At 44.5% G+C, this 144,179-nt stretch overlaps 1 protein-coding gene and 1 pseudogene across 1 annotated transcript; both read left to right on the top strand.

Moving 5' to 3' along the window:
- Positions 1-94,487: 94,487 nt before the first annotated feature.
- Positions 94,488-97,862, top strand: LOC123401428 (annotated as a pseudogene).
- A 13,378-nt stretch (positions 97,863-111,240) lies between these two features.
- Positions 111,241-117,732, top strand: LOC123401422 (mitogen-activated protein kinase kinase kinase 17-like). The gene is made up of 2 exons (XM_045095223.1): positions 111,241-112,485; positions 117,527-117,732. Exons 1-2 carry the CDS (start codon positions 111,303-111,305, stop codon positions 117,730-117,732), a joined length of 1,389 nt encoding a protein of 462 aa, XP_044951158.1. The 5' UTR covers positions 111,241-111,302.
- Positions 117,733-144,179: the final 26,447 nt, after the last annotated feature.

Raw genomic sequence — 144,179 nt, 5'->3', positions numbered from 1 at the left:
TACACTTGATTTTCTTTTTGCATCACAGTTTAGACTCGTAAGTTATTAGAGTATATTTTATTTGCTTCACAGTTTATACTCATAAGTTTATTAAAGTAACATTTTATGTGCCTCAGTTTATACTCATGAGGGTATGGAGTATTTTTTTTTGTGCACTCGTAAGTTTATTAGAGTAACATTTGTTTACATCACAGTTTATTGGAGTATTCTTTTTGTGCCCCAGTTTAGACTCATATGGTTGTGGCGTATTTTTTATTTTGATGCCCCAGTTTATACTCGTGAGGGTATGGAGTATTTTTTTTAAGCATAGTAACGCTTCAAAAATTTCGTATTTATCGGTGGCGGATAGTACTCGCCGTCTAGGGAAATTATCCTGTAAGCACCACTAGAGTAGACTTCTTTTACGATGTAGGGACCCTTCCATTTTGGCTCAAACTTTCCTCCCATTCGTTGTGTAACATTCATGGGACGGATGATGGTGAGCACTAGGTCTCCTTGCTTGACTAATATTGTTTTAACGCGCTTGTTGAAAGCGCGGGACATTCTAGCCTGATGTGCTTCCAAATTAGGTAGCGCCTGAAGGCGTTTACCCTCAAGTAATTCAAGCTCACCGAGGCGTAATTTTATGGCTTCTTCTTCAGAAAGTTTCTCCTGAATAGAGACTATGAGCGAAGTAATTTGTACTTCTAATGGTAGAACCGCTTCTCCACCAAACACAAGGGCGTAAGGTGTCATTTCAGTTGGTGTACGTGTCGTGGTCCTGTAAGCCCACAAGGCCTCAAGGAGTTTCTCATGCCACTCACGCTTATTCCTTGACAGGCTTTCTTTAACAATTTGCATAGGGTTTTATTAAAAGGTTCTGCTTGTCCATTAGCTGCCGGTTTAGAAGCCATAGAATAATGATAACTTATCTTAAATTTTGAACATAACTTATCAACATGTTTGTTTTTGAATGGTCCTCCGTCATCGGACATGATACGGGAAGGAACTCCGAAGCGATATATAAGTTGTGTTCTTATAAAGTGTTCCACATATTCTCCCTTATCCTCTTTTAATGGTATAAGCTCAGCCCATTTGGAGAAATAATCGATGGCAGCCAGGATAAATTTGTGGCCCTTTGAAGATGGCGGATTAATAGGTCCCACTATATCCATTCCCCACATTTCAAACGACCATACCATATTTGTGGGATGCAACGATTCATGAGGTTGATGTATGAAACTACCATGTATCTGGCACTCATGACACCTTTTTGCAAATTTCATGGCTTCGTCGAACATGGTAGGCCAATAAAAACCGAGATGTCGGAGTTGATAATATAACTTTGGGCCCGATTGATGTGCCCCACACACCCCAGCGTGCACTTCATTTAAGGCTTCCAAAATTTCATTCCCCGCCAGACAACGCAAGAGGATGCCATCGAAAGAACGCCTATACAGGGTGTCATTTATACATGTATAGTGGACTGACCTTTTTTGAACTCTAGATCTTTCTGCAGAGTCTAAAGGTAAATATCCGTGGAGCAAGTATTCCACGAAGTGGCTTCGCCAATATCCGACTTCAATCTCGTAGATGTGTGTAGTCATTGCAAGTGATGTCGTCGTCTCTTCCTCTTCGACGAGTATAGGTAGGATTCTGAATTCTTCAACACGAACGTCCATCATTTGATGTGAACTTAATGACATACTAGCAGCTAAACCTGCTAATGCACCGGCCTTTTCGTTTTGACTTCTTATAACATGCTGAATATTTAGATCAACAAACATGGACATGAGCGTTTTGGCTCGTTGGAAGTAAGGCATTAATTCCTCTTTCTCTACCATGTAAATTCCCATTAATTGGTTGATCACTAACTGAGAGTCACCATATACCGTGAGTGAATCTAACCTCATATTCAGAGCCAATTCTAGCCCAATTATCAAAGCCTCATATTCAACTGAATTATTTGAAACTCCTGAAGTTAGGGTAAAGGAGTACGGGATTATTCCTTCACTTGGTGTGACAAACACAATTCCCGCACCTGCCCCGGATCGCCGACATGCGCCATCGAAGTACATTTGACATGACGAACTAGCAACCGATGTAGCGAACAAATCTTCATCAGGCAAGTCATCATCTATTGGGAAAGCATCGGGTATTGGATGCGTGGCTAGGAAGTTAGCTAATGCGTGTCCCTTCATGGCCTTTTGTGGCGCAAATTTTATATCAAACTGTGACAAAAACATCGCCAACTTAGCTAATATACCTGAAAGCACCATTTTGTTTAAGATATATATGAGAGGGTCTGCTCTTGACACAAGGTGTACAGTGTGTTCTAGCATGTATTAAAGGAATTTTTGCGCAGCAAACACTAATGCCAGACATATTTTGTCCATGTTCGGATAATTGCACTCAGCCCCCACAAGGGTGCGACTAAGATAATATAGGGACATTTCTTTTTCGGACTCATTATTTTGTGCCAAAAGACCACCCAATGACATAGGCATAGCCGCTGTATATAGGATCAAAGGCATTCCCTAACTGGTGCATCCAGAATAGGTGGATATATTAGATGTTTTTTAATATCCAAGAATGCATTCTGGCATGCTTTATCCCACTCAAGTGTAACACCCTTTTTCATGAGACGTGAGAAAGGTTTGCATCTTCTCGATAAGTTCGAGATAAACCTCCTAATATATGCTAGGTGACCTTGGAAACTTTTTAATTCGTGTAGGTTTGTGGCTGGTGGCATCTTAACAATCGCTTGTACTTTATCTGGGTCGACTTGTATGCCATTCTTTGTAACCACAAAACGGAGAAATTTCCCAAAGAAAACTCCAAATGCACATTTCATGGGATTCATTTTCAAGTTATGTTCCCTCAAACGCTCGAAAACAATTTCAAGATGTTTTATATGGTCTTCCTCACGTTTTGATTTTACCACTATGTCATCTATGTAACATTCAACGATAACATATAATAATCCATCTAAAACTATAGTCATAGCTCGTTGATATGTTGCCCCGACGTTTTTTAGTCCAAATGGCATGACTTTATAACAGAATATGCCTTTGGGCGTCCTAAAAGCCATTAACTCTTCATCCTATGGGGCCATTTTTATTTGATTATATCCGGGATACCCATTCATAAAATAAAACATTTCATGGTGCATGGTAGCATCAACGAGTAATTCAGATATCGGTATCGGAAAATCATCCTTAGGGCACGCTTTATTTAAGTCCCTAAAATCTACACATACACGAATTTGATCATTTTTCTTTTTAACTGGAACAATATTGGAAAGCCACTAAGGATATTTAACCTCTCTAATGAATCCAGCAGCTATGAGTTTGTCAACCTCGGCTTCTATTTTGGGAAGTAGCTTGGGTCCAAATCTCCTTTGTGCTTGTTTTACGAGCAGAATATCATCTTGCACGACCACCCCTGCATTTCCTCGTAAGTCCAAGCAAACACATCCCTATTTTCTGAAAGGAACTTACGATATTCCTCTTTATTTTGTTTGGACAAATGAGCGCCAATAAAAATTGGTCGAGGCTCCTCAAGTGTCCCAATATTTAGTTCCTCCCGGTCATCAATAGTTGGTTGATTACCATCCTCCATTTGCGGGGATGCCTCAGTTGGCTCTGTAAATTCGGTCGAGGTCATGCAAACCTCGTAGCCTAGCCCATGTCTTTTTTGTTTCAAAGGATGGCCTTTGTGTAGAGCTTCGAGTTGTTCTGGTGACAACGCCTTTTCAAATGGCCCTCGCTGTCCCCGGCCATCCCATAAAGATGGGCCACTAAGAGTGTCATAGCCCATTTTCTGCATCATATACAAAACTCGGTTATCATACAAAGCAATAGGCAATGAATCATCATCTTTATTCTGCAAGGAGATATGCACCACATTATTATTTTTATTTTCCCAATTAGGCGACTCATCTTTATCTTGTTCAATTTTATGTTGAACCAAAGGAGGCAAGATAATAGGCATTTTGGTACCTCTTTTGATGGATGATTTATTGATGACGCGAAATATTGGGTCACCTTCTTTTCTTTGGTCACTTGGTATATACTGGTAAATCTTTCGTCCGGACGAGGATTCTGCAATATTTTTCGCTACCACATTTGACTCAGGTACTACTACAGACTTTGGTTTGTATACTTTTTCAACTAGCTCAAAATAGAATTTTGCATCTGCATAGAAGGATTCAGCCACGGTGAATGGCCTATTATCTGCAAATATTCTCATTGTTTCCTAGACTGCTCTTTATACTTGACACACTTATGAAGCGTGGCTGGTACGACTTGATTTTTATGTAGCCATGGTCGGCCTAGCAATGCATTGTATGAAGTAGCTGCATCAGTCATCGTGCAATTTCATGTATGTGGACAATGCTTTCAACTTCAATACCAATGAGATGGTACCCATGGCCTCTTGACCTGATTGATTAAAGCCATGAATAACCACATTTGACTGGCTCGGATCCACCATCTATCATAATGCGATTCGTTGGCAAGTCATCAATCTAACCAAACATCACGAGAGGTCTGTTATGCTTCTTTGAGCCTAACAACATGTCTTCATCCGAGAATGTAATATTTAACACATTACTTAGTTTAGCTTCTATCTGCGAGACTTCCACTCTATAATCTTCTGGAAATGACACTGTAGTAACTAGTGCCTTACGTAAATCCGAACAAAGAGACAAAGCATCATACAAAGAAAGCATAGCTGGTATTTTCTTCAAATGCGAGATTACATTATACTTGACCGACACCTTAGAGGGCGGGTCCATTGTCTGATTCTGAGCTACATCTTTGTTTCTAGGCTCCTTTCTATGTGAAGGATGGGGGTCAACTAACTGGCGACCTGATCTAAGGTGGACCTGGTCCACTTCTGGCGCATCTTCTTCGGGGAAATGAAGAGACTCGTCATCATCATCAAACACATCGGTAGTGAGAACGTTTAATTCTTCACTTGTAGGAACCTTCATGCGGTTCGTCACGTGCTGATTCAAAAATGTTATTATAGGGCTAGATTCGGTAACACCCTGGTTTGATCTGTGGTTGCTACCTAGGTTGTCCACAAGGAGCTATTTTGCATAATTCTGGTATGGCTTTGCCTTGACTTTAATAAAAGTTGAGGCTGGGAGGAGACCCCTCTGTTTTCGAAAAAAAACATCGCCCCATTCACACTCACGCTGATCTATCTGAGATGAAAGAAGTTGGGTAGTCCATGAAATATATTCAACTACTTACTACAGGGGGGCCGTCTCTTCAGTTGGTCAACCTCTTCCGAGATGAAACTACTCCCAAAGGTCAAAGTTAAATGCCAACGATATACGTGCTAGCTAGCTGCCTCGAGATCAAAGTTCACGTCCCCTTTTTCTGTACCTGCCCGTTTTGTGAGAGGCCGTTGACTTCCCATCCCTAAAGATTATCAGTTTGGAGTGGACTACATTTCCTGGAACACAAAGCAAAGCAAAGCCCAGACCTTTTCTTTCAAATGCGCATAATTGGCAAGCAACATGGGTATGACCTAGACTCTGCGTCCTTACTGTTCTAGTGCGAGGAACAATTCTCTGTCTTTCTGGAGATTTGATGTACCGAGCACGAAATGAATTAACTGAAAGCTATGCACACGCAGGCAAAATAGTTGCCGGATGTTGCACCCAACTCATGCAATGCCACTTGAAGCAAAGGGTAGGCTTCATCGCATTATCTAACTTAAACTTACCCCATTTTTTGCATCTGTTGAAGATCGAGTTCGTGTCCGTCGCTTTTACATCTGCTGAAGATCCTCTCGATCTCACACATCACACCGTTGGTCGCTCGTCCATTGCACAACGGCCGGTGTTCGAGAAGGTCAAAGGCCCGCAACCTGCTTCAGCTAGCTAGAGTCGGGGCCTTTTCCAATGGAAAGCAAAGTCTCCTCGCCTTTCGCTTGGCCGCAACAGTCGTCAAAAAGAATTAACGTTAACGAAACAGAAAAGTCAAATTAATTAGTGTTAGTACTTGGCGTCTTTCAGTCGGCACTTGGAGTACTAATTGTAAAGTACTTAGTGATAGTTTACATGTGCAACCGTTAGTTTTTTCTTTGTGGCGAACATAAAATCATTACTAGTTGACAAAGGGATCAACTTAAACTACGAGTCTACTATCATGTTTATTTTCTTTTAAAATGCGAAGTATAGGAACCAATCTCGGGTAGAAATAGAAAGTCATTCATATGAATCAGAAGGCTTCAAAGAAAAAAAAATACTACAAAAATCTTATCTTATACTAAAATTCATGTGAAAATCCTCCGCTCAAAGGAGCCCTACTACTACTACTACAGTGAAGGCTGACTTGTGTGCATCTCTTGACGGTCGGCAGTGGAAAACAATCAAACATGCATATCTATTACCCCATTTAGTATATAAAGCACTAACAATCAGACTACTGATATATGAAATCCTATCAGACTAGTGGATGGCCGTCGGATTAGTAGCACAATTAACGTTGGATCCTATATGAGAATAGAGATAGCCTGAGGCTAATTGCTAGATTTTTCCATACTGACACACTTTAATTACGGTGCTTCCTGTAACTGCCCCGAAACTAGCGTCTGCCGCCCATGCTGCTACTATTGCTTCTTTCATCGTTCAACCGCGTGATAATGTCTCATTTCCCTCTTTCAAAAAAAGTCTTATTTCATACTAGTAAAATTACATGAAAACTGTTTGTTTTAGAAAAAAAAATCAACTTTTTTCGGATGCTAGTAAAATTTCATTTCAACCGCTTCCGTTTAATGAAAGGAGTGTGCATCCAGTCTGGTACTTTATGTTGTTTTTGCTTCCAGTGATGAGACAATTTGCTTCTATTAGAAACAAAAGTTGGTTGGACCTAACAAATAAGTATGTCCAAGAACTATGCTTCCATGTAACAATTTTCTTGTGTCGGAAAGTTTGTTTGTACCTACATTGGACAATTCAAGCCCCGCATATATTCTCTATAGTGTTTCCAACACAAGGAAACTTTGCTTCCATCGGTTAGGAAAGAGTTTCCATCGTAAATCTAAGTTGCTTCTAACTGAATATAAATTTATTTTCATGCTTCTTCCATTCATAGTTTATTCAACTTTTTTTCTATGCATGTACTGTGACACTTTATCTTATTTCAAACACGGTAAATTTTTGCTTCCATTGACGAGGCAATTTGCTCTGTTGGAAACGAAATATTGTTGGCCTAACAAAAAATTGTATTCAAGAACTATGCTTGCATTAAATAAATTTGTGCTGCAGCCGCTGACCTCGACGGCCGATTCGTTTACACCAGGGACGTGGGCAACCAACCCAGCAGAATGCTCCATTTCAGACAGTTCGTCTCGCAACGACCGACCAAGTGCTGTACTGACGAGTGGTACCTTCCAAGAATCCTCGGCTGAGCTCAAAACGCGAGATTTTCGACACGGGTTTTGCCTTTTCGACACGGATTATTTGACGCTGGCAGTAAGAATTGACGTAGATATTTTAATGTTTTTAACACGCATTAAGACAGTTCTACTAGTAGCACGTGACTAACTAACCCGTGGCAGAGCCCCATGATACCAACCAATGATCGCCCATGATCCATGAAAAGGCGTCATGTTCCTCGGAGAGATGGAGCCCAGGTGAGCATGATGAGCACCGTGGCGTCAACATAAAAAGAAGACGACGATGGTAGCTGCGAGTGGCCAATGCAACTACTCCGGAAACGCAGCGGCTGTCCAATCATGACGAGGCGACGTGTCAATCGGGTCGCGCCATGTGTGTTGTGTAGCATGTTGTTTCCTCCGTCCGAAAATAACTGTCTCAACTTTGTACTAGCTTTAATATAAAATTGTACTAAGCTTAAGACACTTATTTTAGGACGGAGGGAGTACATGGCAGCCGCGCCACACCAACTGGTTCCTCTCCTTGTCCACACATGTGCTGAGTTCAGTTAGTTAGTTAGTTTTGTTGTCAGAAGATGTACGTTATCAACGTAGTACTACAAGGAAGCAAGCAGAGCATTATAGCTGACCAAGGATCACCGATGACGTCGAATCAGTTTCGCGATCAGCAGCGACGTATGCGTCAGAGTCCGGGCGACACAGAAGTGTACGGCACCGGGGCATCGAGACTCCGTGGCTCTTCTTCGCTCGTCCACGACATTTAGAAAGATGGGCATTTAGTAAGAGGTTGAGAGGAACGGACACGAGCGCCGTCACATTTTATAATTTCTTGGCACTTTTCAGTATCCTCGGTAATATATCATATGCCTATTTTTTGCTCGTCCTCATTTTGCACGGTTAACTATATTACTTTCAATTTATTATTTTTTTAAATATATATACCAAGGCACTTTTCAGTATTCTCGGCAATATTTTATAGGCCTCACATTTGCCCTACGATCGATATTTTGGAAATATTATGATTTTATGTAGGCATCCAACACCCGCCGTAGTTGGCGGCGTGCATGGATGAACGTTATGTGTAATTTGAATTTATTTTTTGTCCGAGTGTGTCATTTTAGTTAGGACAAATAATTGATGGTGATTTCTATTCGTTTTGCAAACTTTACAAATATCGGCTCGTTTACTAATTTATTTCTTGCGCCTGCTATTTTATACTGAGCGGTGACAATTCATCATGGTCGGGCGGATTTCATCATTTTCACCATTTGATAATTTATTCTTTTAATTACATTATCTTTTTCTTCGGCCAAAACTAGTGTCAACGGATGCCCCTCGAGGTCTGGGTCCGAAGAGATATTTTGATTCGGATCCAGAGCTCGAAACTTGACAATCCATTTTATGATCGCAGTATTTTCAAGTCCACATGGACTCTTGCTTTATTTTAATATTCCCCTTTTGAAGTGTCCGACTTTTATTCAAATGTTCACCAGCTATACGTGGATGGATAGTCTGTTTTTTCCTACACGATACATTCTTTTTAATTTCAATTTAGGCTTGGATTTTTTTAGTGCAGTTGAACTTAACACTTCAGAGTTTAAACCCATGAAGGTTGTTTCAGCTTAACATTTTTAGACCATGCTTACATTTTAGGCTCATATAGCATTGCAGCAGTTTGTATGTGTTGGTTTTGGCTCTCGAAGTATTACAACACTTATAGACATATGCTTATTCATTTGATGTTAGGAGCATTTACTCCTATACTCATACGTGTGAACTTCATTTTCTCAATGAATATTTAATTTCAATTGATTGGTTGCACCATAGTTTATACTCTTAAGATGTTGGGCTATTATTTTATTTGCCGTAATTTATACTCATAAGGGTATGGAGTATCATAGTTTATACTCATATGTTGTTGGAATAATATTTATTTTATCATATTTTAGAATCATAAGTTTATTGGAGTAAACTTGTTTTTATTGCCCCATTTTATACTCGTGGGGTTTTGGAGTGTATGTGTTTATATCACAGTTTATACTCATAAGTTCATTGGAGTAAACTTTGTTTTTTATTGCCTCAGTTTACACTCGTGGGGTTTTGAAATGTATGTGTTTATATCACAGTTTATACTCATAAGTTTATTGGAGTAACATTTTAGGTCTCCTAGTTTATACTAGTAAGGGTATGAAGTATGTTATATTTTTCACTTTTCTCTTTGTCGTATCAAAATTTATACCCGTAAGTCGTTAAAGTAAAATTTATGTGCCTCAGTTTATTCTCGTGGGAACATGGAGTATATCTTTTTTGGAGCCCCAGTTTAGACTCATGAGGGTATGGAGTGTTTTTCCTTTTGCATCACAATTTAGACTCGTAAATATATTGGAGTAACATTTTATGTGCTCCAATTTATACTCGTGGGAACATGGAGTATATTTTTTTTTGGTGCCCCTGTTTAGACTCGTGAGGGTATGGAGTGTTTTTCCTTTGGCATCACAGTTTAGACTCGTAAGTATATTAAAGAAACATTTGATATGCTCCAATTTATACTTGTGGAAACATGGAGTATATTTTTTTTGGTGCCCCAGTTTAGACACGTGAGGGTATGAAGTTTTTTTCCTTTTGCATCACAGTTTAGGCTCGTAAGTATATTGGAGTAACATTTTATGTGCTCCAATTTATACTCGTGGGAACATGGAGTACATTTTTTTTGGTGCCCCAGTTTAGACTCGTGAGGGTATGCAATGCTTTTCCTTTCGCATCACAGTTTAGACGCATAAGTTATTAGAGTAATATTTTCTTTGAGTGTCCCAGTTTAGACTCGTGAGGGTATGGAGTACACTTGATTTTCTTTTTGCATCACAGTTTAGACTCGTAAGTTATTGGAGTATATTTTATTTGCTTCACAGTTTATACTCATAAGTTTATTAAAGTAACATTTTATGTGCCTCAGTTCATACTCATGAGGGTATGGAGTATTTTTTTTTTGTCCACTCGTAAGTTTATTAGAGTAACATTTGTTTACATCACAGTTTATTGGAGTATTCTTTTTGTGCCCCAGTTTAGACTCATAAAGTTGTGGCGTATATTTTATTTTGATGCCCCAGTTTATACTCGTGAGGGTATGAAGTATTTATTTAAGCATAGTAACGCTTCAAAAATTTCCTATTTATCGGTGGCGGATAGTACTCGTCGTCTAGGGAAATTATCATGTAAGCACCACTAGAGTAGACTTCTTTTACGATGTAGGGACCCTCCCATTTTGGCTCAAACTTTCCTCCCATTCGTCGTGTAACATTCATGGGACGGATGATGGTGAGCACTAGGTCTCCTTGCTTGACTAATCTTGTTTTAACGCGCTTGTTGAAAGCGCGGGACATTCTAGCCTGATGTGCTTTCAAATTATGTAGCGCCTGAAGGCGTTTACCCTCAAGTAATTCAAGCTCACCGAGGCGTAATTTTATGGCTTCTTCTTCAGAAAGTTTCTCCTGAATAGAGACTATGAGCGAAGTAATTTGTACTTCTAATGGTAGAACCGCTTCTCCACCAAACACAAGGGCGTAAGGTGTCATTCCAGTTGGTGTACGTGTCGTGGTCCTGTAAGCCCACAAGGCCTCAAGGAGTTTCTCATGCCACTCACGCTTATTCCTTGACAGACTTTCTTTAACAATTTGCATAGGGTTTTATTAAAAGCTTCTGCTTGTCCATTAGCTGCCGGTTTATAAGCCGTAGAATAATGATAACTTATCTTAAATTTTGAACATAACTTATCAACATGTTTGTTTTTGAATGGTCCTCCGTCATCGGACATGATACGGGAAGGAACTCCGAAGCGATATATAAGTTGTGTTCTTATAAAGTGTTCCACATATTCTCCCTTATCCTCTTTTAATGGTATAAGCTCAGCCCATTTGGAGAAATAATCGATGGCAGCCAGGGTAAATTTGTGGCCCTTTGAAGATGGCGGATTAATAGGTCCCGACCATACCATATTTGTGGGATGCAACGATTCATGAGGTTGATGTATGAAACTACCATGCATCTCGCACTCATGACACCTTTTTGCTAATTTCATGGCTTCGTCGAACATGGTAGGCCAATAATAACCGAGATGTCGGAGTTGAAGCGTTGTCTAGCTAGGCCACCCCAAACCCTAGAGAAGCAGCGTCGAGGCCACTAACATGATTCCTTATTGTGATTAGCTAGCTAGTTCTACGTTTGCCACTAATATATATCCATCTGTATCATGTTTGAATAATAATTGACATGTTGTAAATATTTGCAGAAACTATGGATCACTCCCGAGACGAAGAGGAAGAAGCGATGTTGGGGGAGATAATCGCACAAGGAGTGATGTCATTGCATCGTTTCTCAGAGACACCGATGGTCTGGAAGGACCGGGTGAAGAAGAGGGCTATGTTCATGATGATCTGGAAGGACCGGGTGAAGAAGAGGGCGTTCATGATGATCTGGAAGGACCGGGTGAAGAAGAGGGCGTTCATGACGGCTCCGTTGACCGAACCGAGTCCGGCCAGGTATATATATATATATTAGTTAAGCCCGTGCTGACTAGTTAATTGATGCATTCATTGTTTTCATATGTACACATATTAATTAACTCTCGTCTTTCTTCTTTTTTCTCTAGCCCTCCGGATCGACCTCAACTTCGGTAAAGAAACGAGGCCCGAAGAAAAAGTTGCGCTCGGATGAAAGGTTTGAGATCACAGCAATCGCGCGCGATGGCAAGCCGATTGAACCCATCCGGACAAGGGATGCATTTCGTGCTCAGTGCGGGGTTCTTGTTAGGGACAAGATCCCGATCAGTATCCATCAATGGTTAAAGCCAAAGAAGAAAGACCATGAGGTGGCGACGTCTTATGTCTCCGATAAACAGAAAGAAGATCTTTGGACAACGCTTAAGGAAAATTTCACCCTACCGCCAGAGGAGGATCCAGAGAAGCCAGTTAAAGAGGAATTGATCAAGTCTCATGCTCTTAAGAAGATGGCAAAACTATTCAGGAGGTGGAAGAATGAGCTGAAAACGTTTGTCGACAAAGAAGAGACATCAGAATTCACCGGCCGGTTTGAGAAGATCAGAGATCAATGGCCCGCATTTGTGGCCCACAAGACATCGGAAAAGAGTAAGAAGATGCCAGCGACAAACAAAAAAATGTTGCGAAGAAGAAGCATCACCATCGCACGGGGTCAGGTGGTTACCTCAAAGCCCGACCTTTGTGGGACAAGGCTGAGAATGACGTGATTGCTAAAGGGGTCGAACCAGATACATTGAGATGGCCAGACTGTTGCCGGACTTGGTTCTTCGGGGTTGGCGGAACCTTGGACCCTGTATCAGGGGAGTGCGTTTGGACGGAAGAGCAACTGCGAATACCCATCAGGAAGCTTCAACACTATATCGCCGCAGCACAGGAAGGGGCGTTCATTCCAGACAGAGAGAATGACGAGCTCACAATGGCCCTCGGGAATCCTGAGCACCTTGGACGGACACGAGGCACGCCAGGCTCCCTTTCGTGGAAGGCTGGGTTTCTGGACGCATGGGGTTACAAAACCAGGAGAGGAGGAGGAAAGCGGAGCATAGCCAACTGCAGGCGCTGCACGAAAGGGTACAAGGGCTAGAGGAACGAGAAGCAGATCGCAGCAAACGACATGCCGAAGCTTCCCCTGAAGCTACCCCGCCATCACAGCGGAGAAGAAGCGTGGCTTCCACCGAGCAGACTCAGCAGCTAGAGCATGTCTTCACGTGCTACCCCGTGGATGCTATCACAGAGTCTCAACATTGCTACCTTATGACGCAATGGATGACATTCAAAGTCAAGGCGGCTGTTGGCTCTGTTATACCTAATGAACCTGGCTCAACCTACCACGGCCAGCTGATTCCAGAAGGATATGCTAGGGTGATGGTGGATCAAATAACGGAAGGATTTGAGGACCTTGAGCTTGACCACCCTACGGGTGAAGGGGAGATTCGGCTGGGTTCTTCTCTGAAGACTCCATGCCTATTGCGGAAGGAGCTCATCCACCTTCCGAACTGGACGCTTCCGCCTCCTCCTCCTCCTCCGGCGAGTCAGGGCCCACCTCCTCCTCCGCCTCCTCCTCCGTCTCCTCCGGCGAGTGATCAGGGCACTCGGCCTCCTTCTCCGGCGCGTGACGGCACTCCGCCTGCGCCGGCGCGCCCGAGCAGCCAGCTGCCTCCTCCTTCTCCGCCTCGTCAACAAGGGCTGAAGAGACCCGCCGCCGCTCTGGCTCCTCCGGCGCGTAGTCCTTCTCCTCCGCCTCGTAAGAAAGACAAGACAGTCGCAGTCGCTCCGTCTGCTCCGACGTGTAGCAGTACAACCAGAGACAGGCAATACAAATACGGTCCTTCTCTGAAGCCTCTAGAGAAGTTACCATACGAGAGGAGCCCGGAGGAAAACGAGAAGATCGTACGAGCCGAAGTGGCCAACTTCTTTGAAGGGGTCAAAGCAAAGAAAAATCCACCTCCAGAGGAGAAGATAGATCCGGTAAAAGCGAAGCGTACTCTGGCTGCCCTGACGAAACCACCAAAGTCTCCGGTGAAAGACAACTATCAGCGCATTCTTACAAAGTCATTTATCGCAGAGGAGCGGTCGGGAAGTACTGTTAGTGCTCAAAGGTTAGTAGGACGACGAGCCGGGAAAAAAGTTGCCCAGCTCGGCGAACACGCGAACCAATCGTTGCCCCCGCTCCAGGTGTATAGCGTCGTCGCGAATCATCCGGGCGGGATGATGCACGGTTATAACGATCTTGGAGATTACCTGCCCGACTCTGCACATTTTGATTTTTTGGAGGTGGACGAACACAGATACGTGTACGGGAAGCTTCTCGTTAAAGATGAAAAATCTCTAACAATAATGATGCGAAGATTCCATGATTCGTATATGAAAACCTGCAGAGAGTCTGAGGGGAGGAATAGTTTGATGCTCAGAGTTAAAGAGGAGCATGACCTCATTGGAATTGATCTGTTGAATGTTCCATTTGACGAGTTCTTCGAGTTTTTCAATCTAAAGGCCCTCGATAAGTTAATTATCACTTGCTTCTGCATGTAAGTAGTACTACTTCTGTCATTAAGTCTCTATATATAGGTCAGCTATTTCATTGCATGTATCTTTAATTATTCTCACTATATTATGCAAATTGAAGATCGCCGAATTGAAGAAAAGGCAAATCGGTGACATTGGGTTCATTAACACAAATCTCATAGATGAATATATGGTTAAATATCATGCCAAAGATACCGAGACCAACATGCTACAATCGTTTATATTAAATCAAAACAAAGCTATAGTACTCTTCCCTTACAACTTCGAGTGAGTGTTACTATCTTGTGCATATTCGGTTTCCCTTATTAGTCGAGGTTATTGTAATGTAATTGATGAGTTATGCATGCGTGCGCAGTTTCCACTATATTCTCCTAGAGATTAAGCTTGAGGAGGGACTAGTAACTGTCTTAGACTCGAGACGAAAAGATCCCAAGAAGTACGCAGACATGACTGAAATTCTAGAGAAGTAAGTTAAATCTATCATTATCGCACCATATCGGCAACTTCAATTTGTTCAGTTGCTGATATCAAGTAATTGTTTTCTTTGTCTGACAGAGTTTGGAGTAAATTCATCTTAAAAACTCCGGGATTGCCAAAGAAGGTGCAGTTTAGACACCCGAAAGTAAGTACTATAGTAGCATATATGTTCCACGCATCTCCTACTGATTCAAGCGCTAGTTTCATCAATACCATTTAGCATGCTTGCTAATTATCAGTTTGATTGACGTCTATTTCTTGTAAAGTGGTTGTGGCAGGAAGAAGGGACTAATTACTGTGGATACTACATTTGCGAGTCCATCCGCAACACGACCTGTGAGCGGGGCTACTCCGAGAAACAATATGAAGTGCGTAAATAATTATATTCACAATTTTATTTTATTACCATCATTTGTGTTCAGTTTCATTTATTCGTATATATGTATTGACCCCCTCTTCAAATTAGATATTTCGGATGCGAAATGAATTCCTAGCACTAGATCGTATGCGAGCAATTCAAGAGGAATTGGCGGCATTCTTTCTTGACCACGTGATCGCTGAAGACGGAGAATACTATGTGGACCCTGATGCGTTCAATTTTAATTAGGAGATTATATTGTAAAAGATACTTATATTGTATATATGTAGCCAGTAGCGTCGGATAGATATACGCGAACTTGTTGTTCGACCAATCTCTCAGAGAAGGAGAGGTGGTTGATATCACTTCTCTTTGTATGCATCTGTTCATGACGATCTTCTGTTTCCTTCATTTGCTTAACTAGCTAGCGTGTCTAGTCCTCTATACGTATAGTATGTAGCGTCGACCAAGTACAGAGATAAGAAAGGACACTTCGCTCTATTAATTAGCATGGTAACACAATATATGAAACACCTAAATTAACCCCCCAAAACCGCCAAACCCTTCCCCCCCTTTCAAAAAAAACAAAAACCCAGCACCTGAGATGCTGACGCGTGGATGCCTATTGGTCTCGGTTGGTGCCACCAACCGGGACCAAAGGGCCTCCTGCCTGGGCTCGCCGCACTAGCCACGTGGAGGCACATCTGTCCCGGTTTATGCAAGAACCGGGACTAAAGGTTTAGGGCAATAGTACCAACACTTTAGTCCCGGTTCAAAAACCGGGACAAATGGCCCTCACGAACCGGGACAATAGGTCCTTTTTCTACAAGTGGTAGTCTTTTTTTTCCTACATGATACATTCTTTTTAATTTCAATTTAGGCTTGGATTTTTTTTAGTGCAGTTGAACTTAACACTTCAGAGTTTAAACCCATGAAGGTTGTTTCAGCTTAACATTTTTAGACCATGCTTACATTTTAGGCTCATATAGCATTGCAGCAGTTTGTATGTGTTGGTTTTGGCTCTCGAAGTATTACAACACTCATAGACATATGCTTATTCATTTGATGTTAGGAGCATTTACTCCTATACTCATACGTGTGAACTTCATTTTCTCAATGAATATTTAATTTCAATTGATTGGTTGCACCATAGTTTATACTTTTAAGATGTTGGGCTATTATTTTATTTGCCGTAATTTATACTCATAAGGGTATGGAGTATCATAGTTTATACTCATATGTTGTTGGAATAATATTTCTTTTATCACATTTTAGAATCATAAGTTTATTGGAGTAAACTTGTTTTTATTGCCCCAGTTTATACTCGTGGGGTTTTGGAGTGTATGTGTTTATATCACAGTTTATACTCATAAGTTCATTGGAGTAAACTTTGTTTTTTATTGCCTCAGTTTACACTCGTGGGGTTTTGAAATGTATGTGTTTATATCACAGTTTATACTCATAAGTTTATTGGAGTACCATTTTAGGTCTCCTAGTTTATACTAGTAAGGGTATGAAGTATGTTATATTTTTCACTTTTCTCTTTGTCGTATCAAAATTTATACTCGTAAGTCGTTAAAGTAAAATTTATGTGCCTCAGTTTATGCTCGTGGGAACGTGGAGTATATCTTTTTTGGAGCCCCAGTTTAGACTCATGAGGGTATGGAGTGTTTTTCCTTTTGCATCACAATTTAGACTCGTAAATATATTGGAGTAACATTTTATGTGCTCCAATTTATACTCGTGGGAACATGGAGTATATATTTTTTGGTGCCCCTATATAGACTCGTGAGGGTATGGAGTGTTTTTCCTTTGGCATCACAGTTTAGACTCGTAAGTATATTAAAGCAACATTTTATATGCTCCAATTTATACTCGTGGGAACATGGAGTATATTTTTTTTGGTGCCCCAGTTTAGACACGTGAGGGTATGAAGTTTTTGTCCTTTTGCATCACAGTTTAGGCTCGTAAGTATATTGGAGTAACATTTTATGTGCTCCAATTTATACTCGTGGGAACATGGAGTACATTTTTTTTATGCCCCAGTTTAGACTCGTGAGGGTATGCAGTGCTTTTCCTTTCGCATCACAGTTTAGACGCGTAAGTTATTAGAGTAATATTTTCTTTGAGTGTCCCAGTTTAGACTCGTGAGGGTATGGAGTACACTTGATTTTCTTTTTGCATCACAGTCTAGACTCGTAAGTTATTAGAGTATATTTTATTTGCTTCACAGTTTATACTCATAAGTTTATTAAAGTAACATTTTATGTGCCTCAGTTTATACTCATGAGGGTATGGAGTATTTTTTTTTGTGCACTCGTAAGTTTATTAGAGTAACATTTGTTTACATCACAGTTTATTGGAGTATTCTTTTTGTGCCCCAGTTTAGACTCATATGGTTGTGGCGTATTTTTTATTTTGATGCCCCAGTTTATACTCGTGAGGGTATGGAGTATTTTTTTAAGCATAGTAACGCTTCAAAAATTTCGTATTTATCGGTGGCGGATAGTACTCGCCGTCTAGGGAAATTATCCTGTAAGCACCACTAGAGTAGACTTTTTTTACGATGTAGGGACCCTCCCATTTTGGCTCAAACTTTCCTCCCATTCGTTGTGTAACATTCATGGGACGGATGATGGTGAGCACTAGGTCTCCTTGCTTGACTAATCTTGTTTTAACGCGCTTGTTGAAAGCGCGGGACATTCTAGCCTGATGTGCTTCCAAATTATGTAGCGCCTGAAGGCGTTTACCCTCAAGTAATTCAAGCTCACCGAGGCGTAATTTTATGGCTTCTTCTTCAGAAAGTTTCTCCTGAATAGAGACTATGAGCGAAGTAATTTGTACTTCTAATGGTAGAACCGCTTCTCCACCAAACACAAGGGCGTAAGGTGTCATTTCAGTTGGTGTACGTGTCGTGGTCCTGTAAGCCCACAAGGCCTCAAGGAGTTTCTCATGCCACTCACGCTTATTCCTTGACAGACTTTCTTTAACAATTTGCATAGGGTTTTATTAAAAGCTTCTGCTTGTCCATTAGCTGCCGGTTTAGAAGCCATAGAATAATGATAACTTATCTTAAATTTTGAACATAACTTATCAACATGTTTGTTTTTGAATGGTCCTCCGTCATCGGACATGATACGGGAAGGAACTCCGAAGCGATATATAAGTTGTGTTCTTATAAAGTGTTCCACATATTCTCTCTTATCCTCTTTTAATGGTATAAGCTCATCCCATTTGGAGAAATAATCGATGGCAGCCAGGATAAATTTGTGGCCCTTTGAAGATGGCGGATTAATAGGTCCCACTATATCCATTCCCCACATTTCAAACGACCATACCATATTTGTGGGATGCAACGATTCATGAGGTTGATGTATGAAACTACCATGTATCTGGCACTCATGACACCTTTTTGCAAATTTCATGGCTTCGTCGAACATGGTAGGCCAATGAAAACCGAGATGTCGGAGTTGATAATATAACTTTGGGCCCGATTGATGTGCCCCACACACCCCAGCGTGCACTTCATTTAAGGATTCCAAAATTTCATTCCCCGCCAGACAACGCAGGAGGATGCCGTCGAAAGAACGCCTATACAGGGTGTCATTTATACATGTATAGTGGACTGACCTTTTTTGAACTCTAGATCTTTCTGCAGAGTCTAAAGGTAAATATCCGTGGAGCAAGTATTCCACGAAGTGGCTTCGCCAATATCCGACTTCAATCTCGTAGATGTGTGTAGTCATTGCAAGTGATGTCGTCGTCTCTTCCTCTTCGACGAGTATAGGTAGGATTCTGAATTCTTCAACACGAACGTCCATCATTTGATGTGAACTTAATGACATACTAGCAGCTAAACCTGCTAATGCACCGGCCTTTTCGTTTTGACTTCTTATAACATGCTGAATATTTAGATCAACAAACATGGACATGAGCGTTTTGGCTCGTTGGAAGTAAGGCATTAATTCCTCTTTCTCTACCATGTAAATTCCCATTAATTGGTTGATCACTAACTGAGAGTCACCATATACCGTGAGTGAATCTAACCTCATATTCAGAACCAATTCTAGCCCAATTATCAAAGCCTCATATTCAACTGAATTATTTGAAACTCCTGAAGTTAGGGTAAAGGAGTACGGGATTATTCCTTCACTTGGTGTGACAAACACAATTCCCGCACCTGCCCCGGATCGCCGACATGCGCCATCGAAGTACATTTGACATGACGAACTAGCAACCGATGTAGCGAACAAATCTTCATCAGGCAAGTCATCATCTATTGGGAAAGCATCGGGTATTGGATGCGTGGCTAGGAAGTTAGCTAATGCGTGTCCCTTCATGGCCTTTTGTGGCGCAAATTTTATATCAAACTGTGACAAAAACATCGCCAACTTAGCTAATATACCTGAAAGCACCATTTTGTTTAAGATATATATGAGAGGGTCTGCTCTTGACACAAGGTGTACAGTGTGTTCTAGCATGTATTAAAGGAATTTTTGCGCAGCAAACACTAATGCCAGACATATTTTGTCCATGTTCGGATAATTGCACTCAGCCCCCACAAGGGTGCGACTAAGATAATATAGGGACATTTCTTTTTCGGACTCATTATTTTGTGCCAAAAGAGCACCCAATGACATAGGCATAGCCGCTGTATATAGGATCAAAGGCATTCCCTAACTGGTGCATCCAGAATAGGTGGATATATTAGATGTTTTTTAATATCCAAGAATGCATTCTGGCATGCTTTATCCCACTCAAGTGTAACACCCTTTTTCATGAGACGTGAGAAAGGTTTGCATCTTCTCGATAAGTTCGAGATAAACCTCCTAATATATGCTAGGTGACCTTGGAAACTTTTTAATTCGTGTAGGTTTGTGGGTGGTGGCATCTTAACAATCGCTTGTACTTTATCTGGGTCGACTTGTATGCCATTCTTTGTAACCACAAAACGGAGAAATTTCCCAAAGAAAACTCCAAATGCACATTTCATGGGATTCATTTTCAAGTTATGTTCCCTCAAACGCTCGAAAACAATTTCAAGATGTTTTATATGGTCTTCCTCACGTTTTGATTTTACCACTATGTCATCTATGTAACATTCAACGATAACATATAATAATCCATCTAAAACTATAGTCATAGCTCGTTGATATGTTGCCCCGACGTTTTTTAGTCCAAATGGCATGACTTTATAACAGAATATGCCTTTGGGCGTCCTAAAAGCCATTAACTCTTCATCCTATGGGGCCATTTTTATTTGATTATATCCGGGATACCCATTCATAAAATAAAACATTTCATGGTGCATGGTAGCATCAACGAGTAATTCAGATATCGGTATCGGAATATCATCCTTAGGGCACGCTTTATTTAAGTCCCTAAAATCTACACATACACGAATTTGATCATTTTTCTTTTTAACTGGAACAATATTGGAAAGCCACTAAGGATATTTAACCTCTCTAATGAATCCAGCAGCTATGAGTTTGTCAACCTCGGCTTCTATTTTGGGAAGTAGCTTGGGTCCAAATCTCCTTTGTGCTTGTTTTACGAGCAGAATATCATCTTGCACGACCACCCCTGCATTTCCTCGTAAGTCCAAGCAAACACATCCCTATTTTCTGAAAGGAACTTACGATATTCCTCTTTATTTTGTTTGGACAAATGAGCGCCAATAAAAATTGGTCGAGGCTCCTCAAGTGTCCCAATATTTAGTTCCTCCCGGTCATCAATAGTTGGCTGATTACCATCCTCCATTTGCGGGGATGCCTCAGTTGGCTCTGTAAATTCGGTCGAGGTCATGCAAACCTCGTAGCCTAGCCCATGTCTTTTTTCTTTCAAAGGATGGCCTTTGTGTAGAGCTTCGAGTTGTTCTGGTGACAACGCCTTTTCAAATGGCCCTCGCTATCCCCGACCATCGCATAAAGATGGGCCACTAAGAGTGTCATAGCCCATTTTCTGCATCATATACAAAACTCGGTTATCATACAAAGCAATAGGCAATGAATCATCATCTTTATTCTGCAAGGAGATATGCACCACATTATTATTTTTATTTTCCCAATTAGGCGACTCATCTTTATCTTGTTCAATTTTATGTTGAACCAAAGGAGGCAAGATAATAGGCATTTTGGTACCTCTTTTGATGGATGATTTATTGATGACGCGAAATATTGGGTCACCTTCTTTTCTTTGGTCACTTGGTATATACTGGTAAATCTTTCGTCCGGATGAGGATTCTGCAATATTTTTCGCTACCACATTTGACTCAGGTACTACTACAGACTTTGGTTTGTATACTTTTTCAACTAGCTCAAAATAGAATTTTGCATCTGCATAGAAGGATTCAGCCACGGTGAATGGCCTATTATCTGCAAATATTCTCATTGTTTCCTAGACTGCTCTTTATACTTGACACACTGATGAAGCGTGGCTGGTACGACTTGATTTTTATGTAGCCATGGTCGGCCTAGCAATGCATTGTATGAAGTAGCTGCATCAGTCATCGTGCAATTTCATGTATGTGGACAATGCTTTCAACTTCAATACCAATGAGATGGTACCCATGGCCTCTTGACCTGATTGATTAAAGCCATGAATAACCACATTTGACTGGCTCGGATCCACCATCTATCATAATGCGATTCGTTGGAAAGTCATCAATCTAACCAAACATCACGAGAGGTCTGTTATGCTTCTTTGAGCCTAACAACATGTCTTCATCCGAGAATGTAATATTTAACACATTACTTAGTTTAGCTTCTATCTGCGAGACTTCCACTCTATAATCTTCTGGAAATGACACTGTAGTAACTAGTGCCTTACGTAAATCCGAACAAAGAGACAAAGCATCATACAAAGAAAGCATAGCTGGTATTTTCTTCAAATGCGAGATTACATCATACTTGACCGACACCTTAGAGGGCGGGTCCATTGTCTGATTCTGAGCTACATCTTTGTTTCTAGGCTCCTTTCTATGTGAAGGATGGGGGTCAACTAACTGGCGACCTGATCTAAGGTGGACCTGGTCCACTTCTGGTGCATCTTCTTCGGGGAAATGAAGAGACTCGTCATCATCATCAAACACATCGGTAGTGAGAACGTTTAATTCTTCACTTGTAGGAACCTTCATGCGGTTCGTCACGTGCTGATTCAAAAATGTTATTATAGGGCTAGATTCGGTAACACCCTGGTTTGATCTGTGGTTGCTACCTAGGTTGTCCACAAGGAGCTATTTTGCATAATTCTGGTATGGCTTTGCCTTGACTTTAATAAAAGTTGAGGCTGGGAGGAGACCCCTCTGTTTTCGAAAAAAAACATCGCCCCATTCACACTCACGCTGGTCTATCTGAGATGAAAGAAGTTGGGTAGTCCATGAAATATATTCAACTACTTACTACAGGGGGGTCGTCTCTTCAGTTGGTCAACCTCTTCCGAGATGAAACTACTCCCAAAGGTCAAAGTTAAATGCCAACGATATACGTGCTAGCTAGCTGCCTCGAGATCAAAGTTCACGTCCCCTTTTTCTGTACCTGCCCGTTTTGTGAGAGGCCGTTGACTTCCCATCCCTAAAGATTATCAGTTTGGAGTGGACTACATTTCCTGGAACACAAAGCAAAGCAAAGCCCAGACCTTTTCTTTCAAATGCGCACAATTGGCAAGCAACATGGGTTTGACCTAGACTCTGCGTCCTTACTGTTCTAGTGTGCGGAACAATTCTCTGTCTTTCTGGAGATTTGATGTACCGAGCTCGAAATGAATTAACTGAAAGCTATGCGCACGCAGGCAAAATAGTTGCCGGATGTTGCACCCAACTCATGCAATGCCACTTGAAGCAAAGGGTAGGCTTCATCGCATCATCTGACTTAAACTTACCCCATTTTTTGCATCTGTTGAAGATCGAGTTCGTGTCCGTCGCTTTTACATCTGCTGAAGATCCTCTCGATCTCACACATCACACCGTTGGTCGCTCGTCCATTGCACAACGGCCGGTGTTCGAGAAGGTCAAAGGCCCGCAACCTGCTTCAGCTAGCTAAAGTCGGGGCCTTTTCCAATGGAAAGCAAAGTCTCCGCGCCTTTCGCTTGGCCGCAACAGTCGTCAAAAAGAATTAACGTTAACGAAACCGAAAAGTCAAATTAATTAGTGTTAGTACTTGGCGTCTTTCAGTCGGCACTTGGAGTACTAATTGTAAAGTACTTAGTGATAGTTTACATGTGCAACCGTTAGTTTTTTCTTTGTGGCGAACATAAAATCATTACTAATTGACAAAGGGATCAACTTAAACTACGAGTCTACTATCATGTTTATTTTCTTTTAAAATGCGAAGTATAGGAACCAATCTCGGGTAGAAATAGAAAGTCATTCATATGAATCAGAAGGCTTCAAAGAAAAAAAATACTACAAAAATCTTATCTTATACTAAAATTCATGTGAAAATCCTCCGCTCAAAGGAGCCCTACTACTACTACTACTACAGTGAAGGCTGACTTATGTGCATCTCTTGACGGTCGGCAGTGGAAAACAATCAAACATGCATATCTATTACCCCATTTAGTATATAAAGCACTAACAATCAGACTACTGATATATGAAATCCTATCAGACTAGTGGATGGCCGTCGGATTAGTAGCACAATTAACGTTGGATCCTATATGAGAATAGAGATAGCCTGAGGCTGATTGCTAGATTTTTCCATACTGACACACTTTAATTACGGTGCTTCCTGTAACTGCCCCGAAACTAGCGCCTGCCGCCCATGCTGCTACTATTGCTTCTTTCATCGTTCAACCGCGTGATAATGTCTCATTTCCCTCTTTAAAAACAAGTCTTATTTCATACTAGTAAAATTACATGAAAACTGTTTGTTTTAGAAAAAAAAATCAACTTTTTTCGGATGCTAGTAAAATTTCATTTCAACCGCTTCCGTTTAATGAAAGGAGTGTGCATCCAGTCTGGTACTTTATGTTGTTTTTGCTTCCAGTGATGAGACAATTTGCTTCTATTGGAAACAAAAGTTGGTTGGACCTAACAAATATGTATGTCCAAGAACTATGCTTCCATGTAACAATTTTCTTGTGTCGGAAAGTTTGTTTGTACCTACATTGGACAATTCAAGCCCCACATATATTCTCTATAGTGTTTCCAACACAAGGAAACTTTGCTTCCTTCGGTTAGGAAAGAGTTTCCATCGTAAATCTAAGTTGCTTCTAACTGAATATAAATTTATTTTCATGCTTCTTCCATTCATAGTTTATTCAACTTTTTTTCTATGCATGTACTGTGACACTTTATCTTATTTCAAACACGGTAAATTTTTGCTTCCATTGACGAGGCAACTTTTGCTTTCAAGAATCCTCGGCTGAGCTCAAAACGCGAGATTTTCGACACGGATTATTTGACGCTGGCAGTAAGAATTGACGGAGCGCTAAGCTTAGTGTTTTCCGAGACCACCCGAAGCAGCTTGCTTCCCACGCCTTTTCCCCGCACGCACACGCCAAATGCCTTCCATGTTCTAAAGCCTTCCTTTCTCCCCCTCCCTCCACTTCCTATACATCAGAAATTCAGCAGAAATTTCTAATGTACGCACACGCCAAATTCTATACGCACGCCCGCCAAAGAAAGAACCCATCAGAAATTCAGCAGGCCACAAGCAAGCTCGAGATCATCAGAGTCCCAATTCGCAACACAGAAGAAAGGAAAGAAGAGAAGATGGCCATGTCCACCGTGGGCAAGCAATGGACGCGCGTGCGCACGCTCGGCCGCGGCGCGTCGGGGGCCGAGGTCTTCCTCGCCGCGGACGACGCCTCCGGGGAGCTCTTCGCGGTCAAGTCCGCCGCCGGGGCGCCATGCGCGGCGGCGCTCAGGAGGGAGCGGTGCGTGATGGCTACCCTCAGCTCCCCGCGCATCGTATCTTGCATCGGCGGCCGTGGCACTGGCGCCGGTGACGGCTCTTACCAGCTCTTCCTCGAGTTTGCCCCCGGCGGCTCGCTGGCGGAGCAGGTGGCGAGCAACGGGGGGCTCGACGAGCGCTCCGTCCGTGGCTACGCGCTCGACGTGGCGTCTGGGCTCACCTACCTGCACGCAGCTGGGATGGTCCACGGGGACGTCAAGTCAAGGAACGTCGTCATCGGCGCCGACGGCCGCGCCAAGCTCGCGGATTTCGGGTGCTCGAGGAAGGCGGCCTCTGACGTGCCGATCATCGGCGGCACGCCGGCGTTCATGGCGCCGGAGGTGGCACGTGGCGAGGAGCAAGGCCCCGCAGCCGACGTCTGGGCGCTCGGCTGTATGGTTGTTGAGATGGCCACCGGCCGTGCCCCGTGGAGCGGCATTGACGGCAACGCGCTCGCGGCTCTGCACCGGATCGGGTACACGGAGGCCGTGCCCGAGGTTCCGGAATGGCTGTCAGCTGACGGGAAGGACTTCTTGGCCAGCTGCCTTGTCAGGCAGGCCAGCGGCCGGTGCACCGCGGCGCAGCTGCTGGAGCACCCGTTCTTGGCCTCCGCCGTTGTCGAGGTGAAGCCGCAAGCCGTGGCGAGCAAGTGGGTGTCGCCAAAGAGCACGCTGGACGTGGCATTCTGGGAGTCGGAGTCGGAGTCCGACACCAAGGAGGCGGAGCACGACAGCACGGCCGAGATGAGGATCAAGGCATTTGCCTGCCCTGCGTCGGCGCTCCCGGACTGGGACTCGAAGGAGGGATGGATCGATGTGCTCTCCGCGCCAACCGTAGCGCCCGAGGCAGCGTCCGAGGAGACGACCGACATGGACGACGATGCGATCACAAATGAAGAACCTAGCGACGCAGAGCCCAGCGTTCTCGGCATGATCGTGGACCAGGAGTGCAGCAGTGTCGTCGGCGCGGGAGATGCCTACGATGATTCAGTCGGGCACAGTAGTAGGCATCGGTGTTTGGGTGATTTAGCTTCTCACCAATTAGTATCGTGTAAATCGGTGTTTGGGTGATTTAGCTTCTCACCAATTAGTATCGTGTAAATCGTTGTTTTGCAACACAATCAGCAATGCAAAGGATTTCGTTTTTGCAACAAGCACTGTGTTTCATACTGCTCTCTGTTTCTCCGCTCATGCTTCCACCTCTACCCTCATTGCGACATGTTCAATCGGCGCGGATGAAATTTAATGCTGCTTCGCCTGTGCAAACCAGCACCACGTGGCGTGGCCATGACTCCGATGACTCCGACTCCGACGAGGGATGGATCGATGTGCTCTCTGCACCAACTGAGGCACCCGTCGCGGTTCCCGTGCCGGCCAAGGACACGGCTGGCCTGGAAGACGTGACCACAACATGCGAAGCAGAGTCTGGCGCTCTCGAGATCATCGTGGACGTGGAGCTCTACACTGGCGATCGCGACGTCCTCGGTGCAGGAGAAGCCGGTGGTATTTCAGTCGGGCATAGCAAGCATCAGCCTTTGCAGAATTTAGCATCATACGAATTGCTATCATCATGTAATAAAATATTGTTTTCCAGCAGAATCAGTAATGCAGTCGAATTCCTTCATGCACAGCCACTCTGCTTCATTCGCGCACACACACACATAAAAATTCACTCTGCTTCGCGTTCATCTGGCAGCCAATCCACGCGATTAATGTGACCGATCGATTGACGTATCAATTCTCCTGCCCTTTTACGCGATCAACCGAGTGAACATTGATCAGTTCGGCGTGAACCGACCGATGACCATGGTTGAGCTCACTGATGACCTAAGACATGCATGCATCAATGCGTATATGGTTGGTTTGAGATAAGACATGTGCTGTCTACCCCGCTAACTAACTAACTAATTAATGAGCCCTTAGTTGGTGATCTATAAGTCAATTGATCGGTCACATTGCTCAAACTGGGCGTGGTTGGCAGACAGTTGGCACCGAGTTTGCGTGCAGTGAACAGAAAAGTTTATTGAAATTCGGTGGCAGGCGTCGGTATGACGAGCAAAGGAAATTCCAACACATATTTTAATGTTTTTAACACGCATTAAGACCGTTCTACTAGTAGCACGTGACTAACCCGCGGCAGAGCCCCATGATACCAACCAATGATCGCCCATGATCCATGGAAAGGCGTCATGTTCTTTGGAGAGATGGAGCCCAGGTGAGCATGACGAGCACCGTGGCGTCAACATAAAAAGAAGACGACGATGGTAGCTGCCAGTGGCCAATGCAACTACTCCGGAAACGCAGCGGCTGTCCAATCATGACGAGGCGACGTGTCGATCGGGTCGCGCCAAGTGTGCTGTGCAGCATGTTGTTCCCTCCGTCCCAAAATAACTGTCTCAACTTTGTACTAGCTTTAATATAAAATTGTACTAAGCTTAAGACACTTAGGGCCTGTTTGGTTCATGACTAACTTTGCCACAACTAACCTTAGGCAAAGTGTGGCTGCCACAAAAAGTGTGGCTAACAAAATGGACACCACAAGTGTGGCAAGATTTGGCAAAAAATTGAGTGTATGACATGTGGACCATCTAACTAGAAAAGTGTGGCAAGCCACAAGTGTGGCAATGAACCAAACACATGCCTAAGATATTATGGTATGACTAAGGTTAGGCGTGGCAACCTTAGGATGAGAACCAAACAACCCCTTCACTAGTGGGGACGGGGCCTATAGTCCCGGCCCGTAAGGGGCTTTAGTCCCGGTTCACCAACCGGGACCAAAGGGGCGGGACTAAAGGCCTAACCTTTAGTCCCGGTCCTGTTCCAAACCGGGACCAAAGGTGCTCCACGTGGGCGCCTCGGAGCGTCCTCAGGGGCAGGCCCTTTAGTCCCGGGTCTTAACACGGACCGGGACTAAAGAGTTTCAGCAGATTTTGTTTATTTTAGGGTTTTAGGGTTTTAGGATTTAGGTGTTCGGGAGATTAACGTGATGCCTCGTTTGGTGTTCGGGAATTAGTTTTCATATAATTCTAAATATACATGTTTATGTATATATATATATATATAAGATTAACTTATCTTACAAGCGAGCATATATATACAATTATATGGAGATCTGAATTATCGGAACTAGAGCCCGTCTATTCGATTACATGGACCAACATCAGTAATGGCCCCTAGCTACACTAAATCGTCCTTTGTCATCTATAGATTCCGTCCTCAAAAAGGTCGCAAGCTCCTCTGCAACAGCAATCGCGCGTTGCTCTGGTAGGACCTTCTCCCTCATGGTCGTGTACTATATAAGAAGAGGAGATGAATATGAATATCAATCATGATAACAAAGAATGACGGGTAAAAATAGAGGTGTGAATGTTCATTGGTTACGTCGTAACTGTGATCCTTGTGCTCAGAGGTAAACGTGCGAATGGTCTCGCAAACATAGTATCCGCATAGATGCGTCCCCCGTGGCTGCTGGTCGCACTTTACGAGAGTAGAATATATATAATCAAAATAATAATCTAGCATCATAAATGTATTGAAACTGGAAGTATATCATACTACTACTTACCTGAGCCGCTCTAAAGGTCAGCTTCTCAGGCTCGATACCGGGAGTCACGCACTTGAACCGCTTCCAAACCCTGCCCGACAAGGAAAATGATTTGCTAAGTGTTTCATTAATTGATATATCAGAAAATCATCGAAAGAGACCGATAGAGCGCAAGAATGATTGAAATTACCCTTGGAGCATGTCCTGCAGGCTTTGGAACTGTTCCAAGGGTCTCGATAATGGGTCGAAGGCATCAACTCTTCCCTTATCAATTTGAATGTCCAACAGAATCCAATGAAAGCTGCACATGTATATATATATGTGTGTGTGTCAGTAACTTATCAATTACACTTATAAGTGAATGGACACAACAGAGTAAAGACCCTCACTTGAAGTTGTATGGAAACAGTATGTGGTCACAGAAATTTTGATATGTTAGAAACCTTAGAAGGTTTTCCTCCGTCTCCTTGGGTTTATCAGTTAGCGTCGTTATATGTATTTTATCTGGGTCAATAAACCCAATATTTAAGATGTTCCTACTTTTACATTCCAGAATCTCCATTCTGCATAATAGAGTACAAGTTATATGTAGACAATGAATTGAAATAACTAAACAAGTTATATGTAGACAACGAATTGAAAAACTTACAGACAATAGCAACTCATAAGCGATTTGTCTCGGGCGTCGGCATTGTACATCTGGAAGAGTTCATCAAAGTCGATATGGATTTCTTCGGGGCGGCCGTAGTACTCCCGTGGGACACTCGCCACGATCATCGTTCTCCCATTCTTTGATTCACTTAAGTACCATGTATGCAAGTAACACATATTTGTTGGGAGATCATCTTTGCTGACCAAAGGCGCTCCCATGACATACTGTGGCTTAGGGGCTACCACAGCCTTGGGTAACCTATCGTCTTGGGAAGCCAGAACGTCTTTAACCGGGATACCCCGTTCATCTGCCCACTTCTTTGCTAATTCCAAATCTTGCCCCTGCACCAGAGGGGGAACATTCTCGGGTAACGCCCTGAGGGGTGGGATCGACTGTTTGGCCTGTTGTCCATGCTGAGGAACGTCTGATCTTTTTTTGCTTGTAGTTGAACTTGATTTGTTCCCACTTGCACTTGCACGTGATCTGCTCTTTTTCCCTTCCTTCTGCAATGTGCGTGTATAGTCATCAGGCTTATGGTGTAAGTCATACTGTGATGGAAGGGTCGTGAAGTATTTTGGAAATGCTATTTGCTTCTCGGTGTATTCCGGGCGGGGCTCGGGTTCCTTCTTTTTCATCTGCGCATCATGATGTTCCTTTGCTATCCTGGCGTTTTCCTCGGCGGTACGATCATAAGGTCTGATAGGAAGATTAGCATGAGGTACCTTTGGGAGGGGTGACAGTTTGTGCTTTGGGGAGCTCCGTCGCTTAGAAATCATCGACGGAGCGTTCTTGCTGACACGCTTCCGCTTAGTATTCGGAGCGGGCGGCGGCGGAGACGGACGACCCAAGTCCGGCGGCGGTGATCGAGATGGACTCGTGTTGTGCTGGCCGTCGTCATGTGGAGGGCTTGGAGGTGATTGAGGTGTAGGTGACCTGTGACGACTCGGAGGCGGTGTTGTCCTTGGGGCCGAGCCTGGAAGCTTGATGTAGTTCTTGTCCCATAGGATGACTCCATCCAGTACTTCTCCGAGTGTCCTCTCATCTTCGGGTCCAGCTATGTCGAGCTCCATATCATGAAACCCTGCCATGATTTCATCCACCCCGACTTTAGCAAAGCCAGCTGGAATCTCACGGCCATGCCAGCGTGCATCAGGGCCAGAAGGTAAAGCTTGTCCGACAGCCACCTTCATGGATATGTTCTTGAATTTCTGTTGGAGTTCACATGATGTTGACTCCTTGATTCCATCCACGGGGTAGCTGGGACCGCTCTCTATCATTCTTCATGCATCGTCGGGCGGGGCCTCAGATTCAGCCACGCTGCTTTTCCACTTAGATGGGGCGCCGGTAATATCGAGTGCAGGATCTTCCTGGCGCGCTACTCCTCTAAGCTCATCAATCTGCTTCTGTTGCTCGTTAATCCTGGCAAGCAACTGGTTGAACTTGTCATTCTCCTCATCCTGCTGTCGCTTCTTTGCTCTCGCTCGGCTTCTGTAAGTGTCTTGGTCTCTGGCAAACCCAAGCCACCACGGGTAAGAAGGACCGAAGCCTCGCGTTCGCCCTCCATGTTCGTCATTGTCGAGGACCAGTGTGAGCAAATCTTTCTCTCTATCTGCAGTGAACTGTCTTTTCCCTCCTTAATTTCTTTCACTATCTTTTTCCAATTCTCCCTGGGTATCCTAAGACCGTCACTGCAGATGAGGTCCCCTGTTTCTTCGTCGTACGAACCACCATGCGCAAGGAACCAATTTCTTGCTCTCAATTCCCACTCATCACAGAGTGGTTCAGGTATGATGCCTTTAGCTAGCAGATCTTGCTCTTTCTTATCCCACTTTAGGATGGCAGTCTCATAGCCCCCTGGCCCCAGCTTGTGGTGATATTTCTTCTTGTCGGCATTTTTCTTGTTTTTTTTCTGATAATGCCTTGGCATCTTCTGACTCCTTGTACTCTTCAAATGCCTTCCAGTGATTCGCCTCCTTGGCTAAATACCCCTCGAATACTGGCACTTTCTTTGTCTTCCGATAGTTTTTCCATAGCTTCTTCTTCCAGCTACGGAACAGTTCGGTCATCTTCTTTAGAGTCCACTGCTTGACTTTGGCCCTCATTTTTTTTGCGGCGTCTTCATTCTCACATTCTGGCAGGTTGAAATGTGACATGAGATCATTCCAAAGATTATCTTTGTACCTTTCGGCGACATAGTCACTATCGGCTGCCCCTTTGCGCTTGTTCCACTTGCGAACGCTGATCGAGACGTGATCCCTAATGAGAACTCCGCATTGCTTCTTGAATGTGTCAGCAGCATTCTTAGGAAGCTTGGGTTCGCCCGTAGGCAATATCACCTCAAAGGTGTAATGCGTTTGTGCATCCAACTTTTTAGTCGGACCTCGTTTCGTAGCTTTGCTCGATGTGGAGGCCTAAGAGGGAGAAACATTCGTCAAATGAATGTATATGTATACAATATAGAGCTATCTCCAATATTTTTCACATATTACAAGTGATTGTCGAACTTCATATGTATACCTCGCCGGACTTTATTATTTCTCCACCGGCTTCTCCACCGGCTTCTCCATCAGTGGAGCTATCACCTTCTCCGTGATTGGACCCATCTCCTGCCCCATCGGCTTCATCTTCGTGTCGGTCGACCTCCATTCCATATCCGGAGGGGTTTAGATATGACGACGGAGATTCAGCTGGTTCAACGTCGGGGCCGTCTTTGATTATATCTTCGAGAAGTTCTTCCTCTTCGAGGTTCCTGATATGTGGATCCATAGTTCTGCAAAAAACGGACATTTGATTAACTAATAAACTAACAAACTATATAAGAGGGGTTGGAAAATTCGAAGTGTCGCTTTATATAGGAGGACCTTTAGTCCCGGGTCTTGGCTAGAACCTAAACTCTAAAATATGTCTAACGGATTCTCTTAACCTTTAAGGATTTAACAAAATGGCGACATTCTAGATGTGTAGAAAATGATCCTATTTTTCCTGATCTCATCTACCCTTCTATATGTCACATTGTCTAGTGTCAAAGGACTTTGTTGAACTTTGTACCAAAAAAGAATTATTCTATCAGGAACTCCGTTCCAAAACAACTTTAGTCCCGGGTCGTGGCTCCACCCGAGACTCCTAGATTTCTGCATAGTATTCAAATTAGGAGTACTTTTCCAATTTGAGCATTCAATAAGCAAAACCAAATCGTAAAATAAAGTAGTATTCAAATTAGCATGCATTCAATTATAAGCAAAACTACATCATCTCTTGTGTCCGTACATCGTCGAATATTATCACTAATACTCCTCGAATACTATCATACATATAGCATCACTAATACAGCTAGAACCGTAGCGCCCGACGGGTATCGTCGCGGGCGGTGGACACCCAAAGAGAAGGAACCATCACAGGATCATAGCTCCAGTGAGATCCCTGAAGAACCTGCCAGGTATGCTCGAACCTTCCCTCCAACGCAACCATGTAGCGACGGACGTGCTCATCGTCCTCGCTGACACGGTGACGTACCACCTCCGTCGTGTCCGGAAGCCTCGGCACCGTCACTGGCCCACGCGACCGCCACCAAACAAGGATCGGGTCAACAACGGGCTGGCTCCTCACCAACCTACGCCCCCGGAAATACCAGTCGGGCGGAGCCCAGTCCCGGACATGGCCCCTCTGATCAAGCAGGTGTCCTCCGCCGAGTCGACGACGAGGATGCGGGATACACATCGTAAAATGAACTAAAAAAATAAACTAGTTCTATTAATTTTCTTGCTAAAAATAAACTAATTGTATATATAGTAAAATAAAGTAGTTTTATTAAATCAACTAGTTCAACTATATATTAAAGTAGTTTTATTAAATCAACTAGTTCAACTATATATTAAAGTAGTTTTATTAAATCAACTAGTTCAACTATATATTAATTAATCTTCTTCTCCTCCTCTTCTTCTTCCTTTTCTTCTCCTCTTCTTCTACTCCTCCTCCTCTTCTTCTACTTCTCATCCCTTCTTCTTCTACTTCTCCTCCTCACCGGCACGACGGCGGCGGTGGCGTCATCTTTTCTTCTCCTCCTCTTCTTATTTTCCTTTTTCCTAATCTTATTTTCTTATTTTTGTTCATCTTTCTTCTTCTTGTAACCCTAACCTAATTCTAAATATTACTAACCCTAATAATCTAGCACAAACCTAATAACAATAGGAATTAAATGACAAAAAAAATCTTCTTCTCCTCCTCTTCTTCTTCCTTTTCTTCTCCTCTTCTTCTACTCCTCCTCCTCTTCTTCTACTTCTCCTCCCTTCTTCTTCTACTTCTCCTCCTCACCGGCACGACGGCGGCGGTGGCGTCATCTTTTCTTCTCCTCCTCTTCTTATTCCTTTTTCCTAATCTTATTTTCTTATTTTTGTTCATCTTTCTTCTTCTTGTAACCCTAACCTAATTCTAAATATTACTAACCCTAATAATCTAGCACAAACCTAATAACAATAGGAATTAAATGACAAAAAAAAATCTTCTTCTCCTCCTCTTCTTCTTCCTTTTCTTCTCCTCTTCTTCTACTACTCCTCCTCTTCTTCTACTTCTCCTCCTCCTCTTCTTCTACTTCTCCTCACCGGCACGACGTCGGCGGTGGCGTCATCTTTTCTTCTCCTCCTCTTCTTATTTTCCTTTTTCCTAATCTTATTTTCTTATTTTTGTTCGTCTTTCTTCTTCTTGTAACCCTAACCTAATTCTAAATATTACTAACCCTAATAATCTAGCACAAATCTCATAAAAATAGGAATTAAATGACAAAAAAAATCTTTTCTTCTTTTCTTCTCCTCCTCTTCTTATTTTCCTTTTTCCTAATCTTATTTTCTTATTTTTGTTCGTCTTTCTTCTTCTTGTAACCCTAACCTAATTCTAAATATTACTAACCCTAATAATCTAGCACAAATCTCATAACAATAGGAATTAAATGACAAAAAAAATCTTTTCTTCTTTTCTTCTCCTTTTTCTTCTTTTCTTCTCCTCCTCACCGGCACGACGACGGTGGTGGCGTCCTCGCCGGCGGGCGCCGGCGGCTCGTCCTTCGGGTTCGGCATGGGGAGGAGGGGGCGGGGGGCTTACTGGCCGGAGTGGGAGGGGAGGGCGTCAACGACGGCGAGAGCGAGGCGGAGGAGGACGGCAGGGCGACGAGGAGGAGGACGGCACGCGGCGGCGAGGAGGACAGCGGGCAGCCTGGCGGCGTCGAGTTCGTCCGGTGCCGCGCCGGGCACGAGAGGCGAGCGAGAGGAAGAAGAGAACAAAATGGCGTTTGGATTTTGGATTTTTCGTCGGGGCCGTATATATAGTAGGATCTTTAGTCCCGGTTCGGGGCTTGAACCGGGACTAAAGACACCCTTTAGTCCTGGGTGGAGCCACGACCCGAGACTAAAGACCCTTTTTCGGCAGACCAAAAGGCGGGAAGCACGGGCCTTTAGTTCCGGGTCGGGGCTCGAGCCGGGACTAAAGACACCCTTTAGTCCCGGGTCTAGCCACGACCCGGGGCTAAAGACCCCTTTTCGGCAGGCGGCAGGCGAGGGGCTTTAGTCCCGGGTCGTGGCTCCACCCGGGACTAAAGCCCCTCCGCTGGCTGCACGATAAGTTTAGTCCCACCTCGCCCAGCGAGGAGCACTGACACTAGTTTATAAGCCCCGTCACAGCATCTCCATTGAGCTCCTCTCTAAAGCAAGCTTACGGGCCTAAACAGACTGTAAATTTAAAAATTGAAACTATATTCGAAATTATGAAGAAAATTCAACCTGAATTCAAAGTGAGGTCACTTTGAATTTAGGTTGACTTTTCTCTATAAATTCTCATATAGTTTCAATTTTTTTCTATTTTCAAAATTAATTATTTTGACTATCCAAACTATTAACTATTTTGTTATTTTCAATTAAAAACTATGTTTATTAAAAATTATTTTTGCATATTTGAGAATTTGACAAAACTATGAAAATGAAAAGTTTTTGTAATTGAATAAATAATTCAAAACTATTTTCTATTTTCAAAATTAATTATTTTGACTATCCAAACTATTAACTATTCTGTTATTTTCAATTAAAAACTATGTTTATTAAAATTCTTTTTGCATATTTGAGAATTTGACAAAACTATGAAAATGAAAAGTGTTTGAAATTGAATAAATAATTCAAAACTATTTTCTATTTTCAAAATTAATTATTTTGACTATCCAAACTATTAACTATTTTGTTATTTTCAATTAAAAACTATGTTTATTAAAATTCTTTTTGCATATTTGAGAATTTGACAAAACTATGAAAATGAAAAGTGTTTGAAATTGAATAAATAATTCAAAACTATTTTCTATTTTCAAAATTAATTATTTTGACTATCCAAACTATTAACTATTTTGTTATTTTCAATTAAAAACTACGTTTATTAAAATTCTTTTTGCATATTTGAGAATTTGACAAAACTATGAAAATGAAAAGTGTTTGAAATTGAATAAATAATTCAAAACTATTTTCTATTTTCAAAATTAATTATTTTGACTATCCAAACTATTAACTATTTTGTTATTTTCAATTAAAAACTACGTTTATTAAAATTCTTTTTGCATATTTGAGAATTTGACAAAACTATGATAATGAAAAGTGTTTGAAATTGAATAAATAATTCAAAACTATTTTATATTTTCAACATTAATTATTTTGACTATCCAAACTATTAACTATTTTGTTATTTTCAATTAAACGATGCATCAGGGTTTCGAACGAGAACTCATCTCTTACAAAGGGATTTCATTTTTTTGAACTTAATTAAACTCCATACTTTTTATGTGTTCAAAATGCACCATTCAAAGGCACATCACAAAATTTCAACAATTTCTGACTTCATTTGTTATTTTTCGTGCATTTACTTATTTGTTTTGAGCTAGTTGACCCTAAAATTGAAAAGCACTACAAATGAACTCTGAAAATGTTGAAAGTTGGCATGCTATCATCATTTCACCCACATAGCATGTGTTAAAAAGTTGAGAGGTCTACGACAAAAATTGGATGCACTTCGTGTACAAAACGGACAATCTCTCTCGACACTACAAGAAATATGCTCATACATGACGTTTTTTAAGACATCGTTGATGAATTCATCATAAATCTATGACGATTTCATCCGAGATCGTCGTAAACCGTTTGAGTGGATCAAATCTACATATAAATTACGACGATGTGAGTCAAAAACATCGTAACCGCATTATATGAGATCATCATAACTTTTACGACGATTGTAAAAATGTCGTAACATGTTCTAACTATGTTGACGTGTCACTCGTGGGTCCATTCTATCCCATCTCATCCTAGTTTGTGAAGCAACCTACTATTCTGTCATTCCAAAAATTCTCGAATTTTTTTCATAAATACTTTGGATCATAAATATGGACTAGTATTTTAGAAAATTGATGGAGTCCAATTTTGCAACAAATATTTAGTAGGTTCTTCACAAAAAAATCATTTTTCCACTCGGAAAATGATTAAAAAAAGCTAGAAAGATCAAAAATGCATACAAATTGGTCCTCATCCATAAAATGTGGTCTAACTCTAGTAAAAATTTATGTGGTGCCCTTTTGCAAAATATTTTTGTTAGATGCTTCAGAAACTATTTTAAATCATTGATTTTCCGAACCAATGAAAAATCTTCCCATAGATCGATGACATGGCGTCTATCCATCCATCCATCCATATCTCCAACCAACATCCATCCATCCATCTATCTAGAAAAAAAAGATACCCCACCCGCAGCCAAACCCTAGCTCACACCACCACCCCCATCGCACCCTTCCTCCCGATCCAGTCTCTCCCTTCCTCCAGAGCCATCGGCTCCCTCACCTTCGATCCGGAGCCGCCGCAAGGTGTCCGCCCTGGAGGAGCCCCCGCGCTCCCCCGCCAACCCCTGCATCCGCCGTCCCAACGCAGGCGCGCAAGCCCTCGAAGCGGCCCGAGGCAGAGGCAGAGGCGGAGGCCGCGGAGCCGTCTCGGAGGAAGCGGGGCGAGGGGGAGGGGGAGGGGCCGCCAGCGCGGCGCAAGAGGAAGCGGGACGAGGTGGAGGCCGGGTACGAGCGCCCGCGGAGGAGGAGGTACTGCCGCGGCTGGTGGTTGGGGCCAAGAGGAAGGCGCCCCACGACGTCGAGGTGGTGGCCTCCGGGGGCGAGGAGGACGAGGTATTCGACGACGAGGGCAGGCTGCTCAGGACCGTCTTCATCGAGAACCCGCCCCTGTGGACCAAGAAGAAGGCGCTCACAAAGGAGTTCACCACCTTCGGCGTGGTCGACTCCGTCAGGATCCGCTCAGTGCCCCTCGGTGATGTCAGTGTCATTCATTGGGTCCCTTCTTGTGCGATTGGGGATGGTCCATGGAGAAGCTAAGCTGATGTTCGTGTGCATGACGGAGAAGCTTCTGTTCGGGTTTGGTCCAGCCCACTTTTCTTCTCCCCTATTTAAACATTTTCTCCTCTGCTAGCTTGTTTGCTGCTGCAATGCCTGATGATGAGAGCTCAAATTACCTAACGCATATTGCTAGTAGCTATTTGCCATTTGATTGCATTCCGAAATTAGATTGATTTCTTCTACTATGTTGTGATGTACTGTACTTGGACTAGTCTTGTGATGTAGTGTACCATGGAGGCACTGCAGGGCGGGACCATGGAGGGCTTCTTCAACCTCATCTCCTACTTCCAGACGCAGTCGGAGCCGGCCTTCTGCAGCCTCGCCTCCCTCTCTGTCGTGCTCAACGTGCTCGCCATCGACCCCGGGCGGCTGTGGAAGGGGCCCTGGCGGTGGTTCGTCACATGCATTATATTTGGCCGTGGAAGGAGCGCTCTAGCTGATTGAGGACTAGTTGCAGTTGCTCAAACATTTCATGTATTTCCACGTGTAAAACATTTTGTTTGCTTTGAATTCAGTAAGTATGACAACATTATCTAGTAAGTATGATAACTGAGACCAAAACAGAAGACCTTGGTTGGTCAACTAAAATTTAGATGATAGACCAATAGCAGTAAGATTTTGTTTCACAAAGTGGAATTTTTCCATAGTGCCATTGGCAAACATTAGAGACACTACTTGTTGAGAGTTACTACAGCCAAATACATTCTATTGTCAACCATTTCCCTGAAATACACTACTGGTTGAGAATTTTTCCATAGTGCCATTGGTAAACATTAGAGACACTACTGGTTAAGAGTTACTACAGCCAAATACATTCTATTGTCAAACATTCCACTGATTTTATTTTCTACATTTTCTGTTATCAATCCAGAGAGGGGATAACTGACTGAGTTGGACCGTCGTGGAAGGGGTTGTTGGCCTATGGGGCCTAAGAGACCTGGAGGCCTTGGTGGCAGTGATACGGATCTTGGAGTTAAATCAGGTTGGTCTGAGATAGTGCTTGCACAGCTACTTTTGGGTGAATCTACTTTTGTACAAAGCTGAGTGGCCTCCCTGAAAAATGATAAGAAAAATGACACCGTTTTACTTGCCAGGCTAGATATAATTTTGAGTAGTTGCTTGAGCTGAAATTTGCAAAGTCTATGTAGTATTTGCTTTATGCTGAGTTAGGGATGCATGGCACTCATACCTAGAGCAACCAAGAGTCTCTTTACAAATAAAGAAGATCTGGCAATATGGTTTGGCCTGTAGATGCACACCGGCAGCAACTTTTGATTTTGGTACTTTCCTCTTCCTCTTCATGCAAGATTCATAATGAACATAAACAACTTGGGTTATTTCTACTTTAGACTTCTGACAGAGGGAGAGATCATAATTAGTTAAACTGTAGTTATTTGTTATTGGGAGTTTTAAGTGAAGTATTGACTAAATGGTTCTGCCGCCTTCCTTACCGCCACTTGTTAGAATAACGGACCAATAAAAAGAAATATGAAATTTACATATACAGGAGTCGAGCATCTAATTACATAACTCATGGTTCTTTGCTCTATGGAAACAGTGCAGTTGGAAATAATTGCGGTGTATTTTTTGGACCTCACCTGGTACTTCAGAAACTGCAGGAGATTTAGGAGTCGATGAGTAATCTTGTTTACTGCGTTGCAAGCTGTGTGAACTGTATAAAATCCTTCAAAAATGTACTAGGTGATTTTAGTTGAAACAAAATTCAGTGTGTGCTAACTGTACCTCTGTGAGGACTGAATCCATGTGCTCTTCGGTGGGATTATGTGTCAGAGATTAATGCAGCTATCTTTTCCATCGTGTATGGCTATGGGCCTATGAGCGTGTCGGTTATACTGGATATTAGCACTGCTATGGACAGGAGAATGACTTTGTGCTGTAACCGGCATCATTGTTTCAGTTCCGGTGTGAACCAATCACTGTGTATTTGTCTTCCAAAGATATGCAGATCATGTAGTGCCACCTTTAAATTTTTTTAACCTGACCATCTGCAGTTGATTCACATTATTTCGGTATTCAGGTGGAGGTGAACAATGCACCACCTCTCCGTCGCCCTCAGGGCCGCTGCCGCCGCCCCAAGCCCTCGCTGGTCAGATCGCTCGCCCTCCCCCTCTAGCCTCCTCCACACTCGATTCATCTCTAGGTTGTTCCTTCCTTCATTTTTTTGTTTGAATCTCCGGGCTTTGTCCAGGCCGTGTCGCAGGTCAAATCTGCGAAGCGGATGCCTCGAGGGCCGCCGCCGGCAGACGCCCCGACCCGGCGCTCCGGCCGCGTCGCCAGCCTCCCCGAGCAGCCCAAACACCGGTTCGAGGTAGCAACTCTGTTTCTTGGTTGACAGGCGAGAAACGGCAAGGACAAGTACAAGCAGCAGCAGCAAAGTTCGCCTCCCCCTCTCTCGATTTCATCTCGTGGCCTCCATCCATGGGTGGGTCATACGACTGATCTGATCTGATGGAGTTTGGTACAAAGCTGAGTCCGTGGCATGGTCTACACCCGCCTCTCTTTTCCTCCTCGACCTGCCGACCAGCGCCACCATGGCGTCGCCGCCGACCGCCGCCGCGCTCCGGCACCCGGGCGTCCATGTAGGCCGCGTCCCCCTGCCGCGCCATGCCGGCGTCCCCTACCCTTGCTCCGCCGTCAAGTTCAGGTAATACCACGGCTTGGATGGCTGTATCTTTCCCCTTCCTCTTCCATGTTCTGCCTTTTCTTGAATTGAGTTGGGTTTTTTTAGAATGAAATGAGCCATGGTAGTAATATCTTGCACATGTTCTTGCTTAGGCAGGTTAGGCATGCTGCCGTCGAGGAAGTCCCGTGCGGCCGTGTCAACCACTAGGAGCCCCGGTTTGGGCAATGCAGGGAACCTGCGCGAGGTACGGTGTTGCAAGGACGCTGGGATACTGGTGTAGCTTAGTTGGATTGTTGCCATGCCACGGAGTTTGCACTGATGAAATCAGTAAATTGAAGAGAACACAACTTAACTTGTTAGTAAAATCAGTAAATAGACCAAATATTCTTCTTTATAAGTCTGTTTGCAATGGATGTACATAACTGTCATTTTTACCTCTTGCATATTTAACATACATTGAAGAGAACACAACTTAACGATGACTGCTGGGGATTTTACCATTCATTCACATCATCGTATGGAAAGTACTGTTTGGAAATGTAATCTATTCTGCATACTTGTCATTGCACCGAGTGACACACATTTGACTAACATACTGAAGTCAGCTTTCAGCATTACACTTGTGCCATGGAACTGGCGCTTTTATGTACCGATTTAATTCGATACATGGGAAATAATGATATTATAAATAGAACTGCACATGACCACAACCGTTAAAATGACATCGATCCATTAAATCATTCTCCCAGCTCACATGATCACCAGTTCATCACACAAGTTTACAGAATACCTTTACTGTTCACAAGATAACAAGTTAAAATAATGTCCCAGAATAAAATAATATCCAGCTAATGCATTCCAGTAAAACATAACAAATATTGCAGAAATCAGGATGCTGGAAATAGCATGGAAGTCGTGTTCGGATGTATACTTTTTTTATACTTAACCAATTTTATTATATTAACTAAGTTGAATTCCTTATCCTGATTGGTGTACATTCCCTTGATGGTAGAAGTAGCTGTTATAATTTGGAGCTACAGTTCATCAGTTCATCACACGATTTATTAATATGTGTAGCCATTCTAATGACCATCTATCATTTTCTGGTTTGGAGCTGGTCCTTTTTATTTCACGCTTTTGCTTACAACTCTCTTGCAAATTAATATATAGGGTTCTCAATTTGATTCTTCTGGAATGTGGTTTCAGGACTGCAGTTCTCTGTGTCATCACTTATTTCCAATATTAACAACAATTCCGTACCCCTCCAATACCATATTTCTTAAAGATAACATTATAAATTCTTGAAGTCTATTTACTTATAGACATGGGGTGTTCGCAAAGTTAATCTTATATATAGGTTCACTTGATCAGACCAAGAAATTTCATCTGAGCAGATATTTTACTGCAACTTTTAGTTAATCCTTTCATGCAGGAGAGAACATATTGTACCACATCGCCAATATTTACTTTTCCTTTTCTTATTTATTGTGCAACCCCCACGCAAGCTGATTGGCATGCTAACATTTTCTGATACATACAGATACATGATCAGGATGGTGCGCACATGTCTTTTGCTGCCACAAGCTGAAAGGATTACATGTGGTTTGTGGTTCTCGGTGCAGGAAGAAGAAGGCGGTGCACAAGACGGCGACCACAGACGACAAGCGGCTGCAGAGCATGCTGAAGAGGGTGGGCGTCAACACCATCCCGGCCATCGAGGAGGTCAACATCTTCAAGGACGACCTCGTCATCCAGTTCCTCAAACCCAAAGGTGAATTTTGTTTGCTGCTATGAGTTGTGTGCTCTAGCAAATCGTTGTTGTACTTCTCAATTGTAGCAGTCCCTTCTATTGGCGTTTTACATCATGTGTATCACTATGAGTTAAGAAATGAATATGTGAAAGCAGTAGTTCTTCATATCCAACTCCAAATAAGTGTTTCTCAGTTTGTTGATAATTTAGATGCCCCCACCCATGAATCATTCCAGGTGAAAATACTAAACAGAGCTATGCATATATGGTTGAGTACAAGTTGGAGTTGCTTTATAATTAAGTGTCGACAATATCGTTCAATACAAGTATTCCATGCTTATACTCTGCACTTTGACTTGTGTTTTATGCCTATTTGATTTGGTACACTAATTTTCCCCTTTTTCTGGATGCATCTGAGCTTAACCAGGTGCATTCATTCTTGTTCATCAAACTCAACTGGTCCTTGGGTGTTTGTGAAAAATCAAATATTGAAAATGCGTGAAATTAATGGGAGTACATGGTTATCACTGCGGGCAAAATACTGTTATCTCTTCTTCAGCATCTCCATGTAATAATCTTGTACTTAGAGTACATAGTTAGAGAGCTTGTTGAGAAGCTGAGTACACAAACATGCAGCTAGCAGGTCATATGCATGCACAAACAGGCACACACAAACACGCACAACCAGCCTAGTTGTTTGTTGGTTCAGATTAGATACTGTAGGCAGCATTAAAGAAACACCAGCATGGTTCTAAAATCTGTCTATTTGTTGCAGGCCCTGAGAACATGGAGCACCTCAAGAGGATCGCCGAGGAGATGCAGAAGCAGGTGGCTGTTGCAGGCGCCATGCAGCCCAAGGAGGAGAACGACTGGAGTTTGGATGTATTATGTGAACCTGGAAGATGTATTATGTGAACCTGGGAGATGTATTATGTGAACCTGAGAGATGTATTGTGTTATCTAAACTTGGGAGATGTATTATGTGATGTTATATGATGGATGATTCTAATTCGACTTGGAGTTTTCTTGATTTGAATATAAAATAGTGTTGGATTTTATATTGGACAAATAATTGGGTTGAAAAGACCCAACAAATAGAAATGAAACCAAGTTTTGGAACAAAAAGTTACTGAATTCAAAAATAAAAAAGGCCAAAACTGAAACTGGACCAAATGTATTTGGCCACGAAAAGGCGAGGGCCCAAATTATAATGATATAAATTTTTTTAAAAAAATACTAAAGTGGGTGTAAATAGGCTAAGGCCCAAAAATAAGCCCAATAAAAAAAGCCCCAAAAAATAAAATCAGCCCATGTGATCAATTGAAATGGGTTGGGCTGATTTCAACCATGATGTTTTGATTTGGTCGTAATTTTGCCACGTAGGACTGCCACGTAGGACTGGGTTTGATTGCCAACGACGATTTAGGATTGTCGTAAAGGTTACGACGATCCAGGAATCGTCGTAAAAGTTACGACGATTTCGATCAAAACGTCGCCGCTGTTCATTTGTGACGCTCCGTTTTCGACGCTTGGTTTTTCGTCGTGAGATCGTCGTAAATTAAAAACAGTGACGATGTAGCGACGAAAAAATAGCGTCGTGTATTAGCATATTCCTTGTAGTGCGAAGTATTACGTTTCGAACGAGAACTCATCTCTTACAACGGGATTTTATTTTTTTAAACTTATTTGAACTCCATACTTTTTGTGTGTTCAAAATGCACCATTCAAAGGCACATCACAAAATTTCAACAATTTCTGACTTCATTTGGTATTTTTTCGTGCATTTACTTATTTGTTTTGAGCTAGTTGACCCTAAAATTAAAAAGCACTACAAATGAACTCCGAAAATGTTGAAAGTTGGCATGCTATCATCATTTCACCCACATAGCATGTGTTAAAAAGTTGAGAGGGCTACGACAAAAATTGGATGCACTTCGTGTACAAAACGGACAATCTCTCTCGAAGTATCATCGTTTCGAACGAGAACTCATCTCTTACAAAGGGATTTTATTTTTTGAACTTATTTGAACTCCATACTTTTTGTGTGTTCAAAATGCACCATTCAAAGGGACATCACAAAATTTCAACAATTTCTGACTTCATTTGGTATTTTTGTGCATTTACTTATTTTTTTTGAGCTAGTTGACCCTAAAATTGAAAAGCACTACAAATGAACTCTGAAAATGTTGAAAGTTGGCCTGCTATCATCATTTCACCCACATAGCATGTGTTAAAAAGTTGAGAGGGCTATGACAAAAACTTGATGCATTTCGTGTACAAAACGGACAATCTCTCTCGAAGTATGAGCGTTTCGAACAAGAACTCATCTCTTACAAAGGGATTTCACTTTTTTGAACTTATTTAAACTCCATACTTTTTGTGTGTTCAAAATGCACCATTCAAAGGCAGATCACAAAATTTCAACAATTTCTCACTTCATTTGGTATTTTTCGTGCATTTACTTATTTTTTGAGCTAGTTGACCCTAAAATTGAAAAACACTACAAATGAACTCTGAAAATGTTGAAAGTTGGCAATGCTATCATCATTTCACCCACATAGCATGTGTGAAAAAGTTAAGAGGGCTACGACAAAAACTGGATGCACTTCGTGTACAAAACGGACAATCTCTCTCGAAGTATCAGCGTTTCGAACGAGAACTCATCTCTTACAAAGGGATTTCATTTTTGTGAACTTATTTGAAATCCATACTTTTTGTGTGTTCAAAATGCACCATTCAAAGGCACATCACAAAATTTCAACAATTTCTGACTTCATTTGGTATTTTTCGTGCATTTACTTATTTTTTTGAGCTAGTTGACCCTAAAATTGAAAAGTACTACAAATGAACTCTGAAAATGTTGAAAGTTGGCATGCTATCATCATTTCACCCACATAGCATGTGTTAAAAAGTTGAGAGGGCTACGACAAAAACTGGATGCACTTCGTGTACAAAACGGACAATCTCTCTCGAAGTATTAGGGTTTCGAACGAGAACTCATCTCTTACAAAGGGATTTCATTTTTTTGAACTTATTTGAACTCCATACTATTTGTGTGTTCAAAATGCACCATTGAAAGGCACATCACAAAATTTCAACAATTTCTGACTTAATTTGGTATTTTTCGTGCATTTACTTATTTTTTTTGAGCTAGTTGACCCTAAAATTGAAAAGCACTACAAATGAACTCTGAAAATGTTGAAAGTTGAGATGCTATCATCATTTCACCCACATAGCATGTGTTAAAAAGTTGAGAGGGCTACGACAAAAACTGGATGCACTTCGTGTACAAAACGGACAATCTCTCTCGAAGTATGAGCGTTTCGAACGAGAACTTATCCCTTACATAGGTTTATTAAAATTCTTTTTGCATATTTGAGAATTTGAAAAAATTATGAAAATGAAAAGTGTTTGAAATTGAATAAATAATTCAATACTAAAAGGTTTAGTACATTCCATACATGCAATACATAAAAGGTTTAATACATTATTACATTATTGCACCAATATTCCTATCTATTATTTCTGTTTTCTTCTGGGTCGTAGCTATGCAGAATCTTCATCATTCAGTAGGATGCTTGGGTCAGTTTTCACTTTGAAGGGCGGAATTTCATGAAACTTATTATAATCTACTGACATGTTTGTCTTGTCATCTACTCCCACGATGTTTCTTTTCCCTGAAAGAACTATGTGGCGTTTTGGCTCATCGGACGATATCTTCTTTTGCTGATTTCTTTTTCTCGTTTTTGTAGACATGTCCTTCACATAGAAAACCTGAGCGACATCATTGGCTAGGACAAATGGTTCGTCCATGTACGCAAGATTGTTGAGATCCACTGTTGTCATGCCGTACTTTTGGTCTACAACTACCCCGCCTCTTGTCAGCTTCACCCATTTGCACCGAAACAAAGGGATCTTAAAAGTAGGTCCATAGTCAAGTTCCCATATCTCCTCTATGTACCCGTAATATGTTTCCAAACAGTGCCCATTCTCGTCTGTTGCATCAAAGCGGACACCACTATTTTGGTTAGTGCTCTTTTTATCTTGGGCAACCGTGTAAAATGTATTCCCATTTATCTCATACCCTTGGAAAGTACATATAGTCGAAGATGGTGGCCTGGCCAAACAGTACAACAGATCTCCAACGGTGTCGTCATTCATGAGATGTGTCCGCAACCAACTGCCGAAAGTCTTCTCGTGTTCCCCTTTAATCCAAGAGTCAGCCTTCCCCGGGTTTTCGGAGCGTAGAATATTCTTGTGTCTCACGATATACGGAGCCACCATGATGGAATTGTGTAGAACTGTGTAGTGTGCTTGAGAGAAAGAATGCCCATCCATACATACTTTTGCTTTCCTTCCTAGTGTGCCTTTTGCTGTCAGCCTACCCTCATACCGAGATTCAGGAACACCAATCGGCTTAAGGTCAGGAAGAAAGTCCACACAAAACTCAATGACCTCCTCTGTTCCATAGCCCTTGGAGATGCTTTCTTCTGGCCTAGCACGGTTACGAACATATTTCTTTAAGACTCCCATGAACCTCTCGAAGGGGAACATATTGTGTAGAAACACAGGACCGAGAATTCTAATCTCTTCGACTAGGTGAACTAGGAGGTGTGTCATTATATTGAAGAAGGTGTTGGAATTATGCCCTAGAGGCAATAATAAATATAATTATTATTATAATTCCTGTATCAAGATAATCGTTTATTATCCATGCTATAATTGTATTGAATGTAGACTTAAATATATGTGTGGATGCATAGACAAAACACTGTCCCTAGCAAGCCTCTAGTTGGCTAGCCAGTTGATCAAAGATAGTTAGGGTCTTCTGATTATATACAAGGTGTTGTTGTTTGATAACTGGATCACGTCATTAGGAGAATCACGTGATGGACTAGACCCAAACTAATAGACGTAGCATGTTGATCGTGTCATTTTGTTGCTACTGTTTTCTGCGTGTCAAGTATTTGTTCCTATGACCATGAGATCATATAACTCACTAACACCGGAGGAATGCTTTGTGTGTATCAAACGTTGCAACGTAACTGGGTGACTATAAAGATGCTCTACAGGTATCTCCGAAGGTGTTCGTTGAGTTAGTATGGATCGAGACTAGGATTTGTCACTCCGTGTGACAGAGAGGTATCTCGGGGCCCACTCGGTAATACAACATCACACACAAGCCTTGGAAGCAATGTGACTTAGTGTAAGTTGCGGGATCTTGTATTACGGAACGAGTAAAGAGACTTGCCGGTGAACGAGATTGAAATAGGTATGCGGATACTGACGATCGAATCTCGGGCAAGTAACATACCGAAGGACAAAGGGAATGACATACGGGATTATATGAATCCTTGGCACTGAGGTTCAAACGATAAGATCTTCGTAGAATATGTGGGATCCAATATGGGCATCCAGGTCCCGCTTTTGGATATTGACCGAGGAGTCACTCGGGTCATGTCTACATAGTTCTCGAACCCGCAGGGTCTGCACACTTAAGGTTCGACGTTGTTTTATGCGTATTTGAGTTATATGGTTGGTTACCGAATGTTGTTCGGAGTCCCGGATAAGATCACAGACGTCACGAGGGTTTCCGGAATGGTCCGGAAACAAAGATTGATATATAGGATGACCTCATTTGATTACCGGAAGGTTTTCGGAGTTATCGGGAATGTACCGGGAATGACGAATGGGTTCCGGGTGTTCACCGGGGGGGGGGGGGGGGGCAACCCACCCCGGGGAAGCCCATAGGCCTTTGGGGTGGCGCACCAGCCCTTGGTGAGCTGGTGGGACAGCCGAAGAGGGCCCTATGCGCCAAGGATAGAAAATCAAAGACAAAAGAAAAAAAAGAGGTGGGAAGGGAGAGAAGGACTCCACTTTCCAATCCTAGTTGGACTAGGATTGGAGGAGGACTCCTCCTCCCCTTGGTGCGCAGCCCTTGGGGCTCCTTGAGCCTCAAGGCAAGCCTCCCCTCCCTCCTCCTATATATATGGAGCAATTAGGGCTGATTTGAGACAACTTTTCAAAGGCAGCCCGACCACATACCTCCACGGTTTTTCCTCTAGATCGTGTTTCTGCGGAGCTCGGGCGGAGCCCTGCTGAGATTAGATCACCACAAACCTCCGGAGCGCCGTCACGCTGCCGGAGAACTCATCTACCCTCCATCTCTCTTGCTGGATCAAGAAGGCCGAGATCATCGTCGAGCTGTACCTGTGCTGAACGCGGAGGTGCCGTCCGTTCGGCACTAGATCAGAGCAGATCGTGGGACGGATCGCGGGACGGTTCGTGGGACGGTTCGCAGGGCGGATCGAGGGACGTGAGGACGTTCCACTACATCAACCGCGTTCACTAACGCTTCTGCTGTGCGATCTACAAGGGTACGTAGATCGGAAATCCCCTCTCGTAGATGGAAATCACCATGATAGGTCTTCGTGCGTGTAGGAAATTTTTTGTTTCCCATGCGACGTTCACCAACAGTGGCTTCATGAGCTAGGTTCATGCGTAGATGTCTTCTCGAGTAGAACACAAAAGTTTTTGTGGGCGGTGATGTTCGTTTTGCTGCCCTCCTGAGTCTTTTCTTGATTCCGCGGTATTGTTGGATTGAAGCGGCTTGGACCGACATTACTCGTATGCTTACGAGAGACTGGTTTCATCGCTACGAGTAACCCCCTTGCTCAAAGATGACTGACAAGTGTCGGTTTCTCCAACTTTAGTTGAATCGGATTTGACCGAGGAGGTCCTTGTATAAGGTTAAATAGCAATTCATATATCTCCATTGTGGTGTTTGCGTAAGTAAGATGCGATCCTACTAGATACCATTGGTCACCACGTAAAACATGCAACAACAAAATTAGAGGACGTCTAACTTGTTTTTGCAGGGTATGCTTGTGATGTGATATGGCCAACGATGTGATGTGATATATTGGATGTATGAGATGATCATGTTGTAATAGATAATATCGACTTGCACGTCGATGGTACGGCAACCGGCAGGAGCCATAGGGTTGCCTTTAAACTAACGTTTGTGCTTGCAGATGCGTTTACTATTTTGCTAGGATGTAGTTTTAGGAGTAATAGCATGAGTAGCACGGCAACCCCGATGGCGACACGTTGACGGAGATCATGGTGTGGCGTCGGTGACAAGAAGATCGTGCCGGTGCTTTGGTGATGGAGATCAAGAAGCACGTGATGATGGCCATATCATGTCACTTATGAATTGCATGTGACGTTAATCCTTTTATGCACCTTATTTTGCTTAGAACGACAGTAGCATTATGAGGTGATCTCTCACTAAAATTTCAAGACGAAATTGTGTTCTCCCCGACTGTGCACCGTTGCTACAGTTCGTCGTTTCGAGACACCACGTGATGATCGGGTGTGATAGACTCAACGTTCACATACAACGGGTGCAAAACAGTTGCACACGCGGAACACTCGGGTTAAGCTTGATGAGCCTAGCATGTGCAGACATGGCCTCGGAACACATGAGACCGAAAGTTCGATCATGAATCATATAGTTGATATGATTAGCATAGGGATGCTTACCACTGAAACTATACTCAACTCACGTGATGATCGGACTTGAGCTAGTGTAAGTGGGTCATGAACCACTCAAATGACTAGAGAGATGTACTTTTTGAGTGGGAGTTTAGCAAGTAATTTGATTAAGTTAAACTCTAATTATCTTGAACATAGTCTAAGTCCACTTTGAATATATTTGTGTTGTAGATCATGGCTCACGCGACAGTCACCCTGAATTTTAATACGTTCCTAGAGAAAGCTAAGTTGAAAGATGATGGAAGCAACTTTGTAGACTGGGCTCGTAATCTTAAGTTGATCCTACAAGCTGGGAAGAAGGATTATGTCCTTATGATGCGCTAGGAGATGAACCACCCGCTACGGCTGACCAGGATGCTAAGAACGCTTGGTTAACACGTAAGGAGGACTACTCAGTAGTTCAATGTGCAGTCTTGTATGGCTTAGAACCGGGACTTCAACGTCGCTTTGAGCGTCATGGAGCATATGAGATGTTCCACGAGTTGAAGTTTATCTTTCAGAAGAACGCCCGGATCGAGAGGTACGAGACCTTCGATAAATTCTATGCTTGCAAGATGGAGGAGAATTCGTCTGTCAATGAACATGTGCTCAAAATGTCTGGGTACTCAAACCGTCTAGCTGAGCTGGGGATTGAACTCCCGCAAGAGGCTATCACTGACAGAATTCTTCAATCACTGCCGCCAAGCTATAAGGGCTTTGTGTTGAACTACAACATGCAAGGGATGAACAAGTCACCCGGCGAGTTGTTTGCGATGCTGAAAGTCGCAGAGTCTGAACTCCGTAAAGAGCATCAAGTGTTGATGGTGAATAAGACCACTAGTTTCAAGAGAAACGACAAAGGCAAGAAGGGTAATTCAAAGAAGAGCGGCAAGCCTGTTGCCAATCCGACGAAGAAACCCAAAGCTGGACCTAAGCCTGAAACAGAGTGCTACTATTGCAAGGGTATGGGTCACTGGAAGCGCAACTACCCCAAGTATCTGGCTGATAAGAAGGCGGCCAAAGATAAACCAGGTATATTTGATATACATGTTATTGATGTGTACTTAACCGGCTCTCGTAGTAGTGCCTGGGTATTCGATACCGGTTCTTTTGCTCATATTTGCAACTCGAAACAGGAACTGCGGAATAGGCGAAGGCTGGCGAAAGGTGAAGTGACGATGCGCGTAGGAAATGGTTCCAAGGTTGATGCAATCGCCGTCGGCACAGTTTCACTTCATTTACCATCAGGATTAGTTATGAACTTGAATAATTGTTATTTAGTGCCTGCGTTGAGCATGAACATTATGTCTGGATCTTGTTTATTGCGAGACGGTTACTCTTTTAAGTCAGAGAATAATGGTTGTTCTATTTCTATGAGTAACATCTTTTATGGTCATGCACCCAATGTGAGAGGATAGTTAATATTGAATCTTGATAGTGATACACATATACATAACATTGAGACCAAAAGAGTTAGAGTTAACGATGATAGCGCCATGTTTTTATGGCACTGCCGCTTAGGTCATATTGGTGTAAAGCGCGTGAAGAAACTCCATACCGATGGAATTTTGGAGTCACTTGACTTTGATTCACTTGACACGTGCGAACCATGCCTCATGGGTAAGATGACTAAAACTCCGTTCTCCGGAACAATGGAGCGTGCCAGTGACTTGTTGGAAATCATACATACCGATGTGTGTGGTCCAATGAGCGTGGAGGCACGCGGCGGATATCGTTATTTTCTCACCTTCACTGACGATTTGAGTAGATATGGTTATGTCTACTTAATGAAGCACAAGTCTGAAACATTTGAAAAGTTCAAGAAATTTCAGAGTGAAGTTGAAAATCATCGTAACAAGAAGATCAAGTTCCTACGGTCTGATCGTGGGGGTGAATATCTGAGTTTCGAGTTTGGTGCTCACTTAAGACAATGTGGAATTGTTTCACAGTTGACACCGCCTGGAACACCACAGCGTAATCGTGTGTCCGAACGTCGTAATCGTACTTTATTAGAGATGGTGCGATCTATGATGTCTCTTACCGATTTGCCGTTATCGTTTTGGGGTTATGCATTAGACACAGCTGCATTCACTTTAAATAGGGCACCATCAAAATCCGTTGAGACGACACCATACGAACTGTGGTATGGGAAAAGCCCAAAGTTGTCATTTCTTAAAGTTTGGGGATGTGATGCTTATGTCAAAAAGCTTCAACCTGAAAAGCTGGAACCCAAAGCGGAAAAGTGCATCTTCATAGGTTACCCAAAGGAGACAGTTGGGTACACCTTCTATCTCAAATCCGAGGGCAAAGTGTTTGTTGCTAAAAACGGAGCTTTTCTCGAGAAGGAGTTTCTCTCGAGAGAATTGAGTGGGAGGAAGATAGAACTTGATGAGGTTGTCGAACCTATCATCCCTATGGATGGTGGCGCAGGGCAAGGGGAAACCCCTGTCGTTGCGACGCCGGTTGAGGAGGAAGTTAATGATGATGATCATGAAACTCCGGTTCAAGTTCCTATCGAACCACGCAGGTCGACGAGACCACGTGCTGCTCCAGAGTGGTACGGTAATCCCATTTTGTCAATCATGTTGTTAGACAACAATGAACCTGCAAATTATGAAGAAGCAATGGTGGGCCCAGATTCCAACAAATGGCTGGAGGCCATGAAGTCCGAGATAGGGTCCACGTATGAAAACAAAGTGTGGACTTTGGAAGTACTACCTGAGGGCCGCAAGGCTATTCAGAACATATGGATTTTTAAGAAGAAGACGGACGCTGACGGCAATGTGACCGTTTATAAAGCTCGACTTGTGGCAAATGGTTTTTCACAAGTTCAAGGAGTTGACTACGATGAGACATTCTCAACCGTAGCGATGCTTAAGTCCGTCAGAATCATGTTAGCAATAGCTGCACTTTTCGATTATGAAATCTGGCAGATGGATGTCAAAACGGCGTTCCTTAACGGTTTCCTTAAGGAAGAGTTGTATATGATGCAACCCGAAGGGTTTGTCGATCCTATGAATGCTAACAAGGTGTGCAAGCTCCAGCGATCCATTTATGGACTGGTGCAAGCATCTCGGAGTTGGAACAAACGCTTTGATGAGGTGATCAAAGCATTTGGGTTTATACAAGTGGTTGGAGAATCTTGTATTTACAAGAAAGTGAGTGGGAGCTCTCTGGCGTTTCTAATATTATATGTGGATGACATATTGCTGATTGGAAACAACATAGATTTTTTGGAGAGCATAAAGGATTACTTGAATAAAAGTTTCTCTATGAAGGACCTAGGAGAAGCTGCTTACATTCTAGGCATTAAGATCTACATGGATAGATCAAAACGCCTGATAGGACTTTCACAAAGCACATACCTTGATAAAGTTTTGAAGAGGTTCAAAATGGAACAGTCCAAGAAAGGGTTCTTGCCAGTTTTACAAGGTACGAGATTGAGTAAGACTGAGTGCCCAACAACTGATAAGGATAGAGAGCAGATGAGCACCGTCCCCTATGCTTCAGCCATAGGTTCTATCATGTATGCAATGCTGTGCACTAGACCGGACGTTAGCCTGGCCATAAGTATGGCAGGCAGGTTCCAGAGTAATCCAGGAGTGGATCACTGGCCGGCGGTCAAGAATATCCTGAAGTACCTGAAAAGGACTAAGGAGATGTTTCTCGTGTATGGAGGTGACGAAGAGCTCGCCGTAAAGGGTTACGTCGATGCAAGCTTTTACACAGATCCGGACGACTCTAAGTCGCAGACCGGATACGTATTTATTCTTAATGGGGGTGCGGTAAGCTGGTGCAGTTCCAAGCAAAGCGTCGTAGCAGATTCTACATGTGAAGCGGAGTACATGGCTGCCTCGGAGGCGGCTAAGGAGGGTGTCTGGATGAAGCAGTTCATGACGGATCTTGGAGTGGTGCCAAGCGCACTGAATCCAATAACCTTGTTCTGTGACAACACTGCTGCCATTGCCTTAGCAAAGGAACCACGGTTTCACAAGAAGACCAGACGCATCAAACGACACTTCAACCTCATCCGCGACTACGTCGAAGGGGAGGATGTAAATATATGCAAAGTGCACACGGATCTGAATGTAGCAGACCCGCTGACTAAACCTCTTCCACGGGCAAAGCATGATCAACACCAGAACTGTATGGGTGTTAGATTTATTACAATGTAATTCGCATGATGATGTGAGGGCTAGATTATTGACTCTAGTGCGAGTGGGAGACTGTTGGAATTATGCCCTAGAGGCAATAATAAATATAGTTATTATTATAATTCCTGTATCAAGATAATCGTTTATTATCCATGCTATAATTGTATTGAATGAAGACTTAAATACATGTGTGGATGCATAGACAAAACACTGTCCCTAGCAAGCCTCTAGTTGGCTAGCCAGTTGATCAAAGATAGTCAGGGTCTTTTGATTATATACAAGGTGTTTTTGTTTGATAACTGGATCACGTCATTAGGAGAATCACGTGATGGACTAGACCCAAACTAATAGACGTAGCATGTTGATCGTGTCATTTTGTTGCTACTGTTTTCTGCGTGTCAAGTATTTGTTCCTATGACCATGAGATCATATAACTCACTGACACCAGAGGAATGCTTTGTGTGTATCAAACATCACAACGTAACTGGGTGACTATAAAGATGCTCTACAGGTATATCCGAAAGTATTCGTTGAGTTAGTATGGATCGAGACTGGGATTTGTCACTCCGTGTGACGGAGAGGTATCTCGGGGCCCACTCGGTAATACAACATCACACACAAGACTTGCAAGCAATGTGACTTAGTGTAAGTTGCGGGATCTTGTATTACGGAACGAGTAAAGAGACTTGCCGGTGAACGAGATTGAAATAGGTATGCGGATACTGACGATCGAATCTCGGGCAAGTAACATACCGAAGGACAAAGGGAATGACATACGGGATTATATGAATCCTTGGCACTGAGGTTCAAACGATAAGATCTTCGTAGAATATGTGGGATCCAATAGGGGCATCGAGGTCCCGCTATTGGATATTGACCGAGGAGTCACTCGGGTCATGTCTACATAGTTCTCGAACCCGCAGGGTCTGCACACTTAAGGTTCAACGTTGTTTTATGTGTATTTGAGTTATATGGTTGGTTACCGAATGTTGTTCGGAGTCCCGGATGAGATCACGGACGTCACGAGGGTTTCCGAAGTGGTCCGGAAACGAAGATTGATATACAGGATGACCTCATTTGATTACCGGAAGGTTTTCGGATTTACCGGGAATGTACCGGGAATGACGAATGGGTTCTGGGTGTGCACCGGAGGGGGGGGGGGGAACCCACCCCGGGGAAGCCCATAGGCCTTTGGGGTGGCGCACCAACCCTTGTTGGGCTGGTAGGACAACCCAAGAGGGCCCTGTGCGCCAAGGATAGAAAATCAAAGAGAAAAGAAAAAAAAAGAGGTGGGAAGGGAGAGAAGGACTCCACTTTCCAATCCTAGTTGGACTAGGATTGGAGGAGCACTCCTCCTCCCCTTGGTGCGCAGCCCTTGGGGCTCCTTGAGCCTCAAGGCAAGCCTCCCCTCCCTCCTCCTATATATATGGAGCAATTAGGGCTGATTTGAGACAACTTTTCATAGGCAGCCCGACCACATACCTCCACGGTTTTTCCTCTAGATCGCGTTTCTGCGGAGCTCGGGCGGAGCCGTGCTGAGATTAGATCACCACCAACCTCTGGAGCGCCGTCACGCTGCCGGAGAACTCATCTACCTCTCCGTCTCTCTTGCTGGATCAAGAAGGCCGAGATCATCGTCGAGCTGTACGTGTGCTGAACGCGGATGTGCCGTCCGTTCGGCACTAGATCAGAGCGGATCACGGGACGGATCACGGGACGGTTTGTGGGACGGTTCGCGGGGAAGATCGAGGGACGTGAGGACGTTCCACTACATAAACCGCTTCATTAACGCTTCTGCTGTGCGATCTACAAGGGTATGTAGATCGGAAATCCCCTCTCGTAGATGGACATCACCATGATAGGTCTTCGTGCGCGTAGGAAATTTTTTGTTTCCCATGCGACGTTCCCCAACAGAAGGATGGCGGGAACAACAACTCAAAGCTGACCAGACATTGGACCACATCAATCTGTAACCCTGATAGACTTTCTGGATCGATTACCTTCTGAGAAATTGCATTGAGGAATGCACATACCTTCACAATTATCAGGCGAACATTTTCCGGTAGAATTCCCCTCAATGCAACCGGAAGCAATTGCGTCATAAGCACGTGGCAGTCATGAGACTTTAGGTTTTGGAATTTTTTGTCTTTCATATTTACGATTCCCTTTATATTCGACGAGAAGCCAGTCGGGACCTTGATACTGAAAAGGACTTCAAAGAAGATTTCCTTCTCTTCCTTAGTAAGAGCGTAGCTGGCACGCCCTTGAAACTGCCCTGGATGCATGCCATCTCTTCCTTTATGACGTTCCTGGTCCTCCCGTGCTTCCGGTGTATCTTTTGACTTCCCATATAAGCCCAGGAAGCCTAGAATATTCACGCATAGATTCTTCGTCAGGTGCATCACGTCGATTGCCGAGCGGACCTCATGGACTTCCCAGTAGGGTAGCTCCCAAAATATAGATTTTTTATTCCACATGGGTACGCGCTTATCAGGGCCGTTAGGAACAGGTTGGCTGCCAGGACCCTTTCCAAAGATTACTTTTAAATCTTTGACCATATCAAATACTTCAGCACCAGTACGGATGACAGGCTTCCCTCGGGGTTCTGCCTTGCCATTGAAATGCTTGCCTTTTTTTCTTTAAGGGATGCTTGGGCGGAAGAAAACGACGATTGTACGGGTACACATTCTTCCTACATTTGTCCAGATATATACTTTCTGTCTGATCCAAACAGTGCGTGCATGCATTGTATCCCTTGTTTGACTGTCCTGAAATGTTACTAAGAGCAGGCCAATCATTGATGGTTACGAAAAGAAACGCTCGAAGGTCAAATTCCTCTTGTTTGTGCTCGTCTCGCACACGTACACCTGGTTCGGCCCACAGCTGTAAAAGTTCATCAACTAATGGCCTTAGGTACACATCAATATCGTTGCCGGGTTGCTTTGGGCCTTGGATAAGCACTGACATCATAATGAACTTCCGCTTCATGCACAACCAAGGAGGAAGGTTGTAGATACATAGAGTAACGGGCCAGGTGCTGTGACTGCAACTCTGCTCCCCAAAAGGATTCATACCATCTTTACTCAGACCAAACCATAAGTTCCTTGCGTCACCTGCAAATCTCGGGAACTCTCTCTCGATTTTTCTCCACTGCCGACCATCAGCGGGGTGCCTCAACTTATCGACTTTCATACGATCTTCCATGTGCCATCGCAACAACTTCGCATGATATTTATTTCTGAACAGACGTTTCAACCGTGGTATTATAGGAGCATACCACATCACCTTGGCAGGAACCCTCTTCCTGGGTGGCTCGCCCTCAATATCACCAGGGTCATCTTTTCTGATCTTATACCGCAATGCAGTGCATACCGGGCATTTATCCATATTCTCGTACTTCTCACCGCGGTAGAGGATGAAGTCATTAGGGCATGCATGTATCTTCTGCACGTCTAATCCTAGAGGGAAGACAAGCTTCTTTGCTTCGTATATGCTGGCGGGCAATTCGTTCTTTCTTGGAAGCATCTTCTTCATCAGTACCAGCAACTTTTCGAATGACGAGTCAGTCACACCGGTCTCTGCCTTCCACTTCAGCAATTCCAGTGTGCTACCCAGCTTCTTCTGGCCATCTTCACAAGTTGGGTACAACAATTTGTTGTGGTCCTGTAACATCTGCTCGAACTGCAACCTCTCCTTTTCTGTGTCGCAACCTTGCCGTGCAACAGAAATGACCCGGCCAAGATCATCAGCGGGCTCATCTGGTTCCCATTCTTCATCCTGATCTTATTCTTCATTGTCTTCCATTGCGGTATCAGCATACTCAGGGAACATAGATCGGTAGTTGTCATCATCGTTCTCTTCTTCTTCATCGTCGTCTTCCATCATAACCCCTCTTTCTCCGTGCTTGGTCCAAACATTATAACCCGACATAAAACCGGACCGAAGCAGGTGGCTCTGAATGACTCTTGAGGAAGTGTAATCCTTCTCATTCCGACATTCAACACATGGACAAAACATATAGCCACCACCATGCTTGTTCGCATCGGCCGCATCTCGAAAAGAATGCACACCTTCTCTGTTAGCGGCTGTGCGTCGATCACCGTACATCCATGGATGGCTCATCTGCGTTATACGACAGTATATCAAATACAATCACGATCCTTAAAATTAGTACCGCACGGTCTAAACGAGGAAATATAGTTGCTAACCTTTTCGAATAAGTAGAAATAAAGAGGAAGAGGTTTAAGCGTGGCTCGGGCATCTCATATCGTAGTTGTGTTCGGTGAACTGAAGCGGCATCGCTCTAAGACACATTTCAACAAACACCTCTAGTGCATCTAAGAAAAATGGAGAGCTAGCACACACCCACACTCTCCCATCCAAGAAAAATGAAAGGAAGAGGGGAGAGGGGGGCTGTGGCCAATATATATAGGCAGAGGACTTTAGTCCCGGTTTGAGACACAAACCGGGACTAAAGGTGGCGCACATGCGGGCTGCACACCGCGTAGCCCTTTAGTCCCGGTTTGAGACAAAAACCGGGACTAAAGGCTCCTTACGGGCCGGGACCAAAGCCTCGTGGGCCGCATTACGATTTGGGGCGACGTGGTCGGGCCTTTAGTCCCGGCCCAGAGGGAGGCCGGGACTAAAGGGTCCAGGGCAAAGGCCCATTTTCCACTAGTGCTTATTTTGGGACGGAGGGAGTACATGGCAGCCGCGCCACGCCAACTGGTTCCTCTCCTTGTCCACACATGTGTTGAGTTCAGTTAGTTAGTTAGTTTTGTTGTCAGAAGATGTACGTTAGCAACGTAGTACTACAAGGAAGCAAGCATAGCATTATAGCTGACCAATGATCACCGGTGACGCCGAATCGATTTCGCGATCAGCAGCTGAATCGGTTTCGCGATCAGCAGCGACGTACGCGTCAGAGTCCGGGCGACACAGAAGTGTACGGCACCGGGGCATCGAGACTCCGTGGCTCTTCTTCGCTCTTCCACGACATTTAGAAAGATGGGCATTTAGAAAGAGGTTGAGAGGAACGGACACGAGCGCCGTCACATTTTATAATTTCTTGGCACTTTTCTGTATCCTCGGCAATATATGGTATGCCTATTTTTTGCTCGTCCTCCTTTTGCACGGTTAACTATATTACTTTCAATTTCTTATTTTTAAAATATATATATCAAGGCACTTTTCAGTATTCTCGGCAATATATTATAGGCCTCACATTTGCCCTACGATCGATATTTTGGAAATATTATGATTTTATGTAGGCATTCAACACCCGCCGTAGTTGGCGGCGTGTATGGATGAATGTTATGTGTAATTTGAATTTATTTTTTGTCCGAGTGTGTCATTTTAGTTAGGACAAATAATTCATGGTGATTTCTATTCGTTTTGCAAACTTTACAAATATCGGCTCGTTTACTAATTTACTTCTTGTGCCTACTATTTTATACTCAGTGGTGACAATTCATCATGGTCGGGCGGATTTCATCATTTTCACCATTTGATAATTTATTCGTTTAATTACATTATCTTTTTCTTCGGCCAAAACTAGTGTCAACAGATGCCCCTCGAGGTCTGGCTCCGAAGAGATATTTTGATTCGGATCCAGAGCTCGAAACTTGACAATCCATTTTATGATCGCAATATTTTCAAGTCCACATGGACTCTTGCTTTATTTTAATATTCCCCTTTTGAAGTGTGTGACTTCTTATTCAAATGTTCGCCAGCTATACGTGGATGGGTACACTAGTAGAAAAGAGGGCTACCGTTCGGCCATGGCCAGCCCATTAGTCCCGGTTCTTCAAGAACCGAGACCAATGGGGGTTATTAGACCCGGTTCGTGAGCCCAGGGGGCTGACCGGGGCCTCGTGGGCATTTGTCCCGGTTCGTGTGGAACCATTTGTGTCGGTTCGAGCCACGAACCGGGACCAATGGTCCTCGCTGCTGGCCCACAACCTTTAGTCCCGGTTCATGCCACGAACTAGGACAAATAACTTGCCTACATATATACCCACCGCCGTAGCAGAGCACTCCACAGTGCTTTGTTTTTGTCGAGCCGACGAGGGGAGGGAATTTAGGTGCACTAGTTCACCTCCTATGCACATGAGGTGTTCGATGAAATGCCCGAGCCACACTAGTTAAACTTTCTCCTCTCGAAACTCGACCTTTGAGCTCCATTTTCAACGAGACTTGTCTAGATTTAGTGGTCCGTCATGCCCCGTCCCCGCCCCGTCTTCACCGCCGTCGATCGCCCGCGCCGATCTCGTCGCCGGCACCACCGTGGTGAGCCTCTTGTTCTTATCTTCTTTGTGCAAGAAAAAAAATTCTTACTTCAGATAGATACTTGTCTAATTTTCTTACTTTTATTATTCCTTGTTATTATATAGTGCGATGGTTTTGGTATCCGCCCCCGTCGGCCCTCGTCCTGTCTATGATTCAGATGTGGTATATATTATCTTTTCATAACTATTTGGTTCATTTATTGTTTATGACAATTATGATGACCAACGTGACATATATTTTTAATCTAGGAGGTATGTGAACCGGAAATTCCAACCCACCTAGAAATGCTTCTTCAGAAGTTAACTAATTATAAACAAAATAAAATAAAATAAATAAGTATTTTGTTGTAAGTAGAAACAAAATAAAATAAGCTAACTAGCAATTTGAATTTAAGTAGAAACAAAACAAAATAAACAAAACAAAAAATAAAAGAAAAAAATAATCAGTAAATGCAAGTTAAATTATCAAAGTATTTTTTGTTAAAAATCATTAAAATCAAAAAAGAATTTTCATAAAGAATTTTTTTGTTAGAAACTTTAATGGCAAAAAGAATTATCATAAAATAAAATAAATAAGTAATTAGAAAAAAAATAAGTTTTTTGTTGTAAGGAGAAACAAAACAAAATAAGCTAACTAAAAAAATAAACAAAACAAAAATAAAGCAAAAAACAAAACAAAAATAATGGAAAAAATTAAAAAATTGATGAGAATTTATAGAGAAAATTCAACCTAAATTCAAAGTATTAGTTAGCGCTAACTAATACTTTGAATTTAGGTTGAATTTTCTCTATAAAGTCGTTCCTCTCCATGTTGCAGCTGCGGTGGAGCTTATAAACAAGCTCGGAAGCCCTTCGCTTGGCGAGGTGAGACTAAACATTCAACCGCACCACGGCTGTGACAGGCAACCGGTACCAATGCCAAAAAGAAATAAAATAAATAAAGCAAAAAAGAAAACAAAAAAAAACTGGGAAAAATAAAAAATTTGCCACCAACTGGGCCACCACGGCGTGAATACGCCTAGAAACCCATCAATGGGCCAGGATTCAGGCCCGCAGTAGGCCCAGAAGGCCCATCAGGCAAAGCATTAGCAAGTAGGCCCGTAAGCCTGCAGTGGAGAGGAGCTCGAGAGGGGTGCGGCAGTGGGGCTTATAAACCACTGCGCGCCCCTCTCAACTAGCGAGGTGGGACTAAACTTTGGCCGCGACGCGGGCAGCATATGGGCCTTTGGTACCGGTTCGTGGCACCAACCGGTACCAATGCCCACCCTTTAGTCCCGGTTGGTGCCACCAACCGGGACCAAAGGCCGCCGCTTCCTGCCCTTTGGGCTGCTGAAAAGTGACCTTTTGTCCCGGTTGGTGGAACCAACCGGGACTAAAGGGGGGCATTGGTACAGGTTGGTGCCACGAACCGGTACCAATGGCTTTGATATATAAGCCCGCGTTTCTGAAATTTTCGTCAGTTTCTTCGATCCCTCCGACGACGCCGGCAGGCTGCCCGAGATCCCGACCACGCCTCTGCCCCCCGACGACGCCACCATTGCCCCTCCCCGACCACGCCGCCGTCGCCGCCGTCGCCGTGCCTCTGCCCCCGACCACGCCACCGTTGCCGCCGTCGCCGTGCTTCTGCCGCGCCCCGACCCGCCTCGTCGACGCCGTCGCCGCCCTCTGCCCCGACCACGCCGCCGTCACCCTGCCTCGACCACGCCGTCATCACCCTGCCCCGACCACGCCGTCGTCACCGCCCTCTACACCGACGCCGACGCCGTGCCTCTGCCCCTGCCCCGACCAACCTCTCCCTCCTTGGTCAGGCCGGCGGCGCCACCCCCTGTCCTCTCCTCTGTTTTGTTCATTATATGATGTTTTTTCCACATTATTTGTATATGTGTGAGTATATGTATGTATATGTTCTTTTCATTATTAGATTTTTTGTTCATATATATGATGATTTGTTTTTTGCATTTTTATAAAAATTGATATATGTATATATTCTCTGTGCATATAAAAGTTAGATTTTTAGTACATTTGGGTACATTTTAGGTTAGTTTTATCTATATATGTTCTCTGATTTAGTACATTTTAGGTTAGTTTTATCTATATATATTTAGGAAGAACGAAGAAGGAAGAAGAAGAAAAAGTTGTATATATGCAAAAGTTACATTTTTAGAAAAGTATTATATATCTAGCTAGGAAGATAAGGAAGAAGAAGAAAATGAATGAGAGGAAAAAGGAAAATAAGAAGAGGAAGAAAGGAGAAGAAGAGGAGAGAAAGAAGAGGAGAAATAAATAAGAAGAGAAAAAAAGAAGAAAAAGAAGAGGAGAAGAAGAAAGGAATATAGGAGAAAGAAGAAAGGAATATAGGAGAAAGAAGAAAAAAAAATAGAATTTTTTTTTCTAATTTTTTTCTTCTTTCTCCTCTATTCCTTTCTTCTTCTCTCTATTTGTTTTCTTCTTTCTCCTCTATTCCTTTCTTCTTCTCCTTTTGTTTCTTCTTTTTTTCTTCGATTGCTTCTCTTCTATTCCTTTCTTCTTCTCCTCTTTTTATTTCTTGTTTTGTCTTCTTATTTTTTATCGGGTATGTCGTTGTCGATATATACCCCCTCCCAAATTTACCAAGTTAAAAGAGCGTTGCCGTCGAGGCCACCCCAAAGCCTTTAAGCGTTGTGTCCAGGCCACCCCAAACCCTTGAAGCGTTGTGTCGAGGCCACCCCAAACCCTTGAAGCGTTGTCTAGCTAGGCCACCCCAAACCCTAGAGAAGCAGCGTCGAGGCCACTAACATGATTCCTTATTGTGATTAGCTAGGTAGTTCTACGTTTGCCACTAATATATATCCATCTGTATCATGTTTGAATAATAATTGACATGTTGTAAATATTTGCAGAAACTATGGATCACTCCCGAGACGAAGAGGAAGAAGCGATGTTGGGGGAGATAATCGCACAAGGAGTGATGTCATTGCATCGTTTCTCAGAGACACCGATGGTCTGGAAGGACCGGGTGAAGAAGAGGGCTATGTTCATGATGATCTGGAAGGACCGGGTGAAGAAGAGGGCGTTCATGATGATCTGGAAGGACCGGGTGAAGAAGAGGGCGTTCATGACGGCTCCGTTGACCGAACCGAGTCCGGCCAGGTATATATATATTAGTTAAGCCCGTGCTGACTAGTTAATTGATGCATTCATTGTTTTCATATGTACACATATTAATTAACTCTCGTCTTTCTTCTTTTTTCTCTAGCCCTCCGGATCGACCTCAACTTCGGTAAAGAAACGAGGCCCGAAGATAAAGTTGCGCTCGGATGAAAGGTTTGAGATCACAGCAATCGCGCGCGATGGCAAGCCGATTGAACCCATCCGGACAAGGGATGCATTTCGTGCTCAGTGCGGGGTTCTTGTTAGGGACAAGATCCCGATCAGTATCCATCAATGGTTAAAGCCAAAGAAGGAAGACCATGAGGTGCCGACGTCTTATGTCTCCGATAAACAGAAAGAAGATCTTTGGACAACGCTTAAGGAAAATTTCACCCTACCGCCAGAGGAGGATCCAGAGAAGCCAGTTAAAGAGGAATTGATCAAGTCTCATGCTCTTAAGAAGAAGGCAAAACTATTCAGGAGGTGGAAGAATGAGCTGAAAACGTTTGTCGACAAAGAAGAGACACCAGAATTCACCGGCCGGTTTGAGAAGATCAGAGATCAATGGCCCGCATTTGTGGCCCACAAGACATCGGAAAAGAGTAAGAAGATGCCAGCGACAAACAAAAAAATGTTGCGAAGAAGAAGCATCACCATCGCACGGGGTCAGGTGGTTACCTCAAAGCCCGACCTTTGTGGGACAAGGCTGAGAATGACGTGATTGCTAAAGGGGTCGAACCAGATACATTGAGATGGCCAGACTGTTGCCGGACTTGGTTCTTCGGGGTTGGCGGAACCTTGGACCCTGTATCAGGGGAGTGCGTTTGGACGGAAGAGCAACTGCGAATACCCATCAGGAAGCTTCAGCACTATATCACCGCAGCACAGGAAGGGGCGTTCATTCCAGACAGAGAGAATGACGAGCTCACAATGGCCCTCGGGAATCCTGAGCACCTTGGACGGACACGAGGCACGCCAGGCTCCCTTTCGTGGAAGGCTGGGTTTCTGGACGCATGGGGTTACAAAACCAGGAGAGGAGGAGGAAAGCGGAGCATAGCCAACTGCAGGCGCTGCACGAAAGGGTACAAGGGCTAGAGGAACGAGAAGCAGATCGCAGCAAACGACATGCCGAAGCTTCCCCTGAAGCTACCCCGCCATCACAGCGGAGAAGAAGCGTGGCTTCCACCGAGCAGACTCAGCAGCTAGAGCATGTCTTCACGTGCTACCCCGTGGATGCTATCACAGAGTCTCAACATTGCTACCTTATGACGCAATGGATGACATTCAAAGTTAAGGCGGCTGTTGGCTCTGTTATACCTAATGAACCTGGCTCAACCTACCACGGCCAGCTGATTCCAGAAGGATATGCTAGGGTGATGGTGGATCAAATAACGGAAGGATTTGAGGACCTTGAGCTTGACCACCCTACGGGTGAAGGGGAGATTCGGCTGGGTTCTTCTCTGAAGACTCCATGCCTATTGCGGAAGGAGCTCATCCACCTTCCGAACTGGACGCTTCCGCCTCCTCCTCCTCCTCCGGCGAGTCAGGGCCCACCTCCTCCTCCGCCTCCTCCTCCGTCTCCTCCGGCGAGTGATCAGGGCACTCGGCCTCCTTCTCCGGCGCGTGACGGCACTCCGCCTCCTTCTCCGCCTGCGCCGGCGCGCCCGAGCAGCCAGCTACCTCCTCCTTCTCCGCCTCGTCAACAAGGGCTGAAGAGACCCGCCGCCGCTCTGGCTCCTCCGGCGCGTAGTCCTTCTCCTCCGCCTCGTAAGAAAGGAAAGACAGTCGCAGTCGCTCCGTCTGCTCCGACGTGTAGCAGTACAACCAGAGACAGGCAATACAAATACGGTCCTTCTCTGAAGCCTCTAGAGAAGTTACCATACGAGAGGAGCCCGGAGGAAAACGAGAAGATCGTACGAGCCGAAGTGGCCAACTTCTTTGAAGGGGTCAAAGCAAAGAAAAATCCACCTCCAGAGGAGAAGATAGATCCGGTAAAAGCGAAGCGTACTCTGGCTGCCCTAACGAAACCACCAAAGTCCCCGGTGAAAGACAACTATCAGCGCATTCTTACAAAGTCATTTATCGCAGAGGAGCGGTCGGGAAGTACTATTAGTGCTCAAAGGTTAGTAGGACGACGAGCTGGGAAAAAAGTTGCCCAGCTCGGCGAACACGCGAACCAATCGTTGCCCCCGCTCCAGGTGTATAGCGTCGTCGCGAATCATCCGGGCGGGATGATGCACGGTTATAACGATCTTGGAGATTACCTGCCCGACTCTGCACATTTTGATTTTTTGGAGGTGGACGAACACAGATACGTGTACGGGAAGCTTCTCGTTAAAGATGAAAAATCTCTAACAACGATGATGCGAAGATTCCATGATTCGTATATGAAAACCTGCAGAGAGTCTGGGGGGAGGAATAGTTTGATGCTCAGAGTTAAAGAGGAGCATGACCTCATTGGAATTGATCTGTTGAATGTTCCATTTGACGAGTTCTTCGAGTTTTTCAATCTAAAGGCCCTCGATAAGTCAATTATCACTTGCTTCTGCATGTAAGTAGTACTACTTCTGTCATTAAGTCTCTATATATAGGTCAGCTATTTCATTGCATGTATCTTTAATTATTCTCACTATATTATGCAAATTGAAGATCGCCGAATTGAAGAAAAGGCAAATCGGTGACATTGGGTTCATTAACACAAATCTCATAGATGAATATATGGTTAAATATCATGCCAAAGATACCGAGACCAACATGCTACAATCGTTTATATTAATTCAAAACAAAGCTATAGTACTCTTCCCTTACAACTTCGAGTGAGTGTTACTATCTTGTGCATATTCGGTTTCCCTTATTAGTCGAGGTTATTGTAATGTAATTGATGAGTTATGCATGCGTGCGCAGTTTCCACTATATTCTCCTAGAGATTAAGCTTGAGGAGGGACTAGTAACCGTCTTAGACTCGAGACGAAAAGATCCCAAGAAGTACGCAGACATGACTGAAATTCTAGAGAAGTAAGTTAAATCGATCATTATCGCACCATATCGGCAACTTCAATTTGTTCAGTTGCTGATATCAAGTAATTGTTTTCTTTGTCTGGCAGAGTTTGGAGTAAATTCATCTTAAAAACTCCGGGACTGCCAAAGAAGGTGCAGTTTACACACCCGAAAGTAAGTACTATAGTAGCATATATGTTCGACGCATCTCCTAGTGATTCAAGCGCTAGTTTCATCAATACCATTTAGCATGCTTGCTAATTATCAGTTTGATTGACGTCTATTTCTTGTAAAGTGGTTGTGGCAGGAAGAAGGGACTAATTACTGTGGATACTACATTTGCGAGTCCATCCGCAACACGACCTGTGAGCGGGGCTACTCCGAGAAACAATATGAAGTGCGTAAATAATTATATTCACAATTTTATTTTATTACCATCATTTGTGTTCAGTTTCATTTATTCGTATATATGTATTGACCCCCTCTTCAAATTAGATATTTCGGATGCGAAATGAACTCCTAGCACTAGATCGTATGCGAGCAATTCAAGAGGAATTGGCGGCATTCTTTCTTGACCACGTGATCGCTGAAGACGGAGAATACTATGTGGACCCTGATGCGTTCAATTTTAATTAGGAGATTATATTGTAAAAGATACTTATATTGTATATATGTAGCCAGTAGCGTCGGATAGATATACGCGAACTTGTTGTTCGACCAATCTCTCAGAGAAGGAGAGGTGGTCGATATCACTTCTCTTTGTATGCATCTGTTCATGACGATCTTCTGTTTCCTTCATTTGCTTAACTAGCTAGCGTGTCTAGTCCTCTATACGTATAGTACGTAGCGTCGACCAAGTACGGAGATAAGAAAGGACACTTCGCTCTATTAATTAGCATGCTAACACAATATATGAAACACCTAAATTAACCCCCCAAAACCGCCAAACCCTTCCCCCCCTTTCAAAAAAAAACAAAAACCCAGCACCTGAGATGCTGACGCGTGGATGCCTATTGGTCCCGGTTGGTGCCACCAACCGGGACCAAAGGGCCTCCTGCCTGGGCTCGCCGCACTAGCCACGTGGAGGCCCATCTGTCCCGGTTTATGCAAGAACCGGGACTAAAGGTTTAGTGCAATAGTACCGACACTTTAGTCCCGGTTCAAAAACCGGGACAAATGGCCCTCACGAACCGGGACAATAGGTCCTTTTTCTACAAGTGGTAGTCTTTTTTTTCCTACATGATACATTCTTATTAATTTCAATTTAGGCTTGGTTTTTTTTAGAGCAGTTGAACTTAACACTTCAGAGTTTAAACCCATGAAGGTTGTTTCAGCTTAACATTTTTAGACCATGCTTACATTTTAGGCTCATATAGCATTGCAGCAGTTTGTATGTGTTGGTTTTGGCTCTCGAAGTATTACAACACTTATAAACATATGCTTATTCATTTGATGTTAGGAGCATTTACTCCTATACTCATACGTGTGAACTTCATTTTCTCAATGAATATTTAATTTCAATTGATTGGTTGCACCATAGTTTATACTCTTAAGATGTTGGGCTATTATTTTATTTGCCGTAATTTATACTCATAAGGGTATGGAGTATCATAGTTTATACTCATATGTTGTTGGAATAATATTTTTTTATCACATTTTAGAATCATAAGTTTATTGGAGTAAACTTGTTTTTATTGCCCCAGTTTATACTCGTGGGGTTTTGGAGTGTATGTGTTTATATCACAGTTTATACTCATAAGTTCATTGGAGTAAACTTTGTTTTTTATTGCCTCAGTTTACACTCGTGGGGTTTTGAAATGTATGTGTTTATATCACAGTTTATACTCATAAGTTTATTGGAGTAACATTTTAGGTCTCCTAGTTTATACTAGTAAGGGTATCAAGTATGTTATATTTTTCACTTTTCTCTTTGTCGTATCAAAATTTATACTCGTAAGTCGTTAAAGTAAAATTTATGTGCCTCAGTTTATGCTCGTGGGAACGTGGAGTATATCTTTTTTGGAGCCCCAGTTTAGACTCATGAGGGTATGGAGTGTTTTTCCTTTTGCATCACAATTTAGACTCGTAAATATATTGGAGTAACATTTTATGTGCTCCAATTTATACTCGTGGGAACATGGAGTATATTTTTTTTGTGCCCCTGTTAAGACTCGTGAGGGTATGGAGTGTTTTTCCTTTGGCATCACAGTTTAGACTCGTAAGTATATTAAAGCAACATTTTATATGCTTCAATTTATACTCGTGGGAACATGGAGTATATTTTTTTTGGTGCCCCAGTTTAGACACGTGAGGGTATGAAGTTTTTTTCCTTTTGCATCACAGTTTAGGCTCGTAAGTATATTGGAGTAACATTTTATGTGCTCCAATTTATACTCGTGGGAACATGGAGTACATTTTTTTTGATGCCCCAATTTAGACTCGTGAGGGTATGCAGTGCTTTTCCTTTCGCATCACAGTTTAGACGCATAAGTTATTAGAGTAATATTTTCTTTGAGTGTCCCAGTTTAGACTCGTGAGGGTATGGAGAACACTTGATTTTCTTTTTGCATCACAGTTTAGACTCGTAAGTTATTAGAGTATATTTTATTTGCTACACAGTTTATACTCATAAGTTTATTAAAGTAACATTTTATGTGCCTCAGTTTATACTCATGAGGGTATGGAGTATTTTTTTTTTGTGCACTTGTAAGTTTATTAGAGTAACATTTGTTTACATCACAGTTTATTGGAGTATTCTTTTTGTGCCCCAGTTTAGACTCATATGGTTGTGGCGTATTTTTTATTTTGATGCCCCAGTTTATACTCGTGAGGGTATGGAGTATTTTTTTTAAGCATAGTAACGCTTCAAAAATTTCGTATTTATCGGTGGCGGATAGTACTCGCCGTCTAGGGAAATTATCCTGTAAGCACCACTAGAGTAGACTTCTTTTACGATGTAGGGACCCTCCCATTTTGGCTCAAACTTTCCTCCCATTCGTTGTGTAACATTCATGGGACGGATGATGGTGAGCACTAGGTCTCCTTGCTTGACTAATCTTGTTTTAACGCGCTTGTTGAAAGCGCGGGACATTCTAGCCTGATGTGCTTCCAAATTATGTAGCGCCTGAAGGCGTTTACCCTCAAGTAATTCAAGCTCACCGAGGCGTAATTTTATGGCTTCTTCTTCAGAAAGTTTCTCCTGAATAGAGACTATGAGCGAAGTAATTTGTACTTCTAATGGTAGAACCGCTTCTCCACCAAACACAAGGGCGTAAGGTGTCATTTCAGTTGGTGTACGTGTCGTGGTCGTGTAAGCCCACAAGGCCTCAAGGAGTTTCTCGTGCCACTCACGCTTATTCCTTGACAGACTTTCTTTAACAATTTGCATAGGGTTTTATTAAAAGCTTGTGCTTGTCCATTAGCTGCCGGTTTATAAGCCGTAGAATAATGATAACTTATCTTAAATTTTGAACATAACTTATCAACATGTTTGTTTTTGAATGGTCCTCCGTCATCGGACATGATACGGGAAGGAACTCCGAAGCGATATATAAGTTGTGTTCTTATAAAGTGTTCCACATATTCTCCCTTATCCTCTCTTAATGGTATAAGCTCATCCCATTTGGAGAAATAATCGATGGCAGCCAGGATAAATTTGTGGCCCTTTGAAGATGGCGGATTAATAGGTCCCACTATATCCATTCCCCACATTTCAAACGACCATACCATATTTGTGGGATGCAACGATTCATGAGGTTGATGTATGAAACTACCATGTATCTGGCACTCATGACACCTTTTTGCAAATTTCATGGCTTCGTCGAACATGGTAGGCCAATAAAAACCGAGATGTCGGAGTTGATAATATAACTTTGGGCCCGATTGATGTGCCCCACACACCCCAGCGTGCACTTCATTTAAGGCTTCCAAAATTTCATTCCCCGCCAGACAACGCAGGAGGATGCCGTCGAAAGAACGCCTATATAGGGTGTCATTTATACATGTATAGTGGACTGACCTTTTTTGAACTCTAGATCTTTCTGCAGAGTCTAAAGGTAAATATCCGTGGAGCAAGTATTCCATGAAGTGGCTTCGCCAATATCCGACTTCAATCTCGTAGATGTGTGTAGTCATTGCAAGTGATGTCGTCGTCTCTTCCTCTTCGACGAGTATAGGTAGGATTCTGAATTCTTCAACACGAACGTCCATCATTTGATGTGAACTTAATGACATACTAGCAGCTAAACCTGCTAATGCACCGGCCTTTTCGTTTTGACTTCTTATAACATGCTGAATATTTAGATCAACAAACATGGACATGAGCGTTTTGGCTCGTTGGAAGTAAGGCATTAATTCCTCTTTCTCTACCATGTAAATTCCCATTAATTGGTTGATCACTAACTGAGAGTCACCATATACCGTGAGTGAATCTAACCTCATATTCAGAGCCAATTCTAGCCCAATTATCAAAGCCTCATATTCAACTGAATTATTTGAAACTCCTGAAGTTAGGGTAAAGGAGTACGGGATTATTCCTTCACTTGGTGTGACAAACACAATTCCCGCACCTGCCCCGGATCGCCGACATGCGCCATCGAAGTACATTTGACATGACGAACTAGCAACCGATGTAGCGAACAAATCTTCATCAGGCAAGTCATCATCTATTGGGAAAGCATCGGGTATTGGATGCGTGGCTAGGAAGTTAGCTAATGCGTGTCCCTTCATGGCCTTTTGTGGCGCAAATTTTATATCAAACTGTGACAAAAACATCGCCAACTTAGCTAATATACCTGAAAGCACCATTTTGTTTAAGATATATATGAGAGGGTCTGCTCTTGACACAAGGTGTACAGTGTGTTCTAGCATGTATTAAAGGAATTTTTGCGCAGCAAACACTAATGCCAGACATATTTTGTCCATGTTCGGATAATTGCACTCAGCCCCCACAAGGGTGCGACTAAGATAATATAGGGACATTTCTTTTTCGGACTCATTATTTTGTGCCAAAAGAGCACCCAATGACATAGGCATAGCCGCTGTATATAGGATCAAAGGCATTCCCTAACTGGTGCATCCAGAATAGGTGGATATATTAGATGTTTTTTAATATCCAAGAATGCATTCTGGCATGCTTTATCCCACTCAAGTGTAACACCCTTTTTCATGAGACGTGAGGAAGGTTTGCATCTTCTCGATAAGTTCGAGATAAACCTCCTAATATATGCTAGGTGACCTTGGAAACTTTTTAATTCGTGTAGGTTTGTGGGTGGTGGCATCTTAACAATCGCTTGTACTTTATCTGGGTCGACTTGTATGCCATTCTTTGTAACCACAAAACGGAGAAATTTCCCAAAGAAAACTCCAAATGCACATTTCATGGGATTCATTTTCAAGTTATGTTCCCTCAAACGCTCGAAAACAATTTCAAGATGTTTTATATGGTCTTCCTCACGTTTTGATTTTACCACTATGTCATCTATGTAACATTCAACGATAACATATAATAATCCATCTAAAACTATAGTCATAGCTCGTTGATATGTTGCCCCGACGTTTTTTAGTCCAAATGGCATGACTTTATAACAGAATATGCCTTTGGGCGTCCTAAAAGCCATTAACTCTTCATCCTATGGGGCCATTTTTATTTGATTATATCCGGGATACCCATTCATAAAAGAAAACATTTCATGGTGCATGGTAGCATCAACGAGTAATTCAGATATCGGTATCGGAAAATCATCCTTAGGGCACGCTTTATTTAAGTCCCTAAAATCTACACATACACGAATTTGATCATTTTTCTTTTTAACTGGAACAATATTGGAAAGCCACTAAGGATATTTAACCTCTCTAATGAATCCAGCAGCTATGAGTTTGTCAACCTCGGCTTCTATTTTGGGAAGTAGCTCGGGTCCAAATCTTCTTTGTGCTTGTTTTACGGGCAGAATATCATCTTGCACGGCAAGTCGGTGCATGACCACCCCTGCATTTCCTCGTAAGTCCAAGCAAACACATCCCTATTTTCTGAAAGGAACTTACGATATTCCTCTTTATTTTGTTTGGACAAATGAGCGCCAATAAAAATTGGTCGAGGCTCCTCAAGTGTCCCAATATTTAGTTCCTCCCGGTCATCAATAGTTGGTTGATTACCATCCTCCATTTGCGGGGATGCCTCAGTTGGCTCTGTAAATTCGGTCGAGGTCATGCAAACCTCGTAGCCTAGCCCATGTCTTTTTTCTTTCAAAGGATGGCCTTTGTGTAGAGCTTCGAGTTGTTCTGGTGACAATGCCTTTTCAAATGGCCCTCGCTGTCCCCGGCCATCGCATAAAGATGGGCCACTAAGAGTGTCATAGCCCATTTTCTGCATCATATACAAAACTTGGTTATCATACAAAGCAATAGGCAATGAATCATCATCTTTATTCTGCAAGGAGATATGCACCACATTATTATTTTTATTTTCCCAATTAGGCGACTCATCTTTATCTTGTTCAATTTTATGTTGAACCAAAGGAGGCAAGATAATAGGCATTTTGGTACCTCTTTTGATGGATGATTTATTGATGACGCGAAATATTGGGTCACCTTCTTTTCTTTGGTCACTTGGTATATACTGGTAAATCTTTCGTCCGGATGAGGATTCTGCAATATTTTTCGCTACCACATTTGACTCAGGTACTACTACAGACTTTGGTTTGTATACTTTTCCATCTAGCTCAAAATAGAATTTTGCATCTGCATAGAAGGATTCAGCCACGGTGAATGGCCTATTATCTGCAAATATTCTCATTGTTTCCTAGACTGCTCTTTATACTTGACACACTGATGAAGCGTGGCTGGTACGACTTGATTTTTATGTAGCCATGGTCGGCCTAGCAATGCATTGTATGAAGTAGCTGCATCAGTCATCGTGCAATTTCATGTATGTGGACAATGCTTTCAACTTCAATACCAATGAGATGGTACCCATGGCCTCTTGACCTGATTGATTAAAGCCATGAATAACCACATTTGACTGGCTCGGATCCACCATCTATCATAATGCGATTCGTTGGCAAGTCATCAATCTAACCAAACATCACGAGAGGTCTGTTATGCTTCTTTGAGCCTAACAACATGTCTTCATCCGAGAATGTAATATTTAACACATTACTTAGTTTAGCTTCTATCTGCGAGACTTCCACTCTATAATCTTCTGGAAATGACACTGTAGTAACTAGTGCCTTACGTAAATCCGAACAAAGAGACAAAGCATCATACAAAGAAAGCATAGCTGGTATTTTCTTCAAATGCGAGATTACATCATACTTGACCGACACCTTAGAGGGCGGGTCCATTGTCTGATTCTGAGCTACATCTTTGTTTCTAGGCTCCTTTCTATGTGAAGGATGGGGGTCAACTAACTGGCGACCTGATCTAAGGTGGACCTGGTCCACTTCTGGCGCATCTTCTTCGGGGAAATGAAGAGACTCGTCATCATCATCAAACACATCGGTAGTGAGAACGTTTAATTCTTCACTTGTAGGAACCTTCATGCGGTTCGTCACGTGCTGATTCAAAAATGTTATTATAGGGCTAGATTCGGTAACACCCTGGTTTGATCTGTGGTTGCTACCTAGGTTGTCCACAAGGGGCTATTTTGCATAATTCTGGTATGGCTTTGCCTGGACTTTAATAAAAGTTGAGGCTGGGAGGAGACCCCTCTGTTTTCGAAAAAAAACATCGCCCCATTCACACTCACGCTGATCTATCTGAGATGAAAGAAGTTGGGTAGTCCATGAAATATATTCAACTACTTACTACATGGGGGCCGTCTCTTCAGTTGGTCAACCTCTTCCGAGATGAAACTACTCCCAAAGGTCAAAGTTAAATGCCAACGATATACGTGCTAGCTAGCTGCCTCGAGATCAAAGTTCACGTCCCCTTTTTCTGTACCTGCCCGTTTTGTGAGAGGACGTTGACTTCCCATCCCTAAAGATTATCAGTTTGGAGTGGACTACATTTCCTGGAACACAAAGCAAAGCAAAGCCCAGACCTTTTCTTTCAAATGCGCACAAATTTGACATAGACTCTGCGTCCTTACTGTTCTAGTGTGCGGAACAATTCTCTGTCTTTCTGGAGATTTGATGTACCGAGCTCGAAATGAATTAACTGAAAGCTATGCACACGCAGGCAAAATAGTTGCCGGATGTTGCACCCAACTCATGCAATGCCACTTGAAGCAAAGGGTAGGCTTCATCGCATCATCTAACTTAAACTTACCCCATTTTTTGCATCTGTTGAAGATCGAGTTCGTGTCCGTCGCTTTTACATCTGCTGAAGATCCTCTCGATCTCACACATCACGCCGTTGGTCGCTCGTCCATTGCACAACGGCCGATGTTCGAGAAGGTCAAAGGCCCGCAACCTGCTTCAGCTAGCTAGAGTCGGGGCCTTTTCCAATGGAAAGCAAAGTCTCCGCGCCTTTCGCTTGGCCGCAACAGTCGTCAAAAAGAATTAACGTTAACGAAACCGAAAAGTCAAATTAATTAGTGTTAGTACTTGGCGTCTTTCAGTCGGCACTTGGAGTACTAATTGTAAAATACTTAGTGATAGTTTACATGTGCAACCGTTAGTTTTTTCTTTGTGGCGAACATAAAATCATTACTAATTGACAAAGGGATCAACTTAAACTACGAGTCTACTATCATGTTTATTTTCTTTTAGAATGCGAAGTATAGGAACCAATCTCGGGTAGAAATAGAAAGTCATTCATATGAATCAGAAGGCTTCAAAGAAAAAAAATACTACAAAAATCTTATCTTATACTAAAATTCATGTGAAAATCCTCCGCTCAAAGGAGCCCTACTACTACTACTACAGTGAAGGCTGACTTGTGTGCATCTCTTGACGGTCGGCAGTGGAAAACAATCAAACATGCATATCTATTACCCCATTTAGTATATAAAGCACTAACAATCAGACTACCGATATATGAAATCCTATCAGACTAGTGGATGGCCGTCGGATTAGTAGCACAATTAATGTTGGATCCTATATGAGAATAGAGATAGCCTGAGGCTGATTGCTAGATTTTTCCATACTGACACACTTTAATTACGGTGCTTCCTGTAACTGCCCCGAAACTAGCGCCTGCCGCCCATGCTGCTACTATTGCTTCTTTCATCGTTCAACCGCGTGATAATGTCTCATTTCCCTCTTTAAAAAAAGTCTTATTTCATACTAGTAAAATTACATGAAAACTGTTTGTTTTAGAAAAAAAAATCAACTTTTTTCGGATGCTAGTAAAATTTCATTTCAACCGCTTCCGTTTAATGAAAGGAGTGTGCATCCAGTCTGGTACTTTATGTTGTTTTTGCTTCCAGTGATGAGACAATTTGCTTCTATTAGAAACAACAGTTGGTTGGACCTAACAAATAAGTATGTCCAAGAACTATGCTTCCATGTAACAATTTTCTTGTGTCGGAAAGTTTGTTTGTACCTACATTGGACAATTCAAGCCCCACATATATTCTCTATAGTGTTTCCAACACAAGGAAACTTTGCTTCCATCGGTTAGGAAAGAGTTTCCATCGTAAATCTAAGTTGCTTCTAACTGAATATAAATTTATTTTCATGCTTCTTCCATTCATAGTTTATTCAACTTTTTTTCTATGCATGTACTGTGACACTTTATCTTATTTCAAACGCGGTAAATTTTTGCTTCCATTGACGAGGCAATTTGCTCTGTTGGAATCGAAATATTGTTGGCCTAACAAAAAATTGTATTCAAGAACTATGCTTCCATTAAATAAATTTGTGCTGCAGCCGCTGACCTCGACGGCCGATTCGTTTACACCAGGGACGTGGGCAACCAACCCAGCAGAATGCTCCATTTCAGACAGTTCGTCTCGCAACGACCGACCAAGTGCTGTACTGACGAGTGGTACCTTCCAAGAATCCTCGGCTGAGCTCAAAACGCGAGATTTTCGACACGGATTATTTGACGCTGGCAGTAAGAATTGACGGAGCGCTAAGCTTAGTGTTTTCCGAGACCACCCGAAGCAGCTTGCTTCCCACGCCTTTTCCCCGCACGCACACGCCAAATGCCTTCCATGTTCTAAAGCCTTCCTTTCTCCCCCTCCCTCCACTTCCTATATATACGCACGCCCGCCAAAGAAAGAACCCATCAGAAATTCAGCAGGCCACAAGCAAGCTCGAGATCATCAGAGTCCCAATTCGCAACACAGAAGAAAGGAAAGAAGAGAAGATGGCCATGTCCACCGTGGGCAAGCAATGGACGCGCGTGCAGGCATTCTGATAGTTCAGTCGGGCACAGCAGGCATCAGCCTTTGCAGAATTTAGCATCATACGAATTGCTATCATCATGTAATAAAATGTTGTTTTCCAGCAGAATCAGTAATGCAGTCGAATTCCTTCATGCACAGCCACTCTGCTTCATTCGCGCGCACACACACATAAAAATTCACTCTGCTTCGCGTTCATCTGGCAGCCAATCCACGCAATTAATGTGACCGATCGATTGACGTATCAATTCTCCTGCCCTTTTACGCCAACAACCGAGTGAACATTGATCAGTTCGGCATGAACCGACCGATGACCATGATTGAGCTCACTGATGACCTAAGACATGCATGCATCAATGCATATATGGTTGGTTTGACGTAAGCCATGTGCTGTCTACCCCGCTAACTAACTAACTAATTAACGAGCCCTTACTTGGTGATCGATAAGTCAATTGATCGGTCACATTGCTCAAACTGGGCGTGGTTGGCAGACAGTTGGCACCGAGTTTGCGTGCAGTGAACAGAAAAGTTTATTGAAATTCGGTGGCAGGCGTCGGCATGACGAGCAAAGGAAATTGCAACACATATTTTAATGTTTTTAACACGCATTAAGACAGTTCTACTAGTAGCACGTGACTAACTAACCCGTGGCAGAGCCCCATGATACCAACCAATGATCGCCCATGATCCATGGAAAGGCGTCATGTTCCTCGGAGAGATGGAGCCCAGGTGAGCATGATGAGCACCGTGGCGTCAACATAAAAAGAAGACGACGATGGTAGCTGCCAGTGGCCAATGCAACTACTCCGGAAACGCAGCGGCTGTCCAATCATGACGAGGCGACGTGTCAATCGAGTCGCGCCATGTGTGTTGTGTAGCATGTTGTTTCCTCCGTCCGAAAATAACTGTCTCAACTTTGTACTAGCTTTAATATAAAATTGTATTAAGCTTAAGACACTTATTTTAGGACGGAGGGAGTACATGGCAGCCGCGCCACACCAACTGGTTCCTCTCCTTGTCCACACATGTGCTGAGTTCAGTTAGTTAGTTAGTTTTGTTGTCAGAAGATGTACGTTATCAACGTAGTACTACAAGGAAGCAAGCAGAGCATTATAGCTGACCAAGGATCACCGATGACGTCGAATCAGTTTCGCGATCAGCAGCGACGTATGCGTCAGAGTCCGGGCGACACAGAAGTGTACGGCACCGGGGCATCGAGACTCCGTGGCTCTTCTTCGCTCGTCCACGACATTTAGAAAGATGGGCATTTAGTAAGAGGTTGAGAGGAACGGACACGAGCGCCGTCACATTTTATAATTTCTTGGCACTTTTCAGTATCCTCGGTAATATATCATATGCCTATTTTTTGCTCGTCCTCATTTTGCACGGTTAACTATATTACTTTCAATTTTTTATTTTTTAAATATATATATCAAGGCACTTTTCAGTATTCTCGGCAATATTTTATAGGCCTCACATTTGCCCTACGATCGATATTTTGGAAATATTATGATTTTATGTAGGCATTCAACATCCGCCGTAGTTGGCGGCGTGCATGGATGAACGTTATGTGTAATTTGAATTTATTTTTTGTCCGAGTGTGTCATTTTAGTTAGGACAAATAATTGATGGTGATTTCTATTCGTTTTGCAAACTTTACAAATATCGGCTCGTTTACTAATTTATTTCTTGCGCCTGCTATTTTATACTGAGCGGTGACAATTCATCATGGTCGGGCGGATTTCATCATTTTCACCATTTGATAATTTATTCTTTTAATTACATTATCTTTTTCTTCGGCCAAAACTAGTGTCAACAGATGCCCCTCGAGGTCTGGGTCCGAAGAGATATTTTGATTCGGATCCAGAGCTCGAAACTTGACAATCCATTTTATGATCGCAGTATTTTCAAGTCCACATGGACTCTTGCTTTATTTTAATATTCCCCTTTTGAAGTGTCCGACTTTTATTCAAATGTTCACCAGCTATACGTGGATGGATACTCTGTTTTTTCCTACACGATACATTCTTTTTAATTTCAATTTAGGCTTGGATTTTTTTAGTGCAGTTGAACTTAACACTTCAGAGTTTAAACCCATGAAGGTTGTTTCAGCTTAACATTTTTAGACCATGCTTACATTTTAGGCTCATATAGCATTGCAGCAGTTTGTATGTGTTGGTTTTGGCTCTCGAAGTATTACAACACTTATAGACATATGCTTATTCATTTGATGTTAGGAGCATTTACTCCTATACTCATACGTGTGAACTTCATTTTCTCAATGAATATTTAATTTCAATTGATTGGTTGCACCATAGTTTATACTCTTAAGATGTTGGGCTATTATTTTATTTGCCGTAATTTATACTCATAAGGGTATGGAGTATCATAGTTTATACTCATATGTTGTTGGAATAATATTTCTTTTATCATATTTTAGAATCATAAGTTTATTGGAGTAAACTTGTTTTTATTGCCCCATTTTATACTCGTGGGGTTTTGGAGTGTATGTGTTTATATCACAGTTTATACTCATAAGTTCATTGGAGTAAACCTTGTTTTTTATTGCCTCAGTTTACACTCGTGGGGTTTTGAAATGTATGTGTTTATATCACAGTTTATACTCATAAGTTTATTGGAGTAACATTTTAGGTCTCCTAGTTTATACTAGTAAGGGTATGAAGTATGTTATATTTTTCACTTTTCTCTTTGTCGTATCAAAATTTATACTCGTAAGTCGTTAAAGTAAAATTTATGTGCCTCAGTTTATGCTCGTGGGAACATGGAGTATATCTTTTTTGGAGCCCCAGTTTAGACTCATGAGGGTATGGAGTGTTTTTCCTTTTGCATCACAATTTAGACTCGTAAATATATTGGAGTAACATTTTATGTGCTCCAATTTATACTCGTGGGAACATGGAGTATATTTTTTTTTGGTGCCCCTGTTTAGACTCGTGAGGGTATGGAGTGTTTTTCCTTTGGCATCACAGTTTAGACTCGTAAGTATATTAAAGCAACATTTTATATGCTCCAATTTATACTCGTGGGAACATGGAGTATATTTTTTTTGGTGCCTCAGTTTAGACACGTGAGGGTATGAAGTTTTTTTCCTTTTGCATCACAGTTTAGGCTCGTAAGTATATTGGAGTGACATTTTATGTGCTCCAATTTATACTCGTGGGAACATGGAGTACATTTTTTTTATGCCCCAGTTTAGACTCGTGAGGGTATGCAGTGCTTTTCCTTTCGCATCACAGTTTAGACGCGTAAGTTATTAGAGTAATATTTTCTTTGAGTGTCCCATTTTAAACTCGTGAGGGTATGGAGTACACTTGATTTTCTTTTTGCATCACAGTTTAGACTCGTAAGTTATTAGAGTATATTTTATTTGCTTCACAGTTTATACTCATAAGTTTATTAAAGTAACATTTTATGTGCCTCAGTTTATACTCATGAGGGTATGGAGTATTTTTTTTTGTGCACTCGTAAGTTTATTAGAGTAACATTTGTTTACATCACAGTTTATTGGAGTATTCTTTTTGTGCCCCAGTTTAGACTCATATGGTTGTGGCGTATTTTTTATTTTGATGCCCCAGTTTATACTCGTGAGGGTATGGAGTATTTTTTTTAAGCATAGTAACGCTTCAAAAATTTCGTATTTATCGGTGGCGGATAGTACTCGCCGTCTAGGGAAGTTATCCTGTAAGCACCACTAGAGTAGACTTCTTTTACGATGTAGGGACCCTCCCATTTTGGCTCAAACTTTCCTCCCATTCGTCGTGTAACATTCATGGGACGGATGATGGTGAGCACTAGGTCTCCTTGCTTGACTAATCTTGTTTTAACGCGCTTGTTGAAAGCGCGGGACATTCTAGCCTGATGTGCTTCCAAATTATGTAGCGCCTGAAGGCGTTTACCCTCAAGTAATTCAAGCTCACCGAGGCATAATTTTATGTCTTCTTCTTCAGAAAGTTTCTCCTGAATAGAGACTATGAGCGAAGTAATTTGTACTTCTAATGGTAGAACCGCTTCTCCACCAAACACAAGGGCGTAAGGTGTCATTCCAGTTGGTGTACGTGTCGTGGTCCTGTAAGCCCACAAGGCCTCAAGGAGTTTCTCATGCCACTCACGCTTATTCCTTGACATACTTTCTTTAACAATTTGCATAGGGTTTTATTAAAAGCTTCTGCTTGTCCATTAGCTGCCGGTTTATAAGCCGTAGAATAATGATAACTTATCTTAAATTTTGAACATAACTTATCAACATGTTTGTTTTTGAATGGTCCTCCGTCATCGGACATGAGACGGGAAGGAACTCCAAAGCGATATATAAGTTGTGTTCTTATAAAGTGTTCCACATATTCTCCCTTATCCTCTTTTAATGGTATAAGCTCAGCCCATTTGGATAAATAATCGATGGCAGCCAGGATAAATTTGTGGCCCTTTGAAGATGGCGGATTAATAGGTCCCGACCATACCATATTTGTGGGATGCAACGATTCATGAGGTTGATGTATGAAACTACCATGCATCTCGCACTCATGACACCTTTTTGCTAATTTCATGGCTTCGTCGAACATGGTAGGCCAATAATAACCGAGATGTCGGAGTTGAAGCGTTGTCTAGCTAGGCCACCCCAAACCCTAGAGAAGCAGCGTCGAGGCCACTAACATGATTCCTTATTGTGATTAGCTAGCTAGTTCTACGTTTGCCACTAATATATATCCATCTGTATCATGTTTGAATAATAATTGACATGTTGTAAATATTTGCAGAAACTATGGATCACTCCCGAGACGAAGAGGAAGAAGCGATGTTGGGGGAGATAATCGCACAAGGAGTGATGTCATTGCATCGTTTCTCAGAGACACCGATGGTCTGGAAGGACCGGGTGAAGAAGAGGGCTATGTTCATGATGATCTGGAAGGACCGGGTGAAGAAGAGGGCGTTCATGATGATCTGGAAGGACCGGGTGAAGAAGAGGGCGTTCATGACGGCTCCGTTGACCGAACCGAGTCCGGCCAGGTATATATATATATTAGTTAAGCCCGTGCTGACTAGTTAATTGATGCATTCATTGTTTTCATATGTACACATATTAATTAACTCTCGTCTTTCTTCTTTTTCTCTAGCCTTCCGGATCGACCTCAACTTCGGTAAAGAAACGAGGCCCGAAGAAAAAGTTGCGCTCGGATGAAAGGTTTGAGATCACAGCAATCGCGCGCGATGGCAAGCCGATTGAACCCATCCGGACAAGGGATGCATTTCGTGCTCAGTGCGGGGTTCTTGTTAGGGACAAGATCCCGATCAGTATCCATCAATGGTTAAAGCCAAAGAAGGAAGACCATGAGGTGCCGACGTCTTATGTCTCCGATAAACAGAAAGAAGATCTTTGGACAACGCTTAAGGAAAATTTCACCCTACCGCCAGAGGAGGATCCAGAGAAGCCAGTTAAAGAGGAATTGATCAAGTCTCATGCTCTTAAGAAGAAGGCAAAACTATTCAGGAGGTGGAAGAATGAGCTGAAAACGTTTGTCGACAAAGAAGAGACACCAGAATTCACCGGCCGGTTTGAGAAGATCAGAGATCAATGGCCCGCATTTGTGGCCCACAAGACATCGGAAAAGAGTAAGAAGATGCCAGCGACAAACAAAAAAATGTTGCGAAGAAGAAGCATCACCATCGCACGGGGTCAGGTGGTTACCTCAAAGCCCGACCTTTGTGGGACAAGGCTGAGAATGACGTGATTGCTAAAGGGGTCGAACCAGATACATTGAGATGGCCAGACTGTTGCCGGACTTGGTTCTTCGGGGTTGGCGGAACCTTGGACCCTGTATCAGGGGAGTGCGTTTGGACGGAAGAGCAACTGCGAATACCCATCAGGAAGCTTCAGCACTATATCACCGCAGCACAGGAAGGGGCGTTCATTCCAGACAGAGAGAATGACGAGCTCACAATGGCCCTCGGGAATCCTGAGCACCTTGGACGGACACGAGGCACGCCAGGCTCCCTTTCGTGGAAGGCTGGGTTTCTGGACGCATGGGGTTACAAAACCAGGAGAGGAGGAGGAAAGCGGAGCATAGCCAACTGCAGGCGCTGCACGAAAGGGTACAAGGGCTAGAGGAACGAGAAGCAGATCGCAGCAAACGACATGCCGAAGCTTCCCCTGAAGCTACCCCGCCATCACAGCAAAGAAGAAGCGTGGCTTCCACCGAGCAGACTCAGCAGCTAGAGCATGTCTTCACGTGCTACCCCGTGGATGCTATCACAGAGTCTCAACATTGCTACCTTATGACGCAATGGATGACATTCAAAGTCAAGGCGGCTGTTGGCTCTGTTATACCTAATGAACCTGGCTCAACCTACCACGGCCAGCTGATTCCAGAAGGATATGCTAGGGTGATGGTGGATCAAATAACGGAAGGATTTGAGGACCTTGAGCTTGACCACCCTACAGGTGAAGGGGAGATTCGGCTGGGTTCTTCTCTGAAGACTCCATGCCTATTGCGGAAGGAGCTCATCCACCTTCCGAACTGTACGCTTCCGCCTCCTCCTCCTCCTCCGGCGAGTCAGGGCCCACCTCCTCCTCCGCCTCCTCCTCCGTCTCCTCCGGCGAGTGATCAGGGCACTCGGCCTCCTTCTCCGGCGCGTGACGGCACTCCGCCTCCTTCTCCGCCTGCGCCGGCGCGCCCGAGCAGCCAGCTACCTCCTTCTTCTCCGCCTCGTCAACAAGGGCTGAAGAGACCCGCCGCCGCTCTGGCTCCTCCGGCGCGTAGTCCTTCTCCTCCGCCTCGTAAGAAAGGAAAGACAGTCGCAGTCGCTCCCTCTGCTCCGACGTGTAGCAGTACAACCAGAGACAGGCAATACAAATACGGTCCTTCTCTGAAGCCTCTAGAGAAGTTACCATACGAGAGGAGCCCGGAGGAAAACGAGAAGATCGTACGAGCCGAAGTGGCCAACTTCTTTGAAGGGGTCAAAGCAAAGAAAAATCCACCTCCAGAGGAGAAGATAGATCCGGTAAAAGCGAAGCGTACTCTGGCTGCCCTGACGAAACCACCAAAGTCCCCGGTGAAAGACAACTATCAACGCATTCTTACAAAGTCATTTATCGCAGAGGAGCGGTCGGGAAGTACTGTTAGTGCTCAAAGGTTAGTAGGACGACGAGCTGGGAAAAAAGTTGCCCAGCTCGGCGAACACGCGAACCAATCGTTGCCCCCGCTCCAGGTGTATAGCGTCGTCGCGAATCATCCGGGCGGGATGATGCACGGTTATAACGATCTTGGAGATTACCTGCCCGACTCTGCACATTTTGATTTTTTGGAGGTGGACGAACACAGATACGTGTACGGGAAGCTTCTCGTTAAAGATGAAAAATCTCTAACAACGATGATGCGAAGATTCCATGATTCGTATATGAAAACCTGCAGAGAGTCTGGGGGGAGGAATAGTTTGATGCTCAGAGTTAAAGAGGAGCATGACCTCATTGGAATTGATTTGTTGAATGTTCCATTTGACGAGTTCTTCGAGTTTTTCAATCTAAAGGCCCTCGATAAGTCAATTATCACTTGCTTCTGCATGTAAGTAGTACTACTTCAGTCATTAAGTCTCTATATATAGGTCAGCTATTTCATTGCATGTATCTTTAATTATTCTCACTATATTATGCAAATTGAAGATCGCCGAATTGAAGAAAAGGCAAATCGGTGACATTGGGTTCATTAACACAAATCTCATAGATGAATATATGGTTAAATATCATGCCAAAGATACCGAGACCAACATGCTACAATCGTTTATATTAAATCAAAACAAAGCTATAGTACTCTTCCCTTACAACTTCGAGTGAGTGTTACTATCTTGTGCATATTCGGTTTCCCTTATTAGTCGAGGTTATTGTAATGTAATTGATGAGTTATGCATGCGTGCGCAGTTTCTACTATATTCTCCTAGAGATTAAGCTTGAGGAGGGACTAGTAACCGTCTTAGACTCGAGACGAAAAGATCCCAAGAAGTACGCAGACATGACTGAAATTCTAGAGAAGTAAGTTAAATCTATCATTATCGCACCATATCGGCAACTTCAATTTGTTCATTTGCTGATATCAAGTAATTGTTTTCTTTGTCTGGCAGAGTTTGGAGTAAATTCATCTTAAAAACTCCGGGACTGCCAAAGAAGGTGCAGTTTAGACACCCGAAAGTAAGTACTATAATAGCATATATGTTCCACGCATCTCCTAGTGATTCAAGCGCTAGTTTCATCAATACCATTTAGCATGCTTGCTAATTATCAGTTTGATTGACGTCTATTTCTAGTAAAGTGGTTGTGGCAGGAAGAAGGGACTAATTACTGTGGATACTACATTTGCGAGTCCATCCGCAACACGACCTGTGAGCGGGGCTACTCCGAGAAACAATATGAAGTGCGTAAATAATTATATTCACAATTTTATTTTATTACCATCATTTGTGTTCAGTTTCATTTATTTGTATATATGTATTGACCCCCTCTTCAAATTAGATATTTCGGATGCGAAATGAACTCCTAGCACCAGATCGTATGCGAGCAATTCAAAAGGAATTGGCGGCATTCTTTCTTGACCACGTGATCGCTGAAGACGGAGAATACTATGTGGACCCTGATGCGTTCAATTTTAATTAGGAGATTATATTGTAAAAGATACTTATATTGTATATATGTAGCCAGTAGCGTCGGGATATACGCGAACTTGTTGTTCGACCAATCTCTCAGAGAAGGAGAGGTGGTCGATATCACTTCTCTTTGTATGCATCTGTTCATGACGATCTTCTGTTTCCTTCATTTGCTTAACTAGCTAGCGTGTCTAGTCCTCTATACGTATAGTACGTAGCGTCGACCAAGTACGGAGATAAGAAAGGACACTTCGCTCTATTAATTAGCATGCTAACACAATATATGAAACACCTAAATTAACCCTCCAAAACCGCCAAACCCTTCCCCCCCTTTCAAAAAAAACAAAAACCCAGCACCTGAGATGCTGACGCGTGGATGCCTATTGGTCCCGGTTGGTGCCACCAACCGGGACCAAAGGGCCTCCTGCCTGGGCTCGCCGCACTAGCCACGTGGAGGCCCATCTGTCCCGGTTTATGCAAGAACCGGGACTAAAGGTTTAGGGCAATAGTACCGACACTTTAGTCCCAGTTCAAAAACCGGGACAAATGGCCCTCACGAACCGGGACAATAGGTCCTTTTTCTACAAGTGGTAGTCTTTTTTTTCCTACATGATACATTCCTTTTAATTTCAATTTAGGCTTGGATTTTTTTTAGTGCAGTTGAACTTAACACTTCAGAGTTTAAACCCATGAAGGTTGTTTCAGCTTAACATTTTTAGACCATGCTTACATTTTAGGCTCATATAGCATTGCAGCAGTTTGTATGTGTTGGTTTTGGCTCTCGAAGTATTACAACACTTATAGACATATGCTTATTCATTTGATGTTAGGAGCATTTACTCCTATACTCATACGTGTGAACTTCATTTTCTCAATGAATATTTAATTTCAATTGATTGGTTGCACCATAGTTTATACTCTTAAGATGTTGGGCTATTATTTTATTTGCCGTAATTTATACTTATAAGGGTATGGAGTATCATAGTTTATACTCATATGTTGTTGGAATAATATTTCTTTTATCACATTTTAGAATCATAAGTTTATTGGAGTAAACTTGTTTTTATTGCCCCAGTATAATTTATACTCGTGGGGTTTTGGAGTGTATGTGTTTATATCACAGTTTATACTCATAAGTTCATTGGAGTAAACTTTGTTTTTTATTGCCTCAGTTTACACTCGTGGGGTTTTGAAATGTATGTGTTTATATCACAGTTTATACTCATAAGTTTATTGGAGTAACATTTTAGGTCTCCTAGTTTATACTAGTAAGGGTATGAAGTATGTTATATTTTTCACTTTTCTCTTTGTCGTATCAAAATTTATACTCGTAAGTCGTTAAAGTAAAATTTATGTGCCTCAGTTTATGCTCGTGGGAACGTGGAGTATATCTTTTTTGGAGCCCCAGTTTAGACTCATGAGGGTATGGAGTGTTTTTCCTTTTGCATCACAATTTAGACTCGTAAATATATTGGAGTAACATTTTATGTGCTCCAATTTATACTCGTGGGAACATGGAGTATATTTTTTTTGGTGCCCCTGTTTAGACTCGTGAGGGTATGGAGTGTTTTTCCTTTGGCATCACAGTTTAGACTCGTAAGTATATTAAAGCAACATTTTATATGCTCCAATTTATACTCATGGGAACATGGAGTATATTTTTTTTGGTGCCCCAGTTTAGACACGTGAGGGTATGAAGTTTTTTTCCTTTTGCATCACAGTTTAGGCTCGTAAGTATATTGGAGTAACATTTTATGTGCTCCAATTTATACTCGTGGGAACATGGAGTACATTTTTTTTGATGCCCCAGTTTAGACTCATGAGGGTATGCAGTGCTTTTCCTTTCACATCACAGTTTAGACGCATAAGTTATTAGAGTAATATTTTCTTTGAGTGTCCCAGTTTAGACTCGTGAGGGTATGGAGTACACTTGATTTTCTTTTTGCATCACAGTTTAGACTCGTAAGTTATTAGAGTATATTTTATTTGCTTCACAGTTTATACTCATAAGTTTATTAAAGTAACATTTTATGTGCCTCAGTTTATACTCATGAGGGTATGGAGTATTTTTTTTTGTGCACTCGTAAGTTTATTAGAGTAACATTTGTTTACATCACAGTTTATTGGAGTATTCTTTTTGTGCCCCAGTTTAGACTCATAAGGTTGTGGCGTATTTTTTATTTTGATGCCCCAGTTTATACTCGTGAGGGTATGGAGTATTTTTTTTAAGCATAGTAACGCTTCAAAAATTTCGTATTTATCGGTGGCGGATAGTACTCGCCGTCTAGGGAAATTATCCTGTAAGCACCACTAGAGTAGACTTCTTTTACGATGTAGGGACCCTCCCATTTTGGCTCAAACTTTCCTCCCATTGGTTGTGTAACATTCATGGGACGGATGATGGTGAGCACTAGGTCTCCTTGCTTGACTAATCTTGTTTTAACGCGCTTGTTGAAAGCGCGGGACATTCTAGCCTGATGTGCTTCCAAATTATGTAGCGCCTGAAGGTGTTTACCCTCAAGTAATTCAAGCTCACCGAGGCGTAATTTTATGGCTTCTTCTTCAGAAAGTTTCTCCTGAATAGAGACTATGAGCGAAGTAATTTGTACTTCTAATGGTAGAACCGCTTCTCCACCAAACACAAGGGCGTAAGGTGTCATTTCAGTTGGTGTACGTGTCGTGGTCCTGTAAGCCCACAAGGCCTCAAGGAGTTTCTCATGCCACTCACGCTTATTCCTTGACAGACTTTCTTTAACAATTTGCATAGGGTTTTATTAAAAGCTTCTGCTTGTCCATTAGCTGCCGGTTTATAAGCCGTAGAATAATGATAACTTATCTTAAATTTTGAACATAACTTATCAACATGTTTGTTTTTGAATGGTCCTCCGTCATCGGACATGATACGGGAAGGAACTCCGAAGCGATATATAAGTTGTGTTCTTATAAAGTGTTCCACGTATTCTCCCTTATCCTCTTTTAATGGTATAAGCTCAGCCCATTTGGAGAAATAATCGATGGCAGCCAGGATAAATTTGTGGCCCTTTGAAGATGGCGGATTAATAGGTCCCACTATATTCATTCCCTACATTACAAACGACCATACCATATTTGTGGGATGCAACGATTCATGAGGTTGATGTATGAAACTACCATGTATCTGGCACTCATGACACCTTTTTGCAAATTTCATGGCTTCGTCGAACATGGTAGGCCAATAAAAACCGAGATGTCGGAGTTGATAATATAACTTTGGGCCCGATTGATGTGCCCCACACACCCCAGCGTGCACTTCATTTAAGGCTTCCAAAATTTCATTCCCCGCCAGACAACGCAGGAGGATGCCGTCGAAAGAACGCCTATACAGGGTGTCATTTATACATGTATAGTGGACTGACCTTTTTTGAACTCTAGATCTTTCTGCAGAGTCTAAAGGTAAATATCCGTGGAGCAAGTATTCCACGAAGTGGCTTCGCCAATATCCGACTTCAATCTCGTAGATGTGTGTAGTCATTGCAAGTGATGTCGTCGTCTCTTCCTCTTCGACGAGTATAGGTAGGATTCTGAATTCTTCAACACGAACGTCCATCATTTGATGTGAACTTAATGACATACTAGCATCTAAACCTGCTAATGCACCGGCCTTTTCGTTTTGACTTCTTATAACATGCTGAATATTTAGATCAACAAACATGGACATGAGCGTTTTGGCTCGTTGGAAGTAAGGCATTAATTCCTCTTTCTCTACCATGTAAATTCCCATTAATTGGTTGATCACTAACTGAGAGTCACCATATACCGTGAGTGAATCTAACCTCATATTCAGAGCCAATTCTAGCCCAATTATCAAAGCCTCATCTTCAACGGAATTATTTGAAACTCCTGAAGTTAGGGTAAAGGAGTACGGGATTATTCCTTCACTTGGTGTGACAAACACAATTCCCGCACCTGCCCCGGATCGCCGACATGCGCCATCGAAGTACATTTGACATGACGAACTAGCAACCGATGTAGCGAACAAATCTTCATCATGCAAGTCATCATCTATTGGGAAAGCATCGGGTATTGGATGCGTGGCTAGGAAGTTAGCTAATGCGTGTCCCTTCATGGCCTTTTGTGGCGCAAATTTTATATCAAACTGTGACAAAAACATCGCCAACTTAGCTAATATACCTGAAAGCACCATTTTGTTTAAGATATATATGAGAGGGTCTGCTCTTGACACAAGGTGTACAGTGTGTTCTAGCATGTATTAAAGGAATTTTTGCGCAGCAAACACTAATGCCAGACATATTTTGTCCATGTTCGGATAATTGCACTCAGCCCCCACAAGGGTGCGACTAAGATAATATAGGGACATTTCTTTTTCGGACTCATTATTTTGTGCCTAAAGAGCACCCAATGACATAGGCATAGCCGCTGTATATAGGATCAAAGGCATTCCCTAACTGGTGCATCCAGAATAGGTGGATATATTAGATGTTTTTTAATATCCAAGAATGCATTCTGGCATGCTTTATCCCACTCAAGTGTAACACCCTTTTTCATGAGACGTGAGAAAGGTTTGCATCTTCTCGATAAGTTCGAGATAAACCTCCTAATATATGCTAGGTGACCTTGGGAACTTTTTGATTCGTGTAGGTTTGTGGCTGGTGGCATCTTAACAATCGCTTGTACTTTATCTGGGTCGACTTGTATGCCATTCTTTGTAACCACAAAACGGAGAAATTTCCCAAAGAAAACTCCAAATGCACATTTCATGGGATTCATTTTCAAGTTATGTTCCCTCAAACGCTCGAAAACAATTTCAAGATGTTTTATATGGTCTTCCTCACGTTTTGATTTTACCACTATGTCATCTATGTAACATTCAACGATAACATATAATAATCCATCTAAAACTATAGTCATAGCTCGTTGATATGTTGCGCCGACGTTTTTTAGTCCAAATGGCATGACTTTATAACAGAATATGCCTTTGGGCGTCCTAAAAGCCATTAACTCTTCATCCTATGGGGCCATTTTTATTTGATTATATCCGGGATACCCATTCATAAAAGAAAACATTTCATGGTGCATGGTAGCATCAACGAGTAATTCAGATATCGGTATCCGAAAATCATCCTTAGGGCACGCTTTATTTAAGTCCCTAAAATCTACACATACACGAATTTGATCATTTTTCTTTTTAACTGGAACAATATTGGAAAGCCACTAAGGATATTTAACCTCTCTAATGAATCCAGCAGCTATGAGTTTGTCAACCTCGGCTTCTATTTTGGGAAGTAGCTCGGGTCCAAATCTCCTTTGTGCTTGTTTTACGGGCAGAATATCATCTTGCACGGCAAGTCGGTGCACGACCACCCCTGCATTTCCTCGTAAGTCCAAGCAAACACATCCCTATTTTCTGAAAGGAACTTACGATATTCCTCTTTATTTTGTTTGGACAAATGAGCGCCAATAAAAATTGGTCGAGGCTCCTCAAGTGTCCCAATATTTAGTTCCTCCCGGTCATCAATAGTTGGTTGATTACCATCCTCCATTTGCGGGGATGCCTCAGTTGGCTCTGTAAATTCGGTCGAGGTCATGCAAACCTCGTAGCCTAGCCCATGTCTTTTTTCTTTCAAAGGGTGGCCTTTGTGTAGAGCTTCGAGTTGTTCTGGTGACAACGCCTTTTCAAATGGCCCTCGCTGTCCCCGGCCATCGCATAAAGATGGGCCACTAAGAGTGTCATAGCCCATTTTCTGCATCATATACAAAACTCGGTTATCATACAAAGCAATAGGCAATGAATCATCATCTTTATTCTGCAAGGAGATATGCACCACATTATTATTTTTATTTTCCCAATTAGGCGACTCATCTTTATCTTGTTCAATTTTATGTTGAACCAAAGGAGGCAAGATAATAGGCATTTTGGTACCTCTTTTGATGGATGATTTATTGATGACGCGAAATATTGGGTCACCTTCTTTTCTTTGGTCACTTGGTATATACTGGTAAATCTTTCATCCGGATGAGGATTCTGCAATATTTTTCGCTTCCACATTTGACTCAGGTACTACTACAGACTTTGGTTTGTATACTTTTTCAACTAGCTCAAAATAGAATTTTGCATCTGCATAGAAGGATTCAGCCACGGTGAATGGCCTATTATCTGCAAATATTCTCATTGTTTCCTAGACTGCTCTTTATACTTGACACACTGATGAAGCGTGGCTGGTACGACTTGATTTTTATGTAGCCATGGTCGGCCTAGCAATGCATTGTATGAAGTAGCTGCATCAGTCATCGTGCAATTTCATGTATGTGGACAATGCTTTCAACTTCAATACCAATGAGATGGTACCCATGGCCTCTTGACCTGATTGATTAAAGCCATGAATAACCACATTTGACTGGCTCGGATCCACCATCTATCATAATGCGATTCGTTGGCAAGTCATCAATCTAACCAAACATCACGAGAGGTCTGTTATGCTTCTTTGAGCCTAACAACATGTCTTCATCCGAGAATGTAATATTTAACACATTACTTAGTTTAGCTTCTATCTGCGAGACTTCCACTCTATAATCTTCTGGAAATGACACTGTAGTAACTAGTGCCTTACGTAAATCCGAACAAAGAGACAAAGCATCATACAAAGAAAGCATAGCTGGTATTTTCTTCAAATGCGAGATTACATCATACTTGACCGACACCTTAGAGGGCGGGTCCATTGTCTGATTCTGAGCTACATCTTTGTTTCTAGGCTCCTTTCTATGTGAAGGATGGGGGTCAACTAACTGGCGACCTGATCTAAGGTGGACCTGGTCCACTTCTGGCGCATCTTCTTCGGGGAAATGAAGAGACTCGTCATCATCATCAAACACATCGGTAGTGAGAACGTTTAATTCTTCACTTGTAGGAACCTTCATGCGGTTCGTCACGTGCTGATTCAAAAATGTTATTATAGGGCTAGATTCGGTAACACCCTGGTTTGATCTGTGGTTGCTACCTAGGTTGTCCACAAGGAGCTATTTTGCATAATTCTGGTATGGCTTTGCCTTGACTTTAATAAAAGTTGAGGCTGGGAGGAGACCCCTCTGTTTTCGAAAAAAAACATCGCCCCATTCACACTCACGCTGATCTATCTGAGATGAAAGAAGTTGGGTAGTCCATGAAATATATTCAACTACTTACTACATGGGGGCCGTCTCTTCAGTTGGTCAACCTCTTCCGAGATGAAACTACTCCCAAAGGTCAAAGTTAAATGCCAACGATATACGTGCTAGCTAGCTGCCTCGAGATCAAAATTCACGTCCCCTTTTTCTGTACCTGCCCGTTTTGTGAGAGGCCGTTGACTTCCCATCCCTAAAGATTATCAGTTTGGAGTGGACTACATTTCCTGGAACACAAAGCAAAGCAAAGCCCAGACCTTTTCTTTCAAATGCGCACAAATTTGACCTAGACTCTGCGTCCTTACTGTTCTAGTGTGCGGAACAATTCTCTGTCTTTCTGGAGATTTGATGTACCGAGCTCGAAATGAATTAACTGAAAGCTATGCGCACGCAGGCAAAATAGTTGCCGGATGTTGCACCCAACTCATGCAATGCCACTTGAAGCAAAGGGTAGGCTTCATCGCATCATCTAACTTAAACTTACCCCATTTTTTGCATCTGTTGAAGATCGAGTTCGTGTCCGTCGCTTTTACATCTGCTGAAGATCCTCTCGATCTCACACATCACACCGTTGGTCGCTCGTCCATTGCACAACGGCCGGTGTTCGAGAAGGTCAAAGGCCCGCAACCTGCTTCAGCTAGCTAGAGTCGGGGCCTTTTCCAATGGAAAGCAAAGTCTCCGCGCCTTTCGCTTGGCCGCAACAGTCGGACTTGTGTGCATCTACTACTACAGTGCCTCAAAGGAGCCCTACTACTACTACAGTGAAGGCTGACTTGTGTGCATCTCTTGACGGTCGGCAGTGGAAAACAATCAAACATGCATATCTATTACCCCATTTAGTATATAAAGCACTAACAATCAGACTACTGATATATGAAATCCTATCAGACTAGTGGATGGCCGTCGGATTAGTAGCACAATTAACGTTGGATCCTATATGAGAATAGAGATAGCCTGAGGCTGATTGCTAGATTTTTCCATACTGACACACTTTAATTACGGTGCTTCCTGTAACTGCCCCGAAACTAGCGCCTGCCGCCCATGCTGCTACTATTGCTTCTTTCATCGTTCAACCGCGTGATAATGTCTCATTTCCCTCTTTAAAAACAAGTCTTATTTCATACTAGTAAAATTACATGAAAACTGTTTGTTTTAGAAAAAAAAATCAACTTTTTTCGGATGCTAGTAAAATTTCATTTCAACCGCTTCCGTTTAATGAAAGGAGTGTGCATCCAGTCTGGTACTTTATGTTGTTTTTGCTTCCAGTGATGAGACAATTTGCTTCTATTGGAAACAAAAGTTGGTTGGACCTAACAAATAAGTATGTCCAAGAACTATGCTTCCATGTAACAATTTTCTTGTGTCGGAAAGTTTGTTTGTACCTACATTGGACAATTCAAGCCCCACATATATTCTCTATAGTGTTTCCAACACAAGGAAACTTTGCTTCCTTCGGTTAGGAAAGAGTTTCCATCGTAAATCTAAGTTGCTTCTAACTGAATATAAATTTATTTTCATGCTTCTTCCATTCATAGTTTATTCAACTTTTTTTCTATGCATGTACTGTGACACTTTATCTTATTTCAAACACGGTAAATTTTTGCTTCCATTGACGAGGCAATTTGCTCTGTTGGAATCGAAATACTGTTGGCCTAACAAAAAATTGTATTCAAGAACTATGCTTGCATTAAATAAATTTGTGCTGCAGCCGCTGACCTCGACGGCCGATTCGTTTACACCAGGGACGTGGGCAACCAACCCAGCAGAATGCTCCATTTCAGACAGTTCGTCTCGCAACGACCGACCAAGTGCTGTACTGGCGAGTGGTACCTTCCAAGAATCCTCGGCTGAGCTCAAAACGCGAGATTTTCGACACGGATTATTTGACGCTGGCAGTAAGAATTGACGGAGCGCTAAGCTTAGTGTTTTCCGAGACCACCCGAAGCAGCTTGCTTCCCACGCCTTTTCCCCGCACGCACACGCCAAATGCCTTCCATGTTCTAAAGCCTTCCTTTCTCCCCCTCCCTCCACTTCCTATATATACGCACGCCCGCCAAAGAAAGAACCCATCAGAAATTCAGCAGGCCACAAGCAAGCTCGAGATCATCAGAGTCCCAATTCGCAACACAGAAGAAAGGAAAGAAGAGAAGATGGCCATGTCCACCGTGGGCAAGCAATGGACGCGCGTGCGCACGCTCGGCCGCGGCGCGTCGGGGGCCGAGGTCTTCCTCGCCGCGGACGACGCCTCCGGGGAGCTCTTCGCGGTCAAGTCCGCCGCCGGGGCGCCATGCGCGGCGGCGCTCAGGAGGGAACGGTGCGTGATGGCTACCCTCAGCTCCCCGCGCATCGTATCTTGCATCGGCGGCCGTGGCACTGGCGCCGGTGACGGCTCTTACCAGCTCTTCCTCGAGTTTGCCCCCGGCGGCTCGCTGGCGGAGCAGGTGGCGAGCAACGGGGGGCTCGACGAGCGCTCCGTCCGTGGCTACGCGCTCGACGTGGCGTCTGGGCTCACCTACCTGCACGCAGCTGGGATGGTCCACGGGGACGTCAAGTCAAGGAACGTCGTCATCGGCGCCGACGGCCGCGCCAAGCTCGCGGATTTCGGGTGCTCGAGGAAGGCGGCCTCTGACGTGCCGATCATCGGCGGCACGCCGGCGTTCATGGCGCCGGAGGTGGCACGTGGCGAGGAGCAAGGCCCCGCAGCCGACGTCTGGGCGCTCGGCTGTATGGTTGTTGAGATGGCCACCGGCCGTGCCCCGTGGAGCGGCATTGACGGCAACGCGCTCGCGGCTCTGCACCGGATCGGGTACACGGAGGCCGTGCCCGAGGTTCCGGAATGGCTGTCAGCTGACGGGAAGGACTTTTTGGCCAGCTGCCTTGTCAGGCAGGCCAGCGGCCGGTGCACCGCGGTGCAGCTGCTGGAGCACCCGTTCTTGGCCTCCGCCGTTGTCGAGGTGAAGCCGCAAGCCGTGGCGAGCAAGTGGGTGTCGCCAAAGAGCACGCTGGACGTGGCATTCTGGGAGTCGGAGTCGGAGTCCGACACCGAGGAGGCATTTGCCTTCCCTGCGTCCCTGCGTCGGCATTTGCCTTCCCTGCGTCGGCGCTCCCGGACTGGGACTCGAAGGAGGGATGGATCGATGTGCTCTCCGCGCCAACCGTAGCGCCCGAGGCAGCGTCCGAGGAGACGACCGACATGGACGACGATGCGATCACAAATGAAGAACCTAGCGACGCAGAGCCCGGCGTTCTCGGCATGATCGTGGACCAGGAGTGCAGCAGTGTCGTCGGCGCGGGAGATGCCTACGATGATTCAGTCGGGCACAGTAGTAGGCATCGGTGTTTGGGTGATTTAGCTTCTCACCAATTAGTATCGTGTAAATCGTTGTTTTGCAAGAGAATCAGCAATGCAAAGGATTTCGTTTTTGCAACAAGCACTGTGTTTCATACTGTTCTCTGTTTCTCCGCTCATGCTTCCACCTCTACCCTCATTGCGACATGTTCGATCGGCGCGGATGAAATTTAATGCTGCTCCGCCTGTGCAAATTTGCAAGCTTGCCGACCACGCCGCACGCCGGAGCTTCCACCACGAAAAGGAGCAAGTCGACGCGGAAAGCGCAGCGTCACAGCAGCACACGCACTAGAATAGAAATTGAAACGGCCTTGAGAAAGAAAGAAAGAAAGTACTCTTTTTTTAGACAAAGGAAGAAAGTACTCCTTGCTATGCTACACCACGCAGCAAGTCAAAAACCATATGTTGGGCAACGTGGGTCCACCGGAGTCGACGGCCGACCGATGAAAGCGAGGCATTTTCGACAAGTGAGCGTCTCGTTCAGAGATTGCTTCGTGAGGTGGACATCCATCCAACGGCTGCGACCAGCTCCCTCCTCCGCCCGCGTCCCCTCATCAACTGCTTTCTACGCCCGGGAGAAGGAGAAGGAGAGGGCGAGACCAAACCATGCGCTGAAGGGCGTCACGGTTGAGCGCTGACACCCGGGCTCCATCGCTGCTTCGCATGCGGTTGGTCATCCGCGACGAGGACGACATCCGTAACCGTCGGGATGGCCTGATCTCCCTCGTGGCCTTCTGCTCTCGGCAAGAGCGTGCTGATAACGTGCTAGTAACAAAAGGAAATAATGTAACTGTCCCTTTCTTTCATTGATAGTGATGCTTATATACAAGTTGGGGGACACGACCAAAGGATGCGTCCGTTCCAGACAGTTGCGATGGTTAGCATTAGTACTAACCGTCTCACAAATAACAAGGGAAGATTTACCCCATAATTAATTCTAACAGAAACGATCCTTGAGAAAGGAAGTACTTCTGCTATGTTACACGCCGCGCAGCAAGTCAAAAACTATGTATATGTTGGGCTACGTGGGTCCACCAGAGTCGACAGGCCGATCGGTGAAAGCGAGGCCTTTTCGACCAGCGAGCGTCGCGTTCAGGGATTGCTTCGCCAGGTAGTATTTACTCTAATTATTCTGAAATTTTCAAAGATTATTAAACTTTGAACCAAATTTTGAATCTGCTTAGCTAAATAGCCATTATCTCTGAGTCCATTTGTCAAAATATGCTCAAACTTTTTCACAATACTACCGGAATCATCTAGTATTTACGGTAATTGTTCACAAACTTGTTCATCTAGTATGAACTCGTCACCAACACCAGCGAGCTCGAGACCAACGGGAACCACCCCATCCCAGTTTCCCCAACGCAGAGGAAAGGAAAGAAGATCGATGGCCATGTCCACCGTGGGCAAGCAATGGACTCGGGTTCGGACGCTCGGCCGCGGCGTGTCGGGGGCCGAGGTGTTCCTGGCCGCGGACGACGCCTCCGGGGAGCTCTTCGCCGTCAAGTCCGCCGCTGGGGCGTCCTCCGCCGCGGCCCTTAGGAGGGAGCAGCGCGTGATGGCCGAGCTGCGCTCCCCGCGAGTTGTCTCCTGCATCGGCGGCCGCGCCGCCCGCGACGGCTCCTGCCAGCTCTTCCCAATTGCGAGCTGTTCCCAATTTGCCAATCTGCACCGGATCGGGTACACGCAGGCCGTGCCCGAGGTTCCCGAAAGTCTGTCCGCCGACGCGAAGGACTTCTTGGCCAGGTGCCTAGACAGGCAGGCCAGCGACTGGTGCACGGCGGCACAGCTGCTGGAGCACCCGTTCTTAGCCTCCGCCGGCGTCGGCGTCTACGCGAAGCCCCAAGCTGCGGAGAGCAAATGGGTGTCGCCGAAGAGCACGCTGGACGCGGCATTCTGGGAGACGGAGTCGGACACCGAGGAGGCTGAGCACGAGCACAGCAGGCATTCTGATAGTTCAGTCGGGCACAGCAGGCATCAGCCTTTGCAGAATTTAGCATCATACGAATTGCTATCATCATGTAATAAAATGTTGTTTTCCAGCAGAATCAGTAATGCAGTCGAATTCCTTCATGCACAGCCACTCTGCTTCATTCGCGCGCACACACACATAAAAATTCACTCTGCTTCGCGTTCATCTGGCAGCCAATCCACGCAATTAATGTGACCGATCGATTGACGTATCAATTCTCCTGCCCTTTTACGCCAACAACCGAGTGAACATTGATCAGTTCGGCATGAACCGACCGATGACCATGATTGAGCTCACTGATGACCTAAGACATGCATGCATCAATGCATATATGGTTGGTTTGACGTAAGCCATGTGCTGTCTACCCCGCTAACTAACTAACTAATTAACGAGCCCTTACTTGGTGATCGATAAGTCAATTGATCGGTCACATTGCTCAAACTGGGCGTGGTTGGCAGACAGTTGGCACCGAGTTTGCGTGCAGTGAACAGAAAAGTTTATTGAAATTCGGTGGCAGGCGTCGGCATGACGAGCAAAGGAAATTGCAACACATATTTTAATGTTTTTAACACGCATTAAGACAGTTCTACTAGTAGCACGTGACTAACTAACCCGTGGCAGAGCCCCATGATACCAACCAATGATCGCCCATGATCCATGGAAAGGCGTCATGTTCCTCGGAGAGATGGAGCCCAGGTGAGCATGATGAGCACCGTGGCGTCAACATAAAAAGAAGACGACGATGGTAGCTGCCAGTGGCCAATGCAACTACTCCGGAAACGCAGCGGCTGTCCAATCATGACGAGGCGACGTGTCAATCGGGTCGCGCCATGTGTGTTGTGTAGCATGTTGTTTCCTCCGTCCGAAAATAACTGTCTCAACTTTGTACTAGCTTTAATATAAAATTGTACTAAGCTTAAGACACTTATTTTAGGACGGAGGGAGTACATGGCAGCCGCGCCACACCAACTGGTTCCTCTCCTTGTCCACACATGTGCTGAGTTCAGTTAGTTAGTTAGTTTTGTTGTCAGAAGATGTACGTTATCAACGTAGTACTACAAGGAAGCAAGCAGAGCATTATAGCTGACCAAGGATCACCGATGACGTCGAATCAGTTTCGCGATCAGCAGCGACGTATGCGTCAGAGTCCGGGCGACACAGAAGTGTACGGCACCGGGGCATCGAGACTCCGTGGCTCTTCTTCGCTCGTCCACGACATTTAGAAAGATGGGCATTTAGTAAGAGGTTGAGAGGAACGGACACGAGGGCCGTCACATTTCATAATCTCTTGGCACTTTTCAGTATCCTCGGTAATATATCATATGCCTATTTTTTGCTCGTCCTCATTTTGCACGGTTAACTATATTACTTTCAATTTTTTATTTTTTTAAATATATATATCAAGGCACTTTTCAGTATTCTCGGCAATATTTTATAGGCCTCACATTTGCCCTACGATCGATATTTTGGAAATATTATGATTTTATGTAGGCATTCAACACCCGCCGTAGTTGGCGGCGTGCATGGATGAACGTTATGTGTAATTTGAATTTATTTTTTGTCCGAGTGTGTCATTTTAGTTAGGACAAATAATTGATGGTGATTTCTATTCGTTTTGCAAACTTTACAAATATCGGCTCGTTTACTAATTTATTTCTTGCGCCTGCTATTTTATATTGAGCGGTGACAATTCATCATGGTCGGGCGGATTTCATCATTTTCACCATTTGATAATTTATTCTTTTAATTACATTATCTTTTTCTTCGGCCAAAACTAGTGTCAACAGATGCCCTCGAGGTCCGGGTCCGAAGAGATATTTTGATTCGGATCCAGAGCTCGAAACTTGACAATCCATTTTATGATCGCAGTATTTTCAAGTCCACATGGACTCTTGCTTTATTTTAACCGCTTCTCCACCAAACACAAGGGCGTAAGGTGTCATTCCAGTTGGTGTACGTGTCGTGGTCCTGTAAGCCCACAAGGCCTCAAGGAGTTTCTCATGCCACTCACGCTTATTCCTTGACAGACTTTCTTTAACAATTTGCATAGGGTTTTATTAAAAGCTTCTGCTTGTCCATTAGCTGCCGGTTTATAAGCCGTAGAATAATGATAACTTATCTTAAATTTTGAACATAACTTATCAACATGTTTGTTTTTGAATGGTCCTCCGTCATCGGACATGATACGGGAAGGAACTCCGAAGCGATATATAAGTTGTGTTCTTATAAAGTGTTCCACATATTCTCCCTTATCCTCTTTTAATGGTATAAGCTCAGCCCATTTGGATAAATAATCGATGGCAGCCAGGATAAATTTGTGGCCCTTTGAAGATGGCGGATTAATAGGTCCCGACCATACCATATTTGTGGGATGCAACGATTCATGAGGTTGATGTATGAAACTACCATGCATCTCGCACTCATGACACCTTTTTGCTAATTTCATGGCTTCGTCGAACATGGTAGGCCAATAATAACCGAGATGTCGCAGTTGAAGCGTTGTCTAGCTAGGCCACCCCAAACCCTAGAGAAGCAGCGTCGAGGCCACTAACATGATTCCTTATTGTGATTAGCTAGCTAGTTCTACGTTTGCCACTAATATATATCCATCTGTATCATGTTTGAATAATAATTGACATGTTGTAAATATTTGCAGAAACTATGGATCACTCCCGAGACGAAGAGGAAGAAGCGATGTTGGGGGAGATAATCGCACAAGGAGTGATGTCATTGCATCGTTTCTCAGAGACACCGATGGTCTGGAAGGACCGGGTGAAGAAGAGGGCTATGTTCATGATGATCTGGAAGGACCGGGTGAAGAAGAGGGCGTTCATGATGATCTGGAAGGACCGGGTGAAGAAGAGGGCGTTCATGACGGCTCCGTTGACCGAACCGAGTCCGGCCAGGTATATATATATTAGTTAAGCCCGTGCTGACTAGTTAATTGATGCATTCATTGTTTTCATATGTACACATATTAATTAACTCTCGTCTTTCTTCTTTTTTCTCTAGCCCTCCGGATCGACCTCAACTTCGGTAAAGAAACGAGGCCCGAAGAAAAAGTTGCGCTCGGATGAAAGGTTTGAGATCACAGCAATCGCGCGCGATGGCAAGCCGATTGAACCCATCCGGACAAGGGATGCATTTCGTGCTCAGTGCGGGGTTCTTGTTAGGGACAAGATCCCGATCAGTATCCATCAATGGTTAAAGCCAAAGAAGGAAGACCATGAGGTGCCGACGTCTTATGTCTCCGATAAACAGAAAGAAGATCTTTGGACAATGCTTAAGGAAAATTTCACCCTACCGCCAGAGGAGGATCCAGAGAAGCCAGTTAAAGAGGAATTGATCAAGTCTCATGCTCTTAAGAAGATGGCAAAACTATTCAGGAGGTGGAAGAATGAGCTGAAAACGTTTGTCGACAAAGAAGAGACACCAGAATTCACCGGCCGGTTTGAGAAGATCAGAGATCAATGGCCCGCATTTGTGGCCCACAAGACATCGGAAAAGAGTAAGAAGATGCCAGCGACAAACAAAAAAATGTTGTGAAGAAGAAGCATCACCATCGCACGGGGTCAGGTGGTTACCTCAAAGCCTGACCTTTGTGGGACAAGGCTGAGAATGACGTGATTGCTAAAGGGGTCGAACCAGATACATTGAGATGGCCAGACTGTTGCCGGACTTGGTTCTTCGGGGTTGGCGGAACCTTGGACCCTGTATCAGGGGAGTGCGTTTGGACGGAAGAGCAACTGCGAATACCCATCAGGAAGCTTCAGCACTATATCGCCGCAGCACAGGAAGGGGCGTTCATTCCAGACAGAGAGAATGACGAGCTCACAATGGCCCTCGGGAATCCTGAGCACCTTGGACGGACACGAGGCACGCCAGGCTCCCTTTCATGGAAGGCTGGGTTTCTGGACGCATGGGGTTACAAAACCAGGAGAGGAGGAGGAAAGCGGAGCATAGCCAACTGCAGGCGCTGCACGAAAGGGTACAAGGGCTAGAGGAACGAGAAGTAGATCGCAGCAAACGACATGCCGAAGCTTCCCCTGAAGCTACGCCGCCATCACAGCGGAGAAGAAGCGTGGCTTCCACCGAGAAGACTCAGCAGCTAGAGCATGTCTTCACGTGCTACCCCGTGGATGCTATCACAGAGTCTCAACATTGCTACCTTATGACGCAATGGATGACATTCAAAGTCAAGGCGGCTGTTGGCTCTGTTATACCTAATGAACCTGGCTCAACCTACCACGGCCAGCTGATTCCAGAAGGATATGCTAGGGTGATGGTGGATCAAATAACGGAAGGATTTGAGGACCTTGAGCTTGACCACCCTACGGGTGAAGGGGAGATTCGGCTGGGTTCTTCTCTGAAGACTCCATGCCTATTGCGGAAGGAGCTCATCCACCTTCCGAACTGGACGCTTCCGCCTCCTCCTCCTCCTCCGGCGAGTCAGGGCCCACCTCCTCCTCCGCCTCCTCCTCCGTCTCCTCCGGCGAGTGATCAGGGCACTCGGCCTCCTTCTCCGGCGCGTGACGGCACTCCGCCTCCTTCTCCGCCTGCGCCGGCGCGCCCGAGCAGCCAGCTGCCTCCTCCTTCTCCGCCTCGTCAACAAGGGCTGAAGAGACCCGCCGCCGCTCTGGCTCCTCCGGCGCGTAGTCCTTCTCCTCCGCCTCGTAAGAAAGGAAAGACAGTCGCAGTCGCTCCGTCTGCTCCGACGTGTAGCAGTACAACCAGAGACATGCAATACAAATACGGTCCTTCTCTGAAGCCTCTAGAGAAGTTACCATACGAGAGGAGCCCGGAGGAAAACGAGAAGATCGTACGAGCCGAAGTGGCCAACTTCTTTGAAGGGGTCAAAGCAAAGAAAAATCCACCTCCAGAGGAGAAGATAGATCCGGTAAAAGCGAAGCGTACTCTGGCTGCCCTGACGAAACCACCAAAGTCTCCGGTGAAAGACAACTATCAGCGCATTCTTACAAAGTCATTTATCGCAGAGGAGCGGTCGGGAAGTACTGTTAGTGCTCAAAGGTTAGTAGGACGACGAGCTGGGAAAAAAGTTGCCCAGCTCGGCGAACACGCGAACCAATCGTTGCCCCCGCTCCAGGTGTATAGCGTCGTCGCGAATCATCTGGGCGGGATGATGCACGGTTATAACGATCTTGGAGATTACCTGCCCGACTCTGCACATTTTGATTTTTTGGAGGTGGACGAACACAGATACGTGTACGGGAAGCTTCTCGTTAAAGATGAAAAATCTCTAACAACGATGATGCGAAGATTCCATGATTCGTATATGAAAACCTGCAGAGAGTCTGGGGGAGGAATAGTTTGATGCTCAGAGTTAAAGAGGAGCATGACCTCATTGGAATTGATCTGTTGAATGTTCCATTTGACGAGTTCTTCGAGTTTTTCAATCTAAAGGCCCTCGATAAGTCAATTATCACTTGCTTCTGCATGTAAGTAGTACTACTTCTGTCATTAAGTCTCTATATATAGGTCAGCTATTTCATTGCATGTATCTTTAATTATTCTCACTATATTATGCAAATTGAAGATCGCCGAATTGAAGAAAAGGCAAATCGGTGACATTGGGTTCATTAACACAAATCTCATAGATGAATATATGGTTAAATATCATGCCAAAGATACCGAGACCAACATGCTACAATCGTTTATATTAAATCAAAACAAAGCTATAGTACTCTTCCCTTACAACTTCGAGTGAGTGTTACTATCTTGTGCATATTCGGTTTCCCTTATTAGTCGAGGTTATTGTAATGTAATTGATGAGTTATGCATGCGTGCGCAGTTTCCACTATATTCTCCTAGAGATTAAGCTTGAGGAGGGACTAGTAACCGTCTTAGACTCGAGACGAAAAGATCCCAAGAAGTACGCAGACATGACTGAAATTCTAGAGAAGTAAGTTAAATCTATCATTATCGCACCATATCGGCAACTTCAATTTGTTCATTTGCTGATATCAAGTAATTGTTTTCTTTGTCTGGCAGAGTTTGGAGTAAATTCATCTTAAAAACTCCGGGACTGCCAAAGAAGGTGCAGTTTAGACACCCGAAAGTAAGTACTATAGTAGCATATATGTTCCACGCATCTCCTAGTGATTCAAGCGCTAGTTTCATCAATACCATTTAGCATGCTTGCTAATTATCAGTTTGATTGACGTCTATTTCTTGTAAAGTGGTTGTGGCAGGAAGAAGGGACTAATTACTGTGGATACTACATTTGCGAGTCCATCCGCAACACGACCTGTGAGCGGGGCTACTCCGAGAAACAATATGAAGTGCGTAAATAATTATATTCACAATTTTATTTTATTACCATCATTTGTGTTCAGTTTCATTTATTCGTATATATGTATTGACCCCCTCTTCAAATTAGATATTTCGGATGCGAAATGAACTCCTAGCACTAGATCGTATGCGAGCAATTCAAGAGGAATTGGCGGCATTCTTTCTTGACCACGTGATCGCTGAAGACGGAGAATACTATGTGGACCCTGATGCGTTCAATTTTAATTAGGAGATTATATTGTAAAAGATACTTATATTGTATATATGTAGCCAGTAGCGTCGGATAGATATACGCGAACTTGTTGTTCGACCAATCTCTCAGAGAAGGAGAGGTGGTCGATATCACTTCTCTTTGTATGCATCTGTTCATGACGATCTTCTGTTTCCTTCATTTGCTTAACTAGCTAGCGTGTCTAGTCCTCTATACGTATAGTACGTAGCGTCGACCAAGTACGGAGATAAGAAAGGACACTTCGCTCTATTAATTAGCATGCTAACACAATATATGAAACACCTAAATTAACCCCCCAAAACCGCCAAACCCTTCCCCCACTTTCAAAAAAAAACAAAAACCCAGCACCTGAGATGCTGACGCGTGGATGCCTATTGGTCCCGGTTGGTGCCACCAACCGGGACCAAAGGGCCTCCTGCCTGGGCTCGCCGCACTAGCCACGTGGAGGCCCATCTGTCCCGGTTTATGCAAGAACCGGGACTAAAGGTTTAGTGCAATAGTACCGACACTTTAGTCCCGGTTCAAAAACCGGGACAAATGGCCCTCACGAACCGGGACAATAGGTCCTTTTTCTACAAGTGGTAGTCTTTTTTTTCCTACATGATACATTCTTTTTAATTTCAATTTAGGCTTGGTTTTTTTTAGAGCAGTTGAACTTAACACTTCAGAGTTTAAACCCATGAAGGTTGTTTCAGCTTAACATTTTTAGACCATGCTTACATTTTAGGCTCATATAGCATTGCAGCAGTTTGTATGTGTTGGTTTTGGCTCTCGAAGTATTACAACACTTATAGACATATGCTTATTCATTTGATGTTAGGAGCATTTACTCCTATACTCATACGTGTGAACTTCATTTTCTCAATGAATATTTAATTTCAATTGATTGGTTGCACCATAGTTTATACTCTTAAGATGTTGGGCTATTATTTTATTTGCCGTAATTTATACTCATAAGGGTATGGAGTATCATAGTTTATACTCATATGTTGTTGGAATAATATTTCTTTTATCACATTTTAGAATCATAAGTTTATTGGAGTAAACTTGTTTTTATTGCCCCAGTTTATACTCGTGGGGTTTTGGAGTGTATGTGTTTATATCACAGTTTATACTCATAAGTTCATTGGAGTAAACTTTGTTTTTTATTGCCTCAGTTTACACTCGTGGGGTTTTGAAATGTATGTGTTTATATCACAGTTTATACTCATAAGTTTATTGGAGTAACATTTTAGGTCTCCTAGTTTATACTAGTAAGGGTATGAAGTATGTTATATTTTTCACTTTTCTCTTTGTCGTATCAAAATTTATACTCGTAAGTCGTTAAAGTAAAATTTATGTGCCTCAGTTTATGCTCGTGGGAACGTGGAGTATATCTTTTTTGGAGCCCCAGTTTAGACTCATGAGGGTATGGAGTGTTTTTCCTTTTGCATCACAATTTAGACTCGTAAATATATTGGAGTAACATTTTATGTGCTCCAATTTATACTCGTGGGAACATGGAGTATATTTTTTTTGGTGCCCCTGTTTAGACTCGTGAGGGTATGGAGTGTTTTTCCTTTGGCATCACAGTTTAGACTCGTAAGCATATTAAAGCAACATTTTATATGCTCCAATTTATATTCGTGGGAACATGGAGTATATTTTTTTTGGTGCCCCAGTTTAGACACGTGAGGGTATGAAGTTTTTTTCCTTTTGCATCACAGTTTAGGCTCGTAAGTATATTGGAGTAACATTTTATGTGCTCCAATTTATACTCGTGGGAACATGGAGTACATTTTTTTTGATACCCCAGTTTAGACTCGTGAGGGTATGCAGTGCTTTTCCTTTCACATCACAGTTTAGACGCATAAGTTATTAGAGTAATATTTTCTTTGAGTGTCCCAGTTTAGACTCGTGAGGGTATGGAGTACACTTGATTTTCTTTTTGCATCACAGTTTAGACTCGTAAGTTATTAGAGTATATTTTATTTGCTTCACAGTTTATACTCATAAGTTTATTAAAGTAACATTTTATGTGCCTCAGTTTATACTCATGAGGGTATGGAGTATTTTTTTTTGTGCACTCGTAAGTTTATTAGAGTAACATTTGTTTACATCACAGTTTATTGGAGTATTCTTTTTGTGCCCCAGTTTAGACTCATAAGGTTGTGGCGTATTTTTTATTTTGATGCCCCAGTTTATACTCGTGAGGGTATGGAGTATTTTTTTTAAGCATAGTAACGCTTCAAAAATTTCGTATTTATCGGTGGCGGATAGTACTCGCCGTCTAGGGAAATTATCCTGTAAGCACCACTAGAGTAGACTTCTTTTACGATGTAGGGACCCTCCCATTTTGGCTCAAACTTTCCTCCCATTCGTTGTGTAACATTCATGGGACGGATGATGGTGAGCACTAGGTCTCCTTGCTTGACTAATCTTGTTTTAACGCGCTTGTTGAAAGCGCGGGACATTCTAGCCTGATGTGCTTCCAAATTATGTAGCGCCTGAAGGCGTTTACCCTCAAGTAATTCAAGCTCACCGAGGCGTAATTTTATGGCTTCTTCTTCAGAAAGTTTCTCCTGAATAGAGACTATGAGCGAAGTAATTTGTACTTCTAATGGTAGAACCGCTTCTCCACCAAACACAAGGGCGTAAGGTGTCATTTCAGTTGGTGTACGTGTCGTGGTCCTGTAAGCCCACAAGGCCTCAAGGAGTTTCTCATGCCACTCACGCTTATTCCTTGACAGACTTTCTTTAACAATTTGCATAGGGTTTTATTAAAAGCTTCTGCTTGTCCATTAGCTTCCGGTTTATAAGCCGTAGAATAATGATAACTTATCTTAAATTTTGAACATAACTTATCAACATGTTTGTTTTTGAATGGTCCTCCGTCATCGGACATGATACGGGAAGGAACTCTGAAGCGATATATAAGTTGTGTTCTTATAAAGTGTTCCACGTATTCTCCCTTATCCTCTTTTAATGGTATAAGCTCAGCCCATTTGGAGAAATAATCGATGGCAGCCAGGATAAATTTGTGGCCCTTTGAAGATGGCGGATTAATAGGTCCCACTATATCCATTCCCCACATTTCAAACGACCATAACATATTTGTGGGATGCAACGATTCATGAGGTTGATGTATGAAACTACCATGGATCTGGCACTCATGACACCTTTTTGCAAATTTCATGGCTTCGTCGAACATGGTAGGCCAATAAAAACCGAGATGTCGGAGTTGATAATATAACTTTGGACCCGATTGATGTGCCCCACACACCCCAGCGTGCACTTCATTTAAGGCTTCCAAAAGAGCACCCAATGAGATAGGCATGGCCGCTGTATATAGGATCAAAGGCATTCCCTAACTGGTGCATCCAGAATAGGTGGATATATTAGATGTTTTTTAATATCCAAGAATGCATTCTGGCATGCTTTATCCCACTCAAGTGTAACACCCTTTTTCATGAGACGTGAGAAAGGTTTGCATCTTCTCGATAAGTTCGAGATAAACCTCCTAATATATTCTAGGTGACCTTGGAAACTTTTTAATTCGTGTAGGTTTGTGGGTGGTGGCATCTTAACAATCGCTTGTACTTTATCTGGGTCGACTTGTATGCCATTCTTTGTAACCACAAAACGGAGAAATTTCCCAAAGAAAACTCCAAATGCACATTTCATGGGATTCATTTTCAAGTTATGTTCCCTCAAACGCTCGAAAACAATTTCAAGATGTTTTATATGGTCTTCCTCACGTTTTGATTTTACCACTATGTCATCTATGTAACATTCAACGATAACATATAATAATCCATCTAAAACTATAGTCATAGCTCGTTGATATGTTGCCCCGACGTTTTTTAGTCCAAATGGCATGACTTTATAACAGAATATGCCTTTGGGCGTCCTAAAAGCCATTAACTCTTCATCCTATGGGGCCATTTTTATTTGATTATATCCGGGATACCCATTCATAAAAGAAAACATTTCATGGTGCATGGTAGCATCAACGAGTAATTCAGATATCGGTATCGGAAAATCATCCTTAGGGCACGCTTTATTTAAGTCCCTAAAATCTACACATACACGAATTTGATCATTTTTCTTTTTAACTGGAACAATATTGGAAAGCCACTAAGGATATTTAACCTCTCTAATGAATCCAGCAGCTATGAGTTTGTCAACCTCGGCTTCTATTTTGGGAAGTAGCTCGGGTCCAAATCTCCTTTGTGCTTGTTTTACGGGCAGAATATCATCTTGCACGGCAAGTCGGTGCACGACCACCCCTGCATTTCCTCGTAAGTCCAAGCAAACACATCCCTATTTTCTGAAAGGAACTTACGATATTCCTCTTTATTTTGTTTGGACAAATGAGCGCCAATAAAAATTGGTCGAGGCTCCTCAAGTGTCCCAATATTTAGTTCCTCCCAGTCATCAATAGTTGGCTGATTACCATCCTCCATTTGCAACGCCTTTTCAAATGGCCCTCGCTGTCCCCGGCCATCGCATAAAGATGGGCCACTAAGAGTGTCATAGCCCATTTTCTGCATCATATACAAAACTCGGTTATCATACAAAGCAATAGGCAATGAATCATCATCTTTATTCTGCAAGGAGATATGCACCACATTATTATTTTTATTTTCCCAATTAGGCGACTCATCTTTATCTTTTTCAATTTTATGTTGAACCAAAGGAGGCAAGATAATAGGCATTTTGGTACCTCTTTTGATGGATGATTTATTGATGACGCGAAATATTGGGTCACCTTTTCTTTGGTCACTTGGTATATACTCGTAAATCTTTCGTCCGGATGAGGATTCTGCAATATTTTTCGCTACCAAATTTGACTCAGGTACTACTACAGACTTTGGTTTGTATACTTTTTCAACTAGCTCAAAATAGAATTTTGCATCTGCATAGAAGGATTCAGCCACGGTGAATGGCCTATTATCTGCAAATATTCTCATTGTTTCCTAGACTGCTCTTTATACTTGACACACTGATGAAGCGTGGCTGGTACGACTTGATTTTTATGTAGCCATGGTCGGCCTAGCAATGCATTGTATGAAGTAGCTGCATCAGTCATCGTGCAATTTCATGTATGTGGACAATGCTTTCAACTTCAATACCGATGAGATGGTACCCATGGCCTCTTGACCTGATTGATTAAAGCCATGAATAACCACATTTGACTGGCTCGGATCCACCATCTATCATAATGCGATTCGTTGGCAAGTCATCAATCTAACCAAACATCACGAGAGGTCTGTTATGCTTCTTTGAGCCTAGCAACATGTCTTCATCCGAGAATGTAATATTTAACACATTACGTAGTTTAGCTTCTATCTGCGAGACTTCCACTCTATAATCTTCTGGAAATGACACTGTAGTAACTAGTGCCTTACGTAAATCCAAACAAAGAGACAAAGCATCATACAAAGAAAGCATAGCTGGTATTTTCTTCAAATGCGAGATTACATCATACTTGACCGACACCTTAGAGGGCGGGTCCATTGTCTGATTCTGAGCTACATCTTTGTTTCTAGGCTCCTTTCTATGTGAAGGATGGGGGTCAACTAACTGGCGACCTGATCTAAGGTGGACCTGGTCCACTTCTGGCGCATCTTCTTCGGGGAAATGAAGAGACTCGTCATCATCATCAAACACATCGGTAGTGAGAACGTTTAATTCTTCACTTGTAGGAACCTTCATGCGGTTCGTCACGTGCTGATTCAAAAATGTTATTATAGGGCTAGATTCGGTAACACCCTGGTTTGATCTGTGGTTGCTACCTAGGTTGTCCACAAGGAGCTATTTTGCATAATTCTGGTATGGCTTTGCCTTGACTTTAATAAAAGTTGAGGCTGGGAGGAGACCCCTCTGTTTTCGAAAAAAAACATCGCCCCATTCACACTCACGCTGATCTATCTGAGATGAAAGAAGTTGGGTAGTCCATGAAATATATTCAACTACTTACTACAGGGGGGCCGTCTCTTCAGTTGGTCAACCTCTTCCGAGATGAAACTACTCCCAAAGGTCAAAGTTAAATGCCAACGATATACGTGCTAGCTAGCTGCCTCGAGATCAAAGTTCACGTCCCCTTTTTCTGTACCTGCCCGTTTTGTGAGAGGACGTTGACTTCCCATCCCTAAAGATTATCAGTTTGGAGTGGACTACATTTCCTGGAACACAAAGCAAAGCAAAGCCCAGACCTTTTCTTTCAAATGCGCACAAATTTGACCTAGACTCTGCGTCCTTACTGTTCTAGTGTGCGGAACAATTCTCTGTCTTTCTGGAGATTTGATGTACCGAGCTCGAAATGAATTAACTGAAAGCTATGCGCACGCAGGCAAAATAGTTGCCGGATGTTGCACCCAACTCATGCAATGCCACTTGAAGCAAAGGGTAGGCTTCATAGCATCATCTAACTTAAACTTACCCCATTTTTTGCATCTGTTGAAGATCGAGTTCGTGTCCGTCGCTTTTACATCTGCTGAAGATCCTCTCGATCTCACACATCACACCGTTGGTCGCTCGTCCATTGCACAACGGCCGGTGTTCGAGAAGGTCAAAGGCCCGCAACCTGCTTCAGCTAGCTAGAGTCGGGGCCTTTTCCAATGGAAAGCAAAGTCTCCGCGCCTTTCGCTTGGCCGCAACGACCGACCAAGTGCTGTACTGGCGAGTGGTACCTTCCAAGAATCCTCGGCTGAGCTCAAAACGCGAGATTTTCGACACGGATTATTTGACGCTGGCAGTAAGAATTGACGGAGCGCTAAGCTTAGTGTTTTCCGAGACCACCCGAAGCAGCTTGCTTCCCACGCCTTTTCCCCGCACGCACACGCCAAATGCCTTCCATGTTCTAAAGCCTTCCTTTCTCCCCCTCCCTCCACTTCCTATACATCAGAAATTCAGCAGAAATTTCTAATGTACGCACACGCCAAATTCTATACGCACGCCCGCCAAAGAAAGAACCCATCAGAAATTCAGCAGGCCACAAGCAAGCTCGAGATCATCAGAGTCCCAATTCGCAACACAGAAGAAAGGAAAGAAGAGAAGATGGCCATGTCCACCGTGGGCAAGCAATGGACGCGCGTGCGCACGCTCGGCCGCGGCGCGTCGGGGGCCGAGGTCTTCCTCGCCGCGGACGACGCCTCCGGGGAGCTCTTCGCGGTCAAGTCCGCCGCCGGGGCGCCATGCGCGGCGGCGCTCAGGAGGGAGCGGTGCGTGATGGCTACCCTCAGCTCCCCGCGCATCGTATCTTGCATCGGCGGCCGTGGCACTGGCGCCGGTGACGGCTCTTACCAGCTCTTCCTCGAGTTTGCCCCCGGCGGCTCGCTGGCGGAGCAGGTGGCGAGCAACGGGGGGCTCGACGAGCGCTCCGTCCGTGGCTACGCGCTCGACGTGGCGTCTGGGCTCACCTACCTGCACGCAGCTGGGATGGTCCACGGGGACGTCAAGTCAAGGAACGTCGTCATCGGCGCCGACGGCCGCGCCAAGCTCGCGGATTTCGGGTGCTCGAGGAAGGCGGCCTCTGACGTGCCGATCATCGGCGGCACGCCGGCGTTCATGGCGCCGGAGGTGGCACGTGGCGAGGAGCAAGGCCCCGCAGCCGACGTCTGGGCGCTCGGCTGTATGGTTGTTGAGATGGCCACCGGCCGTGCCCCGTGGAGCGGCATTGACGGCAACGCGCTCGTGGCTCTGCACCGGATCGGGTACACGGAGGCCGTGCCCGAGGTTCCGGAATGGCTGTCAGCTGACGGGAAGGACTTCTTGGCCAGCTGCCTTGTCAGGCAGGCCAGCGGCCGGTGCACCGCGGCGCAGCTGCTGGAGCACCCGTTCTTGGCCTCCGCCGTTGTCGAGGTGAAGCCGCAAGCCGTGGCGAGCAAGTGGGTGTCGCCAAAGAGCACGCTGGACGTGGCATTCTGGGAGTCGGAGTCGGAGTCCGACACCGAGGAGGCGGAGCACGACAGCACGGCCGAGATGAGGATCAAGGCATTTGCCTGCCTTGCGTCGGCGCTCCCGGACTGGGACTCGAAGGAGGGATGGATCGATGTGCTCTCCGCGCCAACCGTAGCGCCCGAGGCAGCGTCCGAGGAGACGACCGACATGGACGACGATGCGATCACAAATGAAGAACCTAGCGACGCAGAGCCCGGCGTTCTCGGCATGATCGTGGACCAGGAGTGCAGCAGTGTCGTCGGCGCGGGAGATGCCTACGATGATTCAGTCGGGTACAGTAGTAGGCATCGGTGTTTGGGTGATTTAGCTTCTCACCAATTAGTATCGTGTAAATCGTTGTTTTGCAACAGAATCAGCAATGCAAAGGATTTCGTTTTTGCAACAAGCACTGTGTTTTATACTACTCTCTGTTTCTCCGCTCATGCTTCCACCTCTACCCTCATTGCGACATGTTCGATCGGCGTGGATGAAATTTAATGCTGCTTCGCCTGTGCAAACCAGCACCACGTGGCGTGGCCATGACTCCGATGACTCCGATGGAGGAAATCCAGCGTAAATTTGCAAGCTTGCCGACCACGCCGCACGCCGGAGCTTCCACCACGAAAAGGAGCAAGTTGACGCGGAAAGCGCAGCGTCACAGCAGCACACGCACTAGAATAGAAATTGAAACGGCCTTGAGAAAGAAAGAAAGAAAGTACTCTTTTTTTTTAGACAAAGAAAGAAAGTACTCCTTGCTATGCTACACCGCACAGCAAGTCAAAAACTATATATTGGGCAACGTGGGTCCACCAGAGTCGACGGCCGACCGATGAAAGCGAGGCATTTTCGACAAGTGAGCGTCTCGTTCAGAGATTGCTTCGTGAGGTGGACATCCATCGAACGGCTGCGGCCAGCTCCCTCATCCACCCGCGTCCCCTCATCAACTGCTTTCTACGCCCGGGAGAAGGAGAAGGAGAGGGCGAGACTAAACCATGCGCTGAAGGGCGTCACGGTTGAGCGCTGACACCCGGGCTCCATCGCTGCTTCGCATGCGGTTGGTCATCCGCGACGAGGACGACATCCGTAACCGTCGGGATGGCCTGATCTCCCTCGTGGCCTTCTGCTCTCGGCAAGAGCGTGCTGATAACGTACTAGTAACAAAAGGAAATAATGTAATTTTCCCTTTCTTTCATTGATAGTGATGTTTATATACAAGTTGGGGGACACGACCAAAGGATGCGTCCGTTCTAGACAGTTGCGATGGTTAGCATTGGTACTAACCGCCTCACAAATAACAAGCGGAGATTTACCCCATAATTAATTCTAACAGAAACGATCCTTGAGAAAGGAAGTACTTCTGCTATGCTACACGCCGCGCAGCAAGTCAAAAACTATGTTTATGTTGGGCTACGTGGGTCCACCAGAGTCGACAGGTCGATCGGTGAAAGCGAGGCCTTTTCGACCAGCGAGCGTCGCGTTCAGGGATTGCTTCGCCAGGTAGTATCTATACCTATACTAAATAGAGACTCTCTAGAAATTCTCACGTTAATTAGATTTTACGAACCGTTAATTTTGGTGGGACCGAATTATTACGGTGTAGATTGAATCATGAAATCCTCTATAAAAAAACTTGATATCTTTTTTTTGTCTACCCAATGTCTCAGGCTTCTTTCTTTCCTTCTCACGCACCCCTATCTCTCCATTAGAAAAGTATAAACGATTTGGAGTCCTATATATATGTCTCTACTCCTACATATTAGTTTAAAGTAACAAAAGGTAAGCTTAAACGCAAGGGTTTCCATGCCCTAACACGCCGCGTCCTCCCATGACTTTGTTCTCTCCTTATAACGCTAGCTCCTCCCAATTGTTAGCTGCTCCCATCCGTGATGTAGTCTATTCCTTCTCTGTCCGATCTACCTTATCGCTTTCCGATAAGATGCCGCTAACTGTACTCTGTTGGGCCGGCTCGTGTCACCGCGATGACGATGAACCAAAATCGATTGCTAATGGATACACCAACGCAGTGCAAAGCTAGCCTAAGCTAGCCATCCTGCTCCGGATCGATCCACTGTTGGACAAAGCTAATACATGCACGTATACAGAGCTAGATTAATCAGAGGATTGGATTGGAGACTAGCTTTGTACTGCATATTGCTTCAGCCGCTTGGGGGTAGAAATCAAGGCAATCAGCAAGCTCTGTTTGTCGCCGTTCGTCGTCGATCGTCGCGTGTGCCGGAAAGTATTTGGTGACGTGGCATGGGGCGACATACTCTTTGATGCCACGTGCTGCATATTGCTTCAGCCGCTTGGGACAGAAGTCAAGACAATCAGCAAGCTCTATTTGCCGCCGTTCGTCATCGATCGTCTCGTGTCGCCGGAAAATATTTGGCGACGCGGCCTGGGGCGACATACTCTTTGGTGCCACCACCTGCGACAAAAAAAGATGGATCTGAAAACAATTACCTCAATCCAAACTACCCTCAGGTTTGGTCTTATGTGCAATATGACTTAGCTATTAGTTATGTAATGCTCTATGGATGAAGTTAATGAATGGAAATTTATCTGATTGGTTTCTAAGTTTTGGTTATTGTTTCTTCAAAATTTAAATTTATGATACCCGCCAAATACAAATATATATTGAGTAGATATAACAGAAACTGAGGATAATATTTTCTGTTTCTGTTAGAACATGCATGCTATACATGGATTGCCTAAAAACATACTATACATGTGTACGTGGATGTTTAGACAAATGCACGCTGAAATGGATAACAAGAATATACATATCAGCTCCCGTGTGAATGATGGCCCTCCTCTAAACGCATGGCTGTAGGTCTATTGCCACTGTTCTATCATAATTTGAATAATCTAATATTGTTGTCAGGAGTACTAATCATTTATGCCCTCCTATATATAGTTTGTAAGATTGAAGGCACGCAACATTAGGATACCAACGTTCTATCCCATCGGTAGCAGAACTTGATTACCATTGATTTGGTAGAAGGTGAAGATTTTTATGATATCCCAATTAATTAATGATCCGGTATGAAATACTCCCTCCGTTTCTAACATGCATGTATATACATCCATATGTAATTCATATTGAAATTTCAATACATACTACATACAAAGAAAAATAAATAAATCTACACTCTAAAATGTGCAAATATAGATCGGTATGTAATTCATACTGATATCTTCAAAGAATGTCTTATATTTAGGAGTCGAGGGAGTATGTGAGAGGAATTTTTGCTTATTAATGATACATATGCAAGAGATGTAATTTACATGATTCGAGATATTAGGTTTTCAACTGTGTGTGCTATATATAGCACAATTCAAATATATAAATTATAGTTGGTCGCAACTTTCACTGTTTCCATACACAACCACGATACCTAGCATGAGAAAGTTACACTAAGCTAACTCATGACAATTTTACCTTATAGTTTGGTACATTAACATTAATTTTCAAATGCAGAAGAAATCTACTATATACATTTATATATTATTATGTATTTTATTACGTTAAATTACGATGCTAAAAGTTTATTTGGATAACCTACAACAACCAAATTTCAAAATAGGCGCTATGATTTTGTTGCGTATATATATAATACTTTTGTATATACGGACCAGAGCTAAGTGATGTGCACGGAAAACCTGCACAGTGTTGGAAAGTGAAGGAACAAAACTGATTTAGTGATTAAATTTTATTCCAACGATGTTTGTGCAAAACACTGAGATATAGAAAAATATGGGGAAAGGCAGCATTGGCTAAGTTTTGGACGGGTTACTCTTATATTAAAGATGGTCAAAGAATATCCTTGGCTTCAATTTGTTAATGCTAATTTGTTCAAGGAATGTGTAATATTAGCATCAAATTATATCTTTTGATTAATGCGAGCACAATTTTACAAAGAAATTGTAAGACAATGATTATTGTACATGGTTTTTGTACTGAATATGCTACTACGTACTAAGATGGGAGAGTACAACAACAGTGTTAACATACGAGTTATTATATTCTGGAGACAACTAAATTATTTTGTTTAAATGTCCAACAAAAAAGTATAAAAATGAAGTGTTTCAATTAGGTTAGTAGATGAAATTAAATTGATTAGGACAGACAAATTGAATTACCATAAACTTTTCAGAAAGGAACTTACGATATTCCTATTTAGTTTCATCTTTATTTTGTTTGGACAAATGAGCGCCAATAAAAATTGGTCGAGGCTCCTCAAGTGTCCCAATATTTAGTTCCTCCCAGTCATCAATAGTTGGCTGATTACCATCCTCCATTTGCGGGGATGCCTCAGTTGGCTCTGTAAATTCGGTCGAGGTCATGCAAACCTCGTAGCCTAGCCCATGTCTTTTTTCTTTCAAAGGATGGCCTTTGTGTAGAGCTTCGAGTTGTTCTGGTGACAACGCCTTTTCAAATGGCTCTCGCTGTCCCCGGCCATCACATAAAGATGGGCCACTAAGAGTGTCATAGCCCAATTTCTGCATCATATACAAAACTCGGTTATCATACAAAGCAATAGGCAATGAATCATCATCTTTATTCTGCAAGGAGATAGGCACCACATTATTATTTTTATTTTCCCAATTAGGCGACTCATCTTTATCTTGTTCAATTTTATGTTGAACCAAAGGAGGCAAGATAATAGGCATTTTGGTACCTCTTTTGATGGATGATTTATTGATGACGCGAAATATTGGGTCACCTTCTTTTCTTTGGTCACTTGGTATATACTGGTAAATCTTTCGTCCGGATGAGGATTCTGCAATATTTTTCGCTACCACATTTGACTCAGGTACTACTGCAGACTTTAGTTTGTATACTTTTTCAACTAGCTCAAAATAGAATTTTGCATCTGCATAGAAGGATTCAGCCACGGTGAATGGCCTATTATCTGCAAATATTCTCATTGTTTCCTAGACTGCTCTTTATACTTGACACACTGATGAAGCGTGGCTGGTACGACTTGATTTTTATGTAGCCATGGTCGGCCTAGCAATGCATTGTATGAAGTAGCTGCATCAACCATCGTGCAATTTCATGTATGTGGACAATGCTTCCAACTTCAATACCAATGAGATGGTACCCATGGCCTCTTGACCTGATTGATTAAAGCCATGAATAACCACATTTGACTGGCTCAGGTCCTTAGGTGAGCACCCGTTCTTAGCCTCCGCCGGCGTCGGCGTCTACGCGAAGCCCCAAGCCGCGGAGAGCAAATGGGTGTCGCCGAAGAGCACGCTGGACGCGGCATTCTGGGAGACGGAGTCGGACACCGAGGAGGCTGAGCACGAGCACAGCAGGCATTCTGGTAGTTCAGTCGGGCACAGCAGGCATCAGCTTTTGCAGAATTTAGCATCATACGAATTGTTATCATCATGTAATAAAATGTTGTTTTCCAGCAGAATCAGTAATGCAGTCGAATTCCTTCATGCACAGCCACTCTGCTTCATTCGCGCCCACACACACATAAAAATTCACTCTGCTTCGCGTTCATCTGGCAGCCAATCCACGCGATTAATGTGACCGATCGATTGACGTATCAATTCTCCTGCCCTTTTACGCCAACAACCGAGTGAACATTGATCAGTTCGGCATGAACCGACCGATGACCATGATTGAGCTCACTGATGACCTAAGACATGCATGCATCAATGCATATATGGTTGGTTTGACGTAAGACATGTGTTGTCTGCCCCGCTAACTAACTAACTAATTAACGAGCCCTTACTTGGTGATCGATAAGTCAATTGATCGGTCACATTGCTCAAACTGGGCGTGGTTGGCAGACAGTTGGCACCGAGTTTGCGTGCAATGAACATAAAAGTTTATTGAAATTCGGTGGCAGGCGTCGGCATGACGAGCAAAGGAAATTCCAACACATATTTTAATGTTTTTAACACGCATTAAGACAGTTCTACTAGTAGCACGTGACTAACCCGCGGCAGAGCCCCATGATACCAACCAATGATCGCCCATGATCCATGAAAAGGCGTCATGTTCCTCGGAGAGATGGAGCCCAGGTGAGCATGACGAGCACCGTGACGTTAACATAAAAAGAAGACGACGATGGTAGCTGCCAGTGGCCAATGCAACTACTCCGGAAACACAGCGGCTGTCCAATCATGACGAGGCGACGTGTCGATCGAGTCGCGCCATGTGTGATGTGCAGCATGCTGTATTACATGGTAGTCGTTAGGCCAGCCGCGCCAGCTCGTTCCTCTCCTTGTCCACACATGACACATGTGCTGAGTTTAGTTACTTAGTTAGTTAGTTTTGTTGTCAGAAGATGTACGTTTTGAACGTAGTACTACAAGGAAGCAAGCAGAGCATTGTAGCTGACGAATGATCATCGGTGACGCGCAATCGGTTTCACGATCGGCAGCGACGTACGCGCCCGAGTCGGGGCGTCACAGAAGTGTACGGCACCGGGGCATTGAGAGGGTGTTTGTTTCCAGGGACTTATTGGTTTTGGGACTTAAAAAAGTCCCTATAAGTTCCACCTAAACCAAACACTAGGGACTTATTGGGACTTATTATGGTTAATTGGGACTTATGAAATAAGACTCTCTAATAGGAGCTTATTGGGACTTATTCTGGTCCTATTACGCTCGCACCGCCCTGCCCAGGACTCCATGACGCTCGCACCGCCCGCCGCCGGCTTTCCCAATCGCCGCCGGCCGGCCGCCCCGTCGCCGCCCGGCCGCCGGCCCGCCCAGTCGCCGCCCCGCCGCCCGCCCGCCCAGTCATCACCGCCCCGCCGCCCGCCCGCCCAGTCGCCGCCCGCCCCGTCGCCGCCCGCCCGCCCAGTCGCCGCCCCGCCGCCCGCCCGCCCAGTCGTCGCCGCCCCGCCGCCCGCCCGCCCAGTCGCCGCCCGCCCCGTTGCCGCCCGCCCGCCGCCCCGCCCCGTCGCCGCCCGCCCGCCGCCTCGTCTCCCTCGGTTGCCGCCTCGTCGCCGCTGCAGTTCATCTTTTCTGCAGGTTCAACATGGACTTATAAGTCCTGTAAACAAACAGGTAGGGACTCGGGAGTTATAAGTCCCTGTAAACAAACAGATAGCTAGGGACTTATGACTTATAAGTTGGGAGAAACAAACAGGGCCTGAGACTCCATGGCTCTTCTTTGCTCGTCCGTTGAGTAAAAGCGGTGAGAGGAACGGACACGAGTGCGGTGCGGCGCAAAGACGGGCATTAGAAAGATGTGCATGCAGCGACGCAGCGTACGGAGGGCAAATCCACGACACACGATGCGGAGGCACGGTTCGAGTTGGCATCGCTTCGTTTGGCAGCCAAACGAGCACGTACGTCAGACGTGCCCAGCGCCTGTGGTGCGCGTGCGCGTGTGGCCCAGCCAGCGACTCCTCGTCCTCTGCCGACGCCGTCCGCGCAGCGTGCATGGTTACGTACGTACGTATGCAGCTAGCGCGCTGGCCGGCTCAGAGACGACGTGGCTAGCTGTGGGAGTGTGTAGACGTGCATGCATCGTTGGCTGGTTGTACATCCAATGATCTGACTAAACATTTCTCATGAGCGTAGCGACGTGGCGCCACCGGCTGCTACTGGTGGCGCATGTACGGCCGAACCGGTCGGGGTCGGCCGTCTGGCTTGTGCTCTGCCCAGGCTTCATGCCGTACGTCCAACTTCAACTTTGCACCGCCCGCAAAACAAAACAAAAAAAAAACTTGAACTTTGCACTGTCTAGACAAGCGAACACTTGCGTGCGGGGAAAATGAAAGAAAGGTTTTGGGCTTAATTAATGATCAGTTGATTGTGTGTTCACGCCGCAAATGGCTGTGTTGGTGCTAAACGTGATGTAGTTTTTTTTTTTTTTTTTGAATTGAGGAGCATAGGTCTCAGTTTTTATTTAGAATGAAAACTGATTACACAAGCAACTCAGTGATCGCCATCCAGATTCGATCAGTTTTACGAGTAGCCAAGCATAAACCAAAGAGAAAAAAATCACTCGGCGTCACTAACTTTGTCGGGGAACTCACTTTTGTCACCGTCCTTATAAATACCCTAAATACAATCACTAAGTGATCCTAAAAAAACAATCACTAAAGTAGGTTAAGTGGTTCACATACGGTCGCTCATCCGATTTTTCATATGTAGACAGCTGATTTGCCATACACGACATCATTCAAGTGGAATAGCGTGGCAAATCAATCTGCGATTGGATAGTTAAAGAAATAGTGTATCTTTAAGTCCTGATGCTTGTATTATTCATAGATTTATTTTAGAATTTTTGATGATACGCTTTAAGCGGAAGGATACGTTTCCGTCAACGACCAGACATCTATGGTAACTTCGTCAAGACGACATGCCGGTTCAGTTTTTCGAAGGTGCTCATAGATGTAGGATGTGCATGTAAGCGTTCATAAGGATGAGGGTATGCGCGTGTATATGAGCACTTGTGTGAGTGTCATGGGTATAAGTTTGACAGTAGATGTGTAGGGTACGAAAGGATGGGCAGAGCCTTAGCTACGGCGAGGTTGTATGAGTTCAGGCCCCTCTAAGGTGGAGGTAAAAGCCCTACGTCTCAGTGCTCTTGGGAGCTTAGTGTCGAGTGGAATACCAGATTACAGTAAATGCCAACCCCTGCACCAGTGGGGAAGGGCGGCTTATATAGAGTGCGCTGCCCTCCACAATGGCCCGGTGGACAGGGGTGGAATAGTGGCGAATAAATGCCTACGTTACAGGTAACGTATGCCTTAAATGCTAATAATGGTGTATGAAAACGTATGACCGTTGCCCTCTTGGGAGGTACGATGTACAGAGTGGAATTCAGTCGGTACGATAAATACGCTCCGAATGCTCGTCACCGACTGGATGATGGGGGCGTCCTTAGTTCAGTCGGAACTGGCTAAGGGCCTTGTCCTCTATGAAGAGTAGTCCTTGGGTAGGACCTATAGGGCAGGCCTATGACCCTATCCTGGGACTATAGCCCCATCATTAGTCCCCTAATGGATCGGGGTTGGAACGACGAAGTGATGCCTGGAGTACGGATCCGATTGGTATGGATGTGACTTTGGCGTTGTTTGCCTCGATCCATTTTATCCTTTCGACCAGTGATCCGAGTGAATATACCAGTGAAACAAACCGTCAGGACCGAGTGCTTCCGCGGAATCTTTCGATGTGACCGGTCAAACTGAGAGCGGCGGATTTTCCGGGATCCTCAAATTTCGGTTGCCGCGCGCTCAGCGGGGATGACGACATCGCCATCGAGTAGTTTCTGCCGCCTCGATTACCGCGTCGTTATCCTCTCCACTAACATCGCAGCAGCCGGACGGGGGGATGAGATCTCGGGGCCACATGTTAGCGACTCAGTCGGAAGCTTATTTAAGCCCTTCCGGCGGGGATCTCTTGTTGCGCTGCTCTTCTTCCCCGCATTAACCTCGCTCCTCCCGCAGCTCTCTGCGCGCCCCAAGCCTCCACCTTCCTCTCCTCCTCTGCGGATCTGTTGCCTTCACCATGACGAAGGGGCAGACCAGCAAACTCGAAGCGCAGAAGAAGAAGAAGAAGGGGACGACCCCTGCTCAGCGGCGACGGCGGGCACTGCCGGCGGGTTGGATCCAGGGGGATTTCCTCCCCTCCACGGTGACGGCGGACGACTTGCTGGAGCTAGTGGAGCACGGAATGATCGCCAACAAGTCGTGGAGGCTGCCGGCGGAGGGCGAGACGGAGCCGGCACCGAAGGAGGGGGAGCGCGTCCTGCTCCTCAGCCACGTGTTCAGGGGTTTCTCCCTGTCTCCCCACCCCTTCTTCAGAGGTATTATGAATCACTTCGGGGCGCAGCTCCATCATTTTCCTCCGAACGCGATAGCCCATCTTGCCGCATTCGTCACCCTTTGCGAGTGCTTTATTGGATGCCCTCCACTGGGGGCTCTTTAAGTACGTCTTCTCCGCTAGGTCACAAACTGTCAAAAAACTTAGCCAGTCGGACGATAAGACCCATCTCCTCCAACTCTGCGGGGGCTTAGGCTTCGAGAAGAAAACAAAAAGTAGCTACCCCCCTCTCCAGTTGTCCGAGTCAGCTAGGAACTGGAAGTCGACCTGGTTCTATTGCCAGGACATCGCCTGTCCGAATGCTGCGACTGGGCTGCCACCTTTTAGCCTAGACCGTCCGGCTCCTCCCAGGCAGCTTGCGCTCTCAAAGGTGGAAAAGGTTCAGATCCAGCCTCTGGTCGACGCGTTGATAGCCGTCGTCCGCAAGGGAGTCGCCGGCACGGACTTGCTGGAGACTTTTCTGGGTCGGCGCATCCAGCCGCTGCAAGCCCGACACCACGCCATGTGGCACTACGTGGGGCCTGAGGATTCCATTCGGACTCACCCAGAGTGCGTGACCGGGGAGACGGTGACAGCGTGGGTCCGTGGCATCACACGCGCATGTGACAACCCCCAAGGAGCCCGGCGAGTGAGCCCTTCCGCGCCGACAACCCTCCTCCGAATGAGGTGAGCGCATCTTGTCGAGTGCTTTCGATCTTCTTAGATTTATCGCTTTTCTTGTACCGCCGCCTGGCCTCTGACGTTGCCGACTGTGTTTTGTGCAGGAGTGGACTAACTGACATTCTGCCGTCTCGAACGGGAATCCAGCTGAGGAAGAGGAGGGCAGCCAGGACGGCAACGTGGACAGCGCCGAGTACGTCTCCGACAGTGGGGAGACGGAGGAGGAGACCGAAGAGGAGGAGTAGGAGGTTGGGGAGCAGAGCTCGCCACCTCCACCATCAGAACATCGAACTAAGCGCCGTCACGATCCCGCGACTCCACCGGCTCCTCCAGCGGCCCCGAGTGCTCCGCCAGCACCTCCCGTAGCTCCGAGTGCTCGGCGTGTGAAGAGGACTAGGGACGCTGCTGTCGAACCCACGGATCAGCCGTCCAAGGTGGCCAAACCTAGCGGGCCCAAGCCTCGGAAAGCTTTGCCTCGGATGAGGATCATTGTTCCAGTCGCCTCAGCGTAAGTGTCTTGCTCTCCCATCATCCTTCAGTATCTGATTCAACTCACACTTATCTGTCAAGTGGATTTCACTCAACAGAGCTGCTACCTCCGCCGCCTCTCTGCCGCACCAGGATGATGATCCCATGGACACGGATAACGCTGCCACATCCCAGCAAGGTATGTTGTCATGACTCTGAGAGTTTGGATTTATTGTTTCGCGAGTGTTGCCTTTAATCTTGCCCTTTTTCTGTAATTTCATGTTGTTCAGTCGGGCTTCCTTCGGAGGTGATTCATCTGGAGGACGACGACCAAAGGGGGTTAGGGCCAGCTTTAGCGCCTGTCCTTGAGGTTGTCCCATCTGCTGCTGCTCCCACCACGGCCGTGCTGCCGATCGAGACGATGTCGCCGACTGAGACGGTGCCCCTCGCGGCGGAACCGACTAGAGCGGAGCTTGGGATGCCCAAGGAGTCTTCTGCTGCACCGGGTCCGTCAACAGTTCAGTATGACGCCCGACATCTCCCGGAAGACCAGGTGGGGGCCGCCAAGGACGCCATGGTGCAGGTTGAGTTGATGGCGGGAGATGCCAAGGGAGCGTACGACTCCATCGCGTCTTTGTACAAGAGAAGCTTGGAGCTCCGGGACGATATCCGAGTAAGTGCGCTAGTAAGTGTTTACTTTCCTCCTGTCACCCACTGGGGGTTTCAGTGATAGACTCAGAGACAGTAGAATGATTTTGCAGTGGGTTCACTCCGAGTGAACCCAGTGGGTGTAGTCCCCAAGACTTCTGTCGAGTGCTTGCACCGGCAGTTGTCTTTAGATGCATTTTCCGTGACCTGAGCGGATCAGAGCGGATCTGCCCGAATGGTTCCAGTGGGGGCACTCCGAGTGCACTCACTGGGTGTAGTCCCCGAGAGTAGTATTACTCAGGTCGGGTAATAGTAGTGTTATAGATTTGTCTGTTTGTCATGTAGCTCAACAGGGCCGACCTGTTCGAGCTTCATGCCAGTGGGGTCACTCTTAGTGAACCCACTGGGTGTAGTCCTCGAGACCGCTATCGATTGCTTGCATCGGCAGGGGTCTGAAGAACTTTGAGCTTTGATTGTTTTCCTTGTTGAATGTGTCTCATCTTCCCTTTGCGCTGATTTGGCAGAAGACTTGCGAAATGGGATCCGCGTACAATGCTCTGCAGGCTGAAAAGATTCAGCTTGCTGCGGACTTGGAGGCGGCTGTGAATGACTTGGCTGGTGTGAAGGGGGCTCTTGCTGACCGAGAGAAGTCTTTGGAGAAATCCCGGGATACGAACAAGGCATTGGTAGCCGAAATTGAGAAAATGGGCAGGCAAAGAACCGAACGGATGGGTCAGCTGAAGTTGATGAACAATCGGTGCATGGCGCAGGAGAAGTACGTCAGCGACTGGGCAAGGAAGATGATTGCACTGCTTGGTGGAAAGCTTTTTGCCAAGTGCTTCTTGTCTTTGGAGTTTATTCTGCGCTTACTTTCTGCTTGTCTTTTCTTGGCAGATTTTTGTCTGGACGCTGAGGCTGAAGCAGCCGACATTGAACGGTCGGTTGTTCCGAACGTTCCACTCGGTGACGAAGCCAACCGGGACATGCTCCGAGCGCATATTCGCCTTGGCAGAGTGGGATCTTTCATTGGCCGCCTGAGAGAAGTCATCGGCCGGATCGACAAGGAGCTGTGGCCCGAAGACGATTCCCGGCAAGAAATAGAAGGGTTGATGACTCGGCTGGAGGACGTCCCGAACAGAGTGCAGGCATGGAAGAAGTCTGCCGCTCATTGTGGTGCGGACGTGGCGCTATCGCTGGTCCGAGTGCATTGCAAGGAAGCTCGAGAAGAAAAGCTGAAGGCGTTGCAGGTCGCCAACACCAAGAAGCTTTGATTCAAAGATTTCATGGAGACCTTCCTCGACACAGCCAATCGCATCGCAGACGGGATCGACCTTGACACCTTTGTGGAGCTTGCCAGTCCCGGTGACGCTTGAAAAACTTTACCTCGGTATGTCGAGTGGTCTCTGTATCAACTTTGGCCACTTCTGTTGGCCGTCACATTCGTGGTTCGGTGTGGATAAGCTTGATCCACACCGAGCCGACTGATCGTAGATCCAACTTTGAATTCGAATCGAATATTTTGCTCTTCTTTCGTCAAAAAAAAAATTGACACGATTTTGGCTCGTGGTTTTTGTTTGGCGTTTCTTGGTGAAGCCAATGGCAAACATGAGGAAGCTTTTTACTTAGGCGACTCTGAGTCGCAGCTAAGTCCCCGAGTGTGACTTTTCGTGCGCACTCGGAGTGAGTTGACACTCATGTAGTTGTCAGTTGTCTTCACATCTACATGAGCCTCAATGAGGGTCTGCTAAGCCTCCGAGTGGATCTCGAGGACACACTCGAAGGAAGCTTTTTTACTTAGGCGATTCTGGATCGCAGCTAAGTCCCCGAGTGCGGCTTTTAGTGCGCACTCGGAGCGAGTTTGTACTTAGGCGATTCTGGGTCGCAGCTAAGTCTCCGAGTGCGGCTTTTGGTGCGCACTCGGAGCGAGTTTTTACTTAGGCGATTCTGGATCGCAGCTAAGTCCCCGAGTGCGGCTGTAAGCTCGCACTCGGAGCGAGTTGTCACTCATGTAGTTGTCAGTTGTCTTCACATCCACATGAGCCTCAATGAGGGTCTGCTAAGCCTTCGAGTGGATCTCGAGGATGCGCTCGAAGGAAGCTTTTTTACTTAGGCGATTCTGGATCGCAGCTAAGTCCCCGAGTGCGGCTTTTGGTGCGCACTCGGAGTGAGTTTTTAGACCGGAGTCTGCAAACGTGGAGAAATTTTGAACCTGCAAGAAATCAATCTGCTTAGTATTACTTCAATGATACTTGTTCTTTACATTGTCCCCGTCGGTGGTCACGTGTAGAAGCGCTTCAGGAGATCTCCATTCCATGCTCGCGGCTCGTCCGTTTCTTTGTCAAGGTTGTAGAGTCGATACGCTCCGTTGTTCAGCACCTTAGAGATGATGAAGGGTCCTTCCCAGGCAGGAGCTAACTTGTGAGGCCTAACTTGTGAGGTCTCTGCTCATCCACTCGGAGCACCAGGTCGCCTGCTTGGAATGTATGACTCCTGACGCGTCGCGCGTGAAATCGCCGCAGATCTTGTTGAGAAATTGTTGAGCGAATCAGTGCCATCTCGCGCTCTTCTTCTAGAAGATCAACTCCGTCTTGTCTGGCTTGCTCTGCTTCGGCTTCGGAGAAGAGTTCGACTCGTGGGGAGTTGTGAAGCAAATCACTCGGAAGGACTGCCTCGGCTCCATAAACGAGGAAGAACGGGGATCGCCCTGTAGATCTATTCGGAGTTGTGCGGAGGCCCCACAACACCGAAGGCAGCTCGGTGACCCATGCGCTGGCGGCATGTCCAACTTCTCGCAGGAGTCGAGGCTTCAACCCTTGAAGAATAAGTCCATTCTCCCGCTCTGCTTGCCTGTTTGTTTGGGGGTGCGCCACAGATGCAAAATCCACTTGGATACCTTGGCCTGTGCCAAAACCTTTGAATCTGTCCGAGTCAAAGTTTGTTCCATTGTCAGTGATTATGATGTGCGGAACCCCGGATCTGGCGATGATGTCTGTGACAAATTTGATGGCCGTAAGGGCGTCGAGCTTCTTGATGGGCTTGGCTTCAATCCACTTGGTGAACTTGTCGACTGCTACCAACAGATGAGTGAATCCCCCTTGGCCTGTTCTGAATGGTCCGACTGTATCTAATCCCCACACTGCGAACGGCCAAACAAGAGGGATTGTCTTCAGCGCAGATGTTGGCTTGTGGGACTTGTTCGAATAGAACTGACAGCCTTCGCATCGGTCGACCATATCTTTTGCCATTTCATTTGCCTGCAACCAGAAGAAACCAGCCCTGAATGCTTTGGCGACGATTGCTCTTGAGGAGGCATGATGGCCGCAGGTTCCCGAGTGAATTTCTTCCAGGATTAACTGTCCCTCCTCAGGGGAGATGCACCGCTGAAGGACGCCTGAAACACTTTCCTTGTACAACTGGCCATCAATGACGGTGAAGGACTTCGACCTGCGGACGATCTGCCTAGCTTGGACTTCGTCTTCTGGTAATTCTTGCCTCAGGATGTACGCAATGAACGGCACAGTCCAATCGGAGATGAGAGCAAGAATCTCCATGATTAAATCAACCACAGCAGGGACCTCGACTTCAGTCGGATCTGTTGAGCTCTTCGGTTGTACTGGTTCCTCTATGAAAGGATCTTATTTTACTGAGGGAAGGTGTAGGTGCTCGAGGCAGACATCACTCGGGACCGGTCTCCGAGTGGATCCAAGTTTTGCCAATTCATCAGCTGCTTGATTTTTCAGTCGCGGAACATGGTGAAGTTCCACACCTTCAAACTTCTTCTCGAGCTTCCTTACTGCGTTGCAGTATGCAGTCATGATGGGGTTCCTTACATCCCACTCCTTCATCATTTCATTAACCACCAGATCTGAATCGCCATAGACCATCAGGCGACGGAAGCCGAGTGTGATGGCCATGCGCAATCCATAAAGGAGAGCTTCGTACTCTGCCTCATTGTTGGAAGAATCGAAATGTATGTGCAACACATACTTAAGTTTATCACCTTTTGGCGATATGATCACTATGCCAGTGTCGGAGCCATTCAACATCTTGGACCCATCGAAGAACATGGTCCAATGAGCCGAGTAGATGTGAGTCGGTTGCTGTTGTTCTACCCATTCTGCTATGAAGTCAGCCAGAGCTTGAGACTTTATAGCCTTCTTGGCTTCGAACTTGATGTCGCAGTATAACATCTCCATTGCCCACTTCGCCACTCGGCCTGATGCGTCTCGATTGTGGAGGATTTTCGACAACGGAGCATCAGAAATGACAGACGCCGAGTGGTCTTCGAAATAATGAGCCACCTTCTTTGCAGTCATGTAAATCCTGTAAATAAGCTTTCGATAATGGGGATACCTCTGCTTGGAAGGAGTCAGGACTTCGGAGATATAATATACTGGCCGCTGAACTTTGTACACTTTGCCTTCTTCTTCGCGTTCGAATGTGAGAACAGTTCTGACGACTTGATTTGTAGCCGCGATGTACAGAAGAAGGGGTTCTTTGCTGAGCGGGGCAGTAAGAACCGGCTGGGTGGAAAGCAGGGCTTTGAGGTCATCGAATGCAATTTGGGCTTCATCTGTCCACTCAAAAGTATCTGATTTCTTCATGAGTCGGTACAGAGGTAGCGCCTTCTCGCCGAGTCGAGCGATAAACCTGCTCAAAGCCGCTAGGCAACCTGTGAGCCTTTGAACATCCTGTATTCTGACCGGTTGTTCCATTCGGACGATGGTCCCGATCTTTTCGGGGTTGACATCGATCCCTTGTTCGGAAACGAAGAAACCGAGTAACTTCCCGCTAGGAACGCCGAATGAACACTTGGCTGGGTTGAGCTTGATATCGTACCTACGCAGGTTGGCGAATGTTTCTGCCAAGTCAGTCAGCAGGTCGGAACCTTTGCGTGACTTGACTACGATATTGTCCATATATGCCTCCACATTTCGACCGACCTGGTCAAGGAGGCATTTTTGGATCATGCGCATAAAAGTTGCTCCTGCATTCTTCAAACCGAATGGCATAGTGATGTAGCAGAAGCACCCGAATGGGGTGATGAAGGCTGTTTTCAATTCATCCGGACCATACAGACGGATCTGATCATAGCCCGAATAGGCATCAAGGAATGATAAACGCTCGCAACCCGCAGTCGAATCGACAATTTGATCAATGCGGGGGAGCGGGAAATGATCTTTCGGGCAGACCTTATTGAGATGTTTGAAGTCGATGCACATACGGAGGGACTTGTCCTTCTTGGGCACCATGACAACATTGGCGAGCCACTCGGAGTGGTGTACCTCACGAATGAAGTTGGCTGCCAAAAGTTTAGCCACCTCCTCTCCGATTGCCTTCCTTTTGTGCGCGGCGAACCGACGCAGGCGTTCTCGGATGGGCCGAGCAGCAGGATCCACATGCAGTCGGTGCTCAGCCAACTCGCTGGGTACACCTAGCATGTCAGCGGGCTTCCATGCAAAAATGTACCAGTTCTCACGGAGGAATTGGATGAGCTCGGCTTCCTATTTTGGATCAAGGGTGGTGGAGATGTTCGTCGGGGCAGCGGTGTCGTCCGTCGGGTGGATGCTGACTTTCTTCGTGTCTCCCACCGACTGGAATGCGGACTTCGGAGCTGGCTTCTTCGAACGCATCAGGTCAGCGGGGTCGGCTGTCTTCTTGTACTCATCCAGCTCGAGGATAGCCATCTGCTGGTCGGCAATCCTCGACCCTTGTTGCAGACACTCCTCGGCCCGCTGCCGATTGCCTGTGATCGTGATCACACCTTTGGGACCCGACATCTTCAGCTTCAAATACACGTAACATGGACGGGCCATGAAACGCGCATACGCCGGACGGCCCAGAATCGCATGGTATGCACTCTAGAAGTCCACCACCTCGAATGTCAGCTTTTCCTTGCGGAAGTTCTTGTCGGAGCCGAAAACGACGTCCAACGCGATCTGGCCGAGTGACTTGGCCTTTCGTCCTGGGACGACTCCGTGGAATTGCATGTTTCTCTCGCTAAGTTTGGACATTGGAATGTCCATCCCCTTGAGAGTGTCGGCGTACATGATGTTCAAGCCGCTGTCGCCGTCCATGAGGACTTTGCGCAGTCGGGCTCCTTCCACCACCGAGTCGACGACCAGAGCCTGCCTCCCTGGGGTGGGCACGTGTGCTGGATGGTCCGACTGATCAAAGGTGATCGTAGTCTGAGACCATTTGAGGAACGTGGGGTTGGTTGGGGTTGCCATGTTCACCTCCCTGTTCACCAGCTTCAATCGACTCTTGCTTTCCACGTCAGCAAAAATCATCAACGTTCCATAGACTTGGGGGAACGGATCCTCCTTGTCCTCATCATCTTGCTCGTTGTCCTTTTCACTCGGCTGCCCTTCGCCGAACCCTTGGATCACGAGGCGACATTGCCGAGTGGTGTGCTTCGGGAATATGGCGTTGCCTTCTTCGTCCATCTTCGTGTGGATTGAACATGGCTGATCCAGGATGGAATTCCCGAACTGTTTCTTCTTGGGGGTGTACTGAGCTTTCCCCTTGCCCTTGAACTTGGCATTGGTAACGGCTGTTGCCTCTGCCTGCGGAGTGGACGGAGCTTTCTGCTTCTGCTTCCGATTGATGTTCCCATCTCCATCGGCGACTGCCTTATGCTTGCCGCTACGTATGCGGTCCTCTTCTTCGCCATTTGCATAGCATGCGGCTATCTCCATCATCTTGCTCATGGAGATGTCGCATGTCCGACCGAATTTCAGGTACAGATCTATGTACCGCACGCCTGCCTTGAAGGCGCAGACTGCTTGGTGCTCTGTAACGTTCTCCGCCGTGTGGTAGAGGGTCGTCCAACGCTGGATGAAATCGCGCAGGGGTTCATTCTGCTTCTGGACACAGTGCTGGAGCTCCACGAGACCAGCAGGGCGTTTGCACGTGCCCTCGAAGGTCCTGATGAAGACTCGGGACAGATCTGCCCAGCTGTAGATGCTTGACGGAGCCAACTGGCTCAGCCACGCTCGAGCCGAGCCGTCGAGCATCAGGGGGAGATGTTTCATGGTGACCTGGTCATCTCCGCCACCGATCTGGACTGCCACTCGGTAGTCATCCAGCCACGTTTCTGGCTTGGACTCTCCTATGAATTTGCTGATCCCCGTCGCCAATCGGAAGTTGGGAGGGATGTTAGCTGAACGGATGGCCCGACTGAACACTCGGGGCCCCAGACGATGGTCCTGCTTCCACTCGGACGGTCTCTATCGTGACCATCACGGTGGGCTCGACTCCTGTCGACCTTCCTCTGGGCGATGTACCCTCTTGCGTCGGGCCTTGGATCATACGCGTCACCGACTGAACGCCGATCATCGTGATGTCGGGGCCCGTAAGGCCCACCCCGCGGAGGGGTGCATGAACGGCGACGATCTTCGGGATTCATGGAACGGCTGCCCCCTCTGCGTCGCTGATGAGAATCGGGGCTGAAAACCGACCGATGCCTGTTCGTGTGAACAGAACTGTTGTGGATCCGGTTGTGCGACTGGGAAACCGCCGAATTCTGCTGCTGCGCCGTGTGCAACAGGGCACGGATCTGCTCGATCCCTCTATCAGCCTCTGAATCAGTCGATTGGAGGGAATCGACTATCTTGGCAGCGGCAGCCAGGTTGAGGACGAGTGTGCGGAACACCTCGACGTTGCTCTCGCGAGTGCGCCGACTGGCAGAACGGCAGTGTTGACGACGAGCACCCGATGATTCGCCGACCTCATGCTCGTTCCAACCAGTTCGGAGGGGACTTTCATGGGAATCAGCCATGAGAACTTCGGCTGCAGGTCCGCGACCCAAGTACTCGGAAGGTAACTCAGTCGGAACTGAGTCCAAGCACTGGGACAGCGACGCGACCACAACCGACTCGAGGACCGCCACTTGAGAGGACGCGTTCTGTCGCGCCTGGGCGTGTCGCACCCAACGCTGAGCCGCGGATGGTGGGACCGCTTGTTGCGGCGCGTGACGAGGGCAAAGATCGACAACGGGGCCGATTGCTGAAGAAGAAGGACGCCGCGGGCACCGGCACGGAAGTGCGTATCCCCGCGAGTGGGGAGCGCCTTGACGTCGAGAGGCGCATCCCGAAGCCATGCCGAATCATCGACGAAGAAGGAGAGTGCGCCGAAGAGGATCTCATGACCCATGCACAAATCTCCGCCGAACGACATGATGAAAAGATGAAGTTGCAAACTCGCCGGAAGTCGCTTAGACGGCTGCCCCACGGTGGGTGCAAACTGTCGTGGGTATAAGTCTGACAGTAGATGTGTAGGGTGCGAAAGGATGGGCAAAGCCTTAGCTACGGCGAGGTTGTATGAGTTCAGGCCCCTCTAAGGTGGAGGTAAAAGCCCTACGTCTCAGTGCTCTTGGGAGCTTAGTGTCGAGTGGAATATCAGATTACAGTAAATGCCAACCCCTGCACCAGTGGGGAAGGGCGGCTTATATAGAGTGCGCTGCCCTCCACAACGACCCGGTGGACAGGGGTGGAATAGTGGCGAATAAATGCCTACGTTACAGGTAACGTATGCCTGAAATGCTAATAATGGTGTATGAAAACGTATGACCGTTGCCCTCCTGGGAGGTTACGATGTACAGAGTGGAATTCAGTCGGTACGATAAATACGCTCCGAATGCTCGTCACCGACTGGATGATGAGGGGTCCTTAGTTCAGTCGGAAGTGTCTAAGGGCCTTGTCCTCTATGAAGGGTAGTCCTTGGGTAGGACCTATAGGGCAGGCCTATGACCCTACCCTGGGACTATAACCCCATCAGTGAGTATTGTGCTAAAAAAATGGGACAGTGTGACGTTGACCGTATACCTTGGCGTTGTGTTGTGAATACACAGGGATTTCAGTTTTTTCTTCAAAAGTGGCGCATCACAAGCAAATTACATTTAGGGCATTGTCGGCTGCCCGGTCTAACCATATGACCCCTTCCTTTCTTCTCCCTTGCTCTTGAGGTGGTGCCTGAACCAGCTTGTAGCTCGGCGGTGGTGGCTTGTGGAGCGATGACGCCATGAGCTCGTCGCCCGGTGCCGACCCGTCGCCTTCTGGGCCGTTTGGGAGGGGCATGTGCGGCGTTTCTCTCACTTCCACACGGTGGTTGGTTGAAGCTTCACCACCTTTGTAGGTGTATTACGTCGTTGCTCCACCATCGATTTCAGCCACGAGATTGACTACGGGTAGGGTTCATTGGCACTGGACTGTTAGCAGTGGTGATCCTACATGTACTCTGTGGGGTCAATTGACCCCACATTTGTTAGACAAAACAACCTAAAATTGTTGAACATTGTGAAGAAATTATCCCAAGAAGATCCGGTGACCCCGTAGATTATTCCTGCTCGCTTCGCCACTGACTGTTAGGGTTAGGGCTGCTTTGCCCTTAGATGTCCCACATCAGGTGATGAGGTAGAGTTTAAGTTGGGCTTTCGGTAAGATTTAAGGTTCAACGGGTGAAATTGGTGGTCGGTGAGATTCGTGGTGGCGCATAAATCAGGGATTGATTGTATGCCTTGATTTACACTTGATAATGTGCACCTCTGTTTGGGGATTTCTTTTCCCTTTACCATGTGTTGATCATATGCAATGTGGCATCTTTCCTCTGTTATTGTGAACACCGATTGCTCTTGTTTAGGTGTAAACATGATGCTTTACAATATCTTTGTTTTGTGAAAAAAATGTAAGTGCATCTAGTGCCCCTTAGTGGTTTTGGTGGTTTGAAGACTTATAGGTTAAGTATCTAATGTGTTTATAAGTGTACACAGGATCTATAAGTCATTGAGGAGTTTGAGATATTTGAAGAATATCGACCCCTAAAAATATATGTCTTCAGTTGAAGAAATTGGTCTGAAGCTGAAGAAATGAATCACGAGGAATCTGCGATGAAATTGATATTCCTCATGAAGATATTGATATTGAGAAAATCGGTGGTTCCTGAAGAAAATCATTTTGAAGAAATTGAAGCGTGAAGATTTACGTTTTCTGTTTTACTTTCTTCGCATTTGATGAATAGGAACACCGTACTGTTAAAGGGGGTCAAAGTAACGCTATGGAATGAATTTCCTCATGATGCTCAACCCAAGCCAAATCCTACCAAAAGCCTCAAGTGAGGAATATGAGTGACATGAGGACTCTCACAGTTGAGGGTCCCGACCGTTTCGATAGCCACGCCAAGTCACTGGTCTTATCCACTCCAACGGTCATATTATTTAAGGGCATTAGTGTCAAATCATGTCGGGATGCTCCTAGGCTATAAATAGCCGCCCCCCACAACCACTAGCTGGTTGGCTGCTCTGTTAGAAACTGACACTTGTCATAAGAGCAACCCAAATTCCTCAGAGCCTTCGAGAGTAAATCATCAGTGAGGAAATACACCACCCACCGAAACCACAAACCAAACCTAGTGATTGAGCATCACTGAAGAAGTTGTTCCTGTGTGGGACTGAAGCCTTTTACCTTTGAGGACTGTGCATCCTCCAGACGGTTAGGCGTCATGGTCTAGAGCAATCCAGCAGTCAATTGTGGATCGCCGGGTGACCGAGTTTGTGAGGGTTTGGAAGTCTGCCCTAAAGACTTACCACGAGTGTTGGGCGAGGACTGTGTGTCCTTAGCTCAAGGAGAATACGGTAGGGACTGTGTGTCCCGGGACTGGGTGTCCTTTGGTTTCAATACCAAGCCGCTCCAAACCAGATGTACAACTGTCACAGCAGTTGGAACTGGGTCATCAACAACAGTCTTCACCAAGAATCGGGTTCTAATTCCTCAACTCTTTACATTCTCTGTATTATGTGTTGATGACATTCACTGTGACTGTTTGAAGAATTTGCTGAAGACTTTCTCTAAATTTCCTCAACCCCAAATTCTTCACTTGAGTTAATCATCATCTGTATTCTGCGTGCCTGCTTACTGTGCAATCTGTTTTCACAATCTTCACTCTGTAATACTGTTGTTGTGAACGTTTGCACGACTGATCCTTAACTGTTTCCGCTGTAAGTTAGTCATCAGTGAGGAATTTCCTCAAAAGGAATTTCCTCAGTGATGAAATTCTAAAAATCTCCTATTCACCCCCCCTCTAGTCGAGATAACGCACTTTCAATTGGTATCAGAGCAAGGTACTCCCTTGTTCTGTGTGATTTTGGTTTAACCACGTGGAGTTTTAGTTATGTCGATTGTAGGCATGTTTAAGGTGACTGCAGCATGTCCTACCTACGAGGGAAAGAACTTTCCCTTCTGGAAGAACAAAATGCAAATGCATCTACAAGCTATAGACAATGATCTCTGGTATATTGTGGAAAATGGTGTCCCCATCATTTCTGCCAGTGTCACTGCAGCTGATGTGAAGAAATTCAAGCAACTCGATTCTCAAGTGAAGAACATCATCTGTGGTCATCTGAGCCCTGGCCAGTTTGGAAGAGTAAGTGCCTTAGGCTCTGCAACACTGATCTGGGAGAGACTGTGCAAGGTAAATGAAGGAGTATCAACCCAACGTGACTCTCGTGTTGATATTCTTCGCAATCTCTTCAATCGCTTCAAGAGACATGACAATGAAAGCTGCCAAGACACCTTTGATCGCCTCACTGACATATCAAATGAACTGCAAGCACTGGGAGCTCGAGACATCACTGATCACGAAGTTGTGAAGAAACTGCTGAGATCTTTGGATTCTTCATTTGACACTCTAGTTTTGATGATTCAAGAAAGACCAGACTACAAGATGGTAGATCCAGCTGATATCCTCGAAAGGCTAAATACTCATGAATTCCAGCTAGAAGAAAAGAGAGATCTATATGGACAAAGCTATTCCAGACCACGTGCACTGAAGGCAAGAGCAATTTCCTCATCTGAAGAAGAAGACACAGATGACAGCAGTTGTGACCCTGAAGAATTTGGTCAGGAGCTTGCAATGCTTGTGAGGAAATTCCAGAGATTTACACGACGAGGCCAGTTCGGTAAATCATCAAGAAGAGACATGAGGAAATCAGAATCTGCATCTGAGGACTACAAGAAACGGACCTGTCACAAGTGCAAGAAATCAGGTCATTACATTGCTGATTGTCCCCGCTGGGGAAAGGAATCAAAGAAGAAGAAATACAAGGATGACAGTTCTGATGACTCAAAGAAGAAGAAGAAATCTTCAAAATCCTCATCTTCAAAGTCCTCCTCACACAAGAAGACTAGCTTCAGAAAGGCTCGGGCACTTATTGGCAAGGAAATGGATTCCCAGGCAGAATCAGAGGAATGTGATGAAGAAGAAGGCTCTGGGGAAGACTCAGAATCCGGACAGGCTAGTCTTGCACTAGCAACCAATTTCGTTAACAAGTCAATCTTCAATCTTGAAGAAAATGATTGCACCATCCATACTGATGACTATGTTGATGACTTCGCTCCAACCTATTGCTTCATGGCAAAAGGTTCAAAGGTATCGAATAATGCCTCCTCCTCTGATTCAAGTGACTGTGAACATGATGATTACAAAAAACCCAGTTACAGTAAACTTGCCATCATTGCCACTAGACAACAAACTGCTCTGGAAAAGCTTCAAAAACTGCTAGACAAAAGTGATGATCTGTTGAATGATGAAATGAATCTTAATCAAATCCTCGCTGATGACATGAAAAATCTTCAGTCTAGATTTGATAATCTTCAGGATAGTCATGATACACTCCTCACTAATCATGAGAAGCTTTCTTACGAATTTCTTCAAAGAAAGCTTGATCTTGAGAAGCTGAGGATGTCTCATGATGATCTTCGTATGGAAAATGATTCATTACTAGCTCAACAGATTAGCGCTAGTCAAGTTGAATTTATTCCTCCATGTCTTAAATGCATTGAACGTGAAACTGCTAATTCCTCACCAGAAACATCAAATGCTACAAATCTTCAACTGCACCTGCTGTGTCTATTTCCTCACTTGAGGAAAACAAAAATGTTACTGATGAAAATGCAGGGTTGAAGGAATTGTACGTGACAGGCATGTACAAAAGTCTCAAAGGACACCAAACCCTTTGTGATGTGCTCAAAACGCAGATCTTGAACAGGAACCCGAGGAAAGAAGGAATTGCCTTTGAGAGGAAATTGAATGCTGATGGATCTTATTGGAAACCTGAGCAGTATCCCAAAACCACATGGGTTGCTGCTACTGGGCCTCCTTTTGATCCATCTAATCTAACTGGCTTCTCATGTGAATTATCCTATTCCTCGGACGAGTCATTTGATTCCAACTATAAACTGTTCAAAAATCAATCTGGTGAAGTATTTTCTCGATATGTTGGAACTAACTGCACGAATGGCCCTCCTGTGAGGAAAATCTGGGTTCCCAAAAGTTGTCTTGAAAATCTTCAAGTGAATGTCCTCATGACATCACCTCTGAAGAATCTGAAACCCAGATCAAATTCCTCAGGAGGACCAAAGTCTTCAAGAGGATCAAAATCCTCAACTGGTCAAAACTATGCTCGTACCCGTGCTTATGCGTCTAACATGCACGGAAACTACAAGGAATATGATTATGAGCGCTACTCCTCAAATCATTATGTTCATAAATCCTCAAACCAGTTCTCTGCATACTCATATGAGTACTTTAATCCCCCTACTGTTAAGAGAAGTGTATTAGCTTCAATGCCACCTTTCTCATATGGTGCTCGCAGGATGATGAACGCTTTGCCACCCCTTCAGATGTGGGTGGTGAAGAAATCAAACTAATCACTTCTGCAGGTCAGGTCTCCAGATGAAAATCATCATTTGAATAATTTGCTGGAGACCTGAGGAAATGCTTGATAGGACGTAAGCTAATGATTGATGAAATAGAAATATTTCACACGTCCTTACATTTCTGTTATGATGAAATCACTGAACTGATGAAATTAGTATCATATTCTTCAAATCTGAAGCATATGAGATGGTAAGCTGTACTAATTCATCTGCAGCATGACAAACCCAAAAATACTGAGTGGGTTCTCGATAGTGGCTGCACACATCACATGACTGGTGATAAAAGCCTACTGATGAATATGCCACTAACTCCATCACCTGTGAAGCAAATCACATATGCTGATAAAGGTAAAAGCAAGGCATTGGGACTTGGCAAAGTAGCTATTTCCAAGGATAGGCATATGGACAAAGTGATGCTTGTTGAATCCCTTGGTTTTAACCTCATGTCAGTCTCGATGCTTTGTGATCTTGATATGATTGTTATCTTTGGTAGATATAGATGTGTAGTCATCATGGAATCTGACAGATCCAAAGTCTTCGAAGGTGTAAGAAGAGGGGATTTGTACATTGTTGACTTCTCTACAGGTCCTCAACCAGCCACTTGCTTACTAGCAAAAACTTCAGAAGGATGGCTGTGGCACCGAAGACTACGTCATGCAGGCATGAGGAATTTGCACACACTTGCAAAGAAGAAGCATGTCATTGGCATCGAATCAGTCAAATTCCTCAAGGATCATCTCTGCGGTGCTTGTGAATCTGGGAAAATGACCAGATCCAAGCATCCCTCCAAAACCATCATGACCACTACACGTCCATTTGAATTGCTTCATATGGATTTATTTGGACCTACACACTATGCAACACTAACCAATGCAGCATCTCTATATGGCTTTGTCATAGTTGATGATTATTCCAGATACACTTGGGTGCATATTATAGTGTATAAAACTGAAGTGCAGGAAATCTTCAAACGATTTTATTCAAGGGCCTCGACGAACTTCGGCATCAAGATCAAACATATCAGGAGTGATAATGGAACCGAGTTCAAAAACACTGGTCTTGATGATTATCTTGATGAACTTGGTATTACTCACGAATTGTCTGCTCCTTATACTCCTCAGCAGAATGGTGTCGTCGAAAGAAAGAATAGGACTCTGGTTGAAATGGCAAGAACAATGCTTGAAGAATATCAGACTCCTCATCGCTTCTGGCCTGAAGCAATCAATACTGCATGCCATATCATCAACAGGGTATATCTTCACAAATTCCTCAAGAAAACCTCATATGAATTCCTCACTGACAAGAAACCCAGTGTAAGTTATTTCAAAGTCTTCGGTGCAAAATGCTGGATTAGAGATCCTCATCATAGCTCAAAATTTGCACCTAAGGCACATGAAGGTTTTATGCTCGGTTATGGAAAGGACTCGCACACCTACAGAGTCTTCAACAACTATCACAACAAAGTTGTTGAGACTGTAGATGTGCGGTTCGATGAAACTAATGGCTTGCAAAGAGAGCAATTGCCTTCTGATCCAGATAAGCTGTCTCCTGAGGAAGCAATAAAGCTTAAGCCTACTGAAGACATTATCCCCACTGAGGAAATTAGTGAAGAAACGATCCCCACCGCTGATGAAAACCAAGAAGATGCTCCTGAGGAAATTGCAACAGCACCACTTCCTCAGCCCAGACAAATTGCAAATGAAGTAGAACTTGAAAAAATCCTCAACGACATCAATGCACCAGGTCCTCTCATTCGCTCAAAAGCTTCACACTTAGTTAACTTTTGTGGGCACTTTTCCTTTGTATCCATCACATAACCCTCAAAAGTAGCTGAGGCTTTTCTGGAACCGGAGTGGATCCAAGCCATGCAAGACGAACTTCTTCAATTCAAGCTGAATGATGTATGGGAGCTCGTCAAACGACCAGATCCTCGCAAGCATAACATCATCGGCACCAAGTGGATTTTCCGAAACAAGCAAGATGAGGACGGTCAAGTGGTGAGGAACAAGGCACGACTTGTAGCCCAAGGCTACACCCAGGTTGAAGGAATAGATTTCGATGAAACTTTTGCACATGTTGCTAGACTTGAAGCTATTCGAATTCTACTTGCTTATGCTAATCATCATAACATCACCTTATATTAAATGGATGTGAACAGTGCATTCCTCAATGGTAAGCTTGAGGAAGAAGTATATGTTGCTCAGCCCCCAGGTTTTGAGGATCCAAAGAATCCAGACAAAGTCTTCAGACTCAAAAAGGCTCTGTATGGCCTCAAGCAAGCCCCTCGGGCATGGTATGATACATTGAAGGAATTCCTCATGAAGAAAAGCTTCAAACCTGGTTCACTCGATCCAACTCTTTTCACAAAATCCTATGATAATGAGTTGTTTGAATGTCAAATATATGTTGATGATATCATATTTGGCTGTACTGACAAAAGATACAGTGATGAATTTGCCTACATGACGAGTGAAGAATATCAGATGTCCATGATGGGGGAGCTGAAATTCTTCTTAGGTCTTCAAATTCGTCAACAAAGCAATGGAATCTTCATATCACAAGAGAAATACCTCAAGGATGTTCTGAGGAAATTCGACATGCACGAATGCAAAGGTGCCAAGACTCCGATGCCTACCAACGGCCACCTCGACACTGATGAAAATGGTAAAGATTTCGATCAGCAGGTATACCGTTCTATGATTGGCTCCTTATTGTATCTATGTGCATCTAGGCTAGATATAATGCTTAGTGTTTGCATGTGTGCACGTTTTCAAGCAAAACCGAAGGAATCACACCATAAGGCTGTGAAACATATTCTTCGATACTTAGCTCACACACCAACACTAGGATTATGGTATCCCAAGGACTCCAATCTTCATCTGGTAGGGTATTCTGATTCAGACTATGCTGGTGACCGTGTGGATCGCAAGTCAACATCTGGCACATGCCATTTCCTCGGAAGTTCACTAGTTTTCTGGTCCTCAAAGAAGCAGAACTGCGTATCACTCTCCACTGCCGAAGCTGAGTACATTATTGCTGGTTCTTGCTGTGCTCAATTACTATGGATGAAGCAAACACTCAAGGACTACGGCATCAACATGAAGAATGTGCCTCTCTACTGTGACAATGAGAGTGCTATCAAGATTGCATATAATCCAGTACATCACTCGAAGACCAAGCACATCCAGATTCGTCATCATTTTCTTCGGGACCATGTCCTCAAGGGCAATATCCTCATCGACCATGTGAAGACTGATGATCAACTGGCTGATATCTTCACTAAGCCCTTGGATGAGAAAAGGTTTTGCAAGTTGCGGTGTGAGCTAAATATCTTAGAATCTTCAAATGTTTTGTAAAAACATGCACACATCCTAACACTTATGCAAAGTTGATGACTTAGATGTGCAACACATGATGAAACGATTGTCTTCAACTAATGAAGAAAGTCACTCTGAATGTGAAGAAATTAACGAAGAAATTGATTCTCAGGGCCCTACGACAATTGTACGCGGTGTCTGTAATCAACATTCTTATATGGTGGGTAACGCCACCGCCCAATGTGAAATTCCTCAAGTTGATTTTCTTCAAATGATCAATTTCCTCACAATGCATTTTTCTTCAAAACAGATGTTCTTCATTGTGATGATCTATTGCAAAATCTTCAAAAACACTTGATGACTTTCATTTGCCTAGGTAGACTGTGATTTCTAGTCCTCAACAGCATTCACTTATTGCTATTTCTTCAAGTTGATGTTTCTGCTAAGTGAATGTGATTGGACCCCACTTTCCCTCTATGCTATACTTATCCAGTCTATTCAATTCTTCATATGCGTTCTACTTGAAACTTTGTTCAAAATCCTCACTGCATCCTTGTCAGCTGATGATTTGGTAACAAAAATCCTCAAATCTTCAAAAAATTGTTTTCTTCAAAGGAACAGTAACTGAACCCCCACTTCCCACGATCGGATAACCACGATCTCCACTATCTCCACCGCATCGTACGGGAGCTACACGTGTCCTGCGGAGACGTAGAGGCAAGGGCTATTCGGTCCGAAACTTTCGCGTCAAACAGTAACTTTCGGGCTATAAATAGGTCCTTATCCCCCTCGGTATCTTCTTCTTCGCCTCATCGCTCTCCTGCCATCACACTCTCCATCGAACCCTAGCGCGACCGCTGGTTGTCTTGTCGCCGGCAAGGAAGAGCTTCACTGCCTCAACCTTTTCACCGCCAGGATCACGCCGAAGTCGGAACATCTACGTCCGCCGCCGCCATAGACGTCCTCTGCTGCCAAGTTAGGGTGCATTGGACACTCGACCGAAGAGCCCCTCCAACACCACCTTTTGTGTTCTTCGTTCGCACCTTCCAGGGTAAATATATCCCATTTTTACAGCAGATTAGATCTGAAATTTTACCTCTCCCATGTGAAATCTGTTTTTCCTCAAGATACGATGTGCAGATGATTCCTCAAACACTATCTATCACCACAATAATTGATGAACTAGCTAAGCATCTAAGATTTTCACGAGATTCCTCAATTGTGCGAATTTTCGGATCTGTACAACTCTGGAACCCAAGAACAGCATGCTTAGGCAAATTCCTCAACCACTGGTTATATTCCTCAGACTATCAAACCTTTTCATTTTCTTCAAATCTGAGAACGCATATGACCTCTCCAAATTCCTCGCAACTATACTCTGTTCACAGGTACACACATGTCAGCTCATGAATCTCTCGGTTCTCATCACATTAACTCATTTGCAGCGTTTCTGGAAGAAACTCTTCAAGGCTCATGAGAATCCTCAAGAGTTCAAAATCATCAGCAAATTCCTCGTCTGAAGAAAATGGAGGAAGAGAGGAAACAGAAGGGAGGAAAGAAACTGGAGCAGAACACAGCTGCTGATATTCCTGATGACATATACTTGGACTATTGTACGCCTGATGAAGAACCTGAGACAATGGCCAAGAGAAAGATTAGGCTACAGAAAATTGAACGCAGATGGGCAAAGGAGTGGAAGGAGTACAGTTTGTGACTCCAAAATATGCGAAGAAATTCGCTTTGAAGCCTCCTGGCAGAAGGGCTCCACTTGAGGATCATCAAGTAGCACATCCCTCAAGTCTTATGAAACTTGATGGCTACCTAGATGAAAAAGAAAGGCATCTGGCCAAGCTCAAGAAGCAAGCTGAAACAGCAGTGAAGAAATTCAATGAATCCTCAGCTGCTGCCTCCGGTGCTGCTCATTCCTCAGCAGCAGAAACTTCAGGCTCAGAGATTCCTCAAAAGCAGTCTGCGCCATCAAAGCCAAAGGCTCCAAAGCCTCAAGAGAAGTCTGCACAGGCTTCTGTCACAAAACCCTCAGCTCCAAAACCCTCAGCTCCAAAACCCTCGGTTCCAAAACCGTCAACACCAAAACCATCAGCGCCAAAACCCCCAGCACCCATCTCATCTACACCAAAGTCCTTAGCTCCACCTCCAAAGCCAGTACAGAAGAAAGTCGTGAAGCCTACGACAACCAGCTCCAGCTCCTCACTCCCAGCTGCAACAAGCTCGGAGACAAAGTCTTCAACACCACTTGTGAAGACTTTGGCAACTACTGAACGTGCACCTCTGCCCAGCTCCAGCAAAATCATCACAGTCCCGTCTGCATCAGAAGGAAGTGATGAGTATGATGATGAAACCCTGCAAGCCATCATCGAAAACAAGCAAGAACGGGTAGCACAAGCATCAGGCAGTGTTATTCCTCTGGCCATGGACCCCAAGGTCCTCCTCGACTTCATCAATGTATGGTATGAGGACCCAAACACACCCATTGAATATTTGAAACTTCCTCCTGGCATCAGCCACATGGTGGCCACCTTCATAAACGAAGCCAAGTGGAAGGAACAGAAGGCCAAGCAGGCAAAGATTGCAAAGGCCAAAAAGGAGAAATTCCTGAAGCAAAATCTCCTCAAACTGACTCCTGAAGCACTGGTGTCAACTCAGGCAGAGCTGCAAGTCTTGACTGACAAGTGTGACAAACTGTCAGACCGCAAAGGCATCAAACGCAACTTCATCAAGCTAGCCACTAGTGCTGTTGATGACTACAACAAACGACACCCACCACCAGCACCAACTCCTCAGCCCCTGGTTGAGCAGCCAGAAGATGCATCTCCTGATGAGGAGGAAATTCCTCAAGGTGAGGAACAACACCAAGAGCGCCGTGCTGATGAGCCGGGCATTGAAGAGATCATCACTGAGACCGCCCCTGATGAAACTGCAACCCCTGATGCAACTGCTCCTGATCTAGCTGCTTCACCAAAGCAGGCTGATGACTCTGTTCCAGCTGGTTCCTCACTACCAGCTGAAGAATCTGTAGAGAAAACACCTTCACCAAAAGCTTCAAAGGTGAAGAAGTTAATCCCGTCTGCATCAGACGCGAAAAAGACAAGAGCTGCTGAGAAGGAAGCGAAGAAGAGAAAAGCTTCCTCAGCAGAAGAAAAGATTGAGGCAAAACGCCTCAAGGAAACTGAAGAATCCGCCCCTCTGGACCCGGTGCCTCTAAATGTTGCACCTTCATATGAAATTGTCGTCATTGGTGACCAAACTACAAGGGCAGATGAGGAAATGAAGGATGCTACCTCTGAGGAGCATACTGATGAGGAAATCCAGATTGATGACAGTCCTCAACCTCATATTCCTCAGACAGAGACTACTCAAGCTTC

The sequence above is a fragment of the Hordeum vulgare genome, chromosome 1H (assembly GCF_904849725.1).
Source record: "Hordeum vulgare subsp. vulgare chromosome 1H, MorexV3_pseudomolecules_assembly, whole genome shotgun sequence".
NCBI lineage: Eukaryota > Viridiplantae > Streptophyta > Magnoliopsida > Poales > Poaceae > Hordeum > Hordeum vulgare.
This window is presented reverse-complemented; position numbering and strand designations above follow the sequence as displayed.

Bases quoted from the DNA above. Each gene is read 5' to 3' on its own strand.
- LOC123401422 (XM_045095223.1), top strand. From the start codon at position 111,303: ATGGCCATGTCCACCGTGGGCAAGCAATGGACGCGCGTGCGCACGCTC. The intron at 112,486-117,526 runs GTAGGCATCGGT...CTGGTAGTTCAG, and splicing joins TGATTCAGTCGGGTACAGTA to TCGGGCACAGCAGGCATCAG.